This window comes from Dendrobates tinctorius, unplaced genomic scaffold, assembly GCF_039654945.1.
Source record: "Dendrobates tinctorius isolate UK_male_01 unplaced genomic scaffold, ASM3965494v1 ptg000070l, whole genome shotgun sequence".
Lineage (NCBI taxonomy): Eukaryota > Metazoa > Chordata > Amphibia > Anura > Dendrobatidae > Dendrobates > Dendrobates tinctorius.
Window position 1 is genome coordinate 3,423,516 of NW_027361738.1, and position 144,179 is coordinate 3,567,694.

The following is a 144,179-nucleotide window of genomic DNA, read 5'->3' on the forward strand; positions in this document are numbered from 1 at the left end:
CCACATCTAAATGTTACTGTATTCCAAGATGTGTAACATTTTTATTTTTTCATCCCATAGAGCTTTGTAAGGACTTGTTTTTTGTGTGTCGAGCTGTTGTTATCGGTACCACTTTGCACTAGATCTAATCTACATCTAGTCATCTACTCCACATCTATTTGTCCCGATTCAGCTCAGTTATGATGTGATATGTATGAAAACCTCCCATAAGGACTCATACTCACTTGCGAGAGACTCGCACTATTCTGGTGCCAGTGTCACATGGAAACCTGGCACAGCCGCCGGCATTGGGACTGGAGTGTGCGGCTACATGTATCTCTATGCAGCCGCACGCTCTGTTCCCAGTGCCAGTGGCAGTGCCGGGTTTTCATGCGAGAGACTAGCACGAGAATCATGCGAGTCTCTCGTAAGTGAGTATGAGCCCTAAGTGATCATTTATGCTGAGTAATTTTGTGTATTTCCAGACATTGGTTTCTAGTGACGGCCATACATCTAGTATTAACTATTAGTGATGAGCGAGTATACTTGTTACTCATGATTTCCGAGCATGCTCGGGTGTTCTCTGAGTATTTTGGCATGCTCGGAGATTTAGTTTGTGTCGCCGTAGCTGCATGATTTGCGGCTCCTAGACAGCCTGAATACATGTGGGGATTTCCTAACAAACAGGCATTCCTCCTCACGTGTATTCAGGCTGTCTAGCAGTCGCAAATCATGCAGCTGCGGTGACACAAACTAAATCTCCGAGCACGCCAAAATAATCAGAGAACACCCGAGCATGCTCGGAAAACTCAAGTAACGAGCATACTCGCTCATCACTATTAATCACTATTAACTATTAGGACAGAAGATCATTTGACATATTGACAGACTGTTAGTAAGAATTCTGTATAAATTATGGATTTTTCTCCTCTACAGGGCCGTCCACTTAGTGCGTCATAAAGACACAAACAAGGTATTCGCCATGAAGAAACAAGCAAGGAGTAACCTGGAGGATCCAGAGTATCTTGAAATGGCCTATCAGGAAAGGGACATCGCAATATTCGCTGATTGTCCCTTTGTTGTCTCCACGTTTTGTTCCTTCCCAACTAAACGACATCTGTGTATGGTCATGGACTTTGAAGCAGGTAAGACATATCCATTGTATCTCTATCCAGCCCATATCTGCTTAAACATATAAAGCTACCAATGTATTTATATTTCATTAATCTACATGCTCAGAAGAACAGTTTAGGAAGGTTACATCTTTCTGACAGATAATAATTTTCATTGCTTCTTATTGCATTTTTTTCTGATGTTGGGGCAACAAAAACACTGCAATTCCATCTGAGTTTATTTGTTTTTTTATTATTTATTTTGAATGGAGAAAAAGTGATGTTTATATAAAATTTTCTTTCCCCAAATATTTTTGTTATTTTATTTTTTAGTCTCCATAAGGGACCTGAACTTGCGATTATATAATCGTAATTACTATGTACTGCAATATGGGCATTGCAGAATATGGTGAAAATCTTGGTCCACTATGAAGCCAAGCTATACACTGACCTTCACAGAAGTACCATAGTGGCAAGGATAGTAGTCTTCCGCAGACACTCAGCAGCCATAGCAAACACTGACATGGAATGGGGGCGATGAGTGCTTAGAGCAGCTCACCTCCAGGTCACCTGCTGTAAATGCCGCTGTCAGAGATTGACAGTGCAATGTACGAGTTTACCAGCAGGGGGCAGATCTCAGCTCTCTTTTTGTATAGGATTACTCTGCAGTATACAGTATACGCTCTACATCACACAGTGTATCTCTATGATTGACTCCCTGCCCCAATGTCTCAGCTTATTTCTCATTCACACTCATCATGTGTAATTTACATTATAACAAACCCTCACCTGTCATATTTGCTTTCTGCTCTAGGAGGAGACTGTGGCAGTCTCTTAAAGTTATATGGTCGCTTATCCCTCGCCTGGGCCCGCAGGTACCTTGCAGAAACGGTTGTTGCTGTGGAATATCTGCACAGCTATGGTGTGGTTCATAGAGACCTGAAGCCTGGAAAGTAAGTGAGCGCTGCAGGATAATAAAGGGAGAGACAGTTATAGTTTGGTATACAGTCTATGGGTTATTACTTAGGGCTGACAATATCTTTTCTTTTACAGCCTCATGATATCATCAACTGGACATATCAAAGTCACCGATTTTGGTATTTCAAAACTCGGACTCATGAGACCAACATCAGACATTTACAAGGCTCAAACTGAAGACATCACCAGAGAGTTTCCTGATGATGGGGTTAGCTATACATAAAAAACTTATTCTTTACAGATCTGATCTATTTCTGCTTCTCGGATATTTTCTCACATAGAAAACTTTTCCACTGATATTATTTGTCACAGTTATTTTCATTGATCATCTTCTTATTGTTCTGTTGGTTTTCAGATGATTGGTACATTGCATTATATAGCCCCAGAAGTCATCTTAGGGGAGCGCTACGGAAGGCCTATTGACTGGTGGTCACTAGGGATCATCATGTATAAATTTCTTACTGGCGATGTGCCATTTAAAGGAAGATACAAAAGTATTATTTTTAACAGTATCACCACAGGTAAGTAAAATATTCTGAATGCTGTGTGATGCCACAGTAATTTGGTTCAGTTGTTATGTTCATTCTTTGGTTTAGTTACTTGTTGCTTTTGATGAGTTTTTTTAAATGATAGTAAATGTAGAGACTTTCTTTTCTGTAATATTTACTTTTTACATAACAGATAACATCACTTTGAAATTTAAAAAGCATGCTCTTCATCCCAAAGCTCAAAGCATCATTACTCAGCTACTCATAAAAGATCCAACACATAGACTCGGGACAGGTAATATATATAGTAGTATTAATAATGACTTATAGCTCCTCTGTGACCTGACAAATAGATCATTTCCATGAGGATCAACACTGAGGTCTCTGCGTTATCTTCTTGTCCATTCCCCATTCTTCATGCCATGACTTACAGTATATTTTGGATCTGCTATATCTTCAGTTTAGATTAACTTAAAATGTACAGTCTTCCTAACATTGTCTGGATCACTTTTTTCTTGTCTTCCGTTTCCAGGAGGAGCAAATGAAATCAAGAGTCATCCATTCCTGAGTGAGTTAGACTTTGAGAACCTTCAAAATATGCCAACGTTAAGGCCAGATATTACATCAGAGGAGGACACCCGCTACTTTCCCAGTAAGTAGAATGAGACGTCATCTGGTTAAAGTTGCCGTTTGTCTTGTCTTTTATTTTATGTGACAATATGTTCCCATCATTATTAGTAATAACTTGGTGACTGTCTGTGATTATATTAATAATCTTTGATAATACTTGTACTTTGTAGCTGGCATTAAGAGACCCAAACATATGGATTCAGATGAGGATGACACAAGTGAGGAGGTCAGTGATTGGCCAGAAAGTCTAAACTATGTATCATCTTCTCAAAGACTTTCTAAGGTAAGTATATCATCAGTAAATCCACAAAACTATAACTAAAATAGTATGAAAATACTATATATATATATATAATTAATTTTACTCTGTGTATTTTAGCTATATGACCCCAATACCATGATGATGAGAGATGAAGACCATGAGCCATCTCCAGATTGCTCTCTAGAGACCAGCACAAAACACTCAGACGTGTGAGTAGATTATTACAGGGTATAGTACTGACATATCTTCAGAATACCAAATACAAGACGCATATGACACAATACTAAATCCAGAACTCACCGCCCCCATGATTGATCATCACTGTAATGTCTGGCTTGTGATAACGCTGGTGATAACAGTTGATCATTATGACCAGCCTTTCATTTCAATTTCATTAAAGCCCTTTATTACTAGTTATTCTTCATTCTTGCTGACAGAAGGCAGTCCTGTGCAAGGTATACCCTTCATTTTGGCCAAGTGTCCTAATTGCCCATAAAAAAGGAGTCTTTTTATTTTTCATTGCTTTCACTTGTAATTTATTTTTTTTCTACTAAACAGGCAGAAAGAATCTTCTCCAACTGGAAATGATGGTGATAATCAGTGCTTCACTACTGAAAACAAGTCACCCTCTCCCATATTGCCAGGTATGTGCAGGTCTATAGGACATCTTGTTGTCGTCACTGATCATAAGGTATAATGTAAATGTTACATGAGGGCTCAGAAAATCACTGCTTTTTTGTGCCTTTAAAATAATCAACAATCCAACACTTTACTGTATAAAATTCTCACTCTTATGTGCTGCGCATAAAAGGTATAAGGGGCCATACAGTCTGGTGCCTGATACTGATCACGAATGCTCTGCCCATGGTTCAATCAGGCCCCAAACTAACCCTATATATACCCTTAATGTCCCACAGATGTTTTAACCCCTTAACTCCCGAAGCTTTTTTCCGATTTTGCATTTTCGTTTTTCTTTCCCCTTCTTTCCAGAGCCATACGTTTTTTTATTTTTAGGTCAATATTGCCGTGTGAGGGCTTATTTTTTGTGGGACGAGTTGTACTCTTGAACAATACCTTTGGTTTTACCATGTCGTGTAACAGAAAACAGGAAAAAAAATTCAAAGTGCAGTAAAATTGCAAAATAAATGCAATCCCACACTTAATTTTTGATTGGCTTTTTTGCTAGGTTCACTAAATGCTAAAACTGACCTGTGATTTTGATTCTCCAGGTCATTACGAGTTCATAGACACCAAACATGTCTAGGTTCTTTTTTATCTAAGTGGTGAAGAAAAATTCCAAACTTTGCAAAAAAAAAAATTGCGCCCTTTTCTGAGACCCGTAGCGTCTCCACTTTTTGGGATCTCTGGTTGGGCGAGGATTTATTTTTTGCACGCCGAGCTGACGTTTTTAATGATAACACTTTTATACAGATACGTTCTTTTGATCGCCTGTTATTTCATGTTAATGCAATATCGCGGCGACCAAAAAAACTTAATTATGGCGTTTCGATTTGTTTTCTCGCTCAGCCGTTTGGCGATAGGGTTAATCTTTTTTTTATTGATAGATCGGGTGATTCTGTACACAGCAATACCAAATATGTGTAGGTTTGATTTTTTTTATTGTTTAATTTTGAATGAGGCGAAAGAGGGGGGATTTAAACTTTTGTTTTTTTATATTTTTTAAAAACATTTTTTTATTTTTGCATTACTCCATGGGAGGCTAGAAACTGCCATAAATCAATCGCCTCTGCTACATAGAGGAGATGCATAGATCCCCTCTATGTAGCAGAATTATAGGTGTGCTATGAACGCCGACCACAGGGTTGAGCTCATAGCAATCCGGCATCAGCAACCATAAAGATATGACTCTAATCTTATAGGAGTTTTTCATTGACTTGTTTTTCTTAATTTTTTGTATGATTTTCCAGTTGATACGAAAAATACATCTGCACTAAAACTGGAAGAGCAAAAACCAGAAATAGTAGTAAAGACAGAACCTAGCAGAGGTAAGTGTGACAATAAGGTCTATGTGGTCTGATGTCGGCGACTGAGAATAATTCACAAGGAGGATATATTATATGTTACTTTTTTACATGAATTTCCAGTTGAGACAATAAATACATCTGCATTAAACCTGGGAGAAGATCAAGACCCAAAAATAGTCCCAGAGACAGAACCGAGCAGAGGTAAGTGTGACAATAAGGTCTTTGTTGTCTGATGTCGGCGACAGAATAATTCACGAGCAGGATATATTATGTGTCAATGGAGAGATTTTCACATCTACGACTGACAATGATCACTGACTTGTTTTTCTTACTTTTTTATATGAATTTCAAGATGAGACAAAAAATACCTCTGCATTAAACCTGGGAGAAGATCAAGACCCAGAAATAGTCCCAGAGACAGAACCTAGCAGAGGTAAGTGTGACAATTAGGTCTATGTGGTCTGATGTCGGAGACTGAGAATAATTGAGGAGGAGGATATATTATATGTCAATGTGGGATTTTCACATCAAGGACTGACAATGATTATTGACTTGTTTTTCTTACTTTTTTATATAATTTTCCAGTTGAGGCAAAAAATACATCTGCTTTAAAACTGGGAGAAGAGCAAGACCCAGAAATACTTGCAGAGACAGAGCCTAGCAGAGGTAAGTGTGACAATAAGGTCTATGTGGTCTGATGTCGGCGACTGAGAATAATTCACGAGGAGGATATATTATATGTAAAACGAAAAAAGTGGTTTGGTACCGTGTTAGCCAGTAGAAAAAAATATATAAAGTGCTCTCAGTGAGAGAAACAAAATAGGAATCTTGTGGGTATGATACCTTTTAATGGCTAACAAATAATAGTGAATGTTGTTACAAAGCAAGCTTTCGGGACTGCTTATGTCCCTTCATCAAGCTGATAAGCTGCTGATATGCATATCAGCCTGATTAAGGGACGTAAGCAGTCCCGAAAGCTTGCTTTGTAACAACATTTACTATTATTTGTTAGCCATTAAAAGGTATCATACCCACAAGATTCCTATTTTGTTTCTCTCACTGAGAGCACTTTATATATATTATATGTAGTGATGAGCGAATGTGCTCTTTACTCGAGTTTTCTGAACATGTTTGAGTGTTCCCTGAGTAGTTTCGGCATGCTCGGAAATCAAGTTTTATTCCCCGCAGCTGCATGATTTGAGACTGCTAGAGAGCCTGAATTCATGTGAGGATTTCCGAAAAAACTGGCAATCCCCACATGTATTCAGGCTGTCTAGAAGCTGCAAATCATGCAGCTGCGGGGACTAAAACTTAATTCATGAGCACGATCAAAATGCTCGGAAAACTCGAGTAACGAACACACTCGCTCATCACTATATGTCAATGGTGGGATTTTCACATCTATGACTGACAATAATCATTGACTTGTTTTTCTTACTTTTTTATATGAATTTCCAGTTGAGGCGAAAAATACCTCTGCATTAAAACTGGGAGAAGATCAAGACCCAGAAATAGTAGCAGAGACAGAACCTAGTAGAGGTAAGTGTGACAATAAGGTCTATGTTGTCTGATGTCGGCAACTGAGAATAATTCATGAGGAGGATATATTATATGTAGTGATAAGCGAGTGTGCTCTTTACTCGAGTTTTCCGAACATGCTCGGGTGTTCTCTGAGTATTTTGGGCGTGCTCGGAAATCCAGTTTTAGTCCCCGCAGCTGCATGATTTGAGACTGCTAGAGAGCCTGAATACATGTGGGGATTTCCAAAAAAACATGCAATCATCCCCGCATGTATTCAGGCTGTCTAGCAGCTGCAAACCATGCAGCTGCAGGGACTAAAATTTAATTTCCGAGCACGCCCAAAATACTCGGAGAGCACCCGGAGAACACCTGAGAATGCTTGGAAAACTCAAGTAACGAGCACAATCGCTCATCACTACATATAATATATCCTTCTCGGGAATTATTCTCAGTCACCGACATCAGACAGTCAGTCCCCGCAGCTGCATGATTTGCGGCTGACAGCCTGAATACATGTGGCGATTGCTTGTTCTTTAGCAAAAATCCCCACATGTATTCAGGCGTTCCAGCAGCCGCAAATCATGCAGCTGCGAGGACTAAAACTTAGTTCACGAGTATGCTCAAAATACTTGGAGAACACCTGAGCATGCTCGGAAAGCTCCAGTAACAAGCACACTCACCCATCACTATATGTCTATGGTGGGATTTTCACATTGATGACTGACAATGATCAATGACTTGTTTTTCTTACTTTTTTACCTGAATTTCCAGTTGATACGAAAAATACATCTGCACTAAAACTGGAAGAGCAAAAACCAGAAATAGTAGTAAAGACAGAACCTAGCAGAGGTAAGTGTGACAATAAGGTCTATGTTGTCTGATGTTGGCGACTGAGAATAATTCCCGAGGAGGATATATTATATATCAATGGTGGGATTTTCACATCTATGACTGACAATGATCATTGACTTGTTTTTCTTACTTTTTTACATGAATTTCAAGATGAGACAAAAAATACCTCTGCATTAAAACTGGGAGAAGATCAAGACCCAGAAATAGTCCCAGAGACAGAACCTAGCAGAGGTAAGTGTGACAATAAGGTCAATGTTGTCTGATGTCGGCGATTGAGAATTAGTCACGAGGAGGAGATGTTAACTCCCAATTATACGATTGCCACATGTATGATGACTGACAATGATCATTGACTTGTTTTTCTTACTTTTTTACATGAATTTCAAGATAAGACAAAAAATACATCTGCATTAAAACTGGAAGAAGATCAAGACCCAGAAATAGTCCCAGAGACAGAACCTAGCAGAGGTAAGTGTGACAATAAGGTCAATGTTGTCTGATGTCGGCGATTGAGAATTAGTCACAAGGAGGAGATGATAACTCCCAATTATACGATTGCCACATGTATGATGACTGACAATGATCATTGACTTGTTTTTCTTACTTTTTTACATGAACTTCAAGATGAGACAAAAAATACATCTGCATTAAAACTGGAAGAAGATCAAGACCCAGAAATAGTCCCAGAGACAGAACCTAGCAGAGGTAAGTGTGACAATAAGGTCTATGTTGTCTGATGTCGGCGATTGAGAAATAGTCACGAGGAGGAGATGTTAACTCCCAGTTATACAATTGCCACATGTATGATGACTGACAATGATCATTGACTTGATTTTTTACTTTTAATATAAATTTCTAGTTGAGAAGAAAAATAACTCTGCAATAAAACTGGTAGAAGATCAAAATGCCAAAATAGTAGAAGAGCGAGAACCTAGAAGACGTAAGTGTGATAATAAGGCCTATGTTGATTGATGTTGGCCAGTGAGAATAATTCATGTGGAGAAGATGTTTTCTGTCAGTGGTGGGATTGTCACATGTATGATGAGTGACAATGATCCTGTTCCTCTGCACGGATAAGATTTCTCTACCGTCCTGCCACAATGACACCAAAGCAGTATCCTCTAATATGGAGTCCCATTACTTACATTAGTTTTATATCTCTTCTCAAAGGTTGCATCTTCCGCCGGATTATATCATCCTGCCGGCGTGGAATATCCAGGGCCGCTCGCAGCATCAGTAGATGCATTTGTCCAATCTGTCCTTAGGGCACCATATACATCTAGTACAGCAAGTCCATCATCAAAGCTGTACTTGGGCAGCACGGTGGCTCAGTGGTTATCAGTGTTGCTTTGCAGCACTGGGATCCTGGGTTTAAATGTCACTAAGGAAAACATCTGCAAGGAGTTTGTATGTTCTCCCCGTGTTTGCGTGGGTTTCCTCCGGGTACTCCGGTTTCCTCCCACACTCCAAAGACATACTGATAGGGAATTCCCAATTTAAAAAAATTAAATAAAAATTCTGAATTAATTAATATTCCTTTGTAATAGAATATTTCTGAAATATATGGCATACCAATACTGTACGTCATACATGTTTGAAGAATCCTCATGAAGTTTTGCTTTTTTCACTAAACGTGTATGTACTTTAGTGTGGTGGGGTAATATACTTCCCAACTGCCGTCTTCTCTGAGATCAAGCTCTGTCCGGCTCCTGTTTTGTGTGATGTCATAGATACATAGCTACATACATAGGTTGAAAAAAGACCTAGGTCCATCAAGTTTAACCTTTCTCCACCAATTGTCCATTTTGTCACTAAATTAAATATAGCCCACAATGTTATGTGTATTGAGGAAATCATCCAGCCCTGGTTAAAAGCTGTTGTAGTGTCTGCTATTAGTAGTTCTTGTAGTTGGGCATTCCATAGTGTGACTGCTCAACTGTAAATAACCCTTTCCTATTTAGCTGTCAGAATCGCCTGTCATCGCTCTTCAGACTCTTCGGCTTACTCTATGCTCTCGGTGTGAGCAAGAAGTCTCTTCTATAATGCAAGTCTATGGGGCCTTGTTCGGACGCTCCATAGGCTTACATTGTTAAGGGGAACCTGTCACCTCGTTTTTCATCTATAAGCTGCGGCCACTGCCTTTCGGGGCTTATCAACAGCATTCTAGAATGCTGTAGAAAGGCAGTGGCCGCAGCTTATAGCTGAAATAATAATAATAATAATATAATAATAAATTTTTAGATAGAGAAAGGCACCGCGCTCACAGGACGATTCAAAGATGATAACGTAATGCTGTAATGCTGTAGATAAGCCCCTGATGAAACCTGAAAAATAAGAAAAACATGTTAGATTATACTCACCAGGGGGGGTGGGTGTCGTGGTCCGGTGCCTCCCATCTTCATACGATGATGTCCTCCTCCTTGCTTCTGTTGAGGGTATTGTAAAGTACTGCAGTGCGCAGGCACCAGGAAAGGTCAGAGAGGTTCGGCGCCTGTGCACTGCAGTACTCTGCTCTGCCCTCAACAGGGCCGATAAAGTATGCATGCGTCATCATATGAAGATGGGAGGTGCCGGATGTTACGGCGACACCCATTGGACCAGACACCAGGGTGAGTATAATCTAACTCTTTTTTCTTATCTTTCAGGTTTCCCCAGGGGCTTATCTACAGCATTACAAAATGCTGTAGATGAGCCCCTGATGGTGGTGGCTGCAGCTGATAGGCCAAAAATGGGGTGACAGATCCCATTTAAATTCCGCGCCAATATCGCTGATTGCGGCAAATCCGTGCGTGCAGGAGATGACCCGAGGCAACCGTCGGGAGATCAGCGGCTAACGCAGCATATCGCCTGGCGGTGGCGTGCGTCGTTCGAAATCCGTGCCAATTCGCGGCCGGACTGCGCCTGTAGCTGATCAGTCGCGTCTGGCCGGCCGCGACCAATCAGCAACGCGGGATTTCCATTGCAAACAGACAGACAAAATTAGACGATTATATAGTAGATGGCTCCATTAACACAAACATCGGAAAACGTTTTTCTAGGGCTTCAGCTGCAAGCCCCCAACCATAGACAAAGACACAATGTGAACTTAGATCAAGTTCAGCAGCGTAGCTAGCAGGGGGGCACAGGGTGCAGTCGCCCCGGGCCCCTTGATCTGAGGGGCCCATCCAGAGCTTCTGCCACTGTTAACCATGTCAGCGTGCGCAGCTCACTGATGTAGCTAAGCTGCACTGTAGATGCAGGGAGATTATAGCTTTAAGCTTCCTCCAGCGAACTGCAGACATGCCCACACTGCTCCTGTGTGTCTGCAGGAGAGAGGTCACCACACAGCACCAGCTTCTTCACCTGGACAGGAGCAGGACAAGACGGTGCTGTGAGTAAGAACTCGGGGGCCCTGAGGGGTCTGTGCAGTGAGGAGGGGGGAGGACGCTGCTCACCTCCTGACAAATCCTGGATGGTTTATTTTCTTGTATCTGAGGCACAGTAGATTTATGGCGGCTGCTTGAACTCTTATACAGCTCAGAAGATGTCTCTGTCAGTGCAAATCAGCTGCCATAAATCTCACTGTGCCTCAGAGCCACTGACATGAGTGATATCATAATGGTATATATGGTATATAAATGTAAAAATCTAAAGTAGTAAAAACTGAAGGCAGTAGTCTATTGACAAAATTAAGAAATAGTGTTTTAATAGCTCATTGGGGCTCAGCAATGTTTCAGTTTACTGAGAACCTTTTTCCAGGAGAATCAAAACTCTGGTTTTTTTCATTTTGTCTAAGCGGTGTGCTACTTTCATTTTTGCTGCTATATTGAAGATCGGTAAATGCCTGGAATGTTTGGCAGCCGTATATTTCATATATCTCTACATATATGTATATATGCAGTATACATACACCCCCCCCCCCCGTGACTTGGTCCTGTAGCCGGGGTGAGGGTCCTATCATCTCATATTGTAAATCCAGGGTGGCAAACATGAAAAGCCAATTACGGTATATAACTTTTTACTAAAAAAAATAATCCCCACAAAGTTGAGGATGAATATATATGATAAAGAGCCAAATAGAAGAAAATACAAACAGCCAGCAGGTGCGTAAAGCTGATCACATATAGACCCCTGAACATATACTCAGTCTGGACAAGACCCCCCCAAAGGCAGAAAGGGGAATAAAAGAGAAGACATACCAGGGTGCACTTTTCTTCTTTACATGAGTAATATTTTACCTCCCTCTCTTCTAAATCCCTCTTTCTTTCTCCCTCTTTGGGGTCTTGTTCAGCCAAGAATATTTCTTTTAGGGTCACCTGGGTACATTCAGGGAGCTATACCCATATCCTGGACTCTATACGCACCCACTGGCTGTTTATATTTTCTTCTATTTAGTTCTTTGTCATATATATCAGGACTGTGCAGGTGTAGCTCACAGACAGGGACTGACAGAGACCAGAATCAGAGGCATGGGAGCTACAGCGGGGGCCATTATACAGTGTTAGAGCTAATTCGAGGGTCATAATCCAGCGGATGAGCTAATGCGGGAGTCAGTATATAGCATGAGAGCTAATGCAGGGGCCATTATACAGTATGGGAGCTGGTGTGAGGCCAGTATAGAGCGTGAGAGCTAATGCAGGGGTCATTATACAGTATGGGAGCTAGTGTGGGGCCAGTATAGAGCGTGAGCGCTAATGCAGGGGCCATTATACAGTATGGGAGCTAATGTGGGGGCCATTATACAGTACAGTTTAAAGTCTACTGTGGGGGCTGTCATACAGTATGGGGGCCTATATACAGTGTGGGAGCTACTGTGGGGGCCATCATACAGTATGGGGGTCTATATACAGTGTGGGAGCTACTGTGGGGGCCATCACACAATATGGGGGTCTATATACAGTGTGGGAGCTACTGTGGGGGCCATCATACAGTATGGAGGTCTATATACAGTGTGGGAGCTACTTTGGGGGCCATCATACAGTATGGGGGTCTATATACAGCGTGGGAGCTACTGTGGGGGCCATCATACAGTATGGGGGTCTTTATACAGTATGAGAGCTACTGTGAGGGCACAAGAGACATTCTGCTATGTAAAGGGCACAATAGTGGCATTATTATGTGAGGCAGTTAGAGGATTCCTGCGCTTGTACCACACAGCAGGTGCATTAATAGGGACACATATGGCAGCAGCAGCTCAGTATTGGGGTATCAGGTACAATAGTAGGGACACATACGGCAGCAGCGGCTCAGTATTGGGGTATCAGGTACAATAGTAGGGACACATACGGCAGCAGCGGTCAGTATTGGGGTATCAGGTGCAGTAATAGGGACACATACGGCAGCAGTGGCTCAGTATTGGGGTATCAGGTACAATAGTAGGGACACATATGGCAGCAGCGGTTCAGTATTAGGGTATCAGGTGCAGCAATAGGGACACATACGGCAGCAGCGGCTCAGTATTGGGGTATCAGGTACAATAGTAGGGACACATACCCCAATGCTGAGCCACTGCTGCCGTATCAGGTACAATAGTAGGGACACATACGGCAGCAACGGCTCAGTATTGGGTGAGTAGTTTGTGCAGGTTGGAGATAGATGGGTACTAAGCTGGAAATGTGAGAAGTCAAATGTGTCTTTGTTGTATTCTCTGCAGATGAGTCCTGGCTGGAGAAGTAGACATGTCGGTCTGAGTAAAGTGTAAAAGTGAATGATTATCAGAAAGAACGGGGCCTGTAAGTTATCATATGTAACTGTATAGTAAACTCTTGTATATGCTGCAGGACTGGTATCTACCACTATGAGATCACCATATGGCGGTAATATCAGTATTGTTTTTTGTATAGAGATTTGTTTCAGTTACAGCGCGGTCATCTGCTGAGGTTCTCCTATACTCACGACTAGAGTGTGCCAACCTGAGTTGTAATCAGGGTTACCGGTTGGGAGCCCACTCAGATTTTTTCGCCCCCCCCAAGCCGAACCCCTAGCTACGCTTCTGATCAAGTTATTAAGTTATAGCCATCAAGAAGAAAGAAAAAAAATGGATCCAGCTCACTGCTTGTAGTCCAAATGGAGATCCTAAAAAATACCTTTTAAATAGTCTGTGGTCTGGCGCATGGATCGAGATACATACCAGGCTGGCTCCATAGTCAAATAGCTTCAAAAAGTAGTAGTATATGTAATTACTGCTATCTCCTGCCAAATTCCTTAGTGAGGAGTGCCGAACCTTTATTCAGGTTATTTTTTAACGCAGAATGCTTAAGACAACGAATAGGTTAAAAAAAACACACTATGCCAATAATAGTTATTCCATGTTCTTGTATGGACCTTGAGAATATATCCATGTCAGAAGGAGCAGACATCAGAAGGGTCGGAGGTTGATCATAGCACTTTGCTTTACCTTATTGACTTAACGGAGTCCAAAACATGAACCGATTGGCTTTATTGGGGAATGCACAGTTCACAGCTGAGAAACACACAATATAGGAGATTGTGATCTGTGCGTTTCTAGTCTCCTATGGCTGCAGTATTTGCGGTGTGCAAGTGTCATACCCAAACAGTTACAAAGCAGCAAATACTGTATAAACTGGCAGCAGAAAAAAATAAATAAATGTTAAAATCGTGTCATTTTAATAATACATGATTATATAAATCAATGCAAAAATAAAAATGGGAACATTCTTCTTAAGAACCCGTGCTCTACAATGGGCTGCAGGGCTTTGCTACATTGCACAAACAAAAGAGAAGATTCAAATTATCCACAACTTTAATAAAAAAAATTGATACACATATAAAGCATTCACGGAAAGCCTACAAGTGAAGATCATTAACTGGAAAAATACAGTGTTTGTGTATCCATAGTCCAGCATAGTGCAATTATTCGCATGTACTTTTATATCTTGGCCGATTTTGGTTTCAGAGACCTGCTGAAAGTATTGGCAACGTGAAATAATAGTGGTTAGATTTGGCTTGGGGGAAAAAAAAAATTATATACAATTTTTTTTTTAATAATAAAATAGAAGGGACGATTCATTAAGACTGTGCTGTGCAGGCCAGTTTAAGAAGAGGATTGCTGGAGTACAATCCACCCAATTCTGGTGCCGTCAATATACCCCAGTCAGACTCTTTATGCAGGTGGGTGCAGCCATGCCCTGTCCATATTGGCATAGCTGGCTTGTAAAGTAAACTCCAAATGTTGCAAGATTTTTGTGCAACTTCACCAGAATTATGCTGAAAACAGCTTAATAAATCAGGACCCAAAAGGCTTCAAAATAGTGAATAATGAAGTTATTAAAATCTAATAAAGGCTCATTTTAATAGCTTACACATGTAGCAGAATATGAGCACTGAACTGTTACTTGCCAATTACAGGTGGGCTACAGAGAGGTAAAGGGACCCCATCCCATTAGAAGGGAGGTACAGTTTACCATTACCTTTTTTGGGACAGTCACAATAACAGCCCCAATACACGTTAGTTGAAAGCCGGTCGAAGCCACAGATTTTGGGAGGATCGCTTGGCCATCTGATGTGTATGGGCAGCTCCTGGCTCTCCCCCCATAGAAGAGAGAAGGACCGGGCAGGTGGAGTGGCAATGCCTGATACTTTTGTTCTCAAGGGAGATAATCCCAAAATCCCTAGCACTCACAAGTATGTGGAGACGGGAGTGATAGTCTTTGGCCGAACATTCAGCACACGGCTACCCAATGTGTATGGTTAGCTTTTTCCATCTCGTGTAGCTTTACAACTAGAGTTGAGAGAATATGTTCGTAAACCATCACCAAATCCGAGTTTGCCATATTCATGCCTTTTTTTGTACCCTATTCGTGCAGAATTTATGTTTGACGATCAGTCCCGAACATATTCGCTCAACTCTAGACCCATTGACGTTAGGTGAATACTGCAAATACAATATTCGTCGGCGATCGTAATCCGAACCAAATTTTGCAAAATTCTCTCAACTCTTGTCACAACCCCTATCTCCTGTGGCATTGCTTACTCCCAACACTACATTGATAGCTATACGATAGGGATTCATTTTTATAATAGACACTACCTGAATTTTAATGCCAGGTAACAGGAGAATACAAACCATCTTGCAGCAAGAATTCAAACCAAAATTTGTTTGCATAAAGTAAAATATGAAAAAAGCAATTTCACAAAAAAAACAAAACAAAGCAACCTTCATAATGTTGATAATAAATTGGAATATTCAGAAATACAAAAAAAAAAAAAAAAGATACTAGTTTTTCCAATTAAAGAAATTATTGCTGATTTGTATCCCCAGAAACCCTCTTGGCAGTGAACCTGTCAGACACCTGATGTGGGAGTTTTCAAATTAAGCCAGGATCACACATTGCTATGCAGCCGCACGCTCCGCTCCCGAGTGCAGGCGGCAGTTCCGGGTATTATCATGCGAGACTCGTCCAAGTTTCTCGCATGTGTGATCCCGGACTTAAACCAATTGTCGGTGGTAAAACATTTTATTTGCTGCCGATGTGCACAAACAGCAATTGGTGTGAAGAAACCGAGACATTGTTCATAGGACGGCACTTTTTATTGCAGCTTATCCCATTTTACATCAATGAAGCTACAATACTGAGCTAATCCCATGGACACGAGTATCTAATTATCCATTTATTAGATTTGCTGGCGTTTATATTATACTAGCTGAAGAGCCCGGCGTTGCCTGGGCATAGTAACCAACTGTAGTTAGTTATAACAAATTATAATGATTATATTGCACATAAAACCGTGCATCTAATCCTATCCTGTGTGATACTGACTCCTGAGCCGTGTATCTAATCCTATTCTGTGTGATACTGTCTGCTGAGCAGTGTATCTAATACTATTCTGTGTGATACTGTGTGCTGAGCTGCGTATCTAATCCTATCCTGTGTGATACTGTCTGCTGAGCCGTGTATCTATTCCTATCCTGTGTGATACTGACTGCTGAGCTGTGTATCTAATCCTATCCTGTCTGATACTGACTGCTGAGCTGTGTATCTAATCCTATCCTGTGTGATACTGACTGCTGAGCTGTGTATCTAATCCTCTCCTGTGTGATACTGACTGCTGAGCTGTGTATCTAATCCTATCCTGTGTGATACTGACGGCTGAGCTGTGTATTTAATCCTATCCTGTGTGATACTGTCTGCTGAGCCGTGTGTCTAATTCTGTCCTGTGTGATACTGGGCTCCCCCTGCAGTCTGTGTCAGAGGGTGGTCTGTGTTGGCACGGTAATAAATTGTGTTATTTCCAGCTTTACAGAAGGATGATAACACCATAGAAATGATAAGAATAATAGGCCTCAGTTACCACAACTGTTTACAAAGAAAACTGTTGCTGATAGCAACCAATCACAGCTCATTTTTCATCTTTTAAACAGCTCTGGGACAGCGTGGCGAGTTTTGAGTGGCGACTTTTGTGTTTGGACTTTTAGGTGGCGAGGTTGGTGTATGTGTGGTGAAATGTGTGCTGATGGTGGTATATGTGTTGAAGCACGTAGTGTGTGGCGCATTTTGTGTGTGTGTTCATATCCCCGTGTGGAGGAACACACACGGACCCGTTCCTCCCACGTCACCACTGTGACGTAACTACACAGGCACAGCTCTCCGGCGCCCCCTTTGGGGGTGATAAAGGGGGGGTTTATTTACTTTTTTTATTTTGATCACTGTGAGAGTTTATCACAGTGATCAAAATAAATGAACGGAATCTGCCGGCCGGCGGGCGCACTGCGCATGCGCCCGCCATTTTGCAGGATGGCAGCGCCCATGAAGGATCTGGGAGGGACACCGGGACGGACACAGGGACATCGGAGATACTAGGACAGGTGAGGGGGATCAGAAGGCGGGGGAAGTGGAGGGAAGGGGGAGGGGAGCAGATGGTTACGGCAGCGGCAGATCGACGCCGTTAGTCAGTGGTGGGGGCTGATCGCCCCCATCATTTGGTGTGGGGGGGTCGGATCTCGGTTTCCAGCCATGACAGAAGCTATTGCAGCATCAGCCATGGCTGGATTGTAATATTTCACCAAATTTCATTGATGAAATATTACAAATCGCTCTGATTGGCTGTTTCACTTTTAACAGCCAATCAGAGCGATCGTAGCCACGGGGGGGCTAACGCACCCCCCGAGGTGAAGTACAAAGGGTCTTGTGCCTTCAGGTGAGGTGACCTTTCAGTGACCCCAGTCACCCGACCCGCAGGAACGCGATCCTTCCATGACACAGCATATGCGTCACAGGTCAGATTGGCACTGACTTTCAGGATGCATACGCTGTGTCAAAGGTCAGGAAGCGGTTAATCGCATATGGAATCCATGGGATGACTATGTAACTAAGCTAACCAATTGATGTTACGTGCTTCTTTTCTTTCTTTTTTTTTCCCCCCTCCCTGACTTTTTCCCTATGTCTTCCCTGTACCACACCTACTCTTAGATGATGTATTAGATGTTTGACCTAATGTTAGTAGGAGCAGAAGTTCTGAGTACTGTACCACTGGATGAAACTTCTAAAATGTTTTGCATTGTTTTGCATAATATTGCTACAAGTCTACTTGTGTTTATGATGTTATTTGTACAAGAAAATAGAAAATATTTAAAAAATAAACAGTTTAACCCCTTAACGACCACCAATACGCCTTTTAATTGCGGTAGTTAAGGGTACCTAAACCACATCGCCGTTAATTAACAGCGCTGTGGAGAAAGTGTATAGCAACCCCCAGAGTCGGATTTTCTCCGGGGTCTCAGCTGCCGGAGGTAGCCGAGACTCCAAAGAACATGATTCGGGTTGATTTTTACTGACCCCGCTTTTGCCATCGCCGTTATTAACCGTATAACGGCGACCGAAAAAAAAGTCCAATGTGCCATTCAATTTCTCTCTCCTATGATGTGATCGCACATGAGAGGAGAGAGAAATAGGATCCCCAACCCCCCCGGTAGCTCCCGGTGGTCCTCGGCCCTCGTGCTTACCCTCCATGGGTGCCGCCATCTTCTTCTGGGAAGAAAATGGTGGGCGCATGCGCAGTGCGCCCGCCGAGATCTGCCGGCCGGTACCCGGCAACAATAGGGAGATTTTTCCTATTGATTCATTTTGGTCACTGTGATAGACCCTATCACAGTGATCAAAATAAAAAAATAGTAAATAAACCCCCACTTTATCACCCCATAGGTGGGGAAAAATAATGAAATAAAGAAAATATTTTTATTTTCATTTTTCCATTAGGGTTAGTGTTAGCATTAGGGTGGGAATTAGGGTTAGGGTTGGGATTGGCATTAGGATAAGGGTTAGGTTTGGCATTAGGGTTAGGGTTGGGACTAGGGTTAAGAATTAGGGCTAGGGGTGTGTTGGTGTTAGGTTTGTGGTTAGGGTTGTGGTTAGGGTTAGGGTTGTGTTGGGGTTAGGGTTATGGTTAGGGTTGGGATTAGAGTTAGGGGTGTGTTGGGGTTAGGTTTGTGGTTAGAGTTATGATTAGGGTTGGGATTAAGGTTACGGGTGTGTTGGGGTTAGGGTTGTTGTTAGAATTGAGGGGTTTCCACTACTTAGGCACATCACAGGGTCTCTAAACGCGACATGGTGCCACCATTGATTCCAACCAATTTTGCGTTGAAAAAGTCAAATGATGCTCCCTCCCTTCCAAGCCCCGACGTGTGCCCAAACAGTGGTTTACCCCAACATATGGGGAATCAGCGTACTCAAGACAAATTGCACAATAACTTTGGGGGTCTAATTTCTACAGTTACCCTTGGGAAAATTAAAAAATTGGTGGCTAAAAAATCATTTTTGCGGAAAAAAAAATGATTTTTTATTTTCACGGCTGCGTTATAAACTTCTGTGAAGCACTAGGGGGTTCAAAGTGCTCACCACACACCTAGATAAACTCCTTGGGGGGTCTAGTTTCCAAAATGGTGTCACTTGTAGGGGGTTTCCACTGTTTAGGCACATCAAGGGGTCTCCAAACGTGACATGGCGTTTGACCTCAATTCCAGCCAATTCTGCATTGAAAAAGTCAAATGACGTTCCTTCACTTCTGAGCTCTACCGTGCCCCCTAACAGTCATTTACCCCCACATAAGGGGTATCGGCGCACTCAGGACAAATTGCACAACTTTGGGGGTCTAATTTCTCCTGTTACCCTTGTGAAAATAAAAATTCAGGGACAAAAAGATAATTTTTGTAAAAAAATATGATTTTTTATTTTCACGGCTCTGCGTTATAAACTTCTGTGAAGCACTTGGAGGTTCAAAGTGCTCACCACACATCTAGTTAAGTTCCTTAAGGGGTCTAGTTTCCAAAATGGTGTCAATTGTTGGGGGTTTCCACTGTTTAGGCACATCAGGGACTCTACAAACGCGGCATGGCATCCGATTTCAATTCCAGCCAATTCTGCATTGAAAAAGTCAAACGGCGCTCCTTCCATTCCAAGCCCTGCCGTGCGCCCAAACAGTGGTTTACCCCCACATATGGGGTATCACCATATTCAGGAAAAATTGCACAGCAAATTTTGTGTTTTATTTTCTCTTTTTACGCTTGTGAAAATAAAAAAATTGGTTCTGAAATAAAATGTTTGTAAAAAAAAGTTAAATGTTAAATTTTTTCTTCCACGTTGTTCAGTTCCTGTGAAGCACGTAAAGGGTTAATAATCTTCTTGAATGTGGTTTTGAGCACCTTGAGGGGTGCAGTTGTTAGAATGGTGTCACTTTTGTGTATTTTCTGTCATATTGACCTCTCAAAGTGACTTCAAATGTGAGGTGGTCCCTAAAAAAATGGTTTTGCAAATTTTGTTGTAAAAATGTGAAATCGTTGGTCAACTTTTAACCCTTGTAACTTCCTAACAACAAAAATTATGCTACTGTAAAGCAGGAATGTGGGAAATGTTATTTATTAAGTATTTTGTGTAACATATCTCTCTGATTTAAGGGCATAAAAATTCAAAATTTGAAAATTGCAAAATTTTAAATTTTTTTGCCATATTTCCGTTTTTTTCATAAATAAACACAAGTCATTTCGAAGAACATTTACCACTAACGTGAAGTAAAATATGTCATGAAAAACAGTCTCAGAATCGGCGGGATCTGTTAGTGTTCCAAAGTTATAACCTCAAAGTGACAGTCGTCAGAATTGTAAAAATTGGCCTGGTCAGTAAGCTGCAAATTGGCTCAGTCACTAAGGAGTTAAAAAAAGATTACTGTACTTGTCTTTTATTATGTACACTCCTCCTCACATGTAAAGCGCCATGGAATAAATGTCGCTATAATAATAATAATAATAATACATAATAATAAGACTTTTGGTTTGGCGTTCCAGTGATTTCTACTTATGCTCCTGCTCAGGGGCATTACTATCAGGAGGCAGACTGCAAAATCAGTATCATTACAGGGAGAGAACAGGAGACATATTATTATAAGCAATCACGGGGGTAAGAAGGTACGGCGTCAATATTATTACTATAAAGGGTGAAGGAGAATTATTATAAGGAGGCATGGGGGCATTATTTCTATATGCTGCTGTACTTAGATATAAGGAAATATATGAAAGACATTAGAATGTCTGGGGTAACAATGGACCAAAAGGAATATATGAATGGATAATATCCAAATGTATATATTATATATAAATCTCACAAAATCATATAAATATGACTGGCCATAGATCCCCAAACAATGCATAGGACTGGTAAGAACAGATTGCCAATAATCATACAAAGGAGGGAAGGAAACCAACAAAAATTGCAATCACAAGAGTCCATGTAATGCAAAAAATATATAATTTTTATTAGTCAAGATGAGCAGACAAAGATAGAAGGAGTTAAAAACATCAGTGGACATAACACCCTGCACTGCAGCCCTGATTCATATTGCACAGTGCCCAGCTATATCAGCCATAGAGATAAAGCAGTCACTGCATACATGTATACCCATCACTCTCACTTCTATACACAGAAGTATATGGGCTCAAACATCAGAATGTATACATGAACAAATGTCCAACATACTGTATGTATAATAAAGTGCATAAAGTCTTACAATAATTACCTGTTGGTGATAAGTGGTGATGGATGGCAGCAGCGTCTACAAGAGGCCAGCCCGCCCTCCCCTACGCACGTTTCGGATTACTCCTTTATCAGGGGGCGTGGTAAAGGTTGACCTAAGTGATGTTATAAAGGGAGGAGCCCGGAAATAATGTAATACCTAATAAGGGAAGAGGTGGTGCATCACCATGGTGTCCAAGATGCCAGCATCCGACACAGGAACTCCCAGCACTGGAAACACATTATCATGTGACCAGACGCCGGAGGCACCACGTGTCAGGGACCGACGTGATGAACCAAGAAGGCGTCGCATGTGCAGAGGAGGGGGAGCGGGAACAAGTGACGCGCTACCAGGGAGGTGAAATAGTGTATATGTACAAGGCATGGCAGCCCGCACCCAGACCACGGTGTCCCTGAGGTCTGGCGTGGGATGCACCGCCGACACAAGATATGCAGAAGGGCAACATAATACAATAGAAAGCAGAGTAATACAGAATAGTACAAATACATAAGAAGCAGCACCACCGCACATGCAGCAGTGCCAACAATCAAAAAACATCCTATATGTATCCCACAAGTTTTTATAATAGAAATAGAAACATACCCTTCACTGCATAATATTTAAAGGGGAATGCCATATATATTTTTTGATAGATAATATAAAAAAGATAAGAATTCATATTATATTCACAATTTTCAAGCAATATCAAAATTGATATACAATCATATCACAAAGAAAGATATAATAATATTATATTTAATTATTGCCCACAAAATATATAGAACAGCATTACCAAGATATGATTGTATAAGAGACATTATCATACAGTCCTAATTATATATCATTGAAAAAAATAGAAAAATAAATAAAATAAAATAAACAAAATAAAGATATCCAAAAGACATCCCCCCGACTCATCTTCAACCTCGTCAAAGGATCTTCTTCAAACATAGGTATAGGATGGACATAGAAAACAGTAGAAATTAGTCCATCTGTACAAGGGACCGCCACTATCCTGGACTCCGTCCAATGATCTTCATAGATCCACAAAATATCATAAAAATACCTAATACATGAAAAACACAATTAAAAATATAATAAAAACAATAAAAAATAGCAAGGATTAGATCCACCCAATGTCCACCTGGAACAGTAAGGTGGTCACAGGAATGGATCGAAACTCAAATTCTCGTTTAGTCCTTGTGGATATACCGTATTAAGCGTCCAGATCCAGCGAGTCTCAAGTTTACCCAATCTTTGAAACAGATTGCCACCACGAATCCCAATATTTAAGGCATCGATACCCCTCACCTGTAGCACCGTACTGTCACAGTCATGAAAGTTTTTAAAGTGTCGGGGTAACATTTTAAGAGTGAATGCATCCATGTGGCCAGCCGCCACCTGAATCGGAAAAAGAATCACACTTTTCAATGTTGGGACAGGCAACTCAATGTCCACACGGAACACACCCACTCCTATGTGTGAAATTATCCAAAAATGTACCCTTTCTCTCACTTGTATAATGACTACGGGTGAGGTGATTGCACAGATTCTTAGCACGCCTAAATGTAATGACTGGTATATCCAGAATAAATTTGCCAATTATTGGGTCAATTTTCAATATAGGACATGCTTTAGACAAAGCCTGCCTGACCTGCCTAGAATGGGAATGATAATTTGCAATGAAGCATAGCTTCCAGGTCCCTCCATCTTCCTAGCTGATTCCCTATTGTACAGTAGGCCATTTTGGGAAGAATAAATAGCCCTGTTATAGGCTCTTTTGAGTAGATGCCGACTATAGCCACGTTCCAAGAATCTCATTTTTAGCTCCTCTGCTCTTCTCTCAAAATCCTCATTAATAGAGCAAATCCCACAAAGTTGGAGGAACTGACCAATGGGAACAGACCTGACCATGTGATCAGGATGACATAGCGAAGCGTGTAACAACATATTAGTAGAAGTCATCTTCCTAAAAATATCGGTCTGCCCCAGACCATCAGTATCCTGTTAAACAATGACAGAGAGGAACTCAATCTTATCAGCATCGCATGTGAATGTTTAACGTATATTTTGGTTGTTGCTATTCAGGCGACCAATAAACTCCTGTAGTTCCAGAGTAGTACAGAGTAGTACCCTACCAGACCAAAAATATAGGGCAAAATGGAGGAAATATACACTCCCTGATCGCCTCCCTCCACATGACCAGGGGGACGCGGCTTCTTAGATGGTACAGAAGATTTGGCGTTCGCTGGGCAGACCCTGAAAACATGACCAGTCTGCCCATAGCTAAAACATGCCCCCACACCACGACGAACTGGAGGAAACACCGCTGGAGAACCACCTCTTCCCACCTGCCTGGGCTCATCTTCCTGCACCAGTGTGTCCTCCTCCCTAGCAAGGACTACATTGGGCATATTCGCCAAAGCCACAAAAAACTCGTCTACCGACCGTAGAGATGGTGAATCGGCCGGCAAGGAGAAGGCCCAGGATTGGGGATCACCCTCAAGGAGGGCTATAGTGAATCCCTCCTGCTGTTCCTCACTCCCTAATGAGCGATTGTGGAGCCTGAAGTGTAGCTTGTAGGCCTCCTTAAAAACAAAAAATTCTCTCCCTCCAGAAAACCTGTCTGGGAGAGATAACTTGGGCTCTGGTTGAGCCTGCATCTGAGCTGAAGCCCCGTACCCCACCAACTGCTGTAGCTGCTGCTCCACCACACCACGCAGCACCCCACGCTCCTCAGTGAGGGTCTGCAGCAATTGGAGACAGGTATGCATTATGGCCATGGCTCACCAGAAAAAATGGGATTGTTGGTAATAATGTCACAGGACAGTAGGGAAAAGGCAGGAGACATGGAACCTGGGCCCCTGAACTGTCCCTCAGGTTTAGGGGGTGCCCTGACTTTCCTTAACTTGGGGGTACACTTAATGGTAGTGAGGCCCAATTCTCTGACCTGTCCCTATCCCCTGTTTAGCCATGAGCTCAACCCCAACCCCCTCCCCAAGAGGTGAGACAGGGAATAAAGTAAACTGCACCAAATAACACAAGGGAAAATAAAACAGACACCACGGGGTTAAAGCAACTATAAACCCAAACTTAGCTTTATCTGCTGCCAATGCTCCAAGCAGCAGAGAAAGGCACCCAATCAGCATCCAGCAGCAACTCCACTGCTCCAGATAAGCTGAACCCCTTCTCCACCAGGTAGGTCCAGACTTCACCAAGGTTCATTAGCAAATGACCAGTATTACCAACAGGGAGCTGCATCAGCTGATGATCTTTTATAGGATGGAGGGGGGAGGTCACCACCTGCTGGCTAATTGAACATGTAGTAACACCAGCGGCCACCAGGAGAAAACCAGCAGCAGAGCAACTACAGTTGTAGTAACACCAGCAGCCACCGGGGAAAAAACCCATATTAACCCCCAGGGCCTGAAAGGAAAAAGGTTTATATAAGAGAGTCCAGACTCTGACACAGATCCAAAAATGGATTGTGACAAGTAAGCTCGGTTCTGCTCCCATACCGCTGTAGTAAGCTCGGTTCTGCTCCCATATCTCTGGAGTAAGCTCTTTTCTGAGCCAATATCTCTGTAGTAAGCTCCATTCTGCTCCCATATCTCTGGAGTATTCTCCGTTCTGATCCATATCCATATCTGTGTAGTAAGCTCAGTTCTTCTTCCATATGTCTGTAGTAAGCTTCTCCCTCCTGCCCAGCCTGGTTCCAGCACGCCTGCTGTTTCCGGGTAGTGTCAACGTCACTTTGCCACCGATACGTTGTCCTGTCGTGTTGCGGTCGGGTTAGCCGAGTCTATGGTGCCTGCAGTTTCGGTGCTTCCTATGTGGGCTGCGGGTTCTGGTAATAAAGGCTGGTTCCGTAGTGCCAATAGGGCAAGCACCCCCTGTAGAACTGTGGGTTTCGGCATCTGTGGCCGGCTCACTGCCTTGCAGCTTTGTTTTTTTCCTGGGTACCTTCTGCTACCCATCCGGGTTCCAGCACCGTCAGCTGGTTCTCGGCAGAGCCTTTGGCCTAGGTGCCTCCTTCTTGGTATCCGAGTTCCAGCAACGTCTGCTGGTCCTTGGTAGTGCTTTGGAGCACAGGTACCTCCTGCTTAGTAACCGTGTTCCAGCACCGTCAGCTGGTCCACGGTTGTGCCATTGGCTGTTGTTCCTTCTGCTACCCCTCCGGGTTCCAGCACCGTCAGCTGGTTCTCGGTAGTTCCATTGACTCTTGTAGCTAATGCTACCCATCCGGGTTCCAGCACCGTCAGCTGGTTCTCGGCAGTGCCTTTGGCCTAGGTGCCTCCTTCTTGGTATCCGAGTTCCAGCAACGTCTGCTGGTCCTTGGTAATGCTTTGTAGCACAGGTACCTCCTGCTTAGTAACCGTGTTCCAGCAACGTCAGCTGGTCCACGGTTGTGCCATTGGCTCTTGTTCATTCTGCTGCCCTCCGGGTTCCAGTACCATCAGCTGGTTCTCGGCAGTTCCTCAGCCTTCTTGTACCTTCTGCTACTTTTCCAAGTTCAAGCTTGTGGAAATGGTTTTTAGTTCTCACTCTGGATCTCCCTGACAATGACCCTGAAGACGACGACCCTGAAGACCACACAGAAGAATACTTAAAAGATGACCCTGAAGAAGATGACCAAGAGGACAAAGAACAGGAAGACAACCAGCAAGATGCAGAACAACAAGAGACAGAAGACCAAGAAGCATAAAAACCAAAAGCAGAAGAACATGAAGCATAAGACTAACAATCAGAGCAAATGATATTATTTAATTTATAAGCAGAAGAAGACTAAGTGTATGGGGGTGAGTCCGTTCCTCCTCGTGGTGCCCCTGGAAAAGGCCTGCTGCTGCAGGCCAAACTGAACGCGGACAAATCCTGTTGTAAATCTTTTGTGACAGGCTGAACGGAAGGTGTAATCTTCAAACTTTTAACAACTAACAACTTTTTAACAACTACAGGAATGCCTGACACAAATAAGAATATGATGAAGAAGAATAGGAAGAAGATGAAGAAGTAGAATATGAAGAAGAATAAAAGAAGAAGAATAAAAGAAGAATAAAAGAAGAAGATACTGCTGCTGCTGAAGATGATGAAGGAGAAAGTGTGGGAGAAGTAAAAAAGAAGGTGAAAGAGCATGGAAGTAGTGAAACATACATATCTGACAAAAAAATTAAAGACTTTAACATAGTCAATATCTTTGTAACTACGAACGTCTTTAAAAAAAAAAAAAATACTGCGATTCCATTTGATTGGGCTAAAGCTCTATGGCTTTAATGTCTCCTACACCTCCCACAATACATTCTACATTATTATTAGTTGTTTTTCTCCATGTAGAATTAACCAACAGGGAAAGAAAGGTTTTTTTTAATTCCGATATTTCTGTTCCATTGACTTGACTGGGACTTCCGGGATCGGAATCGGCGATACCCGATACTTTTTTTAGATCGGCCGATCCATTCCGATACGATATTTTTCAGTATCGGGTGGTATCGCTCAACACTAATCACCACACATAAAGGGAAACGGGAAAAACCAGCAGCAGCAATCACACGGTGATATATGCAGACCCAGTGGTATCTACTGCTGATAACCCCACAGACTATATAATTATAATTGTTAGGACAGTCAAATCACTGAACACAGCACAACACACAAGAACACACTGACCATAAGTCCTGAATGTAAAAATATATATACTTTATTATTTTATAAATAAAGGTACTTGAGGCATTTTAAAAGTAGCAAAGCATCAGTGTTTTATAATATAAAAATATACATAAGAGGGCAGTACTATCCATTTCATAAGGGCATATTATTGCAGTAAATGGTGCTAACAAATATATATATCTCAACAGTGGAAAAAAAAATTTTTTTAAACCAAAATGATAATATATATTCATAAGTAAGGTGCATACAAATTAGTAAACATTTTATATCAATTCCTTATAGGTTTACATCATAATTATACAAATAAGAAAACGTATATAAAGTGCAAAAAATATATAGGTATTAAAGTGCAATATTAGTGCAAAAATAGTGAACACCATATGTGTCACTGCATAGATATACCACATGAATAATGGGAATAATACCCAATAGGACCAGCAGGTATCAGTATATGCATAGTTTATGTCATGGACCAGAAAAATTTCTGAAAACAGCATTAGACATCAAAGAGTATGGTAAGTATAAGGTATGACTTACAAGCTACACTGCACCTGGTCTCGACAGCCGCCCTCCCCAACACGTGTTTCGGCCCTTATCCTTTGTCAGGGGGTGGCGCCTATAGGAGACAGGTAAGTATATATACCCAAACTCAACCAATCGTACATCGGATATGGCAAAACTGGCCAATCAAAGTGGAAGGGTGTGTTTAACAATCACCATGATGAACTTCCCATCCTATTCTACCTCATACATCATTTAACCCCTTACCTACAATGGACGAAATATTCTGTCCATGTGACCCTGGACCTAATTTCCATGGACGGAATATTACGTCATAGCGATCAGCGGCGCCCACGTGGTGAGCGCCGCTGATCGCGGCCGGGTGTCAGCTGACTATCACAGCTGACACCCAGCACAATGTGTCAGGGGCGGTCACGGACCATCCCTGACACATTAACCCCTTGCACACCGCGATCAAACACGATCGCGGTGTACCGGGGCTAAAGGGAAGCGTCGGCAGGGAGGGGGCTCCCTCCGTGCTTCCCTGAGCCCCCCACAGCAGCGTAATGTGCAGTGCTGCTGTGGGGGGCTCTTTCCCTGCAGGCCCCCGAATCCAAGATGGCGACGGGGATCTTCGGGGGCCTGCAGGGAGCTGGCTTCCTCATTGCCTGCAAAGCGCAGGCATGAGGAAAGCCTGTGCAGTGCCTGTGACAGATCGCTGATCTGTCACAGTGATCTGTGATGTGACAGATCAGCGATCTGTCACAGGACAGTGATGTCCCACCTGGGACAATGTAATAAAGTTAAAAAAAAAGTGTAAAAATAATTTTTAAAAAATCGCTAAATAAATAATTAAAAAAAAATATTCCTAAATAAATACATTTTTTGGAAATAAAAAAAAAAACAGAAAGGCGTACTACTGCAAGATACACTAGATCTAAAAGGATTACAGATAACCATTTAATATCTCACCACACATGTCAGACGGAATATCTTGTGTATCTTGTACTAGTACACCTTCCTCCTCGTAAAAGTGTAAGGAGTGGTGTTCTTGTCTATGCCAATGTTATTTCATCTTACCTTAGCTATTATTGATATTAACATATGCCTAATGATATCATGTCCCATCTATTATGCGCCTATTATGTTATATATGCCTAATGATATCATGTCCCATCCTTAGGGCGCCTTAATTTTGGTTGTCATGATCATCCGGTATTATAAAAGGATGGCTCTTAATTATATGTGACATTTGGTCATTATGGATATTGTTACTCCTTGGATATTGGCGTCCATGTTCTTGTTCTTTTTCTGCCTATGCACAGTGGTTTGTTTCATATATTACTGTGCTAGATATTTAAGAATAATGGTTACCAATTTTATATTATGCGCAGTGATTTCTAATGGATGCTATATATTTACAGCGGCGGTCATTTTTTTTTTCTCTGCTTAGGGGCAGTATGAATATTGATATCAACATGGACACTTTTGTATCATCTACAAGTAATAACGTACGCTATGCAATTAGGACTAGCGGCGGTCATTTTTTCCTGTCATGCGCAATTTAAGTATCTAAGTTACCATGGACGCTTTGTAATCATGAGTAGCGGCGGCCATCTTTTTCCTGTCATGCGCAGTACGACTTGTTGTTACTAGGAACACTGTGTATCTATGAATAGCGGCGGCCATTTTCTTCCGGTCATGTGCAGTGTGATTCGTTATGTACTATTAGTGTTGAGCATTCCGATACTGCAAATATTGGGTATCGGCCGATATTCGCTGTATCGGAATTCCGATACCGAGTACCGATATTTTTTCAATATCGGATACCGGAATCGGAAGTCCCCATAATGTAATAAGCCACTGTTGTGGCTGTGATTGGCTGCTGAAATGATGTCATCATGATGTGCGGTCTGTGCCGACTGCGGGGGGTCTGTGCCGACTGTCGGGGGTCTGTGTCGGCTGCCGGTGGTCTGTACGGGCCTCTCGGGGGTCTGTACAGGCCTGTCAGGGGCCTGTGCCGGTGGTCTGTATGGGCCTCTTGGGGGCCTGCGCTGGCTGTCGGTGGTCTGTACGGGCCTCTCGGGGGCCTGTGCCAGCTGCCGGTGGTCTGTACGGGCTTCTCGGGGGTCTGTACAGGCCTGTCGGGGGCCAGTGCCGGCTGCCGGTGGTCTGTACGGGCCTCTCGGGGGCCTGTGCCGGCTGTCGGTGGTCTGTGCCGGCTGCCGGAGGCCTGTGCCAGCTGCCGGTGGTCTGTACGGGCCTCTCAGGGGCCTGTGCCGGCTGTCGGTGGTCTGTGCTGGCTGCCGGTGGTTTGTGCGGGCCTGCCGGGGGTCTTGTATGTGTGCAGGCATCGTCCGATGGGACTACAAGTCCCATCGGGCGATGCCTGCTACAATGACAGTGATTGACACATTAGCCAATGATGGGACAGTAGTAGTCCCATCATCCGGCTAATGTGTTGAATGTAAAAAAAAAAACAACATACTACATACATACTACATATATACTACATTCATACAACATACATACATACTACATACATACTTCATATATACTACATTCATACAACATACATATATACTACATACTACATACATGCTACATATATACTACATTCATACAACATACATACATACTACATACATGCTACATATATACTACATTCATACAACATACATACATACTACATACATGCTACATATATACTACATTCATACAATACATACATATAGACATACAGTACATATAACATAGAGTACATACTCACCACCACTTGTCACTTTGATCCCCGAAGCCAGTGTCATCTATGAAAAAATATGAAAATAACAAACAAGCCATATACTCCCTGATCCGCAGAAATCCACGAGGGTCACACGCAGATCTCCCGTGGAGAACAGCAGCATCAGCTGATGCGACCGCTCTCTAGGGGCTTCAATAATCCAATGACGGGTGGTAGGTATCCTTCCACACTGTATTCCTCCGCCACCGTAAAAAAATAGTCCCTAGTCTCACTTTTGGCATTGCTGTGTGAGAAAGTTCCCATGCACCTTTTGCCATAAAGTGAGACCAGGGACTATTTTTTTACAGTGGCGGAGGAATACAGTGCGGAAGGATACCTACCTCCCATCACTGGATTCCTGGAGCCCCGTAGAGAGCAGTCGCATCAGCTGATGCTGCTGTTCTCCACGGGAGATCGGCGTGGGACACGCGGGATTTCTGCGGATCAGGGAGTATATTGTTTGTTTGTTATTTTCAAATTTTCCACAGATGACACTGGCTTCGGGGATCAAAGTGACAAGTGATGGTGAGTATGTATTCTATGTTATATGTACTGTATGTCTATATGTATGTATTGTATGAATGTATTGCATGCAGTATGTATGTAATATGTATGCTGCATGTAGTATGTATATATGTAGTATGTATGTACTATGTATGTATGTTGTATGAATGTAGTATATATGAAGCATATATGTAGTATGTATGTATGTTGTATGAATGTAGTATATATGTAGCATGTATGTAGTATGTATGTATGTATGTTGCATGAATGTAGTATACATGTAGAATGTATGTAGTATGTATGTATGTTGTATGAATGTAGTATATATGTAGCATGTTTGTAGTATGTAGTATGTATGCTGTATGAATGTAGTATATACACTCACTGGCCACTTTATTAGGTACACCATGCTAGTAAGGGGTTGGACCCCCTTTTGCCTTCAGAACTGCCTCAATTCTTCGTGGCAGAGATTCAACAAGGTGCTGGAAGCATTCCTCAGAGATTTTGGACCATATTGACATGATGGCATCACACAGTTGGCGCAGATTTGTCGGCTGCACATCCCTGATGCGAATCTCCCGTTCCACCACATCCCAAAGATGCTCTATTGGATTGAGATCTGGTGACTGAGGAGGCCATTTGAGTACAGTAAACTCATTGTCATGTTCAAGAAACCAATCTGAGATGATTCGAGCTTTATGACATGGCGCATTATCCTGCTGAAAGTAGCCATCAGATGTTGGGTACATTGTGGTCATAAAGGGATGGACATGGTCAGCAACAATACTCAGGTAGGCTGTGGCGTTGCAACGATGCTCAATTGGTACCAAGGGGCCCAAAGAGTGCCCAGAAAAAATTCCCCACACCATGACACCACCACCACCAGCCTGAACCGTTGATACAAGGCAGGATGGATCCATGCTTTCATGTTGTTTACGCCAAATTCTGACCCTACCATCCGAATGTCGCAGCAGAAATCGAGACTCATCAGACCAGGCAACGTTTTTCCAATCTTCTACTGTCCAATTTCGATGAGCTTGTGCAAATTGTAGCCTCAGTTTCCTGTTCTTAGCTGAGAGGAGTGGTACCCAGTGTGGTCTTCTGCTGCTGTAGCCCATCTGCCTCAAAGTTCGACGCACTGTGCGTTCAGAGATGCTCTTCTGCCTACCTTGGTTGTAACGGGTGGCAATTTGAGTCACTGTTGCCTTTCTATCGGCTCGAACCAGTCTGCCCATTCTCCTCTGACCTCTGGCATCAACATGGCATTTCCGGCCACAGAACTGCCGCTCACTGGATTTTTTTTCTTTTTCGGACCATTCTCTGTAAACCCTAGAGATGGTTGTGCGTGAAAATCCCAGTAGATCAGCAGTTTCTGAAATTCTCAGACCAGCCCTTCTGGCACCAACAATCATGCCACGTTCAAAGGCACTCAAATCACCTTTCTTCCCCATACTGATGCTCGGTTTGAACTGCAGGAGATTGTCTTGACCATGTCTACATGCCTAAATGCACTGAGTTGCCGCCATGTGATTGGCTGATTAGAAATTAAGTCTTAACACACAGTTGGACAGGTGTACCTAATAAAGTGGCCAGTGAGTGTATGTAGCATGTATGTAGTATGTATGTATGTTGTATGAATGTAGTATATATGTAGCATGTATGTAGTATGTATGTATGTTGTATGAATGTAGTATATATGTAGCATGTATGTAGTATGTATGCTGTATGAATGTAGTATGTATGTAGTATGTATGTATGCTGTATGAATGTAGTATATATGTAGCATGTATGTAGTATGTATGTATGTTGTATGAATGTAGTATATATGTAGCATGTATGTAGTATGTATGTATGTTGTATGAATGTAGTATATATGTAGCATGTATGTAGTATGTATGCTGTATGAATGTAGTATATACAGTGGGGAAAAAAAGTATTTAGTCAGTCAGCAATAGTGCAAGTTCCACCACTTAAAAAGATGAGAGGCGTCTGTAATTTACATCATAGGTAGACCTCAACTATGGGAGACAAACTGAGAAAAAAAAATCCAGAAAATCACATTGTCTGTTTTTTTTTCATTTTATTTGCATATTATGGTGGTTCACAGCTTATAATGATATGGCTTTGATTAAATGACGTATGAGGTAGAATAGGATGGGAGGTTCATCATGGTGATTGTTAAACACACCCTGCCACTTTGATTGGCCAGTTTTGCTATATCCGATGTGCGATTGGTTGAGTTTGGGTATATACTTACCTGTCTCCTATAGGCGCCACCCCCTGAAGAAGGCTAAGGGTTGAAAAACGTGTTGGGGAGGACGGCTGTCCAGATCAGGTGCAGTGCAGCTTGTAAGTTATACCTTATACTTACCATACTCTTTGATGTCTCACGCTGTTTTCAGAAATTTTCCTGGTCCATGACATAAACTATGCATATACTGACACCTATTGGTGCTATTGGGTATTATTCCCATTATTCACATGGTATATCTATGCAGTGACACATATGGTGTTCACTATTTTTGCACTAATATTGCATTTTAATACCTATCTATTTTTTGCACTTTATATACGTTTTCTTATTTGTATAATTATGATGTACACCTATAGGGAATTGATATAAAATTTTTAACAATATGTTTGCACCTTACTTATGAATATATATTATCATTTTGGTTTTTAAAAAATGTTTTTTCACTGTTGAGATATACAGTATATATATATATATTTGTTAGCACCATTTACTGCAATAATATGTCCTTATGAAATGGATAGTACTGCCCTCTTATGTATATTTTTATATTATAAAACACTGATGCTTTGCTACTTTTAAAATACCTCAAGTACCTTTATTTATAAAATAATAAAGTATGTATATATTTACATTCAGGACTTATGGTCAGTGTGTTCTTGTGTGTTGTGCTGGCTCAAACCTTGAACCTGGTGGTGCAGTGCTTCCTAAACAATTATCCAGAGTTAATCCCTGCTCCATAAGATGCGAAGACTGTGCTCGCATATCCGTCGCTCGCCCGTAGACTCCAGTCGTATGCAGAGGCTGCAGCGATCGCTCCACCTCCCCAAGCACCGCCTAATCAGATGTTGCAACAAGGTGGAACTCCACCATGCACATGGTTGAGAGGCTGTGCGAACAGAGGCAGGCTGTAATGCATTTGTGGGAGGATACATGGGCAGGCAGTTTGAGGGCAGACATGGAGTTGTCGGGTTTGCAGTGGTCCAAGCTGAAAGACCTCTGTAAAGTCCTTCAGTGTTTTGTGGAATGCACACGGCTGGTAAGCGCAGACGACGCCATCATAAGCATGAGCATACCACTTATGCATCTGCTCATGCAAACTTTGACTCACATTAAGGATCAGGCGTCTGCAGAGGAGGAGGAACAGGAGGAGGAGGAGGAGGGAAGCCTTGATGACAGATAGCCATTGTCTGCTCAGGGAACTGTCCTGGATGAGGTGGAGGAAGAAGAGGAAGAGGAGGAGGATGAGGGGCATGATTATTTTGGGGAGGAGGATGCTTCTCGGTGGGCAAGAGAAAATGTTGGCTTGCCCAGGTCATGTACAGGGTTTGTGCGTGACTGGAGGGATGTGGATTTGGCAGAAAGTGCTTCTCCACCCACCACTGACACCTGGAACATTGGCCCACATGTGTGATTATCTCTTGCGGATCCTAAAAAGGGACCCCCGCATTGTCAAAATTATGAAGGATGACGACAATTGGTTGGCCAGCATCCTCAATCCATGCTATAAAGGCAAATTACAGAACATCATGCCACAGGAGAACCTAGAGCTAATATTGGCGAACAAACAAGCAACTCTGGTAAACCATTTGTAAGAGGCATTCCCAGCACACAGCAGCGGTGCAGGTTCTACCACGAGCCGTACTGGGCCAAATGGAAGAGGTATTCGTGGTGCACACAGCCGAACTGGTGTTGGAGACAGGTGTTTCATGACCATGTTGTGGACTGATTTCTCGAGGACCGCTCACATGACTGTTAATACTGAATCGATTGCAACAGACAGGAGACAGCAGTTGTCAACTATGGTTCAAAATTACCTCTCCTCCCCTATCGATGTTCTCCCTCACAGTTCATTCCCCTTTGACTACTGGCCCTCTAAACTGGACACCTGGCCTGAATTGGCACAATATGCCTTACAGGAGCTCGCTTGCCCTGCTGGTAGTGTGCTATCAGAAAGAGTCTTCAGTGCTGCTGGATCAATCCTGACAGAAAGAAGGACCCGGCTGTTGACCCAAAATGTTGGTGATCTCACCTTCATTAAAACGAACCATGCCTGGGTTTCAAAGCATTTTGTACCACCTTCCCCTGATGACACATAGGTTGCCAGCAAAATGGCTCACTTCGTACTCCTCTTCCTTCGACTTATGCAATTCCTCCATTTGCAGCTGCTGAACGTCCAGCCTACACCTCAACATATGCCAGTTTTTCCACCTCCCTAACTGGCCTGTACCCCCCCAGGGCCGACATCAGTACCTGGCACACCCGGGCAAGTGCCGGGGCCCTGAGCAGGTGGGGTGGGCCCACTTGTGGGCGACGGCACTGGCTTAGGGCCCCTCACAGTACGCAAAAGTCTTTGAGGGTGGGGGCTCACTCGCCGTCACAGACACCGTCGTACTATGAGGGGCCCTGTGCCACTGCCGTTGCCCACGAGTGGGCCCCCCTGCTTGCTCAGGGCACCAGCACTTGCAATACTTACCTCTCCCTGCTCCACCGCTGTGACCTCTTCCGCGTTTCCTGACAGTGACATTCAGATCAGAGAGCGCGATGACTTCACGTCTGTACGCCCTCTGCCTGAACAGTCCAAGTGCAGAGAGCTGGAAGATAGTGATGCTGAGGAGTCTAGAGTAGAGCAGTGCCCAGCGATGAGAGGTATTTCATTTTTTTAATGTTTGGAGCAATATATGGGGAGAGCATTATACACTGGAGAATTATATATGGGGCCCATCATACACTTGAGCATCATATATATGGCCCATTATACACTGGAGCATCATATGGGGCCCATTATATATGGAGCATTATATGGGCCCATCATACACTGGAGCATTATAAATGGGGCCCATCATACACTTGAGCATCATAGATAGGGTCCATTATACACTGGAGCATCATATGGGCCCATCATACACTGGAGCATTATAAATGGGGCCCATCATACACTGGAGCATCATCCATGGGGCCCATCATACACCTGCGCATTATAAATGGGGCCCATTATATATGGAGCATTATACACTGTTTGCATAATTATTTTTTTTATATCAGGTAATTTTTTATTAAACATTTTCAAAAATTGAAAAAAAACAGGTAGTCATATACAGGATATTTCCCAAATAGTGTATTACATAAACACAATAGAACTTCACAAAAATCCCTCCCAACTCACCCCCCACCCTCACTCGAAAAAACACCTCTCGTCTCTCCCGATGCATTTGATCTCTCACAGCTACAATTTTTGGGTTATATTCTCCTCAACGCTCTCATCCATGTTAATCTAGGAGGTGCCACCCCGGGTGTGTCCAACCAAGGTGCCCACATATCTTCCCATTTCTTAGTTGTTCTTCTCTTTTGATACACATATTTTTCCATATCTATATTATTATTAACTGCATCAGTAACTTCCATGATTGTGGGTACGGAAGATCTCTTCCAGTGAGCCACCACCCTTTTACGAGCTTGATATAATATTCGTGAGACTGCCTGCTGGTGCTCCTCCGAAAGCGGCAAAGTCTCCACCTGCCCCAGAAGAGCCATTTTGGGGTCTAGTACCATTTGACATTGATAGACAGTAATAAGTAATAGACACCTCCCCAAAACCTACGTAACCGAGGCCAGTTCCAGGTCATGTGTATCAGATCCGCATTGGGTGTTCCACATTTCCAACAATCTGCCTCTCTAGCATAGCCCATTTTCAACAGCCATACAGGGGTTCGATAAACTCGATGAAACAAATAAAGATGCGACACTCTGCGCCTCGGTAACCGAGACTTTCGTGACTTCTTGCAATGCATTCTCCCATTCATCATCTGTTAAATCACCTACATCAACTTGCCACTTATTCTTCAGTGTCTCCAAACTTGCCACTCTCTTTTCCAACATGGTTGCATATATCATGGATATAATACCTCTTGATCCTCCTCCCATCACTACTCTATCCAACAGCGGAGTTTTAACTAGATTACCTAGTGGAGCGAGTCACTGTTGTGCTTCACAAGCATGTCTCAGCTGGAGATATTGAAAAAATCTTTTATTAGGGATGGAAAATGTCTGTTTGAGATCCTCAAAAGAGCCAAACTCCCCTTCCAAATAAAGCTGTGATACTAGTTTAAGCCATCTCCTCTCCCATAGCTCAAACCCTCTAATTTATTTAGCTCTGTACATGTCAAGTTTCTCCAGATGAGGGAATGCGCCGTGACTCCCTGTATACCTAATATTTCTTTGGCCATGTTCCATACCTTATCCATGCACTTCATTATCGGAGTATTGATAGCTTGAACCTGACGGAACTGCACTGAGTCTAGTGCCTGCACCAGTAAGTCCCTTCCCACTACGCATGTAAGCATACATCACGAGGAACTTCACATGAAGGAATTTTCCTCCCCCCATCCTCTGAAATGTTGCAACTGCGCTGCAAGATAATGCAGAAACGGGTCAGGAACCGCTAACCCCCCCAGTTCTTTAGATGTACGCAAAACCTCCAACCGAATTCTAGGAACTCTCCTCTTCCAAATAAGCTCTCTAAATATTCTGTTTATCTGATAAAAGATTCGACCAGGAATCCAAATGGGCGCATTGTGGAGGGCATACAAAGCTTGTGGCATGAGAACCATTTTTACCAGGTTTGCCCTTCCCACCATACTCAGCGTTAACTTGCACCAGTCATTTATTTTTTTTTTAAATTTAGCAAGTAGCGGGGTAATATTTAAATGCTCAAAATCTTGTATATTATATCCAATATGAATATTGGAGAATTGGGCTGAAAAATGGCAAATGAGGTTTAACACGGATAAGTGTAAGGTTATGCACATGAGAAGGAGAAACAGATGCTACAATTACTTACTAAATGGGAAACTGCTTTGGAAATCAGACATGGAAAAAGACTTAGGCATCTTAGTCATTAAGAAGCTAAATTGGAGTGCCCAGTAGAGTTGAGTGAAACGGGTCGAAAAATTTCAAAAGTTGCCGACTTTTGGCAAAGTCGGGTTTCATGAAACGAAACCCCACCCTAGGATGAGGTCGGCCACGAGGTCGGCGACTTAAGCGCCAAAGTCGCGTTTCAAAAGTTTGTTTTGCACTCTTTTTCAGCCAATCAGGATCCACGGACACTGTGGGCAATGTGATGACATAGCCAGGGGTCACCACCATCTTTCAGAAGGGCATGCAAGTGATTGGCTTGCTTTGGTGGGCGTCACAGGGGGTATAAAAGGGCGTGCACACCGACCGCCATGTTACTCATTCTGATCTCAGAATAGGGAGAGCTGCTGCTGCTGATGATTTTGTAGGGAGAGTGTTAGGCAGGGAAGAAACCAAAAACTGCTTCTGCTGCTAGCGATTTTGCCTGTACAACACACCAGTCACTGTGTGTGCAGTGCAAGTGGAGGCTATATTTTGCTGGATCAGCGGTGTTGGTTGTTAGGCTGCCTTCTAAGGCTTCCTGACGGCTGCATTGCTGTTTACCCACTGCTCTGCAAACTGCTTTTTTAAAAGCCATCCCAATTTTTTTGTCCTGGTGAGGTACTGAGCGTGCATTTTTTCACACCATACAGCGGTGCACACTCCTCACACAGTACCGTGTAACGGCTGTTATCACAGCCACAGTGAAGCTATCTGTGTGTCACTCTGTAAGGATAAGTCGAGGACATGTTCCGTTCTTACAGACCTGCACCTTCTAGTTTTGTCTAGCTTTCAAACAGTTAAATATATTTGCTGTTTGATCACATTCAAAACTATAGAGAGACAGCATGTGTCAGTCCGTATACTTAAAAAAACACGGAGCTTGACAATTTTACGTACACCGGACAGCCGTGTACGTGCACGCTCCTCTCTCAGTACAGTGTAACGGCTGTTATCACGGCCACAGTGAAGCTATCTGTGTGTCACTCAGTAAGGATAAGTCGAGGACTTGTTCCGTTCTTACAGACCTACACTCTAGGGAGATTCCTATTCTGCCCAATTCTATATACACCTTGTAGTTTGTCATACACTAGCCAATTTCTGCCTGTGACATAGCGCTGTGATATTCAGTGGGCCTCACACAATCCAAAAGTGTCCAGTGTCCACAAGTGTGTGCTGAAATTCAAAATCTCCGTTATCTTCTAGTGACATTTTTCACACCTGTGACATCAAGCCTGTGACATAGCACTGTGATATTCAGTGGGCCTCACACAATCCAAAAGTGTCCATTGTCCACAAGTGTGTGCAGAAATTCAAAATCTCCGTTATCCTCTAGTGACATTTTTCACACCTGCGACATCGAGCCTGTTACATAGCGCTGTGATATTCAGTGGGCCTCATACAATCCAAAAGTGTCCAGTGTCCACAAGTGTGTGCAGAAATTCAAAATCTCCGTTATCCTCTAGTGACATTTTTCACACCTGCGACATCGAGCCTGTGACATAGCGCTGTGATATTCAGTGGGCCTCACACAATCCAAAAGTGTCCAGTGTCCACAAGTGTGTGCAGAAATTCAAAATCTCCGTTATCCTCTAGTGACATTTTTCACACCTGCGACATCGAGCCTGTGACATAGCGCTGTGATATTCAGTGGGCCTCACACAATCCAAAAGCGTCCAGTGTCCACAAGTGTGTGCAGAAATTCAAAATCTCCCCTGTCCTATAGACACCTTGTACCTTGGTTTACATTACTATATAGTTTGTTGGATTTTTCTACATTTCTACCAAAAATGAGGAAGGCTGGTGGAAGAGGCCGTGGAATTGGACGGGGGTTGGCAGCTGGTAATGATGGTGTTGGTGGTGGATCTGATGGTAGTGGCAAAAAAGCAAAATAGGACAGAATGCAGGAAGTGTTGAGCCTGCGTCATCGTCTGGCTCCACAAGGCCTCGAAGGCTTAGTTTTCTAGGAGTTGGCAAACCGCTTTTAAAGCCAGAGCTTCAGGAAAAAGTTTTGTCTTACATTGCTGACTCAGCCTCCAGCTCTATCGCCTCCTCTTCTGAAGTTGTAAAAAATAAAAGCACTGAGTCGTCATTGGAGGCTCATGTTCATGAACCACACCTTTCCTTGTGTCCTTCACCCCAACCAAGATTGAAGGATGACGCAGGCCATACTACTGATTACTCCATGGAGCTGTTTTCACATACCATGCCTGGATTATCAAGTGAAATGGTGAATTACCCAGGCCAAGATGAATCTGACATGGAGTGCACTGATGCACAGCCACTGATAAATGATTCTGCTGGTACATTCAGTCAGAGCACTACATTGTCCTCGCAGTGTACAGAGCCAGATTCTGACCCTGATGAGACTCAGGTGCCCCTTCCCGCACACTATACCACCATACACGGTGACACAGAGGAAGGTGCACATGACATTGAAGAGGAGGTGATGGATGACCCAGTTGTTGACCCAGATTGGCATCCATTGGGGGAAGAGGGTGCTGCTTCCAATAGCTCAGATGAGGAGGAGCATCCACAGCAGACATCGACATTGCAACAGCTGTTATCTGGCAGGCCCGGAGCACTCCAAAGACAGGTTCCAAAAATCAAAAGAGTTGCTGGACAGCTTGTCCAGAGGGTCAAAATATCACAGTGTGCTAGGCCGCAAAATGTCTGCCAAAGTAGGAAGAGTGCAGTGTGGCACTTTTTTGAACAAAATCCTCATGATCAGGCCAAGGTTATCTGTAAGAAGTGCGCAAAGACCTTTAGCCGAGGGAAAAATCTGAAAAATGTGAATACCAGTTGCATGCTTAGACATTTAACCAGCATGCACTTGCAAGCGTGGACACAACACCAAACCTCAAGTACCACATGTGCAACTGATCACAAAGAAGGTAGTCAGCAGCGCTACATTGTTTCCCCCACTGTAAGCCCACCAGTTAGCACAGCAGCAAATGTTGAGGTGTCGTTGCAAGGCCACAGCAGTCAGGGAATCCCACTGTTATATCAACGAAAGACTGAATCTAGGCCATCAGAAAGAACACCAACTCCATCACCATCATCAACCCTCTCTCAGTCCACCCTGTCCACCGCTACTTCCACCATATGCAGCTCTCAAGTCCAGCTCATCCTCCCAGACCCTATGAGTAGGTCAAGAAAGTACTCAGTCTCTCATCCGCGTACACTGGGTTTGAACGCCCACATTGCCAAACTAATCTCGTTAGAGATGATGCCATATCGGTTGGTGGAAAGCGCAGCTTTCCGCGAACTCATGGCCTATGCAGTACCACGCTATGACCTACCTAGTCGCCACTTCTTCTCTCGCAAAGCCATCCCATCCCTCCACCATCATGTGAAAGACCGCATTGTCCATGCACTCAAGCAGTCAGTGAGTGGAAAGGTGCACCTCACAACTGATGCATGGTCCAGTCGGCATGGCCAGGGCCGTTACGTGTCCATCACTGCGCACTGGGTTAATGTGGTGGATGCAGGGTCCACAGGGGACAGCGGTGGTGGGACAGTGCTGCCTAGCCCACGGTATAGGAAACAGTTGGCTGTAGGTGTTCGACCCTCCTCCAGAAGCGAAAGCTCGTCCACAGAGCGCAGTCGTACGAGCACTCCATCGGCAGCTGCCACTGTTGCACACGAGGTGTCCCCCTATCGAGCAGCTAGTGGAAAGCGTCAGCAGGCTGTGTTGCAGATGATGTGTTTGGGCGACAGACACACTGCCGAGGTGCTGGCCGAGTACTTTCAGCGACAAACTGAGTCATGGCTGGGCAGTGTACATCTTGAGGCAGGCAAGGTAGATAGTGATAACGGCCGTAATTTTGTGGCAGCCATAGCCCTTTCAAAACTCAGCCACATACCTTGCTTGGCTCACACCTTGAACCTGGTGGTGCAGTGCTTCCTCAATAATTATCCGGAGCTAACAGCCCTGCTCCAGAAGGTGCGAAGACTGTGCGCGCACATCCGCCGGTTGCCTGTACACTCCATTCGTATGCAGAAGCTGCAGCGATTACTCCACCTTCCCAACCACTGCCTCATTATCATGGCAACAAGGTGGAACACCCTGCACATGGTTGAGCGGCTGTGCGAGCAGAGGCAGGCCATAATGCATTTGTGGGAGGATACACGGCCAGGCACTTTGAGAGCAGACATGGAGTTGACAGGTGTGCAGTGGTCGAAGCTGAAAGACCTCTGTAAAGTCCTTCAGTGTTTTGAGGAATGCACACGGCTGGTAAGCGCAGACGACGCCATCCTAAGCATGAGCATCCCACTTATGCATCTGCTCATGCAAACTTTGACGCACCTTAAGGAGCAGGCGTCTGCAGCCAATGTTGACGAGGAGGAAGAGGTGGAGGGAATCCTTGATGACATTCAGCCATTGTCTGCTCAGGGACCTCTCCTGGACGAGGTGGAGGAAGAAGCGGAGGAGGAGGATGATGATGGGGATGATTACTTAGGGGAGGAGGATGCATCTCGTGGGGCAAGTGAAAATGTTGGCTTGGCGTGGCAAGGTCTGTTACAGGGTTTGTGCGTGACTGGAGGGATGTGGATTTGCCAGAAAGTGCTCCTCCACCCAGCACTCGCAGTGCATCATTGACACCGGGAACATTGGCCCACATGTCAGATTATGCCTTGCAGATCCTAAAAAGGGGCCCACGCATTGCCAAAATGATGAACGATGACGACTACTGGTTGGCCAGCATCCTGGATCCACGCTATAAAGGCAAATTACAAAACATCATGCCACAGGAGAACCTTGACCTAATATTGGCTACTAAACAAGCAACTCTGGTTAACCGGTTGGTTGAGGCATTCCCAGCACACAGCAGCGGTGATGGTTCTCACACGAGCCGTACGGGCTGGGGGCAGCTTGGCAGAAGTGTTCGTGGTGCACACAGCAGAAGTGGCGTTGGAGACAGGGGTTTCATGACAATGTTGTGGACTGATTTTTCACGGACCGCTCACACAACTGGTAATACTGCATCGATGGAAAGTGACAGGAGACAGCAGTTGTCAACTATGGTTAACAACTACTTTTCCTCCCATATCGATGTTCTCCCGCACAGGTCATTCCCCTTTGACTATTGGGCCGCTAAACTGGACACCTGGCCTGAATTGGCACAATATGCCTTACAGGAGCTCGCTTGCCCAGATGCAAGTGTGCTATCGGAAAGAGTCTTCAGTGCAGCTGGATCAATCCTGACAGAAAAAAGGACCCGTCTGTCAACCCAAAATGTGGATGATCTAACCTTCATTGAAATGAACCATGCATGGGTTTCCAAGGATTTTGTCCCACCTTCCCTTGATGACACATAGGTTGCCAGAAAAATGGCTTGCTTTGGTCCTCCTCCTATTCCGCGAACTTGACCTATTTCGCCTTTTGCAGCAGCGGAATGACCCACATCTACATATGCCACTTTGTAAACCTCCCTAAGTGGGCGCCCCCCGCCATGGCCGGGGTCACCACCTAGAGCACAAAACTGTGCGAGTGCCGTTGCCCTGGACAGGTGGGTAGGCCGACTCTTGGGCGCAGGCACTGGCATAGGGTCCCTCATAGTGCAATCAAGTGTCTCTGACAGTGGTGGTGCACACCCGCCGTCAGACACACTGCCGTACTATAAGGGGCCCAGTGCCAGTACCGACGCCCACGAGGGTGCCCCCCTTGCTTGGGCAGGGCCCCAGCATTTGCAATGTTTACCTCTCCCTGCTCCTCCGCTGTGTAGTCTGGGCTGTCAAATCCTTCACTGGGACTGCCACTACAAATTTATTGAACTAAAAGATGATGGTTAAGATGTAGCTATGCCCTGTCCTGCTGGCCGGGCTCTAGCTCCAGATGATCAGCGGCTTCCATTTCTTATGGACGTCGACTCACAATTACATGCAGTGGTGATTTATCATCAGCTTTCACAGTTTTCCTACTCACAAACGTGTGACATTCCGGCGCACATTTCAAAATGTGCCCTCTCATGCCAATCAAATAGAATCGCCTACGACCTGTGGCTTCTGTCTTTTGCACTCCAAAGTTACGTGACAGATCATGATAGCCAGTGAGCACCATGTTTACATCGCTTCCTGTGATAAAAATTGGATTGAGATGAGTAACAGTGATGGAATCAACGGAAGTGCGATACAGCAAGACTTTATTCACAAAAAAATGTTTTCACTGTCTCAACACACAAATTAATTGAGGGTCAGCATCGCCTATGAGAATTGTGATGGAAGTTTTTCCCGTGAATAATAATTCCTAGATTTCTGCAATCAATAGCCCTTATGTCACTAATTGTATGCATCTCATTTCCTATTGCGGAGAGGCTGGACTGTATTATTGAGACAGAAATATATATGAAGATTTAAAAATAACACCAAAAGTATATAGTTGTGTACGCCTCAAATGCATTTCCTTTTTTCCACTTTTTAGATTGCTGTGTAATCCATACTGAGAACACTGAGATTTTACATGTTTAAACTATGCTATATATACCTGCTATCCAGTGATAAAGTACCCTTTCTCAACTTTGTACAAACTGGTCAAATCCATACTGGGCCTGAGAACATCTGAGTCTGCCTCCTGATCTATAGACATTTTTTTTTAATGTGTAAACTAGGCTACATATATACGTGTTATTCGGTGAAACTGTACCCTTTATCAACTTTCTACAATGTTGTTGAATCCATACTGGGCCTGAGAATGGCTGCCGAGCTGTTAAGCAAGCTACAGCACCTGTGGTTTGGACACGTAATTTTTTCAGGAATGACGGTTAGACCTAACACCGGAATTGCGGTTGACCTGAACTTACTGGGAAATCATCGTTCGCGGGGAATAATCTGAATCCCAGATCCCCATCACTAACGGAGTTCAGCAGGTTATCTGCACCTGTAAGCTACAAAAGCTGGTCCTTTCAGTGTAGCATGCATGCAGCCCCGGACATGTACTGGAATGCTAGACCTGTTATTGCTCGATCTCACGTGCCACAGCCTCGCGTATCCCTCTAGTAAGCTTGACGTGTACCGCGGGGCCATGCCGGAGTCTCGGTCGTTAACGGAATAAAGCTGAGAAATCGCTAGCACAACTACAAACTGACATACCACACCACACACAGAATCGACAAAGCTTGCAATCTGTCCATCTTTTCTGTAGCTTGTATGGTAGTGGTTTCCCGGGTGCAGTCCAATTAAGCCACAGGCTCCACTCCTGGTGGTGCTCTTTTGGACATTCCATTAAGGTTCAGCTTTGCAATCATACTGCCCCCAGAAACCAAAAACTTTGCCTTCAGGGACGCTGTTTGGAGGTTCGTGGGAATAACGCCGCCCGATCAGCAGTCGGCATATGGGTCGCCCTCCCAGGGCTGTGGGGTACTCGGTACCGGGCCGGTGTCAGTGGGATGTGTCACAGCAGCGGTGGCCCTGGGCACCCATGTAAATGGCGTGGTATAATGGTAAAGAGTTTATATAGATAGTTTGACGCCACCTGTGGTGTTCGGCAACATAGATGTTAGGCCGACGCTGCATGCAGATCCTCTGGGACTGATGGTGTTGTGCAGCAAAGATGGTGAAGCTCCCCACAGGTGGATCTGGAGTCCCAGGGAAGTGTAGATGTAGTGATGGGGGAAAGGCACAGGCGGTGTAGGTGCTGGTACCCAGATGTAGCGGTGCTGGAATAACTGTAGGACACCAGAGCGTGCAGTTCCAAAGCTTTACTCACAGTCTGCAGTTTACACAGATGCCTGCCTCCATGCTGTGTCCTCCGGGTCAGGACCTCTGCCAACCTCCGGGACCAGAATGGAAAGCTCCCTTCCAACACTCCGCCAACATGTACCTTCCTGAACGTCTCCTTTCTAGCGCTTGTGGGGGAAGCACTCACAGGACCGTGGTTCACTGAAACGCCTCCTGTCTAACAGATGTTCCTCAGACTTTACTTGTATGGCAGACAGCTGTAGCCTTTTCCTTCTTCCTCGCACACGTCGATGCTGGGGCCTCCGAGCCTTAGTTGGGTACAGAGCATTTATAGCTGCTACTTCCCCCGGTTTCTGCTGCAGGAACGTCAGTGTCCCTACAAACTCGGAGACCGGAATCGGGACCATGCGCTCCAGCTAGGAGTGAGCCTTAACTCTGCTCATCCTCCAGCTCCCCTTCTCATGTCCACACACTTCCCTGCACAGAGTGCCCTAACTTACCTCCTCCCGACCACAGAGAGCAGCTCCTCAGCAGTCAGGTTCAGAGGTCTCCCTGCTGGCCTGGAGTGGGAAATGTGTTGTGTGTTGGTTTCACTGCTAGAGAGATCCTTCGTTGCTCCCAAGCTTGACAACACACTCCCTAGGAGGAAGGCAATGCCACAGTGGCGACCGTACTCTTGGGGACGCCACAAGAGCACTGAGGCCCAGCCACTGCTGGATGATGCTGCTGGTACATTGACCCAGACCAATACATTCCCCTCACACTCTACACAGCCAGAATCTGACCCAGAGGAAACTCAGGTTCCCCTTCCTGCATACTATACCACCTTACACGGTGACAAAGAGGAAGGTGCAGATGAAAGTGCAGGTTCCTTGAGCAGGTGGGGGGGCATACTCATGGGCGATGGCACTGGCACAGGGCACCGCATAGTACGCAAAAGTGTCTCTGCCGGTGGGAGGGCCTAAACAGCCAAGTGCAGTGAGATGGAAGATGGGGACGACAAGGAGTTCAGAGTAGTGCAGGGATTCCCTAGCAAGGAGACTTATGTCATTGTTTTCTATGTTGGGACAGCAATTTTTGGAGAGCACTATACTCTGGTGAATGATATATGGGGCCCACCATACACTGGAGCATTCCAAAGGTGGACATCAGACACTGGAGCAGCATTTACAGGGCCCATTATACACTAGAGCAATAGAAATGGGGCCCATTATATATGGAGCATTATTTGGGCCCATAAGACAGTGGAGCTTCATCCATTGGGACCAACATATACTATAGCATTATGTGGAGCTCATCATATACGGTTTGAAACATTATATGGGAATAATGATTCCGTATGGAGAAAAATATGGGCCTCATTACTCTGTATAGCGCACTAAGCGCTGGCCATAATACTGTATGGAGTTATATACTGTCCGTTTTTGGAGGTATTGGAGAATTTAAAATGGATATCAGTCATGAGATGTAAGAAGTGAAGTATTTTTCATTGTACTATACTGCTATTTCTCTGCCGTATCGGAGCATCATGAGTTGTGGTATGTGTTAAAGGGGCGCTCTTTGGCCCTGGGCCCACGAAAACCTGGAGCCAGCCCTCCCCCCCCCACAACTGTAGCCAAATAACCCCCATTTTTCAGTGCATAACTAGTATTATGAAGTTAATTAAGGTTGACAAGCTTCAGTAACAAGAATTTATGCTTTTGGCATTCAAATGGGCACTGTTGGTGTGTTTCCTGTCCTCCTCTCACTGTCGACTTTAATTCTCCATTGACTTACATTGGGTTTCGTGTTTCGGGATGACCCCGACTTTTCCCTAAAGTCGGCCGATTTTGCTCGACCCGACTTTTGGAAAAGTTGGGTTTCATGAAACGAAACTCGACCCTAAAAAACCAAAAGTCACTCAACACTAGTGCCCAGTGTCAGGCAGCTGCCACCAAAGCAAATAGGGTCATGGGATGCATTAGAAGAGGTCTGGGGACACGAGATAAAAACATAATTCTCCCTCTGTACAAATCACTCGTCAGACCACCCTTGGAGTATTGTGTGTAATTTTGGACGCCGGTGCTCAAGAAAGACATTACTGAACTTGAAAGGGTTCAAAGGCGGGCTACTAAAATGATAAATGGAGTTGGTTCACTACAAAACCGAGAAAGGTTATCAAAATTAGGCCTATTTACTTTAGAAAAGAGAAGACTTACTGGAGACCTAATATATATGTGCAAGTATATCAGAGGGCAATACAGAGATCTCTCCAATGAACTGTTTGTACCAAGGACTGTGACAAGAACAAGGGGGCATTCTCTTCGTTTGGAGGAAAGACAATTTCTACACCAGCATAGAAGAGCGTTCTTCACGGTAAGAGCAGTGAGGCTCTGGAATTCTCTTCCTGAGGAAGTGGTGATGGCCAACTCACTGAATGAATTTAAGAAAGGAATGGATGTTTTTCTTGTGATTAACAGTATAGAAGGTTACGAATAACATAATATTATAGGTAGATGGTTGACCCAACTTAGGGGAAGGAATTTTTTTCCCTATGGAGAAAATTTGCTTCTACTCTGTGGGTTTTTTGCCTTCCCCTGGATCAACAATGCAGAACAGCTGCACTAAAAATAGGCTTAACTAGATGGACATAAGGTCTTCCTTCAGCCTTCAAAACTATGTTACTATGAATTCCCAATTATTTAAACTCTTTGACTACATTTAATCGTCCGGCCAATTCCAAGGAGTTCTCGGGAGCATCTCCCACCGGCATAATTGAAGATTTCTCCCAGTTAATACATAAACCAGAGATCACTGCGAAGGATCCAAAGACTTACATTGCCACCCTCAGAGAAGATGGCCACTCTCCCAAAAACAAGAGCATGTCATCAGCATACAACACTATTTTTTCTTGCAAAGACTCATACCCAAACCCCTTAATTTCAGGTGTCGCCCGAATTACTACTGCCAAGGGCTCAATGCCAGATCAAACAGTAGGGGAGACAGGGGGCACCCCTGTCTGGTCCCTATGTATAAGTTAATTGTATTTGAGATCTCCCCATTAATTCTAATTTTGGCCTCTGGACTCGAATTCAGCAGCTGTATCCAGGCAATAAAATTTTTACAGAAACCCATCTTGGCTAATATAGCCCAGAGATATGGGTATTCGACGCAGTCAAATGGTTTAGCAGCATCCAAAAATGCAACAGCCCTAGGTTCCTATCCCTTAGATGGGATCTGTAAATTTAGATACAACCCCCTGATATTAATCGCAGTTGATTTCTCTGGCATAAAACCAGTTTGATCTGGATGAATAATACTAGATATTACTCCAGACAGCCGCATCGCCAGAATCTTTGCAAAAATCTTGACATCAATGTTTAAAAGGGAGATAGGCCTGTATGACTCTGGAAGACAAGGATCCTTATCAGCCTTGGGGATCACCACTATGATTGCTTCATTCAAGGACCGGGGCAAGTGCCCATCTTCCCTAGCTGCCTCAAACACCTTCAACAGCTGTGGAAGCATTATATTTGAGTACTGCTTATATACCTCCACAGGCAGCCCATCAGACCCCGGTGTCTTATTCCCTGCCATAGAATCTAGAGCAGTGATGGTGAACCTTGGCACTCCAGCTGTTGGAGAACTACAACTCCCAGCATGCCTCAACTGCTGCAGGTTGCAAGGGCATGCTGGGAGTTGTAGTTTTACAACAGCTGGAGTGCCAAGGTTAGCCATCACTGATCTAGAGCCTCCTCTAATTCCTCCAGACTAATTGGTGCCTCCAGCCCAACAGCTTCCGATTCTGACAGAGTAGGCAGACCAGCAGTCCCCAAAAAGCTACTGAGCAACTCGTCAGAGAACCCGCCCTGCGAATTATATAATGTCTCAAAAACTCGCTAAAAGTTGCTAGAATTGCCCCAGAAGATCTTTCTAGTTCCCCATTTTTGTTTTTTTTATCTCCGCTACCATTGCAGGGCCAGATTGAGTCTCGATCAGGGTAGCTAGTAGATGTCCAGTTCCCTCCCCCTCCCCGAAATAGACCTGCCGCCGGAAGTATCGTTTATCTGCAGCTTTTGAAAGCTTATGTTGGGTTGATTGTTTTTCCCCATCTTTTAATGCGTTAAAATGTACACTCACTGGCCACTTTATTAGGTACACCATGCTAGTAACGGGTTGGACCCCCTTTTGCCTTCAGAACTGCCTCAATTCTTCGTGGCAGAGATTCAACAAGGTGCTGGAAGCATTCCTCAGAGATTTTGGACCATATTGACATGATGGCATCACACAGTTGGCGCAGATTTGTCGGCTGCACATCCCTGATGCGAATCTCCCGTTCCACCACATCCCAAAGATGCTCTATTGGATTGAGATCTGGTGACTGAGGAGGCCATTTGAGCACAGTGAACTCATTGTCATGTTCAAGAAACCAATCTGAGATGATTCGAGCTTTATGACATGGCGCATTATCCTGCTGAAAGTAGCCATCAGATGTTGGGTACATTGTGGTCATAAAGGGATGGACATGGTCAGCAACAATACTCAGGTAGGCTGTGGCGTTGCAACGATGCTCAATTGGTACCAAGGGGCCCAAAGAGTGCCAAGAAAAAATTCCCCACACCATGACACCACCACCACCAGCCTGAACCGTTGATACAAGGCAGGATGGATCCATGCTTTCATGTTGTTTACGCCAAATTCTGACCCTACCATCCGAATGTCGCAGCAGAAATCGAGACTCATCAGACCAGGCAACGTTTTTCCAATCTTCTACTGTCCAATTTCGATGAGCTTGTGCAAATTGTAGCCTCAGTTTCCTGTTCTTAGCTGAGAGGAGTGGTACCCAGTGTGGTCTTCTGCTGCTGTAGCCCATCTGCCTCAAAGTTCGACGCACTGTGCGTTCAGAGATGCTCTTCTGCCTACCTTGGTTGTAACGGGTGGCAATTTGAGTCACTGTTGCCTTTCTATCAGCTCGAACCAGTCTGCCCATTCTCCTCTGACCTCTAGCATCAACAAGGCATTTCCGGCCACAGAACTGCCGCTCACTGGATTTTTTTTCTTTTTCGGACCATTCTCTGTAAACCCTAGAGATGGTTGTGCGTGAAAATCCCAGTAGATCAGCAGTTTCTGAAATACTCAGACCAGCCCTTCTGGCACCAACAATCATGCCACGTTCAAAGGCACTCAAATCACCTTTCTTCCCCATACTGATGCTCGGTTTGAACTGCAGGAGATTGTCTTGACCATGTCTACATGCCTAAATGCACTGAGTTGCCGCCATGTGATTGGCTGATTAGAAATTAAGTCTTAACACACAGTTGGACAGGTGTACCTAATAAAGTGGCCAGTGAGTGTATATCCGATGGAGTTTTCAAATATTGCAATTCTGCAGAGATAGCTTCCTTCTGTAAAAGTTCCTCATATTCTCTAGACTTAGTTCTAACTCTATTCACTTCCGAGATCGACAGTCCTCTCAGATAAGCTTTAGACGCATCCCATATTATTTCCCTGGGGGCTGTACCCTCATTAATAGCAAAAAATTATTTTAGCAATCAGGGATCCTAGCATCTGCTTGAATAATAGGTAACCAGAATGCGTTAAACGACCATGGTGCCCGTTCCCCTCTCCCACCATTTTCCCAATTAAATGTCGCCATAACAGGGGAGTGATCTGACAAGGCCCTAGGTTGATATTTGTTTGCAAAATTATTACTGGGCAAGTTGTATTTGAGAGGATTCTTTTTATTATTGAACAACAACTATGTTCTCAATCAACCGAAAAGACTCATAAATATCAAAGCTTAATATTTTTGGAAGTTGGAGTGGGTTTTTTTTAGATTTGGCTATCTTAGGAGGATATCTGTTTGTGCAGGTAACTATTACTGTGCAGTATATACCCATCTCACTTGTTTATTTTCACCAGGTAAACCAATATAACAACACAAAATGTAGAAATAAACATTTCTGACATTCAAAACAAAAAAAAAGGGACCAAAATAGCCACCTTTCTTTACGATGACACTCAAAAGCCTTCCATCCATACATTCTGTCAGTTGCTTGATCTGTTTACGATCAACATTGCGTGCAGCAGCCACCACAGCCTCCCTGACACTGTTCCCAGAGGTGTAATGTTTTGACTCCCTGTAGATCTCACATTTTATGAGGGACCACAGGTTCTCTATGGGGTTCAGATTAGGTGAACAAGGGGGCCATGTCATTATTTTTTCTTCTTTTAGACCTTTACTGGGCAGCCACGCTGTGGAGTATTTGGATGCATGTGATGGAGCATTGGCCTGCATGAAAATCATGATTTTCTTGAACAATACTGACTTCTTCCTGTACCACTGGTTGAAGAAGGTGTCTTCCAGAAACTAGCAGTAGGTCTGGGAGTTGAGCTTCACTCCATCCTCAACCCGAATAGGTCCCACAAGTTTATCTTTGATGATACCAGCCCATACCAGTACCCCACCTCCACCTTGCTGGCGTCTGAGTCAGAGTGGAGCTCTACAGCATTTACTGATCCAGCCTCGGGCCCATCCATCTGGCCCATCAAGAGTCACTCTCATTTCATCAGTCCATAAAACCTTACAAAAAACTGTCTTAACATATGTCTTGGCCCAGTCTTCACATTTCATCTTATGTTTCTTGTTCAAAGGTGGTCGTTTTCCTGCCTTCCTTACCTTGGTCATGTCCCAGAGTATGGCACACCTTGTGCTTTTTGATACTCCAGTAACGTTGCAGTTCTGAAATATGGCAAAACTGGTGGCAAATGGCATCTTGGCAGCTTCACGCTTGATTTTCCTCAATTCATGGACAGTTATTTTGAGCCTTTTTTTATCAACACGCTTCTTGTGACCCTGTTGGCTATTTGCCATGAAATGCCTGATTGTTCAGTGATCACGCTTCAAAAGTTTGGCAATTTCAAGACTACTGCATCCCTCTGCAAGACATCTCACAATTTTTGACTTTTCAGAGTCCGTCAAATCTCTCTTCTGACCCATTTTGCCAAAGGAAAGGAAGTTACCTAATAATTAAGCACACCTTATATAGGGTGTTTATGTCATTAGACTACACCCCTCCTCATTACAGAGATGCAAATCACCTGATTTACATAATTGACAGTTGGCTTTCAAGCCTATATAGCTTGGAGTAGGACAATATGTATGAAAAGGATGATGTGATCAAAATACTCATTTGCCTTATAATTCTGCACACAGTATATAGGCCCATCATACACTGGAGCATCATCCATGGGGCCCTTCATACACTGGAGCATCATATGGGGCCCATCATATGCTAGAGCATCATATGGGGCCCATTATATATGGAGCATAATATAGGCCCATCATACAATGGAGCATCATCCATGGGGCCCATCATATACTGGAGCATCATATGGGGCCCATTATATATGGAGCATAATATAGGCCCATCATGCAATGGGGGATCATCCATGGGGCCCATCATATACTAGAGCATCATATAGGGCCCATTATATATGGAGCAATATATAGGCCCATCATACAATGGAGAATCATCCATGGTGCCCATCATATACTGGAGCATCATATGGGGTTCATTATTTATGGGGCTGGAGCCCATTCTGTATGGAGCAATATATGGGGCCCATCATATACTGTATGGAGCTTTATATGCGACTCATTATACTGTATGGAGCAATATGTGGGGCGCATTCTATTCTATGGGGACCGTCCTATACTGTATGGCACATTATATGGGGACCATCATAAACTGTAGCATTATGTGGAGCTCATCATATACTGTATGGTACATTATATGGGACTAATTATTCTGTATGGAGCATTATATGGGGCTCATTATTCTGTATGGTGCACTATGTGGTGGACATAATACTGTATGGAGGAATATACTTTTTGCGCTATTGTAGAATTTAAAATAGATATCAGTCATGTAATGTAAGAAGTGAAGTATTTCTCATTGCACTATACCAATATTTCTCTGCTGTATCGGAGCATCATGAATTGTGGTATGTGTCAAAGGGGCCCACTGACACTCTTTCACCCGGGGCACACGAAAACCTGGCGCCAGCCCTACCCCCCCACAACTTTAGCCAAATAACCCCCAGTTTTCAATGCGTAACTATTATTATAAAGTAAATTAAGCTTGACAAGCTTAAGTAATAAGAATTGATGTCGTTGGCATTGAAATGGGCACTGTAGGTGTGTTTACTGTCCTCCTCTCCCTGACGTCTTTGCTTCCCCATTGACTTGCATTGGGTTTCGTGTTTCAGTCAGACCTCCGACTTTTCCGGATAGTCGGCCCATTTCGTTCGACTCGACTTTTGAGAAAGTCGGGCTTCATGAAACCCGACTTGACCCTAAACAAGGCAAAGTCACTCATCTCTACTCAAAAATATTTCTCGGATCCGTACATTCCTCAACCAAGAATCTGCAAAAACCCTAATCCATGCCCTCTTCATCTCCCACCTTGACTACTGCAACCTCCTGCTCTATGGCCTCCCCGCTAACACTCTCGCACCCCTCCAATCTATTCTAAACTCCGCTGCCTGACTAATCCACCTGTCTCCCTGCTATTCTCCAGCCTCCCTCCTCTGTCAATCCCTGCACTGGCTCCGTATTACCCAAAGGCTCCAGCTCAAAACACTAACCATGATATACAAAGCCATCCACAACCTGTGCCCTCCATACATCTGTGACCTCGTCTCCCGGTACTTACTTGCACGCAACATCCGATCCTCACAAGATCTTCTCGACTCCCCTCTTATCTCCTCTTCCCACAAACGCATACAAGATTTCTCCGGTGGATCCGCCCTACTCTGGAACTCTATCACAACATATCAGACTCTCACCTACCGTGGAAACCTTCAAAAGGAACCTGAAGACCTACCTCTTCCAACACGCCTACAACCTGCAGTAACCACCGATCCACCAAACCACTGCATGACCAGCTCGGCCCTCACCTATTGTATCCTCACCCAGCCCTTGTAGATTGTGAGCCCTCATGGGCAGGGTCCTCTCTCCTCCTGTACCAGTTGTGACCTGTGTTGTTTAAGATTACTGTACTGCTACATCGAATAACTTAATCAGTCCTCACCTCTCCAAAAACGCAGGGGGGTATTACCTTTCCAGACGTCTGGAGATATAACTTGGCCGTGCACCTTAGAAGGATACCAGCTTGGGCCTCCTTGCGGGCTTATAGCAAATGGGTAGAAATCGATAAACTTTGGATGGCTCCAGCGCATCCCAATTCATTGTTATGGAGAGATGGGAGTAAATGCCCCTCAGTTCCTCTGCTGGGCTCTATGGCATTTACAATGAAAATTTGGAGGATAAGCAACAGGGCCTTTCCATTGATCTCCCCCAGGTCCCCATATTATCTCCTTCTTTTTTACACTCTCCATACTTTATAGTATTCCTGCAGCTATGACAGAACCATGGCTTCAAGCACAATTATTTTATTACGCAGATATTTTAGACCCCTTTAACATAAATATTCTTCCTTTCCAGACTCTTAGAGAGCGGTTTAATCTCCCACTTAGGACCTACTTCTCATACTTACAAATTCGCCACCTGGCCTTATCTTTATATAAAAACACAATGTTCTCTACCCCCACTCGCTTTGAACGACTCTGTAAAGGGAACCCAACTACAAAGGGTTTGATCACAGACTTTTATAATATACTGCTCACTCTGCCATTAGACCCCCTCCTAAACATACTTACATGATTAAGTGGGAGAGATACCTGGGGAGGGAACTTCTGCTTCCTATATGGCAGGTCATATGGTCAAAGGCAGCTAAATCATCACCATGCACAATACAGAAGGAAAATCAGTACAAGATACTGATGTATTGATATCATACGCAGGAGGTTTTACATAATATTTACCCTGCCATGTCAGATAGATGCTGGAGATGCCTGGGGGCAGAGGGCTCATTGCCACATATATTCTGGGATTGCCAGACTATACCCCCCTTCTGGAAGAGAGTACAGGGGTTGATTTCTTAGGTGTTGGCTGTAGAGATACCTCTGGATCCTGTGGCTTATTTACTTAATGATCCACCCGTATCTATGAGCAAGGGTCCAGCCAGGCTGCTCCTCCATATCCTAACATCGTCAAAGTGTCTAATAGCCTCATACTGGAAGAAAAGATCAGCTCCTTCCATGAAAAAACTCAGCTTGAAGATTAAAGAAATGAAGACATATGGAGATTCTTACGGCCTGCATTAATAATGAACTTGATTTGTTCAACCCCTTCATGACCCAGTCTATTTTGACCTTAATGACCAGGCCATTTTTTGCAATTCTGACCAGTGTCCCTTTATGAGGTAATAACTCAGGAACGCTTCAACGGATCCTTGCGATTCTGAGATTGTATTTTGTGACATATTGGGCTTCATGATAGTGGTAAATTTAGGTTGATAATTTTTGCGTTTATTTGTGAAAAAACGGAAATTTGGTGAAAATTTTGAAAATTTCGCAGTTTTCATATTTTGAATTTTTATTCTGTTAAACCAGAGAGTTATGTGACACGAAATAGTTAATAAATAACATTTCCCACATGTTTACTTTACATCAGCACAATTTTTTTGGAAACAAAATTTTGTTTTGTTAGGAAGTTATAAGGGTTAAAAGTTGACCAGCGATTTCTCATTTTTACAACAAAATATACAAAACCATTTTTTTAGGGGCCACCTCACATTTGAAGTCACTTTGAGGGGTCTATATGGCAGAAAATACCCAAAAGTGACATAATTCTAAAAACTGCACCCCTCAAGCTACTCAAAACTACATTCAAGAAGATTATTAACACTTCAGGTGCCTCACAGGAACTAAAGCAATATGGAAGGAAAAAATGGACATTTTAATTTTTCTGACAAAAAATTTATTTTAGCATCAATTTTTTCATTTTCACATGGGTAACAGGATAAATTGGATCCTAAATTTGTTAGGCAATTTCTCCTGAGTACAACGATACCTCATGTGTGGTCATAAACCACTGTTTGAGTGCACGGCAGGGCTCAGAAGGGAAGGAGTGCCATTTGACTTTTTGAATGGAAAATATGCTAGAATATTTAGCGGTTGCCATGTCGCATATGGAGAGTCTCTCTGTGCCTAAACATTGGAGCTCCCCCACAAGTGACCCCATTTTGGAAACTAGACCACCCAAGGAACTTATCTAGATGCATAGTGAGCACTTTGAACCCCCAGGTGCTTCACAAATTGATCTGTAAAAAAAAGAAAGTACATTTTTTCACAAAAATTATCTTCTAGCCTCAGTTTTTTATTTTCACATGGACAACAGGATAAAGTGGATCCTAAAATTTGCTGTTCACTTTCTCCTGAGTACATCGATACCTCAAATGTGGTTATAAACCACTGTTTGGGCGCACGGCAGGGCCCAGAAGGAAAGGAGTGCCATTTGACTTTTCAAATACAAAAATTAGCTTCAATCGTTAGCGGACACCATGACGCACTTGGAGAGCCCCTGTGTGCCTAAACAGTGTAAAAAACCACAAGTGACACCATTTTGAAAAGTAGACCCTTTAAGGAACTTATCTAGATGTGATGTGAGCACTCTGAACCCCCCAAGTGCTTCACAGAAGTTTATAACGCAGAGCGGTGAAAATAAAAAATCTTTTTTTTTCCTCAAAAATGATATTTTAGCCCACAATTTTTTATTTTGACAAGGGTAACAGGAGAAATTGGACCACAAAAGTTGTTGTGCAATTTGTCTTGAGTATGCTGGTATCCCATATATGGGGGGGAACCACTGTTTGGGCACACGTCGGGGCTCGGAAGGGAAATAGTGAAGTTTTGAAATGCCAACTTGATGGAATGGTCTGCGGGCGTCATGTTAGGTTTGCAGAGCCCATGATGTGCCTAAACAGTAGGAACCCCCCACAAGTGACCCTATTTTGGAAACTAGATCCCCCAAGGAACTCATCTAGATGTGTGGTGAGCACTTTGAATCCCCAAGTTCTTCACAGAAGTTTATAACGCAGAGAATAAAATAATAATTTTTTTAGTACCCAATTTTTTATTTTCCCAAGGGTAACAGGAGAAATTAGACCCCCAAAGATCTTGTGCAATTTTTCCTGAGTACGCTGAAACCCCATATGTTGGGTAAACCACTGTTTGGGCACACGTCGGGGCTCAGAATGGAGGGAGCACTGTTTGACTTTTTGAACGCAAAATTGGCTGGAATCAATGGTGGCACCATGCCGCGTTTGGAGACCCCCTGATGTGCCTAAATAGTGGAAACCCCCATTCTAACTCCAACCCAAACCCCAACACACTCCTATCCCTAATCCCAACCCTATCCATAACCACAACCTTAACCTCAACACACCCCTAACCCTAATCCCAACTCTAACCCTAAACACAAGCCTAACCCTAATCTTAACCCTAATTCCAACCGTAGCCCTAATCCCAACCCTAATTCCAACCCTAACCCTAATTCCAACCCTAACCGTAATTCTAACCCTGACCCTAATTCCAACCCTAACCCTAATTCCAACCCTAAACCTAATTCCATCCCTAACCCTAATTTCAACCCTAACCCTAATTCCAACCCTAACCCTAATTCTAACCCTAATGGAAAAATAAAAAATATTTTCTTTATTTTATTATTTGCCCCTACCTATGGGGGTGATAAAAGGGGGGGGTTTATTTACTTTTTTTATTTTGATCACTGTGAGAGTTGGGACTAGGGTTAAGAATTAGGGCTAGGGGTGTGTTGATGTTAGGTTTGTGGTTAGGGTTGTGGTTAGGGTTAGGGTTGTGTTGGGGTTAGGGTTATGGTTAGGGTTGGGATTAGAGTTAGGGGTGTGTTGGGGTTAGGGTTGTTGTTAGAATTGAGGGGTTTCCACTACGTAGGCACATCACAGGGTCTCCAAACGCGACATGGTGCCACCATTGATTCCAACCAATTTTGAGTTGAAAAAGTCAAATGATGCTCCCTCCCTTCCAAGCCCCGACGTGTGCCCAAACAGTGGTTTACCCCAACATATGGGGAATCAGCGTACTCAAGACAAATTGCACAACAACTTTGGGGATCTAATTTCTACAGTTACCCTTGGGAAAATTGAAAAATTGGTGGCTAAAAAATCATTTTTGTGGAAAAAAAATGATTTTTTATTTTCACGACTCTGCGTTATAAACTTTTGTGAAGCACTTAGGGGTTCAAAGTGCTCACCACACACCTAGATAAACTCCTTGGGGGGTCTAGTTTCCAAAATGGTGTCACTTGTAGGGGGTTTCTACTGTTTAGGCACATCAAAGGGTCTCCAAACGCGACATGGCATTTGACCTCAATTCCAGCCAATTCTGCATTGAAAAAGTCAAATGACGTTCCTTCACTTCTGAGCTCTGCCGTGCCCCCTAACAGTCGTTTACCACCATATAAGGGGTATCGGCGCACTCAGGACAAATTGCACAACTTTGGGGGTCTAATTTCTCCTGTTACCCTTGTGAAAATAAAAATTCGGGGACAAAAAGATAATTTTCGTGAAAAAAATATGATTTTTTATTTTCACGGCTCTGCGTTATAAACTTCTGTGAAGCACTTGAAGGTTCAAAGTGCTCACCACACATCTAGTTAAGTTCCTTAATTGGTCTAGTTTCCAAAATGGTGTCAATTGTTGGGGGTTTCCACTGTTTAGGCACATCAGGGACTCTATAAACGCGGCATGGCATCCGATTTCAATTCCAGCCAATTCTGCATTGAAAAAGTCAAACGGCGCTCCTTCCATTCCAAGCCCTGCCGTGCGCCCAAACAGTGGTTTACCCCCACATATGGGGTATCACCGTATTCAGGAAAAATTGCACAACAAATTTTGTGTTTTATTTTCTCTTTTTACGCTTGTGAAAATAAAAAAATTGGTTCTGAAATAAAATGTTTGTAAAAAAAAAGTTAAATGTTAAATTTTTTTCTTCCACATTGTTCAGTTCCTGTGAAGCACGTAAAGGGTTAATAAACTTCTTGAATGGTTTTGAGCACCTTGAGGGGTGCAGTTGTTAGAATGGTGTCACTTTTGTGTATTTTCTGTCATATTGACCTCTCAAAGTGACTTCAAATGTGAGGTGGTCATTAAAAAAAATGGTTTTGCAAATTTGTTGTAAAAATGTGAAATCGCTGGTCAACTTTTAACCCTTATAACTTCCTAACAAAAAAAATGATGCTACTGTAAAGCAGGCATGTGGGAAATGTTATTTATTAAGTATTTTGTGTAACATACAGTGGGTAAAAAAAGTATTTAGTCAGTCAGCAATAGTGCAAGTTCCACCACTTAAAAAGATGAGAGGCGTCTGTAATTTACATCATAGGTAGACCTCAACTATGGGAGACAAACTGAGAAAAAAAAATCCAGAAAATCACATTGTCTGTTTTTTTTCATTTTATTTGCATATTATGGTGGAAAATAAGTATTTGGTCAGAAACAAAATTTCATCTCAATACTTTGTGATATATCCTTTGTTGGCAATGACAGAGGTCAAACGTTTTCTGTAAGTCTTCACAAGGTTGCCACACACTGTTGTTGGTATGTTGGCCCATTCCTCCATGCATATCTCCTCTAGAGCAGTGATGTTTTTGGCTTTTCGCTTGGCAACACGGACTTTCAACTCCCTCCAAAGGTTTTCTATAGGGTTGAGATCTGGAGACTGGCTAGGCCACTCCAGGACCTTGAAATGCTTCTTACGAAGCCACTCCTTCGTTGCCCTGGCGGTGTGCTTTGGATCATTGTCATGTTGAAAGACCCAGCCACGTTTCATCTTCAATGCCCTTGCTGATGGAAGGAGGTTTGCACTCAAAATCTCACGATACATGGCCCCATTCATTCTTTCATGTACCCGGATCAGTCGTCCTGGCCCCTTTGCAGAGAAACAGCCCCAAAGCATGATGTTTCCACCACCATGCTTTACAGTAGGTATGGTGTTTGATGGATGCAACTCAGTATTCTTTTTCCTCCAAACACGACAAGTTGTGTTTCTACCAAACAGTTCCAGTTTGGTTTCATCAGACCATAGGACATTCTCCCAAAACTCCTCTGGATCATCCAAATGCTCTCTAGCAAACTTCAGACGGGCCCGGACATGTACAGGCTTAAGCAGTGGGACACGTCTGGCACTGCAGGATCTGGGTCCATGGTGGCGTAGTGTGTTACTTATGGTAGGCCTTGTTACATTGGTCCCAGCTCTCTGCAGTTCATTCACTAGGTCCCCCCGCGTGGTTCTGGGATTTTTGCTCACCGTTCTTGTGATCATTCTGACCCCACGGGGTGGGATTTTGCATGGAGCACCAGATCGAGGGAGATTATCAGTGGTCTTGTATGTCTTCCATTTTCTAATTATTGCTCCCACAGTTGATTTCTTCACTCCAAGCTGGTTGGCTATTGCAGGTTCAGTCTTCCCAGCCTGGTGCAGGGCTACAATTTTGTTTCTGGTGTCCTTTGACAGCTCTTTGGTCTTCACCATAGTGGAGTTTGGAGTCAGACTGTTTGAGGGTGTGCACAGGTGTCTTTTTATACTGATAACAAGTTTAAACAGGTGCCATTACTACAGGTAATGAGTGGAGGAAAGAGGAGACTCTTAAAGAAGAAGTTACAGGTCTGTGAGAGCCAGAAATCTTGATTGCTTGTTTCTGACCAAATACTTATTTTCCACCATAATATGCAAATAAAATGAAAAAATAACAGACAATGTGATTTTCTGGATTTTTTTTTCTCAGTTTGTCTCCCATAGTTGAGGTCTACCTATGATGTAAATTACAGACGCCTCTCATCTTTTTAAGTGGTGGAACTTGCACTATTGCTGACTGACTAAATAGTTTTTTTTCCCCACTGTATCTCTCTGATTTAAGGGCAGAATCGTCGGGATCTTTTAAAGTGTTCCAAAGTTATAACCTCAAAGTGACAGTCGTCAGAATTGTAAAAATTGGCCTGGTCAGTAAGCTGCAAATTGGCTCAGTCACTAAGGAGTTAAAAAAAGATTACTGCACTTGTCTTTTATTATGTACACCCCTCCTCACATGTAAAGCGCCATGGATTAAATGTCGCTATAATAATAATAATAATAATAATAATAATAATAATAAATAATAATAAGACTTTTGGTTTGGCGTTCCAGTGATTTCTACTTATGCTCCTGCTCAGGGGCATTACTATCAGGAGGCAGACTGCAAAATCAGTATCATTACAGGGAGAGAACAGGAGACATATTATTATAAGCAATCACGTGGGTAAGAAGGTACGGGGTCAATATCATTACTATAAAGGGTGAAGGAGAATTATTATAAGGAGGCATGGGGGCATTATTTCTATATGCTGCTGTACTTAGATATAAGGAAATATATGAAAGACATTAGAATGTCTGGGGTAACAATGGACCAAAAGGAATATATGAATGGATAATATCCAAATGTATATATTATATATAAATCTCACAAAATCATATAAATATGACTGGCCATAGATCCCCAAACAATGCATAGGACTGGTAAGAACAGATTGCCAATAATCATACAAAGGAGGGAAGGAAACCAACAAAAGTTGCAATCACAAGAGTCCATGTAATGCAAAAAATATATAATTTTTATTAGTCAAGATGAGCAGACAAAGATAGAAGGAGTTAAAAACATCAGTGGATATAACACCCTGCACTGCAGCCCTGATTCATATTGCACAGTGCCCAGCTATATCAGCCATAGAGATAAAGCAGTCACTGTATACATGTATACCCATCACTCTCACTTCTATACACAGAAGTATATGGGCTCAAACATCAGAATGTATACATGAACAAATGTCCAACATACTGTATGTATAATAAAGTGCATAAAGTCTTACAATAATTACCTGTTGGTGATAAGTGGTGATGGATGGCAGCAGCGTCTACAACAGGCCAGCCTGCCCTCCCCTACGCACGTTTCGGATTACTCCTTTATCAGGGGGCGTGGTAAATGTTGACCTAAGTGATGTTATAAAGGGAGGAGGCCGGAAATAATGTAATACCTAATAAGGGAAGAGGTGGTGCATCGCCATGGTGTCCAAGATGCCAGCATCCGACACAGGAACTCCCAGCGCCGGAAACACATTATCATGTGACCAGACGCCGGAGGCACCACGTGCCGGGGACCGACGCGATGAACCAAGAAGGCGTTGCATGTGCAGAGGAGGGGGAGCGGGAACAAGTGACGCGCTACCAGGGAGGTGAAATAGTGTATATGTACAAGGCATGGCAGCCCGCACCCAATCCACGGTGTCCCTGAGGTCTGGCGTGGGATGCATCGCCGACACAAGATATGCAGAAGGGCAACATAATACAATAGAAAGCAGAGTAATACAGAATAGTACAAATACATAAGAAGCAGTACCACCGCACATGCAGCAGTGCCAACAATCAAAAAACACCCTATATGTATCCCACAAGTTTTTATAATAGAAATAGAAACATACCCTTCACTGCATAATATTTAAAGGGGAATGCCATATATATTTTTTGATAGATAATATAAAAATAGATAAGAATTCATATTATATTCACAATTTTCAAGCAATATCAAAATTGATATACAATCATATCACAAAGAAAGATATAATAATATTATATTTAATTATTGCCCACAAAATATATAGAACAGCATTACCAAGATATGATTATATAAGAGAGACATTATCATACAGTCCTAATTATATATCATTGAAAAAAATAGAAAAATAAATAAAATAAACAAAATAAAGATATTCACAAAACATCCCCCCGACTCATCTTCAACCTCGTCAAAGGATCAAAGGATCTTTTTCAAACATAGGTATAGGATGGACATAGAAAACAGTAGAAATTAGTCCATCTGTACAAGGGACCGCCACTATCCTGGACTCCGTCCAATGATCTTCATAGATCCACAAAATATCATAAAAATACCTAATACATGAAAAACACAATTAAAAATATAATAAAAACAATAAAAAATAGCAAGGATTAGATCCACCCAATGTCCACCTGGAACAGTAAGGTGGTCACAGGAACGGATCGAAACTCAAATTCTCGTTTAGTCCTTGTGGATATACCGTATTAAGCGTCCAGATCCAGCGAGTCTCAAGTTTACCCAATCTTTGAAACAGATTGCCACCACGAATCCCAATATTTAAGGCATCGATACCCCTCACCTGTAGCACCGTACTGTCACAGTCATGAAAGTTTTTAAAGTGTCGGGGTAACGTTTTAAGAGTGAATGCATCCATGTGGCCAGCCGCCGCCTGAATATCCAACACATACTCGCGCACGCGAACCTTGAATTGTCTAGTTGTTATACCGACATAAATTAATCCACATGGACAGGTGGCGTAATAAATAACATATCTCGTAGCACAAGTAATGTATTTATTGATCTTAAAATTTTTAACGCCACCTGAATCGGAAAAAGAATCACACTTTTCAATGTTGGGACAGGCAACTCAATGTCCACACGGAACACACCCACTCCTATGTGTGAAATTATCCAAAAATGTACCCTTTCTCTCACTTGTATAATGACTATGTGTGAGGTGATTGCGCAGATTCTTAGGACGCCAAAATGTAATGACTGGTATGTCCAGAATAAATTTGCCAATTATTGGGTCAATTTTCAATATAGGACATGCTTTAGACAAAGCCTGCCTGACCTGCCTAGAATGGGAATGATAATTTGCAATGAAGCGTAACTTCCAGGTCCCTCCATCTTCCTAGCTGATTCCCTATTGTACAGTAGGCCATTTTGGGAAGAATAATTAGCCCTGTTATAGGCTCTTTTGAGTAGACGCCGACTATAGCCACGTTCCAAGAATCTCATTTTTAGCTCCTCTGCTCTTCTCTCAAAATCCTCATTAATAGAGCAAATCTGACAAAGTTGGAGGTACTGACCAATGGGAACAGACCTTACCATGTGATCAGGATGACATAGCGAAGCGTGTAACAACAGAATAGTAGAAGTCATCTTCCTAAAAATATCTGTCTGCCACAGACCATCAGTATCCTGTTAAACAATGACATAGAGGAACTCAATCTTATCAGCATCGCATGTGAATGTTTAACGTATATTTTGGTCGTTGCTATTCAGGCGACCAATAAACTCCTGTAGTTCCAGAGTAATACAGCGTAGTACCCTACCAGACCAAAAATATAGGGCAAAATGGAGGAAATATACACTCCCTGATCGCCTACCTCCACACGACCAGGGGGATGCGGCTTCTTAGATGGTACAGAAGATTTGGCGCGCGCTGGGCAGACCCTGAAAACATGACCAGTCTGCCCATAGCTAAAACATGCCCCCACACCACGACGAACTGGAGGAAACACCGCTGGAGAACCACCTCTTCCCACCTGCCTGGGCTCATCTTCCTGCACCAGTGTGTCCTCCTCCCTAGCAAGGACTACACTGGGCATATTCGCCAAAGCCACAAAAAACTCGTCTACCGACCGTAGAGATGGTGAATCGGCCGGCAAGGAGAAGGCCCAGGATTGGGGATCACCCTCAAGGAGGGCTATAGTGAATCCCACCTGCTGTTCCTCACTCCCTCATGAGCGATTGTGGAGCCTGAAGTGTAGCTTGTAGGCCTCCTTAAAAAACAAAAAATTCTCTCTCCCTCCAGAAAACCTGTCTGGGAGAGGTAACTTGGGCTGTGGTTGAGCCTGCATCTGAGCTGAAGCCCCGTACCCCACCAACTGCTGTAGCTGCTGCTCCACCACACCACGCAGCACCCCACGCTCCTCAGTGAGGGTCTGCAGCAATTGGAAACAGGTCTGCATTAGGGCCATGGCTCACCAGAAAAAATGGGACTGTTGGTAATAATGTCACAGGACAGTAGGGAAAAGGCAGGAGACATGGAACCTGGGCCCCTGAACTGTCCCTCAGGATTAGGGGATGCCCTGACTTTCCTTAACTTGGGGGTACACTTAATGGTAGTGAGGCCCAATTCTCTGACCTGTCCCTATCCCCTGTTTAGTCATGAGCTCAACCCCAACCCCCTCCCCAGGAGGTGAGACAGGGAATAAAGTAAATTGCACCAAATAACACAAGGGAAAATAAAACAGACACCACGGGGTTAAAGCAACTATAAACCCAAACTTAGCTTTATCTGCTGCCAATGCTCCAAGCAGCAGAGAAAGGCACCCGATCAGCATCTAGCAGCAACTCCACTGCTCCAGATAAGCTGAACCCCTTCTCCATCAGGTAGATCCAGACTTCACCAAGGTTCGTTAGAAAATGACCAGTATTACCAACAGGGAGCTGCAGCAGCTGATGATCTTTTATAGGAAGGAGGGGGGAGGTCACCACCTGCTGGCTAATTGAACATGTAGTAACACCAGCGGCCACCGGGAGAAAACCAGCAGCAGAGCAACTACAGTTGTAGTAACACCAGCAGCCACCGGGGAAAAAACCCATATAATCCCCAGGGCCTGAAAGGAAAAAGGTTTATATAAGAGAGTCCAGACTCTGACACAGATCCTAAAATGGATTGTGACAAGTAAGCTCGGTTCTGCTCCCATACCGCTGTAGTAAGCTCGGTTCTGCTCCCATATCTCTGGAGTAAGCTCTTTTCTGAGCCAATATCTCTGTAGTAAGCTCCATTCTGCTCCCATATCTCTGGAGTATTCTCCGTTCTGATCCTTATCCATATCTGTGTAGTAAGCTCAGTTCTTCTCCCATATGTCTGTAGTAAGCTCAGTTCTGCTCCCATATCTCTGGAGTATGCTCAGTTCTGCTCCCATATCTCTGTAGTAAGCTTGATTCTGCTCCCATATATCTGGAGTAAGCGCTGCTCTGCTTCCATATTTCTGTAGTAAGCTCTGTTCTGCTCCCATATCTCTGGAGTAAGCTCTGTTCTGCTCCCATATCTCTGGAGTAAGCTCTGTTCTGCTCCCATATCTCTGGAGTATGCTCAGTTCTGCTCCCATATCTCTGTAGTAAGCTTGATTCTGCTCCCATATATCTGGAGTAAGCGCTGCTCTGCTTCCATATTTCTGTAGTAAGCTCTGTTCTGCTCTAGGGATGGGCGAATCTACTCCTTAGGACTCGTTACTCTGCGAGTAGTAGGGGACTCGCTGGAGTCGGTACTCTGCAAGTTTCCAAGAGATTACTCGCACAGTAACAAGTCCAATGCAAATCAATGGCAATCCTAGTTTTTACAGAGTTTAATACAAGCAATCCTAGTTTCTTAGCGATTTTGTGTCCCGCTGTCAGCAGCGAGTCTTAGCGAGTCTAGGACTCCTATATACTGTATTCGGGACTCGCAGAATACAGAATATGTTAATTTTCAGAGACAGCCTAGTTTGTTAGGTGAGAAAACTGTGAAGAGCACTACTATGATTGGCTGCTGTCCATCGTGATGCCTATGTCATGTATCACAGGCAAGGCTGTATATAAACCCTGCCCCCGCCATTTTGGGCACATTCCTGTGACGATCTGAGCTAGTGCAGGGCGAGTTGGAGACATAGAGCAGATCTAGGGACTGTTAGTCAGTGTAGGACCTCAAGATTCCTCACATATAACACAAAAGTTATTTTCAGAACTACCAGGACGGAGGAGTTCTGTAGAGGACTGTAGGTAGGGAGAAAGGCAGGAGCAGCCTTACAGTGCATACAGCACCATCCTCAGAGCTTAGCTTACTCACTCAGCTTCCATCAGAGCTGAAATCAGAAGCATAGCTGAGCAAATTTTCTTTTTTTTTCCACCAGATATTATTGGGGTCATATTTACCCCTGCAGCGTTATTGTTTCTGTGGCAGACCAGTGCGTTGCTGCTATCTATCCCACTAGCTAATAGCACGCACGCTGCCTGCTTGTGTGCACTAAACAATTTTTTCAGAAAGAGTGCGTTGCTTCTCTGCTAAGTTACAGCACGCACTTCACCCCAGAGCGGTGACGCAGACAGCACCACAGTCCACCTAGGTGACTGCCTTTGCGCACTAAACAATTTTTTCAGGGAGAGTGCAGGGCTTCTCTGCTACCAGCTAATAGCACGCACGTTACCTTCCTGCTGTGCCAATACGCATCACTAGCCTTGATTGTCCTCCTATTACAGTCCCCTGTAGTTATCCCCTTTGCACTGTGCATCCCCTGAGACTACAGCACGGGTCACATCACAGCCCCCAGTGAAGCAGACCCCGGCCCGGTGCTGGGTACCACGGTTTCAGTGCGTCACAGACGCCAATGGTGACACAAGAAATCTCACTCTCTCCTAATCCAAAAAAGGGTACAGTAAAAGAAAATAGAAGAAATGACATCACATAACTCTTACCCATGTTTGCCTGCCCATCTTCTCCAGCGTGATCAAATGACGGGAACATACTTCTGGCGATGGACCTCCAAGCCATATTTCGCTGTCTTTCATCACCATAGCCAGGGTGGGTGGGCTGCCACAGCTGGGGCCACTCTTCAACCAGGCCGATCAGCCTCTCTGTATCACGTCTGCTACACATCTTTGGTGGGCCTGTGTGTGCAGATCTGATCGCCCTGTGTGTGCAGAACAGATCGCCCTGTGTGTGCAGATTATCAGATCAGCCTGTGCAGTAAATCGGTTAGCACAGGCGACTTCCTGTTTAGCTTCTAGTGTGATGTAGAAACGATTTTCTGTGCTTTAGGGATGAATTCTAAATCGCTAAGCTAGGGGCCACTTGCGAGAGTAAAGAGTAAAAAAAATGGCAGCAGAGGAATCGCTGCAATACTCGCATCCCCATTCATTAACATTGGACTCGCTAGACTTGCAACGAATAGCGAGTTTCCGAGTCAGACTCGTTAGAGTCTAGCGATTCCGAGTATTTCAGGATTCGCCCATCCCTATTCTGCTCCCATATCTCTGGAGTAAGCTCCATTCTGCTCCCATATCTCTGGAGTAAGCTTGGTTCTGCTTCCATATCTCTGGAGTACTCTTGGTTCTGCTACCATATCTATGCAGCAAGCTACTTACTGTTCCCATATCTACATACCAGCCTATTTTTAAAGCCTGTTATCTCTGCTGCTTTAATACAATGGCCAGAGATAGGGAGGGAAAAGGAGGGCCACTGCAACTCGAGGGCCACTGCCTTGTGATTGCTCCCCAGGCTGAAAAGTGCCATCCAGCCCCTGTCTGTGTTAGAGTAGTTGGTGAGTTCTTGATGTCGCAGATTTTCTGCTGCATTTTTCCACCTATTTTTGTATCTTTTTAACTGCGTTTTTTTGTTTCTTTGCTATGTTATGTGTTGAATAAATTTGTTTTAATTTTGATACTTCCTGGTACTCGGCTTTAACAAAGCTTTATTGATAGAATCATGTGTGGATTTTATGCATTTTGTGTTTTTTACCTGCGTATTTTCCTCATCTAATGCAATTCTATGGATAAAATCTGCATATAAATCTCAGCGTAAAAATCATAGTGGGCATGAGATTTCTATAAATCCCATCCACTTTGTGGGGACTGTAAGAAAATGCGTTTTCTATGCAGTGAAAATATTCAATGTGAGAACTTAGCTATATATTGCAATATTATTATTATGAAATCTGGTTCTTCCCTCCATGCCTGAGTTTAAAACTGATGCTAAGCCTATGGTGTTGCCACAATAATTATTGCTAGGCAACTTTCTTTTATGGTGAGATGTCTCTTTAAGATTCCATCACCAGATTCCATTATGACATCACTGATGTCAAGTTAACATTCCACCCCAAGATTCCATTATGACATCATAATGCACCGCCACTACTTAACCAAGTGCTTACTGCCCAGGTGTCATTATTGTCAGTGATTGGCTGCAAGGCTGGTGATATACTGACTGCGCTTGGATTTGCTTGAAATGTCTGACATTTCTTCAGATAAACTTGAGGAGTTGGCACTACTCCAGGGGATTCTTACCATCTATGCCCCTGACAATGTGCTACCAATACCCGATGGCGTCCTCAGCTTCACTTACCGGCTGGTTATGAAGCTAGTGAGAGACTGCCTGACCAAACACCAACAAGGTCGTATAAGCTCAGAATATCTTGAGCATTTACAGATGAACATCAGGACATCAGTACAACAGGTAACAGACAATCTGGGCAAAGCATATAAAACAACAATGGATAATATTCATAAAATACAAGCTGGGGAGGGGGGCGGTGATAGCGTGAGCCTGCGTGCTCTACAATGCCAGGGCTGAATTTTACTCCCAGTCCACCCTGGTCACAATATGAAGAAAAAGTAAATGTTTACACATGTAAAGAATATTTAGCATCCAAAACCTGGTTAAAATAATATTTTTGGGGAAAGACGGATATAAAAGCCTGATCAGAAGCGCAATGCCATGGTTTTCCCTCTTTCCCTGATTCTGGTTCTGATGCCCAACCCATAATCTTGCCACGTTAATTGTTACTAGAATGTTGCTAGGCAACTTCCATTTATGGTGAGATGCCCCTTTAACCCCTTCACCACCTTACGATTTTCCATTTTATGTGCTTTCATTTTTTTGCTCCCCTTCTTCTCAGAGTCAGAACATTTTTTTTACCATCAATATAGCCTATGAGGGCTTGTTTATTGCAGGCTGAGTTGCAGTTTTAAATGACACCATAGATTACATATATTGTACTTGAAAACGGGGAAAAAATTTCTAGTGCTGTGAAATTGCAATTCCACAAATTTTTTTAATTTAAAATGTTTACTAAATGCTAAAACTGACCTGGTAATATGATTCTACAGGACAGTACGAGAATGCAGATACCAAACATGTATAGGTTCTTTTTTTAATTAAGTGGTAGGAAAAACATCTGAACGCCGGCCATGAGTCGGTGTTCATAAAAGAAGATCAATGGACAGGCACACTGGTCTTCTGCAGACCCCCGGCTTTTATGATAACCCATCGCAACCCCAGAATCATGTGACAAGGGCGCTGATGAGCGAGACTTGTGACACGGTTTCGGTCAGCATGTCTGATATGCAGTTGTCAGTGATTGACAGTAGCATTTAAGTGGTTGACAGCCAAAATCCATCTGCATCTATTTGCAGGACATGACAGCTGATCACACCATCAACTGTCATGTGCGGGTAGAGATGCGGGCTCTGGTGCTGCCTAAAAAGACAGGGACACAACCTTGGATGTAACTATACTTTCAAAGTTGTAACTGGGTTAAGATTCCATCCCCGATTCCATGATGACATCACTGATGGCATGTTAACATTCCACCACAAGACTCCATTATGACATCATAATGCACCACCACTACCTACCCAATTGCTTAATGCCCAGGTGTCATTGTTGTCAGTGATTGGCTATGAAGCTGGTGATATACTGACTGCACTTGGATTTTTTTGAAATGTCTGGAATTTCTTCAGATAAACTTGAGGTGTTGGCACACTCCAGGGGATTCTTGCCATCTATGCCCCTGCCCATGTGCTACCACTACCCGATGGCGTCCTCAGCTTCACTTACCGGCTGGTTGTGAAGCTAGTGAGAGACTGCCTGACCAAACACCAACAAGGTCGTATTAGCTCAGAATATCTTGAGCATTTACAGATGAACCTCAGGACATTAGTACAACAGGTAACAGACAATCTGGGCAAAGCATATAACAATAATAATGAATAATATTCACAGCACATGAAACAATAATGAATAATATTTATAAAATACAAGTTTCTTTACATGAAATATATAGTTTGGCCAAGAGCAATATAATTTATAGCTTATAAGAAATATCCATATATGTATTAATTGTAGCTGTAGATTGCAGGAGTAAAATGGTGACAAATAGCGTCCTATATTCTCTACTTTCTCTCATGATTTTCCTTTTTTGTTTATTTCCATTTTTATAGGCTGAAGAAAGATCCCAATGTGGAGATCTGGCCTTTTTTAAACAATTGGCCCAACATTTCCTGTATGTACTAGAGTTTATTGCCCGCCCACTGAAGCATTTGGTAAGAATCCGTCATCTTCTATATCTCATGTCTTTCTTGTCTGATCTTCTCCAGATTACTAGTCATATAGCAGATTGTCATATTTCTCATCATAGAAGCCCCCTGTCCGCTCCAGGCAGATACAGGATCTTTTATGGCAGCCTGTCTCTGCTCCATCCTCTGTGGTGACAGTCTGTACTGTGCTCAGTGGTGCGGACCTTTCATATCACATCGGTCTCGCTTTATCTTCACAATCTTCCTTCTTGTAAATGCTGCAGTTCTGGTAATAGATGTTATTGGAGAACTGTTGTATATACAAGTTCCTTATATATTAATGTGGATTTACTGGGCAGAGCGGCCGTGTATATTCCCCGCAATTATGTAAATCCAGGTTTAGTCCATTCTGTCTTTTGTGTACTGTAATTTAGTATTTGTGAGTTGTTATATTAATTGCACATATTATATCCATCAGGAAACACCGGCCGGTGACTCCAAAGAGGGGCAACACCGAAATATCGCTGACCCCAATACCAGTGAGCCAGGGCTAAAAAGTGATCTGATTGAAGGTAAGCTGATCATCTCACATTCCTACAAACATTAATATTATGGAGACACCAGAGAATATATAAATTTACTCTTCATCCTCTGTATGAGGCCGGTGACGGCTCCTGAACCTCCTGTAGACTGTAATGGAGAGGGCTCATGCAATTCTGAAAACCCCTCCGGTTCTCTCTTCTGGGATCTTCTCAGCCCCAAAATGCACAGAGGACCTCACAGGGTCCTCATCCAAGTCACTGTCAGATCCCGAACAATCACACATTTATGGCAGAGTATATCTATCTATGGATGTGCCATAAGTATATACAGTATGTGCAGAATATCCATATAACTAGTATTATACCATTTACTTGTCTTTCCTTCCTTATATCGATGTGTTATATATTAAGTTCTGATATCGTCTAATACATGATGTCTCATTATTTTATCATTATATTAGAGACAACTGAGCCGGCAACTGCTGACGGTGGAATATCTGAGACACCAGAGATCCCCGAATCTGCCAGTGTAAGTATCAGAGAAAACATCTGTATATCATCAGATAACGGGGTATGAATTACACATCACATGTTACACCCCAGAGTACAGTGGGTTAACTCTATTCTTAATGTAGATTGGACCTATTATTATTATTCCTGTCTCCTCTGTGTGATGTCCCTTACCATCCCCTCCAGTACAATGATACATGTGTATGGAGGATATCCCTATAATATAATAGTGTCTGGGGAGCGTCCTGCTGGTATCATGTCCTCTACATCTGCTGCAGTGTAATCAGCGGGGACATAATGTAGAGAAGTTCCTGCATCTGCAGCTTTTATCTTCCTGCAACTTATATGTCTTATTGTCATTTCTTATTCTTCTAGGCCGTGATCAGATCATTGACCCCTATGAGAAAACCAAGTATGAGCGACTATACCCAGATCAAAGAGATTGGCAGAGGATCTTTAGGGTGAGCATTATGTATAATCTTCATTTTTCCAAAACTCCTTATGATGGTGCCTCAGTCTATATGTCCTGCCTTTTGGAAATTCCTGTATATGAGTCCACATCTAAATTTTACTGTATTCCAAGATGTGTAACATTTTTATTTTTTCATCCCATAGAGCTTTGTAAGGACTTGTTTTTGGTGTGTTGAGCTGTTGTTATCGGTACCACTTTGCACTAGATCTAATCTACATCTAGTCATCTACTCCACATCTATTTGTCATGATTCAGCTCAGTTATGATGTGATATGTATGAAAACCTCCCATAAGGACTCATACTCACTTGCGAGAGACTCACACGATTCTCGATACTCGCACTGGGACCGGAGCGTGCGGCTACATGTATCTCTATGCAGCCGCACGCTCCAGTCCCAGTGCCGGCGGCAGTGCCGAGTTTTCATGCGAGAGACTAACACGAGAATCGTGCTAGTCTCTCGTAAGTGAGTATGAGCCCTAAGTGATCATTTATGCTGAGTAATTTTGTGTATTTCCAGACATTGGTTTCTAGTGGCGGCCATACATCTAGTATTAACTATTAGTGATGAGTGAGTGTACTTGTTACTCGTGATTTCCGAGCATGCTCGGGTGTTCTCTGAGTATTTTGGCATGCTCGGAGATTTAGTTTGTGTCGCCATAGCGATAGCTGCATGATTTGCGGCTCCTAGACAGCCTGAATATATGTGGGGATTTCCTAACAAACAGGCATTCCTCCTCACGAGTATTCAGACTGTCTAGCAGTCGCAAATCATGCAACTGCGGTGACACAAACTAAATCTCCGAGCACGCCAAAATACTCAGAGAACACCCGAGCATGCTCGGAAAACTCAAGTAACGAGCATACTCGCTCATCACTATTAATCACTATTAACTATTAGGACAGAAGATCATTTGACATACAGTATAGACAGACTGTTAGTAAGAATTCTGTATAAATAATGGATTTTTCTCCTCTACAGGGCCGTCTACTTAGTGCGTCATAAAGACACAAACAAGGTATTCGCCATGAAGAAACAAGCAAGGGGTATCCTGGAGGATCCAGAGTATCTTGAAATGGCCTATCTGGAAAGGGACATCGCAATATTCGCTGATTGCCCCTTTGTTGTCTCCACGCTTTGTTCCTTCCCAGGTAAACAACATCTGTGTATGGTCATGGACTTTGAAGCAGGTAAGACATATCCATTGTATCTATAATCAGCCCATTTCTGCTTAAACATATAAAGCTACCAATGTATTTATATTTCATCATTCTACATGCTCATAAGAACAGATTAGGAAGGTTACATCTTTCTGACAGATAATAATTTTCATTGCTTCTTATTGCATTTTTTTCTGATGTTGGGGCAACAAAAACACTGCAATTCCATCTGAGTTTATTTTTTTTTTATTATTTATTTTGAATGGAGAAAAAGTGATTTTTATATTAAATTTTCTTTCCCCAAATATTTTGGTATTTTATTTTTTAGTCTCCATAAGGGACCTGAACTTGTGATTATATAATCGTAATTACTATGTACTGCAGTATGGGCATTGCAGAATATGGTGAAAATCTTGGTCCACTATGAAGCCAAGCTATACACTGACCTTCACAGAAGTACCATATTGGCAAGGATAGTAGTCTTCCGCAGACACTCAGCAGCCATAGCAAACCACTGACATGGAATGGGAGCAATGAGTGCTTAGAGCAGCTCGCCTCCAGGTCACCTGCTGTAAATGCCGCTGTCAGAGATTGACAGTGCAATGTAAGAGTTTACCAGCAGGGGGCAGATCTCAGCTCTCTTTTTGTATAGGATTACTCTGCAGTATACAGTATACGCTCTACATCACACAGTGTATCTCTATGATTGACTCCCTGCCCCAATGTCTCAGCTTATTTCTCATTCACACTCATCATGTGTAATTTACATTGTAACAAACCCTCACCTGTCATATTTGCTTTCTGCTCTAGGAGGAGACTGTGGCAGTCTCTTAGAGTTATATGGTCGTTTACCCCTCACCTTGGCCCGCAGGTACCTTGCAGAAACGGTTGTTGCTGTGGAATATCTGCACAGCTATGGTGTGGTTCATCGAGACCTGAAGCCTGAAAAGTAAGTGAGCGCTGCAGGATAATAAAGGGAGACAGTTATAGTTATAGTCTATGGGTTATAACTTAGGGCTGACAATATCTTTTCTTTTACAGCCTCATGATATCATCAACTGGACATATCAAAGTCACCGATTTTGGGATTTCAAAACTCGGACTCATGAGACCAACATCAGACATTTACAAGGCTCAAACTATCGACATCACCAGAGAGTTTCCTGCTGATGGGGTTAGCTATACATAAAAAACTTATTCTTTACAGATCTGATCTATTACTGCTTCTCGGATATTTTCTCACATAGAAAACTTTTCCACTGATATTATTTGTCACAGTTATTTTCATTGATCATCTTCTCATTGTTCTGTTGGTTTTCAGATGACTGGCACCTTGCATTATATAGCCCCAGAAGTCATCTTAGGGGAGGGCTACGGAAGGCCTATTGACTGGTGGTCAATAGGGATCATCATGTATGAATTTCTTACCGGCGATGTGCCATTTAAAGGAAGATACAAAAGTGATATTTTCAACAGTATCACCACGGGTAAGTAAAATATTCTGAATGCTGTGTGATGCCACAGTAATTTGGTTCAGTTGTTATGTTCATTCTTTGATTTAGTTACTTGTTGCTTTTGATGAGTTTTTTAAATGATAGTAAATGTAGAGACCTTCTTTTCTGTAATATTTACTTTTTATATAACAGATGACATCACTTTGAAATTTCAAGAGTGTGCTCTTCATCCCAAAGCTCAAAGCATCATTACTCAGCTACTCATAAAAGATCCAACACATAGACTCGGGACAGGTAATATATATAGTAGTATTAATAATGACTTATAGCTCCTCTGTGACCTGACAAATAGATCATTTCCATGAGGATAAACACTGAGGTCTCTGCATTATCTTCTTGTCCATTCCCCATTCTTCATTCCATGACTTACAGTATATTTTGGATCTGCTATATCTTCAGTTTAGATTAACTTAAAATGTACAGTCTTCCTAACATTGTCTGGATCACTTTTTTCTTGTCTTCCATTTCCAGGAGGAGCAAATGAAATCAAGAGTCATCCATTCCTGAGTGAGTTAGACTTTGAGAACCTTCAAAATATGCCAACGTTAAGGCCAGATATTACGTCAGAGGAGGACACCCGCTACTTTCCCAGTAAGTAGAATGAGATGTCATCTGGTTAAAGTTGCAGTTTGTCTTGTCTTTCATTTTATGTGACAATATGTTCCCATCATTATTAGTAATAACATGGTGACTGTCTGTGATTATATTAATAATCTCTGATAATACTTGTACTTTGTAGCTGGCATTGAGAGACCCAAATATATGGATTCAGATGAGGAGGTCAGTGATTGGCCAGAAAGTCTAAACTATGTATCATCTTCTCAAAGACTTTCTAAGGTAAGTATATGATCAGTAAATCCACAAAACTATAACTAAAATAGTATTATAATACTATATATACTGTATATATATATATATATATATATATATATTTAATTTTACTCTGTGTATTTTAGCTATATGACCCCAATACCAGGATGATGAGAGATGAAGATCATGAGCCATCTCCAGATTGCTCTCTAGAGACCAGCACAAAACACTCAGATATGTGAGTAAATTATTATAGGGTATAGTACTGACATATCTTCAGAATACCAAATACAATACGCATATGACACAATACTAAATACAGAATCCACCATCCCATGATTGATCATCACTGTTGGGTCTGGCTTGTGATAACGCTGGTGATAACAGTTGATCATTATGACCAGCCTTTCATTTCCATTTCATTAAAGCCCTTTATTACTAGTTATTATTCATTCATGCTGACAGAAGGCAGTCCTGTGCAAGGTATACCCTTCATTTTGGCCAAGTGTCCTAATTGCCCATAAAAACTGAGTCTTTTTAATTTTCATTGCTTTCACTTGTAATTTATTTATTTTTCTTCTACTAAACAGGCAGAAAGAATCTTCTCCAACTGGAAATGATGGTGATAATCAGTGCTTCACTACTGAAAACAACAAGTCACCCTCTCCCATATTGCCAGGTATGTGCAGGTCTATAGGACATCTTGTTGTCGCCACTGATCATAAGGTGTAATGTAAATGTCACATGAGGACTCAGAAAATCACTGCTTTTTTGTGCCTTTAAAATAAACAACAATCCAACACGTTAATGTATAAAATTCTCACTCTTATGTGCTGCGCATTAAAAGGTATAAGGGGCCATACAGTCTGGTGCCTGATACTGATCACGAATGCTCTGCCCATGGCTCAATCAGGCCCCAAACTAACCTTATATATACCCTTAATGTGCCACAGATGTTTAAACCCCTTAACCCCCGAACCTTTGTTTAGATTTTGCGTTTTGGCGCTTTTGTTTTTCTTTCCACTTCTTTTCCAGAGCCATAAGTTTTTTATTTTTAGGTCAATATGGCCATGTGAGGGCTTATTTTTTGTGGAACGAGTTGTACTTTTGAACAATACCTTTGTTTTTACCATGTCGTGTAACAGAAAACAGGAAAAAAATTCCAAGTACAGTAAAATTGCAAAATAAATGCAATCCCATACTTAATTTTTGATTGACTTTTTTGCTAGGTTCACTAAATGCTAAAACTGACCTGTGACTTGGATTCTACAAGTCATTACGAGTTCATAGACACCAAACAGGTTCTTTTTATCTAAGTGGTGAAAAAATATTCCAAACTTTGCAAATAAAAAAATAAATTGCGCCCTTTTCTGAGACCCGTAGCGTCTCCACTTTTTGGGATCTCTGGTTGGGCGAGAATTTAGTTTTTGCACGCTGAGCTGACGTTTTTAATGATAACACTTTTAGGCAGATACGTTCTTTTGATCGCCTGTTATTTCATGTTAATGCAATATCGCGGCGACCAAAAAAACTTAATTATGGCGTTTCGATTTGTTTTCTCGCTCAGCCGTTTAGCGATAGGGTTAATCTTTTTGTTTATTGATAGATTGGGCGATTCTGAACACAGCAATACCAAATATGTGTAGGTTTGAATTTTTTTATTGTTTAATTTTGAATGGGGCGAAAGAGGGGTGATTTAAACTTTTGTTTTTTTACATTTTTTAATATTTTTAAAAACATTTTTTTTATTTTTGCATTGCTCCATAGGAGGCTAGAAACTGCCATAAATCGATCGCCTCTGCTACATAGAGGAGATGAATAGATCCCCTCTATGTAGCAGAATTATAGGTGTGCTATGAACCCGACCACAGGGTTGTGCTGATAGCAATCCGGCATCAGCAATCATAAAGATATGACTCTAATCTTATAGGAGGTTATCATTGACTTGTTTTTCTTAATATTTTGTATGATTTTCCAGTTGATACGAAAAATACATCTGCACTAAAACTGGAAGAGCAAAGACCAGAAATAGTAGTAAAGACAGAACCTAGCAGAGGTAAGTGTGACAATAAGGTCTATGTGGTCTGATGTCAGCGACTGAGAATAATTCACAAGGAGGATATATTATATGTTACTTTTTTACATGAATTTCCAGTTGAGACAATAAATACATCTGCATTAAAACTGGGAGAAGATCAAGACCCAAAAATAGTCCCAGAGACAGAACCGAGCAGAGGTAAGTGTGACAATAAGGTCTTTGTTGTCTGATGTCGGCGACAGAATAATTCACGAGCAGGATATATTATATGTCAATGGTGAGATTTTCACATCTATGACTGACAATGATCACTGACTTGTTTTTCTTACTTTTTTTGTATGAATTTCAAGATGAGACAAAAAATACCTCTGCATTAAAACTGGGAGAAGATCAAGACCCAGAAATAGTCGCAGAGACAGAGCCTAGCAGAGGTAAGTGTGACAATAAGGTCTATGTTGTCTAATGTCGGAGACTGAGAATAATTGAGGAGGAGGATATATTATATGTCAATGTGGGATTTTCACATCTATGACTGACAATGATCATTGACTTGTTTTTCTTACTTTTTTGTATAATTTTCCAGTTGAGGCAAAAAATACATCTGCATTAAAACTGGGAGAACAAGACCCAGAAATAGTTGCAGAGACAGAGCCTAGCAGAGGTAAGTGTGACAATAAGGTCTATGTGGTCTGATGTCGGCGATTGAGAATAATTCACAAGGAGGATATATTATATGTAGTGATAAGCGAATGTGCTCTTTACTCGAGTTTTCTGAACATGCTTGGGTGTTCTCTGAGTAGTTTTGGCGTGCTCGGAAATCAAGCTTTAGTCCCCACAGCTGCATGATTTGAGACTGCTAGACAGCCTGAATTCATGTGAGGATTTCCGAAATAACGGGCAATCCCCACATGTATTCAGGCTGTCTAAAAGCTGCAAATCATGCAGCTGCGGGGACTAAAACTTAATTCATGAGCACCCTCAAAATGCTCGGAAAACTCGAGTAATGAACACACTCGCTCATCACTATATGTCAATGGTGGGATTTTCACATCTATGACTGACAATAATCATTGACTTGTTTTTCTTACTTTTTTATATGAATTCCCAGTTGAGGCCAAAAATACATCTGCATTAAAACTGGGAGAAGAACAAGACCCAGAAATAGTTGCAGAGACAGAGCCTAGCAGAGGTAAGTGTGACTATAAGGTCTATGTTGTCTGATGTCGGCAACTGAGAATAATTCATGAGGAGGAGATATTATATGTAGTGATAAGTGAGTGTGCTCTTTACTCGAGTTTTCCGAACATGCTCGGGTGTTCTCTGAGTAGTTTGGGTGTGCTCGGAAATCAAGTTTTAGTCCTCGCAGCTGCATGATTTGAGACTGCTAGAGAACCTGAATACATGTGGAGAACACCCAAGCATGCTCGGAAAACTCCAGTAACGAGCACACTCGCTCATCGCTATATGTCAATGGTGGGATTTTCACATTTATGACTAACAATGATCATTGACTTTTTTTTCTTACTTTTTTAGATGAATTTCCAGTTGAGACAATAAATACATCTGCACTAAGACTGGGAGAAGAGCAAGACCCAGAAATAGTCCCAGAGACAGAACCTAGCAGAGGTAAGTGTGACAATAAGGTCTGATGTCGGCGATTGAGAATTAGTCACGAGGAGGAGATGTTAACTCCCAGTGGGTACGATTGTCACATGTATGATGACTGACAATGATCATTGACTTGTTTTTTCACTTTTTATATGAATTTCTAGTTGAGAAGAAAAATAACTCTGCAATAAAACTGGTAGAAGAGCAAAATGCCAAAATAGTAGAAGAGCGAGAACCTAGAAGACGTAAGTGTGATAATAAGGCCTATGTTGTTTGATGTTGGCCAGTGAGAATATTTCATGTGGAGAAGATGTTATCTGTCAGTGGTGGGATTGTCACATGTATGATGAGTGACAATGATCCTGTTCCTCTGCACGGATAAGATTTCTCTACTGTCCTGCCACAATGACACCAAAGCAGTATCCTCTAATATGGAGTACCATTACTTACATTAGTTTTATATCTCTTCTCCTAGGGTCCATCTTCCGCCGGATTATATCATCCTGTCGGCGTGGATTATCCAGGGCCGCTCGCAGCATCAGTAGATGCATTTGCCCAATCTATGATTAGGGCACCATATACATCTAGTACAGCAAGTCCATCATCAAAGCTGTACTTGGGCAGCACGGTGGCTCAGTGGTTATCACTGTTGCTTTGCAACACTGGGATCCTGGATTTAAATGTCACTAAGGAAAACATCTGCAAGGAGTTTGTATGTTCTCCCCGTGTTTGCGTGGGTTTCCTCCGGGTACTCCGGTTTCCTCCCACACTCCAAAGACATACTGATAGGGAATTCCTAATTTAAAAAAATTAAATAAAAATTCTGAATTAATTAATATTCCTTTGTAATAGAATATTTCTGAAATATATGGCATACCAATACTGTACATCGTACATATTTGAAGAATCCTCATGAAGTTTTGCTTTTTTCACTAAACGTGTATGTACTGTAGTGTGGTGGGGTAATATACTTCCCAACTGCCATCTTCTCTGAGATCAAGCTCTGTCCGGCTCCACTTTTATGTGATGTCATAGATACATAGTTACATACATAGGTTGAAAAAAGACTTGGGTCCATCAAGTTTAACCTTTCTCCACCAATTGTCCATTTTGTCACTAAATTAAATATAACCCACAATGTTATGTGTATTGAGGAAATCATCCAGCCCTTTTTAAAAGCTGTTGTAGTGTCTGCTATTACTATTTCTTGTGGTCGGCATTCCACAGTGTGACTGCTCTAACTGTAAATAACCCTTTCCTATTTAGCTGTCGGAATCGCCTTTCATTGCTCTCCAGACTCTTCAGCTCACTCTATGCTCTCGGTGAGAGCGAGAAGTCTCTTCTATAATGCTAGCCTATGGGGCCTTGTTCTGACGCTCCATAGGCTTACATTGATAAAGGCAACCTGTCACCTCGCTTTTCAGCTATAAGCTGCGGCCACTGCCTTTCAGGGCTTATCGACAGCATTCTAGAATGCTGTAGAAAGGCAGTGGCCGCAGCTTATAGCTGAAAAACGAGGTGACAGGTTTCCCTTTACTAGTCGACTACATACTTGCCGATGTGGGAGATGTTGTGACCTGGTCATCATCTAGCCGTGACAATTATTCCCTTATAAAAGGTTCTAGAGACATTCATTAACTAGTAGGACTTGGGCATCCTAAGACAGTCCTGCTTAGACTGCAGAGACCCGTATGACGTAAACGGTGCCTCCCCGCCTCCCACCAATCCCATAATAACGAAACAACAAAAAGGCCTGGATGGGTTGAACAGGTCGGTCACAGTTTACTGAATTCTAAACCGAGAGAGGCAAATACAAATTCTCAACGGACTCAGAGCCGAAAGCCCCCCGTAACTGACGGTGGGCAAGGAAGCTGATGAGAGGTTACGAACCTTTGCCCCCCATACTACCGCTGTGACATTGAATACAACAAAATCATGCAAGTAATGAAAACATTGTCCAAAATTTTTATTTTTTTTTTAAATAAACATTATATACAATAGCCGCACAGCACAATTGCGAATTTATAAGGGAGGGAGGGTGGTGACAAAACTTTGACTGGTCAGCCAGGGGAGGAAGAGGAATTCTCCGGCCCAGCACAAGAATTTAACCCCTGAGGGTGTGGCCGGACGCCCCTTCCCCTTTTTCCCATTGGTCAGTGGGTGTCCTAATATATGGCATCACCTGAGAAGTAGTGGGAGGGGGGAAGCACTGCCCAAAGTTCCTTTATAGCTTAACCTATCTATGGGGACTCTGCAGTCAGACACACATTCCCTATACGGTGCCGTGCCTCTCAGACTGTTCACATTGGACTATGATCAGTGGCCCTGTCGGTATTTGTGTCTGAAGCCCCATAGAATGGGATTCAGATGTTCGCACCAACAGGAACATTGAATATAATGATGCAGGCAGAGTCAGTGTTCTATATTAGCATTATTATATGCCTATTTGAGGCAGGCACCAAGACGCCATCTTGGTGTCTGCCTCAAAAAGGCATACGAGGACAAAAATTATGACCTATAGAGCACACAATGACTCCATCTACTTCATTATAATCAACAAGATGGTGGCCCGATTCTAACACATCTGGTATTCTAGAATATGCATGTAGTTTATTTAAAGGGAATAAGTCACCCCATTTTTGCCCCATAAGCAGGGGCCACCGCAATCAGGGGCTTATCTACAGCATTCTGTAATGCTGTAGATAAGCCCCCGATGAAACCTGAAAAATAAGAAAAACAAGTTAGATTATACTCACCGGAGGCGGGGGCGGTGGTTCGTCGCTGTCCGGCGCCTCCCATCTTCATACAATTATGTCCTCCTCCTTGCTTCCCCTTGGCTCCTGTGCACATGTACTTTATCTGCTCTGTTGAGGGCAGAGTAAAGTACTGCAGTGCGCAGGCGCCGGGAAAGATCAGAGAGGTCAGGCGCCTGCGCACTGCAGTACTCTGCTCTGCCCTCAACAGGGCCAATAAAGTACGCGTGCGCAGGAACTGAGGGAGAAGCAAGGAGGAGGGCGTCATCATATGAAGATGGGAGGTGTCGGATGGGACAGCAACACCCATCAGACCGGACCGAACGCCGGGGTGAGTATAAGCTAACTCTTTTTTCTTATCTTTCAGGTTTCATCGGGGGCTTATCCACAGCATTACAGAATGCTGTAAATAAGCCCCTGATGGCAGTGGCTGCAGCTGATAGGCCAAAAATGGGGTGACAGATCCCCTTTAAATTCCACGCCAATATCGCTGATTGTGGCAAATCCGTGTGGCAGGAGATGACCCGAGGCAACCGTCGCGAGATAAGAGGCTAACGCCGCAGATCTCCCGATGGTAGCAGTGGCGTGCGCCGTTCGAACTCCGCACCAATTTGCGGCCGGACTCTGCCTGTCGCTGATTGGTCGCGGCCGGCCGGGCGCGACCAATCAGCGATGCGGGATTTCCATTGCAAACAGACAGACAGATAGAATTATTATATAGTAGATGGCTCCATTAACACAAACATCGGAAAACGTTTTTCTAGGGCTTCAGCTGCAAGCCCCCAACCGTAGACAATGACACAATGTGAACTTTGATTAAGTAATTAAGTTATAGCCATCAAAAAGAAAGAAAAAAAATGGATTCAGCTCACTGCTTGTATTCCAAATGGAGATGCTAAAAAATAACTTTTAAATAGTCTGTGGTCTGGCGCATGGGTCGAGATACATACCAGGCTGGCTCCATAGTCAAATAGCTTCAAAAAGTAGTAGTAGTAGTATATGTAATTACTGCTATCTCCTGCCAAATTCCTTAGTGAGGAGTGCCGAACATTTATTCAGGTTATTTGTCAACCCAGAACGCTTAAGACAATGCATAGGTTAAAAAAACACACTATGCCTATAATAGTTATGACATGTTCTTGTATGGACCTTGAGAATATATCCATGTCAGAAGGAGCAGACATCAGAAGGAAGGGTCGGAGGTTGAACATAGAACTTTGCTTTACCTTATTCACTTAACGGAGTACAAAACATGAACCGATTGGCTTTATTAAAAAAATAAAGTTTTTTCCTGATCCCGAGGGACAATCAGAGTGGACCTACAGGCATTTAGGCTTCACGGCGGTCAGAGCCAGAACAAAAAACAATTAGTTCCAGTCAGAGCATAACAGTTCATTTTAATGGCTACATTTAATCAGCAACATTCCCTTTATAATCTACAGTAGATGATAAATGGATCTGGCAGATTTAAAGGGAACTAGCTGAAGAGCCCGGCACTGCCCGGGCATAGTAACTAACTGTGGTTAGTTATAACAAATAATTATCCTCCATCCCATAGGCCCGTGCCCATATACCCATCATACATATCCTCCATCCCATAGTCGAGTGCCCATATACCCATCACACATCCTCCATCCCATAGTCCCATGCCCATATACCCATCATACATATTCTCCATCCCATAGTCCCATGCCCATATACCCATCATACATATTCGCCATCCCATAGTCGAGTGCCCATATACCCATCACACTTCCTTCATCTCATAGTCCAATGCCCATATACCCATCATACATATCCTCCATCCCATAGTCCTGTGCCCATATACCCATCATACATATCCTCCATCCCATAGGCCCGTGCCCATATACCCATCACACATCCTCCATGCCATAGGCCCGTGCCCATATACCCACCATACATATCCTCCATCCTATAGTCCCATGCCCATATACCCATCACACATCCTTCATCTCATAGTCCAGTGCCCATATACCCATCACACATCCTCCATCCCATAGTCCCATGCCCATACACCCATCACACATCCTCCATCCCATAGTCCCATGCCCATATACCCATCATACATATTCGCCATCCCATAGTCGAGTGCCCATATACCCATCACACATCCTTCATCTCATAGTCCCATGCCCATATACCCATCATACACATCGTCCATCCCATAGTCCCATGCCCATATACCCATCATACATATTCGCCATCCCATAGTCGAGTGCCCATATACCCATCATACATATTCGCCATCCCATAGTCTTGTGCCCCTATACCCGTCGTACATATCCTCCATCCCATAGTCTAGTGCCCATATACCCATCACACATCCTCCATCCCATAGTCCCGTGCCCATATACCCGTCATACATATCGTCCATCCCATAGTCCCGTGCCCATATACCCGTCACACATCCTCCATCCCATAGTCCCGTGCCCATATACCCATCATACATATCCTCAATCCCATAGTCCCGTGCCCATATACCTATCATACATATCCTCCATTCCATAGGCCCATGCCCATATACCCGTCATACATATCGTCCATCCCATAGTCCCGTGCCCATATACCCGTCACACATCCTCCATCCCATAGTCCCGTGCCCATATACCCATCACACATCCTCAATCTCATAGTCCCGTGCCCATATACCCGTCATACATATCCCCAATCCCATAGTCCCGTGCCCATATACCCGTCATACATATCCACCATCCCATAGGCCCGTGCCCATATACCCGTCATACATATCCTCCATCCTATAGTCCAGTGCCCATATACCCATCACACATCCTCCATCCCATAGTCAACCATTATGACATCATAATGAGCAGCGGCAGGGTTTGCAACCTATGATGACATCAGCGTCACCATGGCAACTATTGTGACATCATAATGAGGGGCAGGGCTTGATACGCACACACTGTTTCCCCAGTATGCAAATAGGGGCATTATGACATCATAATGAGGGGCGGGGCTTGACGCGCACACACTTTTTCCCTCAGTATGTAGATAGGGGCAAAATTGTTTGGTGAATTGAAATGCACGGGGTTAAAATTTCACCTCACAACATAGCTTAGGACGCTCTCTGGGTCCAGATGTGTGACTGTGCCAAATTTTGTGGCTGTAGCTGCGACGGTGCGGATGCCTATCCCGGACATACACACATACATACACACATACATACATACATACATACATACATACTTTGAGCTTTATATATTAGATGTGCCCATTTTTTCTCAACAATTGGAAAAAAAAATGCAAAAACGTATATTTTTTAATGGTATAAAATAGCAATTTTTGTTCATATTTTCAACTTGAAAAACTGGAGGGAGTGGGGGGCAACTGCTGATATTTGCCATAAAAATTTAATGTAATGTGAGATAGTGCAACTGCAGTACACATTGGTGGGATCTGCTCCATGTGTGAGACGTCACTCCTCGCCTTCTAGAAGTTTGCCAAAGGATAAGGCAGGATGAAGCATAGGAGCCATTTTGTTAGTGGCGGCAAAGTGATATTGACAAGTGGACAGTGACACAGAGGTCGGTCGTTAGCACCGATTCTGTTAGTTGAAGCTGCGCTGCTCACCGTTTCAGTGACCGCATGAGATACATGGCTCAGCAGACCGTCACACATGATGGGACTAGATACATGGCTGTGCTCAGTGTAAAGCCTCACTCAGATGTATAATGTAGGGACAACTGAATGAGACTTTACACTGACTGAGCAGAGATGAGTCAGTGTTCAGAGCACAGCAACGTGATGATGAGCTCTGAATACTGAAGTGAATATAGGTTGGCAGCCTGACATTGTACGACTAATCCCAGGCTACCGAGCTGCTCAATAGCCTGATATTAGTACAGCGTCAGGCTCCTGATCTGTGCTCACCACATCTCACAACCACTGCGCAGACCTCCTGTCACCGACAGCTACGTGAGCTGTTGATATGGGGGTGTAAATTGTAGCCAAGAGCACAGTTCTGGACTACAATAAAATGGCACCTGACTCCCCCGCAGTGTTGAACTGGACACCCCATGGGGAATACACAGTCCACAGCTGAGGCAGACACAATATAGGAGATTGTGGTCTGTGCGTCTCTAGTCTCCTATGGCTGCAGTATTTGCGGTGTGCAAGTGTCATACCCAAACAGTTTTGTTGCTACATTGCTACAAACAAAAGAGAAGATTCAAATGATCCACAACTTTAATAAAAAAAATTGATACACATATAAAGCATTCACGGAAAGCCTACAAGTGAAGATCATTAACTGGAAAAATACAGTGTTTGTGTATCCAAAGTCCAGCATAGTGCAATTATTCGCATGTACTTTTATATCTTGGCCAATTTTGGTTTCAAAGACCTGCTGCAAGTATTGGCAACTGAAATAATAGTGGTTAGATTTGGCTTGGTGAAAAAAAAAAATTATATACAATTTTTTTTTTTTAATAATGAAATAGAAGGCACGAGTCATTAAGACTGTGCTGTGCAGGCCAGTTTAAGAAGAGGATTGCTGGAGTACAATGCACCCAATTCAGGTGCCGTCAATGTACCCCAGTCAGACTCTTTATGCAGGTGGGTGCAGCCATGCCCTGTCCATATTGGCATAGCTGGCTTGTAAAGTAAACTCCAAATGTTGCAATATTTTTGCGCAACTTCACCAGAATTCTGCTGAAATCAGTTTAATAAATCAGGACCCAAAAGACTTCAAAATAGTGAATAATGAAGTTATTAAAATCTAATAAAGGCTCATTTTAATAGCTTACACATGTAGCAGAATATGAGCACTGAACTGTTACTTTCCAATTACAGGTGGGCTACATAGAGGTAAAGGGACCCCATCCCATTAGAAGGGAGGTACAGTTTACCATTACCTTTTTTGAGACAGTAATAATAACAGCCCCAATACACGTTAGTTGAAAGCCGGTCAAAGCCACAGATTTTGGGAGGATCGCTCGGCCATCTGCTGTGTAGGGGCACCTCCCGCCTCTTCCCCGATAGGAGAGAGAAGGACCGGGCAGGTGGAGTGGCAATGCCTGATACTTTTGTTCTCAGGGGAGATTGTTGTGAGTTCATTCTCTCCTTCACCTTTGATGTCTGATGAACTCCCTCTGCTGGTGAAGAGAGGTAGTGAAATTGATTGGGATGGGAAGAACCTGTCATCTGAACAGGCGGAGTGTGATTGGACATCTGGAATTTCTGAGTGGATATAAGGCAGCCGACGCCCTGCAGGGCTGCTGTTGATCCTTTCTGCTCTGAGCTCTTGCATCCAGTTTTGTTCTTGTCTACTAAAAGCTAAGTTTTTGCCCTGCTAATATTCCATGAGATTTTGTCTGGTTTCCTTAGTGTTTGTATTCAGCCAGTCCTGGTTGGGACTGGCTGAATTCCATTTTTGTCTCTGATCAGTTGATCTCTTTGCTCTGTTTTCAGAATATACCTGAGTGCTGATATAGTGATTTTTGTCTAGTGACTTCAGGGCCTTTTTCCCTATCAGATGGTTGGGACATTTTTGGAAGGGTTTTTTGCGGATTGCAGCCAGCATCTTTTCTGTCCTGTCCTATCTAATTAGTTGGGCCCCATCGTTTGCTCAGTCTGCATTTCTGTCTGTGTTTGTGTTTTCATCTGTTTTTCACCGACAATACATGTTGGGGGCTGTCTATTGCTTTGGGGTCTGCTCTGGGGCAGTTTAGATTTCCCCTTTCCTACTTTAGGCTTATGTAGTTCTCCGGCTGTGACGAGGGGTCTAGGGCACCATAGGAACCCCCCACGGCTACTGTTAGTTGTGGTGTATAGGATCAGGGGTCTGCAATCCGATAGCTACCAACCTCTCCGGTTTTCTGGACTTAGCTTGTATTTTTGTTTTCTCCTCCTCCGGTGACTCATTCATAACAGGAGATAATCTCAAAATCCCCAGCACTCACAAGTATGTGGAGTCGGGAGTGATAGCCTTTGGCCGAACATTCAGCACACGGCTACCCAATGTGTATAGTCAGCTTTTTCCATCTCGTGTAGCATTACAACTGGAGAATATGAAACCATCCTCAAATCCGAATTTGCCATATTCATGGCTTTTTTGTACTCTATTCGTGCAGAATTTATGTTTGACGATCAGTCCCGAACATATTCGCTCAACTCTAAACCCACTGACGTTTGGTGAATACTGCAAATACAATATTCGCCGGCGATCGTAATCCGAACCAAATTTTGCAAAATTGGCTCAACTCTTGTCACAACCCCTATCTCCTGTGGCATTGCTTACTCCCAACACTACATTGATAGCTATACGATAGGGATTCATTTTTATAATAGACATTACCAGAATTTTAATGCCAGGTAACACAAGAATACAAACCATCTTGCAGCAAGAATTCAAACCAAAATTTATTTGCATAAAGTAAAATATGAAAAAGGCAACTTCACAAAAAAACAAAAAAAAAAAAACAAAGAAACCTTCACAATGTTGATAATAAATGGAGTATTCAGAAATACAAAAAATAAATGCATACCTATTTTTCCCATTAAAGAAATTATTTCTGATTTGAATCCCCAGAAACCCTCTTGGCAGTGAACCTGTCAGACACCTGATGTGGGAGTTTTCAAATTAGGCCAGGATCACAAATTGCTATGCAGCCGCACGCTCCGCTCCCAAGTGCAGGCGGCAATGCCTGGTATTAACATGCGAGATTCGTCCGAGTTTCTCGCATGTGTGATCCCGGACTTAAACCAATTGTCAGTGGTAAGAACATTTTATTTGCTGCCGATGTGCAAAACAGCAATTGGTGTGAAGAAACCGAGACACTGTTCATAGGACGGCACTTTTTATTGCAGCTTATCCCATTTTACATCAATGAAGTTACAATACTGAGCTAATCCCATGGACACGAGTATCTAATTATCCATTTATTAGATTTGCTGGCGTTTATATTATACTAGCTGAAGAGCCCGGTGTTGCCTGGGCATAGTAACCAACTGTGGTTAGTTATAACAAATTATAATGATTATATTGCACATAAAAACCGTGCATCTAATCCTATCCTGTGTGATACTGACTGCTGAGCCGTGTATCTGGGTCACCCTCCCAGGGCTGTGGGGTAATCGGTACCGGGCCGGTCACTCAAGGGGAAAGGTGTCACAGCAGCGGTGACCCGGTCCGTGGCCCTGGGCACCCAAGTAAAAGGGAGATTGAATGGTGGATTGTAGTTCATTAAATGAATAGTTCGTGACGCCACCTGTGGTGTTTGGCAAGGAGGTGTTAAGCCGACGCTGCATGCAGATCCTCTGGGACTGATGGTATGATGCAGCAAAGATGTAAAAGCTCCCCACAGGTGAAGCTGTAGTCCCAGGGCAGTGTAGATGTGGAGGCCAAGGGGAGATGTAGGTCAGGCGGTGTTGGGCACCAAGATGTAGCAGTGCCGGGTGTGTTGGCGCAGGAATAAGTGGAGGACACCAGGGCATGTAGTTCCAAAGCTTTACTCACAGTCTGTTGTGCAAACAGGTGCCTGCCTCTGTGCTGTGTCCTCCAGGTCAGGGACTCAGTCAACCTCCAGGCCAGGTGGAATACTCCTTTCCAACACTCCGCCAACATGTGCCTTTCTGAACGTCTCCTCTTATAGCGCCTATAAATGAAGTACTCCCAGTACTGAGTTACACTGGAGTTTCTCCTGTCCGATGTTCTTATGAACTTTCCTTGTACGGCAGACAGCTGTAGCCTGCTTCGGGGACTTCTTGCTTCCTAGTCCCAGCTCACTATCAATGTTGCTGTTGTGCCACCAAGTCTGATGTGGGAATAAAGTATTGCTAACTTCTTTTCCTCCGGTGTCTGCTGCAGGATCATTAGTATCCATACAACCTCGGGGACCGGGCCCCGGCCTTGCACTTAGAACTCCTAGGCAGGGTTCTTCTCTAACCCACGTCCTCTGTTCTGTCTTTTACTCCTCACATTCTGTACTAATCCTTTCTTTCTATGGAACAATCAGGTTTTCGTTCTATGTCTATTTCTTGTGCCAGCAGACCCAGGTCACTGTGGCCTGCTGCAGCACTTCCTTCATCCATCCATCTCCCGGGGATCTTCTCTGTCTCACTCTCTGTCCTTCTGCATCCTCACTCACTCTCAGTGACTGGCTGAATGACTGAATGCCTATGACTGAATGACTGACTACTAACTAACTGCTGAATCCTAAACTCTTCTCGCTCTTTTAATGTAAACTCAACTCCACCCACCTCCCAGCACGTTTCGTGTTCCAAGCAGGGAGCCACCAATGGGTGCTTTGCTATACTCCAAGCAGGGAGCCGCTGAAGGTGCTTTGCTACACTACTTTGTGGTGTGGGGTGCAGGTGTTGGAGTGTGGTTAGGAGCTTCCCACCTTACCTGGATGGTGGGGCACCACACCTCAGGAGGAGGTGCAGTACCTCTGTGGCAACCGAGCCTCAGGGGCGCCACATATCTAATCCTATTCTGTGTGATACTGTCTGCTGAGCCGTGTATCTAATACTATTCTGTGTGATACTGTGTGCTGAGCTGCGTATCTAATCCTATCCTGTGTGATTCTGTCTGCTGAGCCATGTATCTATTCCTATCCTGTGTGATACTGACTGCTGAGCTGTGTATCTAATCCTATCCTGTGTGATACTGACTGCTGAGCTGTGTATCTAATCCTATCCTGTGTGATACTGCCTGTTGAGCCATGTGTCTAATCCTCTCCTGTGTGATACTGACTGCTGAGCTGTGTATCTAATCCTATCCTGTGTGATACTGACTGCTGAGTCGTGTATCTAATCCTATTCTGTGTGATACTGTCTACTGAGCTGTGTATCTAATACTATTCTGTGTGATACTGTGTGCTGAGCTGCGTATCTAATCCTATCCTGTGTGATACTGCCTGCTGAGCCATGTATCTATTCCTAGCCTGTGTGATACTGACTGCTGAGCTGTGTATCTAATCCTATCCTGTGTGATACTGACTGCTGAGCTGTGTATCTAATCCTATCCTGTGTAATACTGCTTGCTGAGCCGTGTATCTAATCCTATACTGTGTGATACTAATTGCTGAGCTGTGTATCTAATCCTATCCTGTGTGATAGTGACTGTGGAGCCGTGTGTCTAATTCTCTGCTGTGTGATACTGACTGCTGAGCCGTGTATCTAATCCTATGCTGTGTGATACTGACTGCTGAGCCATGTGTCCAATCCTCTCCTGTGTGATACTGACTGCTGAGCTGTGTATCTAATCCTATCCTGTGTGATACTGACTGCTGAGCTGTGTATCTAATCCTATCCTGTGTGATACTGGGCTCCCCCTGCAGTCTGTGTCAGAGGGTGGTCTGTATTGGCACGGTAATAAATTGTGTTATTTCCAGCTTTACAGACGGACGATAACACCATAGAAATGATAAGAATAATAGGCCTCAGTTACCACAACTGCCTACAAAGAAAACTGTTGCTGATAGCAACCAATCACAGCTCATTTTTCATCTTTTAAACAGCTTTGGGACAGCGTGGCGAGTTTTGAGTGGCCACTTTTGTGTTTGGACTTTTATGTGGCGAGGTTGGTGTATGTGTGGTGAAATGTGTGCTGAGGGTGGTATATGTGTTGAAGCACGTGGTAGTGTGTGGTGCATTTTGTGTGTGTGTTCATATCCCCGTGTGTAGTGAGTATCCCATGTCAGGGCCCCACCTTAGCAACTGTACGGTATATACTGTTTGGCGCCATCGCTCTCATTCTTTAAGTCCCCCTTGTTCACATCTGGCAGCTCTCAATTTGCCTCCAACACTTTTCCTTTCACTATTTCCCCATTATGTAGATAGGGGCAAAATTGTTTGGTGAATTGGAACGCGCGGAGTTAAAATTTCGCCTCACAAAATAGCCTATGACGCTCTCTGTGCCCAGGTGTGTGACTGTGCTAAATTTTATGGCTGTAGCTACGATGGTGCAGATGCCAATACATACATACACTTTTTCCCCATTTTGTAGATAGGGGTAAAATTGTTTGGTGAATTGGAACGCGCGGGGTTAAAATTGAGAAAGTTTAGCGCATAAACTTGGCCATTTTATGCACTAAACTTTCTCAATTTTTCATATTTCTAATGCAGTAATGCAATTCATTATTCATTTTTCATGTTTGCATGGTTTGGCGCTACAGTGTGCTTCCTTTTTTGCTTGAATGTGCCAAATTTTATGGCTGTAGCTGCGACGGTGCGGATGCCAATCCCGGACATACACACATACAGTACATACACTCCCACATTGAGCTTTATATATTATATAGTACGGTGTTGTGTACACAACTGTATTATGGCTCCATACAAGCAAAGCGTTGTATAATCATAGCCAAACTAGAGAGCCAGTTCTGCACCTCTAGGTCTCATATGGAGGATTTTTTCATGGCATCCATATTTTTTTTTTGGATACCATTTATAGAGCACCATATGGCGGCACAATGGCTAAGTAGGACGTTCCAACAGGGACTACTGTCTATGTCTTGAGGCTTTACTCTCACACTTGACAATATGGATCAGGCATGTGTTGTCGAATGCAGTATTTTTTCCCCCACATTTCTCTCCATATTGTAACCCTTTTGCTCAGCGTTGACCATTTTTCATGTAGTAGATTCGTTTTTGGTTAAAGCATTAAACAATTTTGCAGAAAAGCAAATGAAAAAAAACCAAAAAAAAATGCATGCTTAAACTAATTAAAAATCTTTTTTTTGTTTTTTTCTTAAATAAACGTCTATGTGGTAAAAATGGTACCAATACCGAGCTGTTGCCACATGCTGGGCCTTTTAGAAAAAAAAAAAAAGAAAAAGTAAAATATATATTTACAGGTCACTTTTTCTTCTCTTTTTGCAAGTGACATGTAAATTAAATCATGAACATCTACTGCCAAATTTAAAAAAAAGAAAACGAATCTAAAATAAGCAAATGTGAATGAGCCCTTGGCATAAAAGACTGCGGACTACTAGCCAAAAAATCGGGCCAGATTCAGCTTTTTAGTGCAACTATATTGTATGCGACAGGCATTTATTTAGGGGGATGGGGGCACGTGAGGAAAGCCTTAAAAAAAAGGGTATTCCCATCGCCAAGATCCTACCCCAATATGTAGTAGGTTTAATAATAATAATATCAAATACCTCCAATTAGAAAGGTAGTATAGTTCTCCTGAGATGCTATGTCCCTTTCCTTAGGCATCCATGGTTACGGCCACTCATATAGTGGCACTTATCTAGTTGCTAGTGGTCGTAACCATGGAAACCTAGGCTACAGCAATGCCCTGCACATGAGGAAAGAGACATGGCAAATAAGAACTATGCTACATTTCTAATAGGGGCATTTGATAATACAGGGTGGGCCATTTATATGGATAAACATGGGTGGGCCATTTATATGGATACACCATTGTTTTTCCTGTGAAATTCTCAATAAGTTTGTCACATGACCCTCTTCCCATTTAATTTAGGTGTATCCATATAAATGGCCCACCCTGTTTATTGGGATAGAATCTTGGAAATGGGAATACCCCTTTAAGGCCTAAATACGCAATTGATTACTTTTGTTTGATCCTGACGAAATGTGATGTCAGGGAAGAGAAAAAGGCTTGAAATTTAAAGGACCCGACTTGTATCAGAGGAGTGTGTAGGTGGTAAAGGGAGAGATCACTGACGGCAGAATGAGCAGTGGTCCATTTGCCATCATAAGTTTATGGCCAGCTTTAGGTCTACAGCTCCCACATGAGTGACAGGTTCACGTAGTTACACGTCTACAACAGTTTAGTAGGTTGCAGTAATGCTGCAGTTACACGGCCCCAGAGGGCCACCAGTATACAATTCCTAATTACATTTATACATTTTGTATAATTTAAAGGGAATCTATCATGTTAAAAAAGGCAAACCTATACCTACAAGGCGGATACCCTGGTACATATGTGGTGCCCCTGAGGGTTCAGTCGCCACAGAGGTACTGCACCTCCTTCTGAGGTGTGGTACCCCACTATCCAGGTAAGGTGGAGACACCTGACCACACTCCAACACCTGCACCCAGCACAGACACTTTAGAATAGCAGAGCACCCTGTAAGCCAGCTGCTTTGGTTCATGAAGGGTGCTGGAGAAGTGGGTGGAGCTTAGACTGCACAAGAGAGCGGGAGAATGTTAGGAAAGGGTCAGTGAGAGAGAGAAGATCCCGAGAGAGGGATGGAGTGGAAGCAAGTGCTGCAGCAAACTGTTGTGAGTCGGAGCTGTTGGCACGTGGATCGCCCGCCAGGGCAGTGTGGTACTGGGCCGGTATCTCAGAGGGAAGTGTCACAGTAGCGGTGACCCGGTCCGTGGCCCTGGGCGTCCATGTAAAAGGGGTTAAGCGTGGCTGGTTAAAGTCTATAAGTGGATGATACGCGATGCCACCTGTGGTGCTCGGCAATGAAGGGGTTAATCCGACGCTGCAGGCAGATTCTCTGGGACAGATGGTATAAGGCAGCAAGATGTAATAGCTCCCCACAGGTAGAGCTGTAGTCCCAGGGCAGTGAGAATAGGTGTTGAGGAAGAGGGTGCAGTGTTAGGCACAGAGATGTAGCAGAACTGAGGGGGTTGCAGGAAGAAGGCAATGACACAACAGGGTGCAGTTTCCTTTACCTTTACTTTGCTTTGCAAAGTCCAGGATCCAGATTGCAGATGGAACAGGAGTTGGCTAGCCTGGAAGCAACTCAGGAATCTCTCTATGCAGATGAGTTGTGTAGTCTCTTTTCTAGCGCTTATCTGAGGTACATGCAGTACTGAGTTACACTGAAGATCCTCTTGCTTGCTCTCTTTTAGAACCCCCTCGTATGGCAGACAGCTGTATCCTCCTTCTTCTGGCTCACACGTTGCTGTTGTGCCTCCTAGTCTTATGTGTGAACAGAGCATTTACAGCTTCCTATTCCTCCGGTTTCTGCTGCAGGAACATCAGTTTCTCAAACTTCTCGGGACCGGACCCCGGAACCATGCGCCACGCTAGAAGTGAGCCTGAACTCTGCTCAATCCTCCAGCTCTTCTCCTCTCATCCACACACTACGCCCTCCTCACACGAACTAACTAAACTTCCCCTTCCTGGCCTCCAGAGAGCAGCTCTTTCCCCAGTTTTGGTTCAGAGTTCCCTCTGCTGGCCTGGAGTGGGAACTGTGCTGTGTGTTGTATTTACCTGACAGAGAGACCCTTTATTGCTTCCAAAAGCATGACATCACACTCCCTAGGAGGAAGGTAATGCCACTGTGGCGCCCATACTCCTGGGGGCGCCACAGCACGGGAAAGAGCAAGAGAAAGCCTGATTCTCCAGAAGGAAGATAGATTAGTATGGAACGTGGGGAGAAGAGAACTGAGGATAAGGGTGAGAGCAGAGCCCTTCCTTAAGTTAAAGCGCATGGTCCGGAGTCCGGTCTCCGAGGTTGTATGGATACTGATGTTCTTGCAGCAGAACCTGGAGGAAAAGAAGCTGTCACCACTTTATTCTCACCTAAGACTTGGGGGCCTTCTGTCTCCCTGTCTCCCTCTTCTGGTGTGATGTCACTTCCTTCTTCTTCTCCCTGTGTCTCATTCTCCATCTTGGCTTCATTAGAAGCACATGTGTTTTCAGCCTGCCTGAAGAAAGTCTTTTTTACCTGCTGCTGTTTGTATGCATTCATCAAGAATTCTTAAAGAAATCAAAGTCTCTTCTGGATTCTTCATAAGGCCGGGGTCACACTAACCGACGCAAAATACGGTCAGTAGTTTACATGCATAATACGGATGAATGACCCCTAAATAGTGCTCGGTATGTCATCCGTAAGGCTAGTTTCACACTTGCTTTTTTTTGCTGCGCGTTTTTCCCGCAAAAAAACGCATAAAAAAACGCATACAAATGCATACAAACGCTGCGTTTTTTTCAAGCATTTTTATGCGCATGCAGGAAAAAAACGCAGCGTTTTTGTGCGTTTGTATGCGTTTTTTGTGCATTTGCGTTTTTTTACAGACTTTGGAAAAACCCCCAAAAAAAGAAAAAACAACCATTCAACAACACACAAGACCAATGGGACTTCATTGTGGGTGTGGTATGTTAATATATAGACCCTGTCTACAGTATTCTTCACATTTGCTTGATTCTTCTCGTGACCATGGATCTGCGCTGGAAGAGTTTTCACTTCAACTTGGATTTGGACATCGCGATGGCTCAGGCGTATGCAGTTGCTTGCCATGAACAAAGGAAGAGAGAGAGGCAGCGAAGACGGTGGCGTATGTGGATACATCCGATTGTTGAACTCCGGGAGAGCCGTGGGGCATACCACACCCTCTACAGCGAGCTCCAGTCAAACCCGGAGAAATTTACAGATTATATCCGGATGTCCCACGAAAGTTTCATGGATTTGCTTGCTCGTGTCCAACAATCCATCCGGAGACAGGACACACAGCTCCGTCGTGCGATTCCTCCTGAGGAACGGCTACTGGTGACATTACGGTATGTTTTAAAAACCAAGGGGTGCGGTCTGATGTTTTTTTTTTAAATTTAGTATTCAAAACCTTGGGTAATTAGTTTTTGTGAATGTACTAATATTTTATTTTATAGTTTTTTAAAATAATATACATAAATATTAATTTTACTTCTTTGTCTGCTCACAGATTCCTGGCGACTGGAGAAACCCTATCTTCACTACACTTCCAGTACCGTATTGGAATCTCTACCTTGTCTGGAATTGTTGCTGACACCTGCCGGGCTCTCTGGAATGTTCTTTGTCCAGAATTTATGCCCCTGCCCACCGCTGAAAAGTGGATGGAAATTGCTGACAAATTCTGGACAGTATGCAATTTTCCCAACTGTTTGGGAGCTGTTGATGGTAAACACATACGGATCATCAAACCCCAAAGAACGGGATCTGAGTACTATAATTACAAAAAGTACTTTTCAATAGTACTCATGGCGATTGCGGATGCCGGATGTATGTTTGTAGCAGTGGACATTGGAGCATTTGGCCGTGGTAATGACTCACAGGCTTTTAAAAACTCAGACATGGGCCGGAGGTTGTATGGCAACCAATTTAATTTCCCTATGCCACGGCCTCTTCCTCACACCGAAGCTCCGCCACTGCCCTTTGTAATGGTTGGCGATGAGGCTTTTCAAATGTGCGGAAACTTACTGAAACCCTACTCCAGCCGGGACTTGGACCACACCAAAAAAATATTTAATTACAGGCTGACCAGGGCCAGAAGAACTGTCGAGTGTGCTTTTGGGATTCTTGTCTCCATATGGCGAATTCTGGGCACGGCCATTAATCTTAAACTTGAAACAGTCGATGAGGTGGTGAAGGCCTGTGTGGTTCTACATAACTTTGTGATGGCTAAAGAGCACCCGACCTTTGAACTGGACGATGATGCTCCTAACCCATTGCCTGAATTCACTCAGCACACTCTCAGGTCATCCGTTGAAGTTGGCCAAATGAGGGACCAATTTGCGGCCTACTTTATTTCTGATGTAGGACGGGTGCACTGGCAAGATGAAATGGTGTAATGTTTTTGTTTGTTTATGGTAATAAAAAACCTTATTTGATACCATTACTGAGTGCACTATATTTTTTAAACTCCAATTAAATAAAAATATATTGGAACGAGCAAAGCTGCAGGCCATGAATCGGGAAACCAATTTTTTTCAAGAGAAAATTGTGCAACTAGTTGAAAAAAAAGTATGTGATTTTCTCAAAACACAACCCTCAAAACCCAACCCCAATGAAAGTCCATGGGGAATACAAGTCAGCATTGAGTGGATGAATGTAATCTGCTCCATTCCAACTTACAAGTTATTACACTAGGCCTTGGAATGACTATACTAGGCCGTGGTATTTCAAATATGAGTATAGTAGGCCTTGGGCCTACTAGTATAGTCATATGTGAAATACCACGGCCTAGTATAGTCATACCAAGGCCTACTCGATTTTTGCCAACTAGGATCTTGTTTCACGAAAAACAAACTGGTGAAACTTGACAAGTTTCAACAGTTTGTTTTTCATGAAACCAGATTCTAGTTGGTAAAACTCGAGTATTACACTAGGCCTTGTAATGACTACACTAGGCCGTGGTATTTCAAATATGAGTATAGTAGGCCTTGGGGCTAGTAGTATAGTAATATGTGAAATACCACGGCCTAGTATAGTCATACCAAGGCCTACTGTAATAACTCGATTTTTAACAACTAGCATCTTGTTTCACAAAAAACAAACTGGTGAAACTAGAAAGAAACTTATTTTTTAGACAAGTTTCAACAGTTTGTTTTTCATGAAACCAGATTCTAGTTGGTAAAACTAGAGTTATTACACTAGGCCTTGGAATGACTACACTAGGCCGTGGTATTTCAAATATGAGTATAGTAGGCCTTGGGGCTAGTAGTATAGTAATATGTGAAATACCACGGCCTAGTATAGTAATACCAAGGCCTACTTGATTTTTACCAACTAGGATCTTGTTTCACGAAAAACAAACTGGTGAAACTTGACAAGTTTCAACAGTTTGTTTTTCATGAAACCAGATTCTAGTTGGTAAAACTAGAGTTATTACACTAGGCCTTGTAATGACTACACTAGGCCGTGGTATTTCAAATATGAGTATAGTAGGCCTTGGGGCTAGTAGTATAGTAATATGTGAAATACCACGGCCTAGTATAGTCATACCAAGGCCTACTGTAATAACTCGATTTTTAACAACTAGCATCTTGTTTCACAAAAAACAAACTGGTGAAACTAGAAAGAAACTTATTTTTAAGACAAGTTTCAACAGTTTGTTTTTCATGAAACCAGATCCAAGTTGGTAAAACTCGAGTTATTACACTAGGCCTTGGTATTACTATACTAGTCCGTGTTATTTCACATATGACTATACTAGGCCTTGGGTTGGTTTTTAACATGTATTTACCCATCAGTGTGTGTGAGCGGCGCAAACAACATTAATGAAACTTTGTAATGGTGAACCACAAATGTAAATTTATTTTTAATCACAAAAATAAACCAAAAAATTATTTTTTCCGGCGTTTGGGGGCAGATGGTTTCAATTTGGGGGTGTGCAGGGAATATGCAACACTTGCAGTTGAAGACGGTGTTTGAGGGGAAGGGGCAACAAAACTTGTGGGGGAAGGTAGTCCAGTTAAGGGAATTAAACTAGGAACACTTGGAGGAGAGGAAATCTGTTCAGGTACATTAGTTGTAATGGCATGTCGCCGTAGGCTTGTGTGCCTGGACCGACTTTGGCCCAATGCCCGCCTTGATAGATTTCGCCTTGAACTAGGGGCAAATATTGAATGTAGGTCCCCCGTCTGCTGGTGTGGCTGCTGCTGCTGCTGAGGTGGCTGCTGCTGCTGCTGAGGTGGCGGCTGCTGCTGAGGTGGCTGCTGCTGCTGCTGAGGTGGCTGCTGCTGCTGCTGAGGTGGTTGCTGCTGCTGCTGAGGTGGCTGCTGCTGCTGCTGAGGTGGCTGCTGCTGCTGCTGAGGTGGCTGCTGCTGAGGTGGCTGCTGCTGCTGAGGTGGCTGCTGCTGCTGTTCTTCGTTGGCAGTGCTCGTCCTTGCAGGAGGACTGGTGGCGGCAGTGATGGTCCAGGTTTGCAGAGTGGTGGTGGCAGGGCTACTACATGTTGTTGTAGCGGCAGGGCTGTTCCATGTTTGCCTAGTGGTGGCTGAGCTCCACGCATGCATGGGAGTGGCGGTGGTGCTCCAGACAGGAGCAGCGCTTGCCATGGTGGTGTCGGTGAAGTGACCAGCTGCACTCAGACTTGTGGTGGTGTAACGGTGGGTGTCCTGGCTTTGAATAGAGGTGTCCGTGCAGTGGTATGCAGCACAAGTCGGTAGTGAGGTGAAGCGAGTCAATGGTGGCACAGGTGGAAATGACACCACTGACTGCTGACCGTACCGATTATGCTGCATAGCCTGCAAGAAAGCATTGTTGCAGGCCTGCAGCACATTCAGCTGTTGCTCAGGACTAAGGTGTTCCGCCATGCCCTTTTCAATCTTACTAAAAAAATGGTGTGCTGGTCTGTTGAGGTCGGCCTCCAGACAGTCAAGGCGCTGTTCTACAGAATTGAAGCGGTGTTCAAAGTGGTTAAAACCACGTTCCATGAGTGCAAAACCGCTTTCAACTCTGTCGGACAGTGACTTGAGGCTGGAATTAAAGGCCTCGCTCAAATGCATAAACTCGGGCAAGACATTCCGGTCCAAGGCCCTCTGCCGCTGGCGGGTAGTGCCCGCATAACCAGTGGCAGAGACCTGGGACAGGGGAACACCTGATGGCCCAGCTTCCTGGTCACCAGCTGTGTGTGTGGTTGACCTGCAAGGTGCTTCCTGGCTGTCGGATGGCTGGGACGGGTCAGAGGACGTCCGAGGAAGGACCGCTCCAGGGCCAGGTTGCAGGGTGCTGCTCCAGGTGCTGTGGAAGAAAGGAAAATCATTACTACCATGCCTTTACAAGAAGCATCAGCTGTGGATTAGAAAAACACAGATTAATAAAAATAAAAACCCAAAATTTATAATACTTACGATCTCGTGGCAAGGACCGGTCTTAGGAACTGCAACGCGTGATAGTGACGGTATCTAGTTCTGGTCCTTGACGCAGATCCACTGCGAACCTGGCCCTCAGCACGAACATCACTGTTGAAGCGGTCCTTGATCGAACGCCAACGTGTTCGGACTTTGTCCACTGTTGTTAAAAAAAAAACAGTGCCGTCAAGGACAACAGTCAATGCGGCACAATATAGCAATACAATACTCAAAGCAGTCACTGTAGACCCCGATGACACTGTTGGGTTTCATGCTAGAATACACCTAGCACGAAACCCAACAGTGCCGTCAAGGACAACAGTCACTGCGGCACAATGTAGCAATACAATACTCAAAGCAGTCACTGTAGACCCCGATGACACTGTTGGGTTTCCTGCTAGAATACACCTAGCACGAAACCCAACAGTGCCGTCAAGGACAACAGTCACTGCGGCACAATGTAGCAATACAATACTCAAAGCAGTCACTGTAGACCCCGATGACACTGTTGGGTTTCCTGCTAGAATACACCTAGCACGAAACCCAACAGTGCCGTCAAGGACAACAGTCACTGCGGCACAATGTAGCAATACAATACTCAAAGCAGTCACTGTAGACCCCGATGACACTGTTGGGTTTCCTGCTAGAATACACCTAGCACGAAACCCAACAGTGCCGTCAAGGACAACAGTCACTGCGGCACAATGTAGCAATACAATACTCAAAGCAGTCACTGTAGACCCCGATGACACTGTTGGGTTTCCTGCTAGAATATGCCTAGCACGAAACCCAACAGTGCCGTCAAGGACAACAGTCACTGCGGCACAATACAGAGCAGGGAAATACTCACTAAACGCCTTTTTGGAGGATGCTGTGGCGCTGTCCCAGCCATCCATCAACGCTGCGGCCACCTCATTCCATAGCCGCCGGGTCACCACAATGTCCTTGTGCAGCCGGTCACGGCTGTCCCACAACGGCGAACGCTCCTGGACCAGGCTGATGAGCTGCTCATTATCCAGGTAGACGTCTTCATCCCGTTGTGGAACCTAGACAAAACACATTCATTAGAATAATCAAATTTAAATTGAATAAAAAGTTACAAAAAAAGAAACATAAAAAAGAGTAAAAATAGAAGATAAAAAATAAAGAACATTACAAATCATTTGATACATACATTCCGTATCACCACCGGGACTTGGCTTCACTGCTCCTGCTCTTCGCCCTCACTAGTCCCGTCCGCAGAAGATGATGATGACGATGTCTTAAAAAAGTTGAAAAAAACGTAAGAGATTTGGAGAAGCTGCAGATATACTTACCAGATGCACGAAAATAATCACCTCACGGTCTGCTTGCGCCAATTCCTGCCGCGATGGGGAATACTCGGATTCTGAAGACATACTGCATGTAAAAATAATAAAAATCATTAGTACATACATAATTTAAAAGGACAGGCATATAATGTAATATACTCACATTCTTCGCTGATAGAAGATGGGTTCCTTGTTGACTGTCTGCTCTCCAATCTGTCAGTGTAGTAGTGGCAGAGTTTTGGCAGGCACCTCCTTTATATAGACTTTTTTTTTTTGACTTTAGAAGATTATAACTAGTACAACAAGTGGACACCACCAAAAAAACGCAGCGCTAAAAAAACGCTTACATGCGCATGCCAGTGTGCACGTATGCGCATCCATAGGCTATAATGGCCATTTTTAGCGCAAAACGTGCGCATACGTGCACATGCGCTTTTTTGCAGGGCCAAAAAATGCAACATGCTGCGTCTGGAAAATACAAACGCACACCCCAAAAAAACGCAGCGCATGAAAATCGCATACGTGCGCATGCCAGCGCGCAGGTATGCGCACCCATGTTAAATATAGGGGAAAAAACGCATGCGCACGTAAGCGTTTTTTTCCAGCGCAAAAAAACGCAAATGTGAAACCAGCCTAAGCAAGGTGTGGTTGCGTATTTTGCGCATGTCTGCATCCGTATGTAATCCGTATGACATTCGTATGGCGAGATTTTCTTGCCGCCTTGCAAAATGGACATATAATGGAGCCCTATGACAGGGTTTATAACAGATATGAAATAGATATAGAAACATAGAATGCATGTAAGTCAATGGGGAAGAAAAGTCGGGAGTGAGAGGAGGACAGGAAACACACCAACAGTGTCCATTTGAATGCCAAAAGCATACATTCTTATTACTGAAGCTTGTCACCCTTTATTTACTTCATAATACTAGTTACGCACTGAAAAATGGGGGTTATTTGGCTAAAGTTGTGGGGGGGTAGGGCTGGCTCCAGGTTTTCATGTGCCCTGGGCTTAAGAGCGCCCCTTTAACACATACCACAACTCATGCTGCTCCGATACGGCAGAGAAATAGTGGTATACTACAAAGGAAAATACTTCACTTTTTACATCTCATGACGAGGCCCATCTATTTCTCCATACAGAATCATTGGTCCCATATAATGTTTGAAACAGTATATGATGAGCTCCAAATAATGCTACAGTATATGTTGGTCCCATTGGATGAAGCTCCACTGTCTTATGGGCCCAAATAATGCTCCATACATAATGGGCCCCATTTCTAATGCTCTAGTGTATAATGGGCCCTGTAAATCCAGTGTCTGATGTCCACCTTTGGAATGTTCCAGTGTATGGTGGGCCCCATCTATCATTCTCCAGAGTATAGTGCTCCCCAAAACTTGCTGTCCCAACATTGAAAACAATGAAATAAGTCTCCTCGCTAGGGAATCCCTGTACTAGTCTGGACTTCTCGTCGTCCCCATCTTCCATCTCACTGCACAGTATTTCAACCTTGCAAGTGCTGTGATCCTGAGCAAGCAGGGGGGCCCCACTCGTTGGCGACAGCACTGGCACAGGGCCCCTGATAGTACGGTGGTGTGTCTGACGGCGGGTGGGCCGAACCTGCACTTTCATCTGCAGCTTCCTCTTTGTCACCGTGTAAGATGGAACAGTATATGGGAAGGGTAACCTGAGTTTCATCAGGGTCAGATTCAGGCTGTGTAGAGTGCGAGGGGAATGTAGTGGTCTGGGTCAATGTACCAGCAGATTCATCGAGCAGTGGCTGGGCATCAGGGCACTTGTGTCGCCCCATGGAGTACGGTCGCCACAGTGGCATTACCGTCCTCCTAGGGAGTGTGATGTCATGCTTGGGAGCAACGAAGGATCTCTCTAGCAGGTTAACTGATTGGACGGCGTTATTCCCATGAGTCACGACCCTCCAAACAGCGTTCATGAAGGCAAAGTGTTTGATTTACGTGGGCAGTATGGTTGCAAAGCTGAACCTTAAAGGAATGTCCAGAAGGGCACCACCAGGAGTGGAGCCTGCGGCGTAATTTGACTCAACACGGGCAACCTCAACCATCCAGCAACAAAAAAGATGCACACATTGCAAGCTTAATTCCGTTAACGAAGGAGACTCCGTCATGTCCCACGGTCTGAGTCCGGCTTACTAGAGGGACACGCGAGGCTCTGGCACGTGAGATTGGCCAATAACTGGTGTGTCATGCCCTTACATGTCCGTGGCTGCATGTGCGCTACACTGAAAGGGCCAGCGTTTGTCGCTTACAGGTGCAGATAACCCGCTGAACACCGTTAGTGATGGGGATCTGGGATTACAATTATTACCAGCGAACGATGATTTCCCAATAACCGCAGTTCCGGAATTAGGCCTAACCATCATTCCTGAGAAAATGAAAAACTTACGTGTCCAAACCACAGGTGCTGTAGCTTGCTTAACAGCTCGCCAGCCGCTCTCAGGCCCTGTATGGATTACACGTGATTGCACAAAGGTGAGAAAGGGTACTGTATCACCGGATAACATGTATGGATAGCATAGTGTACACATTCAAAATACACTCACTGGCCACTTTATTAGGTACACCTGTCCAACTGTGTGTTAAGACTTAATTTCTAATCAGCCAATCACATGGCGGCAACTCAGTGCATTTAGGCATGTAGACATGGTCAAGACAATCTCCTGCAGTTCAAACCGAGCATCAGTATGGGGAAGAAAGGTGATTTGAGTGCCTTTGAACGTGGCATGATTGTTGGTGCCAGAAGGGCTGGTCTGAGTATTTCAGAAACTGCTGATCTACTGGGATTTTCACGCACAACCATCTCTAGGGTTTACAGAGAATGGTCCGAAAAAGAAAAAAAATCCAGTGAGCGGCAGTTCTGTGGCCGGAAATGCCTTGTTGATGCCAGAGGTCAGAGGAGAATGGGCAGACTGGTTCGAGCTGATAGAAAGGCAACAGTGACTCAAATTGCCACCCGTTACAACCAAGGTAGGCAGAAGAGCATCTCTGAACGCACAGTGCGTCGAACTTTGAGGCAGATGGGCTACAGCAGCAGAAGACCACACTGGGTACCACTCCTCTCAGCTAAGAACAGGAAACTGAGGCTACAATTTGCACAAGCTCATCGAAATTGGACAGTAGAAGATTGGAAAAACGTTGCCTGGTCTGATGAGTCTCGATTTCTGCTGCGACATTCGGATGGTAGGGTCAGAATTTGGCGTAAACAACATGAAAGCATGGATCCATCCTGCCTTGTATCAACGGTTCAGGCTGGTGGTGGTGGTGTCATGGTGTGGGGAATTTTTTCTTGGCACTCTTTGGGCCCCTTGGTACCAATTGAGCATCGTTGCAACGCCACAGCCTACCTGAGTATTGTTGCTGACCATGTCCATCCCTTTATGACCACAATGTACCCAACATCTGATGGCTACTTTCAGCAGGATAATGCGCCATGTCATAAAGCTCGAATCATCTCAGATTGGTTTCTTGAACATGACAATGAGTTCACTGTACTCAAATGGCCTCCTCAGTCACCAGATCTCAATCCAATAGAGCATCTTTGGGATGTGGTGGAACGGGAGATTCGCATCAGGGATGTGCAGCCGACAAATCTGCGCCAACTGTGTGATGCCATCATGTCAATATGGTCCAAAATCTCGGAGGAATGCTTCCAGCACCTTGTTGAATCTCTGCCACGAAGAATTGAGGCAGTTCTGAAGGCAAAAGGGGGTCCAACCCGTTACTAGCATGGTGTACCTAATAAAGTGGCCAGTGAGTGTATATGTCTATAGATCAGGAGGCAGGCTCAGACAGTGTCAGGCCCAGTATAGATTACACGTGATTGCACAAAGGTGAGAAAGGGTACCGTATCACCGGATAACATGTATGGATAGCATAGTGTACACATTCAAAATATATGTCTATAGATCAGGAGGCAGGCTCAGACGGTGTCAGGCCCAGTATGGATTACACGTGATTGCACAAAGGTGAGAAAGGGTACCGTATCACCGGATAACATGTATGGATAGCATAGTGTACACATTCAAAATATATGTCTATAGATCAGGAGGCAGGCTCAGACGGTGTCAGGCCCAGTATGGATTTGACGGCCCAGACTACACAGCGGAGGAGCAGGGAGAGGTAAAGATTGCAAATGCTGGGGCCCTGCCCAAGCAAGGGGGGCCCACTCGTGGGCGTCGGTACTGGCACTTGGCCCCTCATAGTACGGCGGTGTGTCTGACGGCGGGTGTGCACCACCACCGTCAGAGACACTTGATTGCACTATGAGGGACCCTGTGCCAGTGCCCGCGCCCAAGAGTCGGCCTACCCACCTGTCCAGGGCAACGGCACTCGCACGGTCTCATGCGCTAGGTGGTGACCCCGGCCATGGGGGGGAGGCAGCACAGTTAGGGAGTTTTAGAAAGTGGCATATGTTGATGTTGGACATTGAGCTGATGCAAAAGGAGAAATTGTTCAAGTCCCAGGAAGAGGAGCACCAAAGCAAGCCATTTTTCTGTCAACCTATGTGTCATCAGGGGAAGGTGGGACAAAATCCTTGGAAGCCCATGCATGGTTCATTTTAATGAAGGTTAGATCATCCACATTTTGGGTCGACAGATGGGTCCTTTTTTCTGTCAGGATTGATCCAGCAGCACTGAAGACTCTTTCCGATAGCACACTTGCAGCTTGTCAAGCGAGCTCCTGTAGCGCTTTTTGTGCCAATTCAGGCCAGGTGTCCAGTTTAGCGGCCCAATAGTCAAAGGGGAATGACCTGTGAGGGAGAACATCGACATGGGAGGAAAAGTAGTTTGTAACCATAGTTGACAAGTGCTGTCTTTTGTCACTTTCCATCGATGCAGTATTACCAGTCGTGTGAGCGGGACTTGAAGAATCAGTCCACAACATGGTCATGAAACCCCTGTCTCCAACGCCACTTCTGATGTGTGCACCACGAACACCTCTTCCAAGCTGCCCCTGGCCCCTACGGCTCGTGTGAGAACCATCTCCGCTGCTGTGTGCTGGGAATGCCTCAACCAACCGGTTTACCAGAGTAGCTTGTTTGTTAGCCAATATTAGGTCAAGGTTCTCCTGTGGCAAGATATTTTGGAATTTGCCTTTATAGCGTGGATCCAGGATGCTGGCCAACCAATAGTCGTCATCGTTCATCATTTTGGCAATGCGGGGGTCCCTTTTTAGGATCTGCAAGGCATAATCTGACATGTGGGCCAATGTTCCCGGTGTCAATGATGCAGTGCGACTGCTTGGTGGAGGAGCACTTTCTGGCAAATCCACATCCCTCCAGTCACGCACAAACCCTGTACCAGACCTTGCCACGCCAACATTTTCTCTGGACACACGAGAAGCATCCTCCTCCCCTAAATAATCATCCCCATCATCACCCTCCTCCTCCTCTTCCTCTTCTTCCTCCACCTCGTCCAGGAGAGGTCCCGGAGCAGACAATGGCTGACTGTCATCAAGGATTTCCTCCTCCTCAACCTCGGCTGCAGACGCCTGCTCCTTAATGTGCGTCAAAGTTTGCAAGAGCAGACGCATAAGTGGGATGCTCATGCTTATGATGGCGTCGTCTGCGCTTACCAGCCGTGTGCATTCCTCAAAACACTGAAGGACTTTACAGAGGTCTTTCAGCTTTGACCACTGCACACCTGTCAACTCCATGTCTGCCCTCAAAGTGCCTGTCCGGGTATCCTCCCACAAATGCATTACAGCCTGCCTCTGTTCGCACAGCCGCTCAACCATGTGCAGGGTGGAGTTCCACCTTGTTGCAACGTCGATAATTAGCCGGTGCTTGGGAAGGTGTAGCAATCACTGCAGCTTCTGCATACGACTGGAGTGTACGGGCGACCGGCGGATGTGCGAGCACAGTTTTCGAACCTTCTGGAGCAGGCCTGTTAACTCTGGATAATTATTGAGGGAGCACTGCACCACCAGGTTCAAGGTGTGAGCCAAGCAAGGTATGTGTCTGAGTTTTGAAAGGGCTATGGCAGCCACAAAATTACGGCCGTTATCGCTGACTACCTTGCCTGCCTCAAGATGTAGACTGCCCAGCCATGACTCAGTTTGTTGCTGAAAGTAGTCGGCCAGTACCTCCGCGGTGTGTCTGTCGCCCAAACACATCATCTTCAACACAGCCTGCTGATGCTTTCCACTAGCTGATCGATAGGGGGACACCTCGTGTGCAACACTGGCAGCTGCGGATGGAGTGCTGCTGCGACTGCACTCTGGGGACGAGCTTTCGCTTCTAGAGGAGTAGGAGGAGGAGGGTCGAACGCCTACAGCCAACTGTTTCCTATACCGTGGGCTAGGCAGCACAGTCCCACCACCGCTGTCCTCTGTGGACCCTGAATCCACCACATTAACCCAGTGCGCAGTGATGGACACGTAACGGCTCTGGCCATGCCTACTGGACCATGCATCAGTTGTGAGATGCACCTTTCCACTCACTGATTGCTTGAGTGCATGGACAATGCGGTCCTTCACATGAAGGTGGAGGGCTGGGATGGCTTTGCGAGAAAAGAAGTGGCGACTGGGTAGTTCATAGCGTGGTACTGCGTAGGCCATGAGTTCGAGGAAAGCTGCGCTTTCCACCAACCGATAGGGCATCATCTCGAGAGATTAGTTTGACAATGTGGGCGTTGAAACCCAGTGTACGCGGATGAGAGCATGAGTACTTTCTTGTCCTACTCATAGTCTCTGGCAGGGTGAGCTGGACTTGAGAGATGCCTATGGTGGAACTAGCGGTGGACAGGGCGGACTGTGAGAGGGTTGATGATGGTGATGGAGTTGGTGTTCTTTCTGATGGCCTAGATTCAGTCTTTCGTTGATATAACATTGTGATTCCCTGACAGCTTTGGCCTTGCAACGACACCTCAACATTTGCTGCTGTGCTAACCGGTGGGCTTACAGTGGGGGAAACAATGTAGCGTTGCTGACTACCTTCTTTGGGAGCATTTGCACATGTGGTACTTGAGGTTTGGTGTTCCGTCCACGCTTGCAAGTGCATGGTGGTTAAATGTCTAAGCATGCAACTAGTATTTAAATTTTTCAGATTTTTCCCTCGGCTAAAGGTCTTTGCGCACTTCTTACAGATAACCTTGGCCTGATCATTAGGATTTTGTTCAAAAAAATGCCACACTGCACTCTTCCTACTATGGAAGACATTTTGCGTCCTTGCACGCTGTGCTATTTTGACCGTCTGGACAAGCAGTCCAGCAACTTTTTGGCTTTTTGTAACCCGTTTTTGGACTGCTCCGTGCCTGCCAGATAACAGCTGTTGCGATGTTGATGCCTGCTGCAGATGCTCCTCCTCCTCTTCGGAGCTATTGGCAGCGGCACCCTCTTCCCCCAATGGATGCCAATCTGGGTCAACAACTGGGTCATCCATCACCTCCTCTTCAATGTCGTGTGCACCTTCCTCTGTGTCACCGTGTATGGTGGTATAGTATGCGGGAAGGGGCACCTGAGCTTCATCAGGGTCAGAATCTGGTTCAGTACACTGCGAGGAACATGTGGTGCTCTGAGTGAATGTACCAGCAGAATCATCTATCAGTGGCTGTGCATCAGTGCACTCCATGTCAGATTCATCTTGGCCTGGGTAATTCACCATTTCACTTGATAACCCAGGCATGGTATGTGAAAACAGCTCCATGGAGTAATCTGTTGTGTGGCCTGCCGCATCCTTCAAATTTGTTTGGGGTGAAGGACACAAAGAAAGGTGTGGATCATGACCATGAGCCTCCAAAGACGACTCAGTGCTTTTATTTTTTACAAGTTCAGAAGAGGAGGCGATAGAGCTGGAGGCCGAGTCAGCAATGTAGGCCAAAACTTGTTCCTGAAGCTCCGGCTTTAAAAGCGGTTTACCTACTCCCAGAAAAGGGAGCCTTCGAGGCCTTGTGGAGCCAGACGATGACGCAGGCTTAACACCTCCTGCATTAGGTGTTATTTTGCTTTTGCCACTACCAGCAGATCCAACACCAACACCATCATTAACAGCTGGCAACCCCCACCCACTAACACGGCCTCTTACACCACACTTCCTCATTTTTTTGAAAAATGTACCCACAATTCCACCAACGATATGGAACTGTAAAACAAGGTACAAGGTGTATATAGGACAGGGGAGAATTTAATTCTCCTACCACTTTTGGACACTGATGTATTGTGTCAGGCCAGTGTATATCACACCGCTGTATGACAGGCTGAATTTGGCTGGTGTGTAAAATGTGATATATGACGGGAGAAATGGAATGTCCTTACACACTTCTGGACACTGATGTATTGTGTCAGGCCAGTATATATCACACCGCTGTATGACAGGCTGAATTTGGCTGGTGTGTAAAATGTGATATATGACGGGAGAAATGGAATGTCCTTACACACTTCTGGACACTGATGTATTGTGTGAGGCCCAATGTATATCACACCTCTGTATGACAGACTGAATTAGGCTGGTGTGAAAAATGTGACATAGGACGGCAGAAATGGATTGTCCTTACACTCTTCTGGACACTGATGTATTGTGTGAGGCACAATGTATATCACACCGCTGTATGACAGGCTGAATTTGGCTGTTGTGTAAAATGTGATATGTGACGGGAGAAATGAAATGTCCTTACACATTTCTGGACACTGATATATTGTGTCAGGCCAGTGTATATCACACCGCTGTATGACAGGCTGAATTTGGCTGGTGTGTAAAATGTGATATATGACGGGAGAAATGGAATGTCATTACACACTTCTGGACACTGATGTATTGTGTCAGGCCAGTGTATATCACACCGCTGTATGACAGACTGAATAAGGCTGGTGTGAAAAATGTGACATAGGACGGCAGAAATGGATTGTCCTTACACACTTCTGGACACTGATGTATTGTGTGAGGCCCAATGTATATCACACCTCTGTATGACAGGATGAATTTGGCAGGTGTGAAAAATGTTATATAGGATGGGAGAAATGGAATGTCCTTACACACTTCTGGACACTGATGTATTGTGTCAGGCCCAGTGTATATCACACCACTGTATGACAGGATGAATTTGACAGGTGTGAAAAATGTTATATAGGACAGGGCAGGATTGGAATCTCCCTAGAGTGTAGGTCTGTAAGAACGGAACAACTCCTTGACTTATCCTTACAGAGTCACACCCTTAGCTTCACTGTGGCCGTGATAACAGCCGTTACACGGTACTGAGAGAGCAGCGTACACCGCTGTACGGTGTGAAAAAATGCACGCTCAGTATCTCACCAGGACAAAAAAAAAAGGATTGCTTTTAAAAAAGCAGTTTGCAAAGCAGTGTGAAACCAGCAATGCAGCTGATCCACCAAAATATAGCCTCCCCTTGCACTGCACTGGTGTGTTGTGCAGTCAAAATCGCTAGCAGCAGCAGCTGATTTTTTTTCTTCTTCCCTGCCTAACGCTCTCCCTACAGAATCTGCAGCAGCAGCATCTCTCCCTATACTGAGATCAGCAGAAGTAAGATGGCGGTCGGCGTGCACGCCCTTTTATACCCCCTGTGACGCCCCCCAAAGCAAGCCAATCACTTGCATGCCCTTCTCAAAGATGGTGGGGACCGCTGCCTATGTCATCACGTTGCCCACAGTGTCCGTTCTTCCTCATTGGCTGAAAAAGGGCGCTGAAGCATGTTTTGAAATGCGACTTTGGCGCTAAAGTCGCCGACCTCGTGGCCGACCTCATGCTGAGGTCGGGTTTCATTTCATGAAACCCTACTTTGGCGAAAGTCGTCGACTTTTGAATTTTTTCGACCCGTTTCGCTCAACTCTACCCGGTGGCTTTTCGGTTGCGTCTCCCACCATATCTGCGGATCCCAAATGTTTTTCATAAGGCCCTTTTGAAACCTGTGAGGTCCGCTGGGGAGGGATCATCAGCTTCCCCAACACCGGTTTTGGTAGCCGGGCAGTCGGAGTACGAGGTGGAACGAATTGTCGACTCAAGGTTGGTCCATCGTCCCCTTCAATATCTAGTACATTGGAAAGGCTACGGTTCTGAAGAACGCTTGTGGGTTCCTGCTCGATCGGTTCATGCGGATCGGTTGGTCCGGGCCTTTCACGCCAAGTACCCTGAGAGACCTGAGGGTCCAGTGGCCCCCCATTGAGAGGAGGGTACTGTCATGATGATCCAGTACTGGGTTTAGCTTTGGCCCGTCCTGGTCTGACTGGGGGTTAATTGTTCCGCCTCTCCCTGGCAGAGGGCGGCTATTTAATGCTCACTGGACCTAGGTCCGGTGTCAGTTATACTCCTGCCCTCGGCTGAGTTAGTTGACCTTGTGCGTACGTGTGCCTTGTGCCTGATATCTTGCTTGCTTGTTTGGTTTTGATCCGGTTCTGTCCCTGTTACGAGTTCTGCCTGTCCTTCTTGTACTGCGCTACCTCTCGTGTATGACTTTCTGCTTGTGACCCGACTTCTCTCTGCTCGTCCCCTTGGTACCGCGTCACCCTCTTGTGTATGACCTTTGGCTTTGTCTGACCTCCCGTCTGTTTACCCTCCTGTACCTCGCTGTCCGTACTGTGAATGACCTCCATTTTGCCCGACTCTGAGTTTTCTGTCTTCTCTGAAAGCAGGACGCTAAGCCCCTCCCCCTTGCAGTCACATGACCGTAGGTCCCGTGCCGGCTTGCTAAACTTCATCACTCAGGTCCTGTACACCTATACTTTCTGGCTATCCTGGTCCCCAGGGGTCCCTACAGTGCGGGTGAGTCCCTGCTCAGCGGAGGCTGTACGCCGGCACTGTCAGGATCCTGATAGATAGACAGTATTAAGTAAATCATTCACACCTCCCCAAAACCTACGTAACCGAGGACAGTTCCAGGTCATGTGTATCAGATCCGCATTGGGCGTTCCACATTTCCAACAATCTGCCTCCCTAGCATAGCCGATTTTCAACAGCCATACAGGGGTTCGATAAACTCGATGAAGCAAATAAAGATGCAACACTCTCTGTGCCTCGCTAACTGAGACTTTCGTGACTTCTTGCAATGCATCCTCCCATTCATCATCTGTTAAATCACCTACATCAACTTGCCACTTATTCTTCAGCATCTCCAAACTTGCCACTCTCTTTTCCAACATGGTTGCATATATCATGGATATAATACCTCTTGATCCTCCTCCCATCACTACTCTATCCAACAGCGGAGTTTTAGCTGGATTACCTAGTGGAGCGAGTCGCTGTTGTGCTTCACAAGCATGTCTCAGCTGGAGACACTGAAAAAATCTTTTATTAAGGATGGAAAATGTCTGTTTGAGATCCTCAAAAGATCGAAACTCCCCTTCCGAATAAAGCTGTGATACTAGTTTAAGCCCTCTCCTCTCCCATAGCTCAAACCCTCTAATTTCTTTAGCTCTGTACATGTCAAGTTTCTCCAGATCAGGGAATGCGCTGTGACTCCCTGTATACCCAATATTTCTTTGGCCGTGTTCCATACCTTATCCATGCACTTCATTATCGGACTATTGATAGCTTGACCCTGACGGAACCGCATTGAGTCTAGCGCCTGCACCAGTAAGTCCCTTCCCAATACGCATGTAAGCATACATCCCGAGGAACTTCACATGAAGGAATCCTCCTCCTCCATCCTCTGAAATGCTGCAACTGCGCTGCAAGATAATACAGAAACGGGTAAGGAATCGCTAATCCCCCCAGTTCTTTAGATGTATGCAAAACCTCCAACCGAATTCTAGGAACACTCCTCTTCCAGATAAGCTCTTTAAATATTCTGTTTACCTGATAAAAGATTTGACAAGGAATCCAAATGGGCGCATTGTGGAGGGCATACAAAGCTTGTGGCATGAGAACCATTTTTACCAGGTTTGCCCTTCCCACCATACTCAGTGGTAACTTGCACCAGTCCTTTATTTTTTGATGAAATTTAGCAAGTAGCGGGGTAATATTTAAACGCTCAAAATTTTGTATATTATATCCAATATGAATTCCCAATTATTTAAACTCTTTGATTACATTTAATTGTCCTGCCAATTCCAAGGAGTTCTCGGGAGCATCTCTCACCGGCATAATTGAAGATTTCTCCCAGTTAATACATAAACCAGAGATCACTGCGAAGGATCCAAAGACTTCCATTGCCACCCTCAGAGAAGATAGCCACTCTCCCAAAAACAAGAGCATGTCATCAGCATACAAAGCTATTTTTTCTTGCAAAGACTCATACCCAAACCCCTTAATTTCAGGTGTCGCCCGAATTACTACTGCCAAGGGCTCAATGCCAGAGCAAACAGTAGGGGAGATAGAGGGCACCCCTGTCTGGTCCCTCTGTATAAGTTAATTGTATTTGAGATCTCCCCATTAATTCTAATTTTGGCCTCTGGACACGAATACAGCAACTGTATCCAGGCAATAAAATTTTTATAGAAACCCATCTTGGCTAATATAGCCCACAGATGTGGCCATTCGATGCTGTCAAATGCTTTAGCAGCATCCAAAGATGCAACAGCCCTGGGTTCCTTTCCCTTAGATGGGATCTGTAAAGTTAGATACAACCGCCGGATATTAATTGCAGTTGATTTCTCTGGCATAAAACCAGTTTGATCTGGATGAATAATACTAGATATTACTCTAGACAGCCGCATCGCCAGAATCTTTGCAAAAATCTTGACATCAACGTTTAAAAGGGGGATAGGCCTGTATGACTCTGGAAGACATGGATCCTTATCAGCCTTGGGGATCACCACTATGATTGCTTCATTCAAGGACCAGGGCAAGTGCCCATCTTCCCTAGCCGCCTCAAACACCTTCAACAGCTGTTGAAGCATTATATTTGAGTACTGTTTATATACCTCCACAGGCAGCCCATCAGACCCCGGTGTCTTATTCCCTGCCATAGAATCTAGAGCCTCCTCTAATTCATCCAGACTAATTGGTGCTTCCAAGCCAACAATCAGTGAGAATCACTCACTATATACACAGATAGCATATATGAATATTCATAAAAGACAATAGAAACCTTCTCAATTAGATATGAATAAACCAAAATAAAGTCCAAATTGATAAAGACTTAAAAAGTTTTTATTTAATTACGGAATAAAAGGAAAACCAAACAAGTTGGACATAATAAAATACCATAAAATGTCATAGTATAAGGGGATAGTTACATAGTAAACACATGGGCCATGAATAGTGTTGAGCATTCCGATACCGCAAGTATCGGGTATTGGCCGATATTCGCTGTATCGGAATTCCGATATTTAGTTCCGATACTTTTTTCATATCGAATACCGGAATCGGAAGTTCCCATAATGCTATGAGCCCGCTCCATTTGATTTAGCCAATGGGAATCCTCAGAAGTTTGGGCACATCCTGTTAGGCATGTAGGCATGTTAACTATTGGCATGGCTGTGATTGGCTGCTGAAATGATGTCTTGATGCACTATAAAAGCCGCAGCCGCCATGTCTGTTCACTCTGCTGTGAATTCAGTTAGGGACAGGCTGCTGTTGAAGACTGTGAGGGACAGTTAGAAATAGCGATTCTCAAAAAAATATTGTGCTTTACCCAGGCTACATAAACCACCACTGTAGCTTTCTTTTGCCTAGCAGCAGTGTTCACACCTCAGTACGCATCAGATGATGATGAGACTCAGTTACCACTTTCTGGTGCGTACGGTGCTGGCGAGACAACCCAGGAGAAGTAGGTGTTTGAAGAGGGGAGTGTAGATGATGAGGTCCTTGACCCATCATGGCGTGAGGAACAGGAAGGTGGTGGGAGCAGCTCTGAGGAAGAGATTCCCCGAATGGCCAAAACAGGAGGGAGAGGGAGAGAGCAGACTTGGTTGCCTGTAGCCTCCACTTCGGCACCCAGTAGGAGCATTCCTCTTTCAAAAGGCAAAACGAGCGCTCCAAAGACTTGCAGTGCATGGTCCTTGTTTGACACAGTTGCAGATGACATTTGCTTTGTCAAATGCAAGCTGTGTCATCAGAAAGTCAAAAGAGGGAAATATGTCAGCAACCTCAATACCACAAATATGTGGAAACATGTGCGGACCAAGCACGAGGTGGAGTTACACAGACACACTGAAGACGTAGGCCAACGTACAGCACCACCTACCACCTCTTCAGCTCATGTTGGGGCCTCTTCCTCCAGCTCACACACAGCTGGTTCGGCTTCCTCACAGGATCGCCAAGGAAGAACCTCTGGCAATGTTGTCCGGAGATCCAGTGAACTTCCACCCACAGCACCACGTTCCCAGTCCTCCTCACACTCCCAGGCCACTCTACAGCCATCGGTAGCACAGGCATGGGATAAAAGGCGGCCATACTCGGCAAACCATCCTCGAGCACAGGCTCTGAATGCTGGCATTGCCAAACTACTGGCACTTGAAATGCTCTCATTCAGGCTGGTGGAGACTGACACCTTCCGGGACGTGATGGCATTGGCAGTCCCTCAATACACTGTACCGAGCCGCTTTTATTTCAGCAGACGAGCCGTCCCTGCCCTGCAAAAACATGTGGAGGGAAAAATACAACATGCGCTACTAAATGCCGTCAGTAGCAAGGTCCACCTGACCACCGATGCGTGGACCAGTAACCATGGACAGGGACGATACCTTTCCCTCACTGCCCATTGGGTCAATGTTGTGGAACCGGGTACAGATATGGAGAGTGGCGCTGTACGTGTTCTGCCAATTCCACGGATTGCAGGAATCCAGTCTGTACACATTGACTCCTCCTCCTACTCAAGTTCCTCAGAAACAGCGCAGCAGGAGCCTGTTACAACCGATATGAGCACAGCCATGGCCAAACATCAACAGGCCATACTCAAATTAATTTCATTGGGGAATCGAAGCCACACAGCGCAGGAGCTCTGGAATGCCATCAAGCAGGAGAGCGATGTGTGGTTTCTGCCAGCGAATCTCCAGCCAGGCTTGGTAGTGTGTGACAATGGCCGAAATCTGGTGGCAGCTCTTGGCCTAGGCAACCTCACTTTCATCCCATGTCTGGCACATGTGCTGAACTTGGTCGTGCAGAGCTTTCTGAGGGACTATCCGGATCTTGATGCACTGCTGCACAAAGTCCACATAGAGTGCGCTCACTTGCGTTGTTCCAGCACGGCAAGATCGCGCCTTGCTGCTCTGCAGCGCCGATTACGCCTTCCGGAACATCGCATCATATGTGACCTACCCACAAGGTGGAATTCAACGTTACATATGTTGGAGCGGTTGTGTGAGCAGCAGGCAGCAGTCATGGAGTACCAGCTGCATTAGGCGCAAACAAGTCGCACTGTGCGCCGGTCACACTTCAGCACCACTGAGTGGGCCTCTATGAAGGACATCTGCCTCGTTTTGCGTGCCTTCGATGATTCCACGCGGATAGCGAGTGCAGATGATGCACTAGTCAGAATGACTGTCCCCCTTATCTGCCTGCTACAAAAAACACTGCAAGCACTAAGGGAGGAGGTTTTGGAAGAGGTGAAGGATGAGGAGTCCCAAATGCCATCTGCTTCTGGACAGTCTGCGCTACGTGGTTCCTCACAAAGGCCTAGGCAGGGGACACTTTGTGAGGAGGATGAGGAGGAGTCGATGGAGGAGGAAGACATCTCTCCAGAGGAGGGAGGTACACAATCCTCTAGTCAGTATGTACAGCGAGGGTGGGGTGATGCAGAGCAGGCAAAGATGACACATCAAGCAGGGGACAGCGTTTCTTTGGCAGTTGGGAGTCTGCAGCACATGGTTAATTTCATGCTGCAGTGCCTGAGAAACGACCACCGCATCGACCACATTCTCAACACGACTGATTATTGGGTGTACACCCTCCTAGATCCTCGCTACCGGGACAACTCACAAAGCCTCATACCACCGTTGACCCGGGAGCGTAAACTGCGGGAGTACCAAGACACACTGGTGCAGTCATCATGTTTTCCATTCCACCCGACAGCAGTGGTTCTAGTGCTTTACAAAGCAGCCCTGTGCGTCGAGGCAGTGGAGGAAACTCTGCACAAAGAGGGAGCAGAGGCAGCGCCTCAGCACAAGGCAAGACCACTATGGCCCAAATGTGGCAAAGTTTTGTTGTGTCCGCCACAGTTGTCTACACCATCACAGACGGCTCCAGTCAGCAGGAGGCAACGTTTCCGTCAGATGTTGACAGACTACATGTCTTGCCCTGTCAGTGTACTCCCAGATGGCTCTTTGTTGTGAGTTCATTTTTCCCTTCACCATTGAGGTCTGATGAACTCCCTCCTCTAGTGAAGGAAGGTAGTGAGGCTGATTACCAAACACCTGGGCAGCTAGATGATGACTGGGTGGCTGGAATTGAGGACTGGATATAAGGCAGCCGACGCCCTTCTGCCTTGCTGGTGATCCTGCTGGATTCTTGGAGACCAGTCTGATTCCTGCGTCTCAAAACTAAGTTTTTCTGCTCTGCTTTGTACTCTTCAATTTTGTTTTTGTTTTGCCTTGTTCTTTGGGAGTTCTGCCATCCCTGGCTGGGGGTGAGCTGAATTCCATTTTTGTCTCTGATCTGTTGATCTTTTGCTCTGTCTTCAGAATATACCTGAGTGCTGATATAGTCTTTTGAAGCCTAGCGACTTCAGGGCCTGTTTTTCCTATCAGTCGGTTGGCTCATTTTGGATAGGGTTTTTGCGGATGGCAGACAGCAGCTTTCCTATCCTGTCCTATTTAGTTAGCTTGGGCCCCATCATTTGCTCAACCTATCTTTCTATCTGTGTTAGTGTTTTCATCTTGCTTCACCGTCATTATATGTTGGGGGCTGCCTATTGCTTTGGGGTCTGCTCTGGGGCAGTTTAGTTTTTCCCCTTTCTGTCTTTAGGCTATGTAGTTCTCCGGCTGTGATCGAGGGGTCTAGGGCATCGTAGGAACCCCCCATGGCTACTGCTAGTTGTTGTGGATAGGTTCAGGGGTCTGCAATCCGATAGCTGCCAACCTCTCTGGCTTTTCTGGACTCAGCTAGTATTTTGTTTTTTCCTCCTTCGGTGACTCATCATAACAGAATCACCAGCCATACCGCAGATCCTAGGGTACTCAATAGCAGGAGAGAATTGTAAAAAAAAAAAAAAAAAAAAAGTGTGTCAGAATTTTTTTTTTTTTGTGCATATTTTTTCCTCTATATCTCTGAGGCCGTAGGGGGAATTTTTCTCTCAATGGAGATGAAGCAATTGTCTGATCGTGTGGAGCAGCTCGCTGCTGAAGTGCGGGGAGTTTCCGCCTATCTTGCTCATTCACATGCTGCTGAACCAAAGATTCTCCTGATGTGTTTTTTGGGGATAGGTCTAAATTCTTGAATTTCAAGAATAATTGTAAATTATTTTTTGCCTTGAAGCCTAACTCGTCGGGGAACTCCGCGCAGCAGGTTAAGATTGTCATCTCTTTGCTGCACGGCGATCCCCAGGATTGGGCATTTTCTTTGAAACCTGATTATCCTATTCTGAATAATGTGAACGCATTTTTTCAAGCCTTGGGGTTGTTGTATGATGAACCTAATGCTACTGATCAGGCTGAAAAGACCCTGTTGGCATTAAGCCAGGGTCGGGATTCGGCAGAGTTGTACTGTGAAAAATTCCGAAAGTGGGCGGTCCTTACTACCTGAAATGATGGTGCCTTGGCAGCCCTCTTTCGGAAGGGTTTGTCAGAAACTGTAAAAGATACTATGGTGGGATTTCCTGTTTCCTCTGGTCTTGACGATTCTATGTCATTAGCCATTCAGGTTGATCGGCGTTTACGTGAACACAAAACTACACGAAAGATGTTGCCACCTGTTGAATCATAGAATCATAGAATCATAGAATCGTAGAGTTGGAAGGGACCTCCTGGGCCATCTGGTCCAACCCCCTGCTCAAAGCAGGATTCGCTAAATCATCCCAGTCAGATGTCTGTCCAGCCTCTGTTTGAAGACTTCCATTGAAGGAGAACTCACCACTTCTCGTGGCAGCCTGTTCCACTCATTGATCACTCTAACTGTCAAAAAGTTTTTTCTAATATCTAATCTGTGTCTCCTCCCATTCAGTTTCATCCCATTGCTTCTAGTCTTTCCTTGTGCAAATGAGAATAAAGTTGATCCTTCTACAATGTGACAGCCCTTTAGATATTTGTAGACAGCTATTAAGTCTCCTCTCAGTCTTCTCTTTTGCAAACTAAACATTCCCAAATCCTGCAACCTTTCCTCATAAGACAGGGTTTGCAGACCGGTCACCATTCTGGTCGCTCTTTTCTGAACTTGCTCCAGTTTGTTGATGTCTTTTTTAAAATGTGGTGCCCAAAACTGGACACAATATTCCAGATGAGGTCTGACCAAAGAGGAGTAGAGGGAAATAATGACTTCACGTGATCTAGACTGTATGCTTCTGTTAATACATCCTAGAATTGCATTTGCCTTTTTTGCTGCTGCATCACACTGTTGACTCATATTCAGTCTGTGATCTATTAGTATACCCAAGTCTTTTTCACATGTGCTGTCACTTAGCCCTATTCCTCCCATTCTATATATGCTTTTTCCATTTTTATTGCCCAGATGTAGTACTTTGCATTTCTCCCTGTTAAAAACCATTCTGTTTGTTGCTGCCCACTTCTCCAGTTTATTTAAATCTTTTTGAATCCTCTCTCTCTCTTCTCTAGTATTAGCTATCCCTCCTAGCTTTGTGTCATCAGCAAATTTAATCAGTTTACCCTCAATGCCTTCATCTAAATCATTGATAAAGATGTTGAACAATAGAGGGCCCAGGACAGAGCCCTGTGGTACCCCACTTGAGACATTCTTCCAACTGGATGTGCAGCCATTTACGACCACTCTTTGGGTCCGATCACTAAGCCAGTTATGAATCCACCTAACAGTTGCCTTGTCCATTCCATACTTAATCATTTTTTCAATAAGGATTGTATGAGAGACTTTGTCAAATGCTTTGCTGAAGTCAAGATATACTATATCTACAGCATTTCCTTGATCCACCCAATCAGTGATACCGTCATAGAAGGAAATTAAGTTAGTCTGACATGACTTATTAGTTACAAACCCATGCTGACTCTGTTTAATCACTTAATTCTTATCCAGGTATTGACATACATGTTGTTTAATAATTTGTTCAAAGATCTTTCCTGGTATAGAAGTCAGACTCACCGGCCTATAGTTACCTGGGTCCACATTCTTCCCCTTTTTGAAGATAGGAACAACATTTGCTCTTCTCCAGTCTTCTGGCACTTCTCCTGTTCTCCAAGAATTTTCAAAGATTATAGAGAGGGGTTCAAAAATTTCTTCTGCTATCTCCTTCAGTACTCTGGGGTGTAATTCATCTGGACCTGGAGACTTGAATTCATTTAGGCTAGCTAAGTGTTTCCTCACTATCTTTCTGTTTATAGATATCCTGGATTCTTCTATTCCCTTAATAGGACAGTGAATAACAGTTGATGTTACATTTCCTTTCTGAGAGAAAACAGATGCAAAATAGGAATTTAAAAGTTCAGCCTTCTCAACATCCTGTCTTACCATTGCATCATTTTCATCCTGTAAAAATCCTATAGCATCTTTGACTTTTCTTTTACTTTTGACATATCCCCAAAATCCTTTATTATTGCTTTTGACATCTCTTGCAAGCCTCAATTCATTTTCAGCTTTAGCTAATCTGATTTGTGCCCTGCAGGTTCTGCAGACAGCATTATATTCTTCTTTAGATATGCCTCCCTCTTTCCATTTTATAAACATTTTTTTCTTCCTTTTTAGCATGTGCTTAAGTTCTGTGTTCATCCATCCTGGTTTCCTTAACTGCTTCCTATTCTTCCCTCTTTTCGGAATTGTTAACAACTGTGCTTTGAGAATTTCATTTTTCAAGATTTCCCATCCTTCCTGGACATTTTTGTCTTTAAGGATATCCAGCCATTGGATCCCTCCAATTCTCTTTCTGAATCCCTTAAAATCTGCCTTTCTGAAATCTAACCTTGACGTCTGAGTCTTCACAGGTCTTCCGCCTCTAGTTATCCAAAATTCTAAAATAGCATGGTCGCTACCTCCTAGGGTCCCAGCCACTTTTACCTCCTCAACCATTTCCTCCCTGTTTATAAGGATTAGATCCAAGGTAGCAAACAAATGTCTGAACCTATGCAATGTGATCGAGTTTTGTCTAGGGCACAACGTCAGGAGTTCAGAAGGCGTAATAAGGTGTGTTTTTTTTGGAGATGCCTCACATATTATTTCTGTCTGCCCTAAACGAGAGAAACGTTGTGCACACACGTTTTCTGTGGGTGGTGTTCAACCTAAGTTTCTTCTGGCAATTACTCTGATCTGCTCCCTGTCCACATTTTCCGCCATGGCTTTTGTGGATTCGGGAGCAGCTCTGAACCTGATGGACTTGGATTTTGCTAAACGTTGTGGATTTCCTATGACACCTCTGCGGACGCCTATCCCTTTGAGGGGTCTTGATGCTACTCCTTTGGCGAAGAATAAACCTCAGTTTTGGACCCAGGTGGTAATGCGGGTCGCCCCAGACCATCAAGAAAATTGCAGATTTTTGGTGTTGCATAATTTGCATGATACCATTGTTCTGGGGTTTCCCTGGTTGCAAATCCATAATCCAGTTCTGGATTGGAAATCTTTGTCTGTGGTGAGTTGGGGTTGTCGGTGTGCCCTTAGTGATGCTCCTGTTTTCTCCACCTCTCCCCAGTGGCATGATGTTCCTGACTATTTGGCTGACTTTTATGATGTATTTAGTGAGAATGAGTCTGCGTCTTTGCCTCCTCATAGGAGTTATGTGCAATTGAGCTGAACCCGGGGTGTAAATTCCCCAAGGGTCGGTTTTTCAATTTATCTGTACCCGAGCACGAGGCTATGCGATCGTATATTAAGGAGTCATTGGAGAAGGGTCATATTAGACCATCCTCTTCACCCTTAGGTGCTGGGTTTTTTTTCGTGGCTAAAAAGGATGGTTCATTAAGGCCTTGTATTGACTATCGTGCCCTCAACAAAATTACTGTTAAATATCAGTATCCGTTACCCCTGATTTCTGATCTATTCTCCAGAGTTAAAGGTGCTTGCTGGTTTGCAAAGCTTGACCTCAGGGGGGCGTATAATCTTATTCGCATTAAGCGTGGGGATGAATGGAAGACGGCGTTTAATACTCCGGAGGGACATTTTGAGTACTTGGTGATGCCTTTTGGGCTCACTAATGCCCCTTCTGTCTTCCAGTGCTTCATGAACGATATATTCCGAGACTTTGTGGATAAATTTTTGATTATCTATCTCGATGATATTTTGATCTTCTCCAAGAATTGGGACTCTCATGTGGAACATGTTCGGACTGTGTTCCGGATTTTGAGGGAGAATTCCCTGTATGTCAAGGGATCGAAATGCCTTTTTGGGGTGCAGAGGATTTCATTTTTGGAATTTATTTTGTCTCCGTCAACTATTGAAATGGACACGGCCAAGGTACAGGCCATTTATGATTGGGTTCAACCCACTTCTTTGAAGGCTCTCCAGAAGTTTTTGGGTTTTGCTAATTTTTATCGGAAATTTATAGCTAATTTTTCTGGTATTGCCAAGCCATTGACGGATTTGACTAGGAAGGGTGCTGATGTGCTGAATTGGTCTCCGGAGGCTGTTTCTTCCTTTCAGGAGCTGAAGCGAAGATTCACTTCTGCTCCGGTTTTGCGGCAACCTGATGTCTCACTCCCGTTTAAGGTGAAGGTGGACGCTTTTGAGATTGGTGCAGGAGCGGTGTTGTCCCAAAAAGATCCTGTGATATCTAAAATGAATGCTTGCGCTTTCTTTTCCCGAAAGTTCTCCCCATCCGAACGTAACTATGATGTGGGGAATCGGGAACTGTTGGCCATGAAATGGGCATTTGAGGAGTGGAGACATTGGTTGGAGGGAGCCAAACACCAAGTCGTGGTCCTTACTGACCACAAGAATTTGATTTACCTGGAGTCGGCCAAGCGCTTGAATCCTAGACAGGCTAGGTGGGCCTTGTTTTTCACACGTTTTGATTTTGTGGTCTCTTTTCTTCCGGGCACTAAGAATGTCAAGGCAGACGCCCTCTCTAGGAGTTTCTTTGCTGATTCTCCTGTTGTGACTAAGCCTGCTACCATCTTAGGCGAGGGGGTAGTTATTTCTGCCATCTCGCCCGATTTGAGACGTGCTCTGGAAGAGTTTCAGGAGGACAAACCTGAGCGTTGTCCCAGTGGAAAGTTGTATGTTCATGACCAGTGGAGGAAGAGAGTGATGTCTGAGGTTCATTGCTCTGCATTGGCTGGTCATCCAGGTATTTTTGGTACTAGAGATCTGGTGAGTCGGTCTTTTTGGTGGCCCGCCTTGTCTCATGATGTCAGGAATTTTGTGCAGTCCTGTGGGACTTGCTCCCGGTCTAAACCTTGTTCTCGCTCTAGTGGCTTGTTGATGCCTTTGCCGGTGCCCAGGAGGCCATGGACCCATATTTCAATGGATTTTATCTCTGATATGCCTGTCTCTCAGAGAATGACTGTTATTTGGGTGATTTGTGATAGATTCTCTAAGATGGTCCATCTTGTACCACTCCCTAAGTTGCCATCTTCCTCTGAGTTGGTGTCCTTGTTTTTGCAACAGGTGGTTCGCTTGCACGGGATTCCTGAGAACATTGTATCTGACAGAGGAGTTCAGTTTGTGTCTAGATTTTGGAGGACTTTCTGTTCCAAGCTGGGAATTCAGTTGTCCTTCTCCTCTGCGTTTCACCCTCAGACCAATGGGCAGACGGAGAGAACAAACCAGACTTTGGAGTCGTATTTGAGATATTTTATTTCTGCCGATCAGGATGATTGGGTTTCATTTTTGCCCTTGGCCGAATTTGCTTTAAATAATAGAGCTAGTTCTGCCACTTTGATGTCACCTTTTTTATGTAACTTTGGGTTTCACCCTCGATTTTCTTCAGGGCAGGTGGAGCCTTCTGCCTGCCCAGGTGTTGACACTGTGGTGGAGAGAATGCACCAGATCTGGGACCAAGTAGTGGATAAGTTGTCTCTCTCCCAGGAAAAGGCCCAGCAGTTTTCCAACCGGCGTAGGACCGTTGGTCCCCAGTTTAAGGTGGGTGATATGGTTTGGTTGTCATCAAAAAATATCGCTATGAAGGTGGCTTCTCCTAAGTTTAAGCCTAGATTTATTGGACCTTACAAGATTTTGGAGATTATTAATCCGGTCTCTTTTCGGTTGGCTCTTCCTGTCACATTTAAAATTCATAATGTGTTTCATAAGTCCTTGTTGAAGAGGTTTGTTGAACCAGTAGTTCCTGTGGTGGCACCTCCTGACCCTATATTGGTTGAAGGTAACATGGAATATGAGGTAGAGAAGATACTGGATTCCCGTCTGGCTAGACGGAGACTCCAGTATTTGGTTAAGTGGAAGGGTTATGGTCAGGAGGATAATTCCTGGGTCTCTGCCTCTGATATTCATGCCGAAAGATTGGTGCGTGCCTTTCATCAGGCTCACCCGGATCGCCCTGGTGGCATGGATGAGGGTTCGGTGACCCCTCCTCAAGGGGGAGGTACTGTTGTGAGTTCATTTTCCCCTTCGTCACTGAGGTCTGATGAACTCCCTCCTCTGGTGAAGGAAGGTAGTGAGGCTGATTACCAAACACCTGGGCAGCTAGATGATGACTGGGTGGCTGGAATTGAGGACTGGATATAAGGCAGCCGACGCCCTTCTGCCTTGCTGGTGATCCTGCTGGATTCTTGGAGACCAGTTTGATTCCTGCGTCTCAAAGCTAAGTTTTTCTTCTCTGCTTTGTACTCTTCAGTTTTGTTTTTGTTTTGCCTTGTTCTTTGGGAGTTCTGCCATCCCTGGCTGGGGGTGAGCTGAATTCCATTTTTGTCTCTGATCTGTTGATCTTTTGCTCTGCCTTCAGAATATACCTGAGTGCTGATATAGTCTTTTGAAGCCTAGCGACTTCAGGGCCTGTTTTTCCTATCAGTCGGTTGGCTCATTTTGGATAGGGTTTTTGCGGATGGCAGACAGCAGTTTTCCTATCCTGTCCTACTTAGTTAGCTTGGGCCCCATCATTTGCTCAACCTATCTTTCTATCTGTGTTAGTGTTTTCATCTTGCTTCACCGTCATTATATGTTGGGGGCTGCCTATTGCTTTGGGGTCTGCTCTGGGGCAGTTTAGTTTTTCCCCTTTCTGTCTTTAGGCTATGTAGTTCTCCGGCTGTGATCGAGGGGTCTAGGGCACCGTAGGTACCCCCCATGGCTACTGCTAGTTGTTGTGGATAGGTTCAGGGGTCTGCAATCCGATAGCTGCCAACCTCTCTGGTTTTTCTGGACTTAGCTAGTATTTTGTTTTTTCCTCCTTCGGTGACTCATCATAACAGCTCTTCCCACTTCTAGTTTTGGGTCTCTAAGCTGGATACATGGCCAGAGCTTAGCCAGTATGCATTGGAGGTGCTGGCTTGCCCTGCTGCCAGTGCATTATCGGAACGCGTCTTTAGTGCCACAGGTGGTGTACTAACAGACCGTCGCACGCGACTATCTTCCGATAACGTTGACCGGCTTACTTTTCTGAAAATGAACAAGGCCTGGATCTCGCCAGAATTTGCCAGTCCTCTTCCCGAATAAATAATTGGTTGGCAACAGTATCCAGGTCTCCTGTTGTGTTCATGTTTCTACCACCTGAACTATAATCCCTGGGCTTCAACACAGCCAGTTGTCCCTCAGAAGTGTCTTCTGCACAGAAAAAAACACTAGCTCCTGTGTTAGTGGGGTTCATTAATGCCAGCTGCTTCCCTGCTGTGCGGACGGCAAAGTCTCCTGCTCCATCCACATTCAAACTACTACTGATTTTTAACCGTGCTCCACTTAGGCCTGTGGCTCCACTGTCTCTAGTTTTTCCCCTGCCCTCCAACCCCGCCAGTTGCTGCTCTGAAGTGGCATCTGCACAATCCACACTTGTTCCTGTGTTACTGGGGCTCAGTCATGTCAGTTGATCCCCTGATATGTGTCCGGCAATGTCTCCTGCTCTGTCCACATTCCCATTACTAGTAGTGTGAATGAGGACAGAGCAGGAGACCTTGCCGGACACACATCAGGGCATCAACTGACGTGACTGAGCCCCAGTTACACAGGAACAAGTGTGGATTGTGCAGACGCCACTTCAGAGCTGTAACTGGTGGGATTGGAGGCCAGGAGAAATACTAGAGACAGTGGAGCCAGAGGCCATAGTGGAGCACGGTTACAATCAGTAGTAGTCTACAACCTATATAAAACCTGCTGCAAGTTCGCCTCCGCCTGCTGCATGATTGATCCTGTGCTCCAACAACGCCAGTTGGTGTTCAGAAGTGCCATCTTCACAGAGAAAAACACACAAGCTCCTATGTTAGTGGGGTTCAGTAATGTCTGCTGTTCCCCTGCTGTGTAGACGGCAATGTCTCCTGCTGCCTCCACATGCCAAAAACATCAGGCCTCAGCCTGCTCCATGCTTTATCCTGGGCTCCAACAATGCCAGTTGGTGTTCAGAAGTGCCGTCTTCACAGAGAAAAACACACTAGCTCCTGTGTTAGTGGAGTTCAGTAATGTCTGCTGTTCCCCTGCTGTGTAGACGGCAATGTCTCCTGTTGCCTCCACATGCCAAAAACATCAGGCCTCAGCCTGCTCCATGCTTTATCCTGGGCTCCAACAACGCCAGTTGGTGTTCAGAAGTGCCGTCTTCACAGAGAAAAGTACACAAGCTCCTGTGTTAGTGGGGTTCAGTAATGTCTGCTGTTCCCCTGCTGTGTAGACGTCAATGTCTCCTGCTGCCTCCACATGCCAAAAACATCAGGCCTCAGCCTGCTCCATGCTTCATCCTGGGCTCCAACAACGCCAGTTGGTGTTCAGAAGTGCCGTCTTCACAGAGAAAAACACACTAGCTCCTGTGTTAGTGGGGTTCAGTAATGTCTGCTATTCCCCTGCTGTGTAGACGGAAATGTCTCCTGCTGCCTCCACATGCCAAAAACATCAGGCCTCAGCCTGCTCCATGCTTCATCCAGGGCTCCAACAACGCCAGTTGGTGTTCAGAAGTGCCGTCTTCACAGAGAAAAACACACTAGCTCCTGTGTTAGTGGGGTTCAGTAATGTCTGCTGTTCCCCTGCTGTGTAGACGTCAATGTCTCCTGCTGCCTCCACATGCCTAAAATATCAGGCCTCAGCCTGCTCCAAGCTTCATCCTGGGCTCCAACAACGCCAGTTGGTGTTCAGAAGTGCCGTCTTCACTGAGAAAAACACACAAGCTCCTGTGTTAGTGGGGTTCAGTAATGTCTGCTGTTCCCCTGCTGTGTAGACGGCAATGTCTCCTGCTGCCTCCCAAATCACACGACATCTTATTTTCTACTTGCTCCCAGTTGGCCTCAGCCAGCTCCATGATTTATCCTGGGCTTCAACACAGCCAGTTGTTGCTTGGAAGTGCCATCCGCAAAGATAGAAACACTCGCTCCGGTGTCAGTGGGGTTCAGTAACGCCATCTGCTCCTCTGCTGTTTGGATGACAAAGTCTCCTGCTGCCTACACAGTCACACTACTACTGATTTTTAACCATGCTCCACTTAGGCCTCTGGCTCCACTGTCTCTAGTATTTCCCCTAGCCTCCATCCCCGCCAGCTGCTGCTCTGAAGTGGCGTCTGCACAATCCACACTTGTTCCTGGGTTACAGGGGCTCTGTCACGTCAGTGGATCCCCTGATGTGTGTCCGGCAATGTCTCCTGCTCTGTCTACATTCCCATTACTAGTAGTGGGAATGTGGACAGAGCAGGAGACCTTGCCGGACACACATCAAGGGATCCACTGACGTGACAGAGCCCCTGTAACCCAGGAACAAGTACCCCCTCCTGCCCTGCCTGGTTCTAGCACGCCTGCTGTTTTCGGGTAGTGTCAACGTCACTTTGCCACCAATACATTGTCGTGTCGTGTTGCGGTCGGGTTAGCCGAGTCTATGGTGCCTGTATTTTCGGTGCTTCCTATGTGGGCTGCGGGTTCTGGTAATAAAGGCTGGTTCCGTAGTGCCAATAGGACAAGCACCCCCTGTTGGACTGTGGGTTTCGGTAACTGCGTCCTGCTCGTGGCCTTGCAACTTTGTTGATTATGGGTACCTTGTGCTACCCATCCGGGTTCCAGCACCGTCAGCTGGTTCTCGGCAGAGCCTTTGGCCTAGGTGCCTCCTTCTCGGTATCCGAGTTCCTGCAACGTCAGCTTGTCCTTGGTAATGCTTTGTAGCACAGGTACCTCCTGCTTAGTAACCATGTTCCAGCACCGTCAGCTGGTCCACGGTTGTGGCATTGGCTCTTGTTCCTTCTGCTGCCCCTCCGGGTTCCAGCACCATCAGCTGGTCCTCGCTAGTTTCATTTGCTCTTGCAGCTTCTGCTACCCATCCGGGTTCCAGCACCGTCAGCTTGTTCTCGGCAGAGCCTTTGGCCTAGGTGCCTCCTTCTTGGTATCCGAGTTCCAGCAACATCTGCTGGTCCTTGGTAGTGCTTTCTAGCACAGGTACCTCCTGCTTGGTAACCGTGTTCCAGCACTGTCAGCTGGTCCACGGTTGTGCCATTGGCTGTTGTTCCTTCTGCTGCCATGCTGGGTTCCAGCACCGTCAGCTGGTTCTTGGAAGTCTCTTTGGCACAGGCACTCCCTCCTGCCCAGCCTGGTTCCAGCACGCCTGCTATTTCTGGGTAGTGTCAACGTCACTTTGCCACCAATAAGTTGTCCTGTCGTGTTGCGGTCGGGTTAGCCGAGTCTATGGTGCCTGCATTTTCGGTGCTTCCTATGTGGGCTGCGGGTTCTGGTAATAAAGGCTGGTTCCGTAGTGCCAATAGGACAAGCACCCCCTGTTTGACTGTGGGTTTTGGTAACTGCGTCCTGCTCGCGGCCTTGCAACTTTGTTGATTATGGGTACCTTGTGCTACCCATCCGGGTTCCAGCACCATCAGCTGGTTCTCGGCAGAGCCCTTGGCCTAGGTGCCTCCTTCTCGGTATCCGAGTTCCAGCAACGTCTGCTTGTCCTTGGTAGTTCTTTGAAGCACAGGTACCTCCTGCTTAGTAACCATGTTCCAGCACCGTCAGCTGGTCCACGGTTGTGCCATTGGCTCTTGTTCCTTCTGCTGCCCCTCCGGGTTCCAGCACCATCAGCTGGTTGTGACGACTCCTGGAGTGGACCCTCTGGGTCGTGGCACCAACCCTCCCAGGGCGAGCTGACCTAGTGAAGACCACTCCCTATACAGGGAGTGTCAGGTGCAAGCCCCAGGGGGTGAGGTACCACGACTGCTGGCACCAGGCGGCCGGCTCACAGGAGACACGAGTGGGTGAGTGTGTCTGCAGGAACGTGTAAAGCGTGGACACGGGAACACGTGGTATACAGAGACTTCGTACGCCCGGGTGTGAGTGAAGCAGGATGCGTGCAAGGAGCACATCAGAGCACTGAGTCAGGCAGCAGGTGTGCCAGGAGGTGTAACAGAGTACAGGAGCAGGGTGTGTGCCAGAGGGCACAACTGAGCATAAGACAGAGTGCAGGATTGGAACGTGTGCTAGGAGGCACAACTGAGTAAGAGACAGAGTACAGGATCAGAGCATGTGCCAGGAGGCACAACTGAGTATGAGAAAAGGCACAGGTTCCGAGTGTGTGCCAGTAGGCACAACTGAGTATAAGACAGAGCACAGGGTCAGAGCGTGTGCCAGGAGGAACAACCGAGTACAAGGCAGAGTGCAGGTTCAGAGCATGTGCCAAGAGTCACAACAGAGTGCAAGGCAGGGGACCCAAATACAGTGCACAGCCAGGCAGGGACACGGCAGACCAAGCCAGGAAGCAAAACAATAATCAGGCACCTCCCCTAGGAAGAGGTAGCCTGATATAGCACATGATCATGAGAGCTTCCGGGTCAAGTCCTCCAGTACCATAGAGAGGACTGACCTGGAGCCCGAACTGAGAAAAGCGAGCAAGCGCAGACATAACATGAAGGAGACAGGGACCTAGGTACGATAGGTGTGCGTGCACACCCAGCGGGACCCCCGGAGTGACCGCGGGTCCAGAAGAGATGACGTCGGGGCCGAGGTCCCGCCCCCAGGTGAGCGCGGCGTGACAGTACCCCCCCTTTACGCCCCCTCTTTCTAAAACTGGAGAGGAACTTAGACAAAATCTGGGGTGCGTGGATATTCTCCCTGGGCTCCCATGACTTCTCCTCGGGGCCAAAACCCTTCCAATCGATCAAGAACATGGTTCTCCCTCTTACCTTCTTCATGGCCAAAATGTCATTCACCTCAAACTCATCCCCCAAGCCAACAGGCTGGGGTGTGTGGCCTGGAGAAGGATGAAACCGGTTAAGAACCACAGGTTTATGGAGAGACACGTGGAAGGAAGGAATTGGGAATACGGAGTGAAGGAGGCAGCTTCAATTTGTAAGCAATATCATTAATCCGCCTGAGGACCTCAAAAGGACCAATGTAATGGGGACCCAGTTTGTAAGATGGTACCTTAAGGCGGACGTATTTGGTGGAGAGCCACACCTTGTCACCAGGGAGAAATGGAGGAACGTCCAGGCGCCTCTTGTCAGCGTGTAATTTCATTCTGTCCCGTGCTTTCTCGAGAGCGGTTTTGGTCTCCTGCCATACCCTGGAGAACTCCACAGACAGAGAATCGGCAGCAGGTACCCCCGAGACAGGAAGTACCGGTAGAGGCACATTGGGATGCTGTCCAAAGACGATGAAGAAAGGAGACTTGGTGGACGATTCACTGGAGTGATTATTGTAGGCGAACTCAGCCCAAGGAAGTATACTGACCCAGTCATTCTGATGAGCATTAGAAAAATGCCGGAGGTAGGATGTAAGGATCTGGTTGGTACGTTCCACCTGCCCATTGGTTTGGGGGTGATAGGCGGAAGAGAAATCCAATGACACTTTCATGAGTCCGCATAGAGCTCTCCAGAACCGAGAGGTGAATTGGACCCCTCTGTCTGACACGATGCGCTGGGGGAAGCCGTGAATCCTGAAGATATGGGAAATGAAGATCTTCGCCAAGTCAGGAGCAGAGGGTAGTCCGGGAAGAGGAATGAAGTAGGCCATCTTTGAAAATTGGTCTACAACCACCAAGACCACAGTACAACCGGAAGAGCAAGGCAGATCAGTAATGAAATCCATCGCTATTTGCTGCCATGGAGCCGACGGAACGTGAAGCGGGAGCAGAAGACCAGAGGGTGGTTGTCTGGGTATCTTGTTCTGGGCACAGGACAGGCAAGATGCCACAAAGTCTTTAACATCCTGGGAGAGTGAAGGCCACCAATAATAGCGAGAGATTAAGTCCAAAGTCTTTTGGACACCAACGTGGCCGGAAATCTTGGATGAATGTCCCCAATTTAACACTCTTTTTCGGTTATTCTCAGCCACAAAGGTTCTTCCCGGAGGTAACGTGATTAACTTGACAGGAGCCACGGTAATTACTTTTGATGGATCAATGATATGAGAGGGTTCTTCCTCTGCATCAGATGACAGGAATGATCTTGACAACGCATCCGCTCTAACGTTTTTATCGCCGGGCCGAAAATGTAGTTCAAAGTCAAAGCGCGCGAAGAATAGGGACCACCTGGCTTGCCGAGGATTGAGCCTCTGTGCGCCAGGTTCTTATGGTCCATGAAGATCTTGAATGGATGTATGACGCCTTCCAGTAAGTACATCCACTCCTCCAAGGCCAATTTAATGGCCAATAGCTCTTTGTCGCCAATGGAGTAGTTCTGTTCAGTGGAGGAAAATACTTTAGAAAAGAAGCCACAGGTGACAAAACGTCCAGAAGAGGATTTCTGCAGAAGGACTGCACCAGCCCCGGTAGAGGATGCGTCCACCTCGAGAGTGAAAGGTCTACTAACCTCAGGTCAGTGAAGCGCCGTAGCAGCGGCGAAGGCTTGTTTCAACGACTGGAAGGCCTCTTCAGCCTCAGAGGGCCAAGCCTTTGGGTTAGCTCCCTTGCAGATAAGGGACGAGATGGGGCGAACCAACGAGGAGAAATGAGGAATGAACTGTCGGTAGTAGTTCGCAAAACCAAGGAAGCGTTGGATTGCCTTCACCCCATGGGGCTGTGGCCAATCGAGGACAGCGGACACCTTTGCCGGATCCATGCGTAGACCTGATTCTGAGATAATGTACACCAAGAATGGCAGGGACATTTGCTCGAAGGCACATTTGTCGAGCTTGGCATAAAGGCGGTTCTCCCTCAGGCACTGGAGCCAGCCAGGCAGGGACACGGCAGACCAAGCCAGGAAGCACAACAATAATCAGGCACCTCCCCTAGGAAGAGGTAGCCTGATATAGCACATGATCATGAGAGCTTCCGGGTCATGTCCTCCAGTACCATAGAGAGGACTGACCTGGAGACCGGACTGAGAAAAGCGTGCAAGCGCAGACATAACATGAAGGAGAGAAGGACCTAGGTACGAGAGGTGCGCGTGCGCACCCGGCGGGACCCCCGGAGTGACCGCGGGTCCGGAAGAGATGACGTCGGGCCCGAGGTCCCGCCCCAGGTGAGCGCGGCGTCACAGTGGTCCTCGCTAGTTTCATTTGCTCTTGCAGCTTCTGCTACCCATCCGGGTTCCAGCACTGTCAGCTGGTTCTCGGCAGTGCCTTTGGCCTAGGTGCCTCCTTCTTGGTATCCGAGTTCCAGCAACGTCTGCTGGTCCTTGGTAGTGCTTTGTAGCACAGCTAGTCCACGGTTGTGCCATTGGCTCTTCTTCCTTCTGCTGCCCCTCCGGGTTCCAGCACCGTCAGCTGGTTCTCGGCAGTTCCTCTGCCTTCTTGTACCTTCTGCTACTTTTCCAAGTTCAAGCTTGTGGAATTGTATTTTGATTCTCACTCTGGATATCCCTGACGATGACCCTGAAGACGACGACCCTGAAGACCACATCGAAGAAGACCAAATAGATGACCCTTTAGAATACCAAGAGGACAAAGAACATGAAGACAACCACCAAGATGCAGAACAACAAGAGACAGAAGACCAAGAAGCAGAAAAACCAAAAGCAGAAGAACATTAAGCATAAGACTAAAAATAAGAGCAAATGATATTATCTAAATTATAAGCAGAAGAAGACTAAGCAGTGTATGGGGGTGAGTCCGTTCCTCCTCAGGCCAAACTGAACGCGGACAAATCCTGTTGTAAATCTTTTGTGACAGGCAGAACGGAAGGTGTAATCTTCAAACTTTTATAGATAACAACTACAGGAATGCCTGTCACAAATAAGAATATGATGAAGAAGAATAGGAAGAAGATGAAGTAGAATATGAAGAAGAATAATAGTTGAATAAGAAGAATATGAAGAATGTAAAAAAAAGAATAATAGGAAGAAGGTGAAGAAGAAGAAGAAGAAGAAGAAGAAGAAGATGAATAAGGTGAAGAAGAAGTTTATGAAATAGATGCTGCTGCTGAGGATGATGAAGGAGAAAGTGTGGGAGAAGTAAAAAAGGTGAAGAGCATGGAAGTAGTGAAACATACATATCTGACAAAATATAAAAGAGGTTAACATAGTCAATATCTTTGTAACTCCAATCGTCTTTAAAATAAAAAAAATTATTACTGCTATTCCATTTGATTGGGCTAAAGCTCTATGGCTTTAATGTCTCATACACCTCCCACAATACATTCTACATTATTCTTAGTTGTTTTTCTTCATGTAGAATTAACCTACAAGGAAAGAAAGGGTTTTTTTCAATTCCGATATTTCTGTTCCATTGACTTGAATGGGACTTCCGGGATCGGAATCGGCAATACCCGATATTTTTTTTAGATCGGCCGATCCAATCCGATCCGATAAATATAGTGATCATAAAAAATCCATCAGCAATCTAAAGTGCATATAGTAAGCAGACACAGGGTCTGAAAGCTCAAATAAAGTGCATAGGAAATGTAATAAGATCATAGATACCCGTGATCAGTGGCTCAATGTATCTCCAGCTCCCTCCAACGTACGTTTAGCCTACCGTGGCTTTCTCAAGGAGTGACTTTATTTTGGTTTATTCATATCTAATTGAGAAGGTTTCTAATTGGTGCTTCCAGCCCAACAGCTTCCGATTCCGACAGAGTAGGCAGACCAGCAGTCCCCAAAAAGCTACTGAGCAACTCGTCAGAGAACCCGCCCTGCGAATTATATAATGTCTCAAAAAACTCGGTAAAAGTTGCTAGAATTGCCCCAGAAGATCTTTATAGTTCACGATTTTTGGTTTTTTATCTCCGCTACCATTGCAGGGCCAGATTGAGTCTTGATCAGGGTAGCTAGTAGATGTCCAGTTCCCTCCCCCTCCCCAAAATAGACCTGCCGCCGGAAGTATCGTTCAGCTGCAGCTTTTGAAAGCTTATGTTGGGTTGATCATTTTTCCGCATCTTTTAATGCGTTAAAATGTATATCCGACGGAGTTTTCAAATTTTGCAATTCTGCAAAGATAGCTTCCTTCTGTAAAAGTTCCTCATATTCTCTAGACTTAGTTCTAACTCTATTCACTTCCGAGATGGGCAGTCCTCTCAGATAAGCTTAAGACGCATCCCATATTATTTCCCTGGGGGGCTGTACCCTCATTAATAGCAAGCATTTGCTTGACTAATAGGTAACCAGAATGCGTTAAACGACCATGGTGCCCATTCCCCTCTCCCGCCATTTTCCCAATTAAATGTCGACATAACAGAGGAGTGATCTGACAAGGCCCTAGGTTGATACTTGATTGCATAATTATTACTAGGCAAGTTGTATTTCAGAGGATTCTTTTTATTATTGTCACGTGAACCCGTCCTGTGTGGGCCCTGCAATAGGGAATGGGGACGTGGAGACCTGCTGCACTCCCCTGAGTCAATGTCCCTCACACTTCTAACGTTCCCTATACAGGCTCCTCACCTGTCGCCGAGCCGGATACCTGTCACCATAGCACACCCTACACCTATCCCTTGCTAGGGAGCTGGGTGGTGCAGGCACTGGCCCCACCAGGGAAAAATACAAACAGGGGAAACACCAAAAACACTTATCTTGCTCTGGTGCAGCACCAGGCAGCAGAGTGCATCACCGGATTAACTTTTTGCAGTGGCTTGACACCTCAGAGCCAGCTGCCACCTTAACCATCTCACTCTGCTGCGGACACCGGGCAGACAGAGTTCCACACCAGTTTCAGCAGTGGCTCCAACCTTCAAGCCAGCTGCTAACTTCACCAGGTTTCTGCAGTGGCTTCACACCTCAGCCAGCTTCTCCCTTCACCGTGGTTGGAATCCCAAAAAGACGCTATCACCCACACCTGCTCATAGACCATGTGACCCTGTATAGGAAAAGGGAATGGTCAAATGATCAGGGGCCAAAAGCTGCTATAACCCCAGTGACCACTGGGGGCAAAAGGCAAAGCAAAGAAAACATTAAGTGCAATGAGACACTTGTGGCCACCAGGGGCAAAAAGTAACCAAAGCAACTATTAGGATGCAATGACACCCATTGCCACCGGGGGCAAAACTAACCTTAAGCCAAAGACTTGAAGGAAAAAAAAAGGTTTACATGCATTAATCCAGAAGCTGACACGGCTCCAAGAATTGGATCGTGACAGTACCCCTCCTTCAATGAGGGGCCTCTGGACCCTTAACACCGTATTACACTGTATACCACCTACAGTGAGGACGCCTTGTTCCATGAGAGTTCACTTCAACCATCATCTGACACTCCCGGTCATGGCAAGAGAGGGTAGATGGAGGTGAAGATGTATACTCTGGAGGCACCACAAATCTCCAGAGCGCCGACCTGGGGAACGAGCTAGGCCTGGGTATAACAAAGGATAACTCAGACACCCAAACACGTACGCACCCAGGTCCGGACCTGAACGTTTATTGCCATTCACTCTCTTACCAATAGATGGCGAACTCCTCACAGCACCGACAACAGAGGCATCCCCCCATGTCCTAACACTCACACCCCCACAAGGTTCAGAGGCAATCTCTCCTCTCTGACCCCCCTCCTAAGAGGACTCCGACTCAGAGGGGCAGCTTGTAGTGAAGTTTGCGACTTACCCCTACTCCCTGGTAGCACCCCTGCTGCCACTACTGGAGGAGAAGGGGACGGGGATATGGAGGAAATATACACTCCTTGGTCATCTTCCTCCACACGACCAGGAGGGGGAGGCTTCTTAGATGGTAAAGAATTTTCGACGTGAGCCCCGCGGACCATATCACCAGTGTGCTCACTACAGGAATGTACCCCTTCACCTCGGTGAACCCCAGACAGCACCATGGGGACACCAACTCCTCCCACCTGCCTGGGTGTGTCCGCCTGTATGAGCAAGTCCCGCTCCTCAGCAGGGACTCCAGGGGGCATATCTGCCAGAGCCACAATTGGGAAGGGAAGGAAGAGGGAAATATACTCTTCCTGGCCGTCTTCCTCCACACGACCAGGAGGGGGCGGTTTCTTCGATGTTAGAGAATTTTCGGCATGAGCCCCGCGGACTAAATCACCAGTCTGCTCACTACAGGGATGTACCCCTTCACCTCGGGGAACCCCAGACAGCACCATGGCATGGGGACACCAACTCCTCCCACCTGTCTGGGTGCGTCCGCGTGTATGAGCAAGTCCTGCTCCCCAGCAGGGACACTACGGGGCATATTTGCCAAAGCCGCACATTGTGGTTCTGGTTGAGCCAGAGGGGAGGCCCCAGACCCTGATAAGTGCTGCTGCTGCTCCAACACACCATGCAGCTCCTCACTCTCCTCAGTGAGAACCAGCAGCAATTGCTCACCGGACTGTACTAGGCCCATGGCTCACCAGAGAAAATGTAAGGTTGGTGATAATGTCACGTGAACCCGTCCTGTGTGACACGACCCGCAGGTCGGTAACTAAAACAACAAAACTGGCACGTGTAACTGTCCTGTGTGACACGACCCGCAGGCCGGTAACTGAAACAACAAGACACGAGGGAAGGGGAAACAGTTACAATGGTGGGCCCTGCGATAGGGAATGGGGTCGTGGAGACCTCCTGCACTCCCCTGAGCCAGTTTCCCTCACACTTCTAACGTTCCCTATACAGGCTCCTCACCTGTCACTGAGCCGGATACCTGTCACCCTAGCACACCCTACACCTATCCCTTGCTAGGGAGCTGGGTGGTGCAGGCACTGGCCCCACCGCTGTACTAATACACACCAGGGAAAAATACAAACAGGGGAAACACCAAAAACACTTATCTTGCTCTGCTGCAGCACCAGGCAGCAGAGTGCATCACCGGATTAACTTTTCGCAGTGGCTCGACACCTCAGAGCCAGCTGCCACCTTCACCATCTCACTCTGCTGCGGACACCGGGCAGACAGAGTTCCACACCAGTTTCAGCAGTGGCTCCAACCTTCAAGCCAGCTGCTAACTTCACCAGGTTTCCGCAGTGGCTTCACACCGCAGCCTGCTGCTCCCTTCACCGTGGTTGGAATCCCAAAAAGACGCTATCACCCACACCTGCTCATAGACCATGTGACCCTATATAGGAAAAGGGAATGGTCAAATGATCAGGGGCCAAAAGCTGCTATAACCCCAGTGACCACCGGGGGAAAAACGCAAAGCAAAGAAAACATCAAGTGCAATGACACTTGTGGCCACCGGGGGCAAAAGGTAACCAAAGCAACTATTAGGATGCAATGACACCCATTTGCCACCGGGGGGCAAAACTAACATTAAGCCAAAGGCTTGAAGGAAAAAAAAGGTTTACATGCGTTAATCAGAAGCTGACACGGCTCCAAGAATTGGATTGTGACAATTATTGAGCAACAACTATGTTCTGAATCAACCGAAAAGACTCATAAATATCAAAGCTTAATATTTTTGGAAGTTGGAGTGGGTTTTTTTTATATTTGGCTACCTTAGGAGGATATCTGTTTGTGCAGGTAACTATTACTGTGCAGAATTATTAGGCAACTCAATAAAAAACAAATATATACCCATCTCACTTGTTTATTTTCACCAGGTAAACCAATATAACAACACAATATGTAGAAATAAACATTTCTGACATTCAAAACAAAAAAAAGGGAACCAACATAGCCACCTTTCTTTACGATGACACTCAAAAACCCTCCATCCATACATTCTGTCAGTTGCTTGATCTGTTTACGATCAACATTGAGTGCAGCAGCCACCACGGCCTCCCTGACACTGTTCCCAGAGGTGTAATGTTTTGACTACCTGTAGATCTCACATTTTATGAGGGACCACAAGTTCTCTATGGGGTTCAGATCATGTGAACAAGGGGGCCATGTCATTATTTTTTCTTCTTTTAGATCTTTACTGGGCAGCCACGCTGTGGAGTATTTGGATGCATGTGATGGAGCATTGGCCTGCATGAAAATCATGATTTTCTTGAATACCGACTTCTTCCTGTACCACTAGTTGAAGAAGGTGTCTTCCAGAAACTGGCAATAGGTCTGGGAGTTGAGCTTCACTCCATCCTCAACCTGAATAGGTCCCACAAGTTCATCTTTGATGATACCAGCCCCTACCAGTACCCCACCTCCACCTTGCTGGCATCTGAGTCAGAGTGAAGCTCTATCGCCTTTACTGATCCAGCCTCGGGCCCATCCATCTAGCCCATCAAGAGTCACTCTCATTTCATCAGTCCATAAAACCTTACAAAAAACTGTCTTAACATATTTCTTGGCCCAGTCTTGAAATTTTATCTTATGTTTCTTGTTCAAAGGTGGTCGTTTTCCAGCCTTCCTTACCTTGGCAATGTCCCTGAGTATGGCACACCTTGTGCTTTTTGATACTCCAGTAACATTGCAGTTCTGAAATATGGCAAAACTGGTGGCAAATGGCATCTTGGCAGCTTCACGCTTGATTTTCCTCAAATCATGGACAGTTATTTTGAGCCTTTTTTTATCAACACGCTTCTTGTGACCCTGTTGGCTATTTGCCATGAAACGCTTGATTGTTCAGTGATCCCACTTCAAAAGTTTGGCAATTTCAAGACTGCTGCATCCCCCTGCAAGACATCTCACAATTTTTGACTTTTCAGAGTCCGTCAAATCTCTCTTCTGACCCATTTTGCCAAAGGAAATGAAGTTACCTGATAATTACGCACACCTTAAATAGGGTGTTGATGTCATTAGACCACACCCCTCCTCATTACAGAGATGCAAATCACCTGGTTTACATAATTGGCAGTTGGCTTTCAAGCCTATACAGCTTGGAGTAGGACAACATGTATGAAAAGGATGAGGTGATCAAAATACTCATTTGCCTTATAATTCTGCACAGTGTATAGGCCCATCATACACTGGAGCATCATCCATGGGGCCCCATCATATACTGGAGCATCATATGGGGCCCATCATATGCTAGAGCATCATATGGGGCCCATTATATATGGAGCATAATATAGGCCCATTATACAATGGAGCAGTATCCATGGGGCCCATCATATACTGCAGCATCATATGGGGTTCATTATTTATGGGACTGGAGCCCATTCTGTATGGAGCAATATATGGGGCCCATCATATACTGTATGGAGCTTTATATGCGACTCATTATACTGTAAGGAGCAATATGTGGGGCTCATTCTACTCTATAGGGACCGTCCTATACTGTATGGCACATTATATGGGGACCATCATATACTGTAGCATTATGTGGAGCTCATCATATACTGTATGGAACATTATATGGGACCAATTATTCCGTATGGAGCAATATATGGGGCTCATTATTCTGTATGGCGCACTATGTGGTGGACATAATACTGTATGGAGGAATATACTGTCTGGTTTTTGAGCTATTGTAGAATATAAAATAGATATCAGTCATGTAATGTAAGAAGTGAAGTATTTCTCATTGCACTATACCAATATTTCTCTGCTGTATCGGAGCATCATGAATTGTGGTATGTGTTAAAGGGGCCCACTGGCACTCTTTCGCCCAGGGCACACGAAAACCTGGAGCCAGCCCTACCCCCCCACACCTTTAGCCAAATAACCCCCAGTTTTCAATGTGTAACTATTATTATAAAGTAAATTAAGCTTGACAAGCTTAAGTAATAAGAATTGATGTCATTGGCATTGAAATGGGCACTGTAGGTGTGTTTACTGTCCTCCACTCCCTGACGACTTTGCTTTCCCATTGACTTGCATTGGGTTTCGTGTTTCAGTCGGACCTCCGACTTTTCCCGATAGTCGGCCGATTTTGTTCGACTCGAGTTTTGAGAAAGTCGGGTTTCATGAAACCTGACTCGACCCTAAACAAGGCAAAGTAGCTCATCTCTACTCAAAAATATTTCTCGGATCCGTACATTCTTCAACCAAGAATCTGCAAAAACCCTTATCCATGCCCTCTTCATCTCCCGCCTTAACTACAGCAACCTCCTGCTCTATGGCCTACCTGCTAACACTCTCGCACCCCTCCAATCTATTCTAAACTCCGCTGCCTGACTAATCCACCTGTCTCCCCGCTATTCCCCAGCCTCCCTCCTCTGTCAATCCCTGCACTGGCTCCCCATTACCCAAAGACTCCAGCTCAAAACCCTAACCATGATATACAAAGCCATCCACAACCTGTGCCCCCCATACATCTGTGACCTCGTCTCCCGGTACTTACTTGCACACAACATCCGATCCTCACAAGATCTTCTTCTCGACTCCCCACTTATCTCCTCTTCCCACAAACGCATACAAGATTTCTCTGGTGCATCCGCCCTACTCTGGAACTCTATCACAACATATCAGACTCTCACCTACCGTAGAAACCTTCAAAAGGAACCTGAAGACCTACGTCTTCCTACAAGCCTACAACCTGCAGTAACCACCGATCCACCAAACCACTGCATGACCAGCTCGGTCCTCACCTATTGTATCCTCTCCCAGCCCTTGTAGATTGTGAGCCCTCGTGGGCAGGCTCCAGCGCATCCCAATTCATTGTTATGGAGAGATGGGAGTACATGCCCCTCAGTTCCTCTGCTGGGCTCTATGGCATTTACAATGAAAATTTGGAGGATAAGCAACAAGGCCTTTCCATTGATCTCCCCCAGGTCCCCATATGATCTCCTTCTTTTTTACACTCTCCATACTTTATAGTATTCCTGCAGCTATGACAGAACCATGGCTTCAAGCACAATTATTTTATTACGCAGATATTGTAGACCCCTTTAACATAAATATTCTTCCTTTCCAGACTCTTAGAAAGTGGTTTAATCTCCCACTTAGGACCTACTTCTCATACTTACAAATTCGCCACCTGGCCTTATCTTTATCTAAAAACACAACGTTCTCTACCCCCACTCCCTTTGAACGACTCTGTAAAGGGAACCCCTCTACAAAGGGTTTGATCACAGATTTTTATAATATACTGTTCACTCTGCCATTAGACCCCCTCCTAAACATACTTACATGATTAAGTAGGAGAGATCCCTTGGGAGGGAACTTCCGCTTCCTATCTGGCAGGTCATATGGTCTAAGGCAGCTAAATCATCACCATGCACAAAACAGAAGGAAAATCAGTACAAGATGCTGAGGTATTGGTATCATACGCAGGATGTTTTACATAATATTTACCCTGCCACGTCGGATACATGCTGGAGATGCCTTGGGGCTGTGGTCTCATTGCCATATATATTCTGGGATTGCCAGACTATATCCCCTGTCTGGAAGAGAGTACAGGGGTTGATTTCTTAGGTGTTGGATGTAGAGATACCTCAGGATCCTGTGGCTTATTTACTTAATGTTCCACCCGTATCTATGAGCAAGGGTCCAGCCAGGCTGCTCCTCCATATCCTAACATCGTCAAAGTGTCTAATAGCCTCATACTGGAAGAAAAGATCAGCTCCTTCCATGAAAAAACTCAGCTTGAAGATTAAAGAAATGAAGACGTATGGAGATTCTTACGGCCTGTATTAATAATGAACTTGATTTTTTTAACCCCTTCATGACCCAGCCTATTTTGACCTTAATGACCAGGCCATTTTTTGCAATTTTGACCAGTGTCCCTTTATGAGGAACGCTTCAACGCATCCTTGCTATTCTGAGATTGTATTTTGAGACATATTGGGCTTCATGATAG